Source organism: Bombina bombina, chromosome 3 (genome assembly GCF_027579735.1).
Source record: "Bombina bombina isolate aBomBom1 chromosome 3, aBomBom1.pri, whole genome shotgun sequence".
Lineage (NCBI taxonomy): Eukaryota > Metazoa > Chordata > Amphibia > Anura > Bombinatoridae > Bombina > Bombina bombina.
In genome coordinates, this window is record NC_069501.1 from 563,583,591 (window position 1) to 563,727,769 (window position 144,179).

The 144,179-nt window shown below is 39.9% G+C and overlaps 1 protein-coding gene across 1 annotated transcript; it reads left to right on the forward strand.

Annotated features, from left to right (window-relative positions):
- Nucleotides 1-24,745: 24,745 nt before the first annotated feature.
- LOC128653678 (fatty acid-binding protein, heart) lies at nucleotides 24,746-107,746 on the forward strand. The gene is made up of 4 exons (XM_053707100.1): nucleotides 24,746-24,892; nucleotides 40,110-40,282; nucleotides 92,472-92,573; nucleotides 107,196-107,746. The coding sequence occupies exons 1-4, from the start codon at nucleotides 24,820-24,822 to the stop codon at nucleotides 107,244-107,246; spliced, it is 399 nt and encodes a 132-aa protein (XP_053563075.1). The 5' UTR covers nucleotides 24,746-24,819; the 3' UTR covers nucleotides 107,247-107,746.
- Nucleotides 107,747-144,179: the final 36,433 nt, after the last annotated feature.

Genomic DNA, 144,179 nt, shown 5'->3' on the forward strand with positions numbered 1-144,179 from the left:
TAAGTGAGCGGTGAGTAAAAACTGCTCGTTAGCACCGCACACTCGTAATCTAGCCGAAAGTTTGGAAGGTTTTTTATGCCTCCTTGTTTTTCTGTAAGTAGGAGCAGTTTAAGTAGTAATTAAACTAGTAACTTTTTTTGAATCCCCATCAGTGATTTACTTGCTCAGTTCATGTCAGCCTTCCCACATACTCCCTGCTGAAGCCTCAATTCTTTTAAACATACGTAGCAACATGCAAAAACATGTGGCACTGTGTATGAATAGTGGTTTAAACATACGTAGCAAGAAACATGTGGCACTGTGTATGAATAGTGGTTTAAACATATGTAGCAAGAAACATGTGGCACTGTGTATGAATAGTGGTTTAAACATACGTAGCAACATGCAGAAACATGTGGCACTGTGTATGAATAGTGGTTTAAACATATGTAGCAAGAAACATGTGGCACTGTGTATGAATAGTGGTTTAAACATACGTAGCAAGAAACATGTGGCACTGTGTATAAATAGTGGTTTAAACATATGTAGCAACATGCAGAAACACGTGGTACTGTGTATGGATAGTGGTTTAAACATATGTAGCAATATGTAGAAACATGTGGCACTGTGTATGAATAGTGGTTTAAACATACGTAGCAAGAAACATGTGGCACTGTGTATGAATAGTGGTTTAAACATACGTAGCAAGTAGCAACATGCAGAAACATGTGGCACTGTGTATGAATAGTGGTTTAAACATAAGTAGCAAAAAACATGTGGCACTGTGTATGAATATTGGTTTAAACATATGTAGCAACATGCAAAAACATGTGGCACTGTGTATGAATAGTGGTTTAAACATACGTAGCAAGAAACATGTGGCACTGTGTATGAATAGTGGTTTAAACATACGTAGCAAGTAGCAACATGCAGAAACATGTGGCACTGTGTATGAATAGTGGTTTAAACATATGTAGCAACATGCAGAAACATGTGGCACTGTGTATGAATAGTGGTTTAAACATACGTAGCAACATGCAGAAACATGTGGCACTGTGTATGAATAGTGGTTTAAACATACGTAGCAAGAAACATGTGGCACTGTGTATGAATAGTGGTTTAAACATACGTAGCAACATGCAGAAACATGTGGCACTGTGTATGAATAGTGGTTTAAACATACGTAGCAAGAAACATGTGGCACTGTGTATGAATAGTGGTTTAAACATACGTAGCAACATGCAGAAACATGTGGCACTGTGTATGAATAGTGGTTTAAACATACGTAGCAAGAAACATGTGGCACTGTGTATGAATAGTGGTTTAAACATACGTAGCAACATGCAGAAACATGTGGCACTGTGTATGAATAGTGGTTTAAACATACGTAGCAAGAAACATGTGGCACTGTGTATGAATAGTGGTTTAAACATACGTAGCAAGAAACATGTGGCACTGTGTATGAATAGTGGTTTAAACATACGTAGCAAGTAGCAACATGCAGAAACATGTGGCACTGTGTATGAATAGTGGTTTAAACATATGTAGCAACATGCAGAAACATGTGGCACTGTGTATGAATAGTGGTTTAAACATACGTAGCAAGTAGCAACATGCAGAAACATGTGGCACTGTGTATGAATAGTGGTTTAAACATATGTAGCAACATGCAGAAACATGTGGCACTGTGTATGAATAGTGGTTTAAACATATGTAGCAACATGCAGAAACATGTGGCACTGTGTATGAATAGTGGTTTAAACATACGTAGCAACATGCAGAAACATGTGGCACTGTGTATGAATAGTGGTTTAAACATACGTAGCAAGAAACATGTGGCACTGTGTATGAATAGTGGTTTAAACATACGTAGCAACATGCAGAAACATGTGGCACTGTGTATGAATAGTGGTTTAAACATACGTAGCAAGAAACATGTGGCACTGTGTATGAATAGTGGTTTAAACATACGTAGCAACATGCAGAAACATGTGGCACTGTGTATGAATAGTGGTTTAAACATACGTAGCAAGAAACATGTGGCACTGTGTATGAATAGTGGTTTAAACATACGTAGCAACATGCAGAAACATGTGGCACTGTGTATGAATAGTGGTTTAAACATACGTAGCAAGAAACATGTGGCACTGTGTATGAATAGTGGTTTAAACATACGTAGCAAGAAACATGTGGCACTGTGTATGAATAGTGGTTTAAACATACGTAGCAAGTAGCAACATGCAGAAACATGTGGCACTGTGTATGAATAGTGGTTTAAACATAAGTAGCAACATGCAGAAACATGTGGCACTGTGTATGAATAGTGGTTTAAACATATGTAGCAACATGCAGAAACATGTGGCACTGTGTATGAATAGTGGTTTAAACATTTTTTTTTTAGCCACAGCTCAGAAGACACTTTTTTGCTTTGCTTGTAGAGATTGTACTGGACAACCAGTTAAAATACTGACTGTCCATTTAAAGGGACAGTTTACTCAAAAACGTTCTCCCCTTTAATTTGTTCCCAATGATCCACTTTACCTGCTGGAGTGTATTAAATTGTTTACAAGTAGCTCCTTTACCCTTATATTGGCATTTGAAATTGTTAATTTAGCATGTGGTATCCCCACCTATTCTGAAAGTTTGTGGCCGCGCGTACCAGCTATAGATAAGCTTTGTAAACACAGCCAGCAGAAGAAATTACACTCCCAGTGGGATATAGCAGAGATAAGGTAATAAAATGTTGATTTTCCATTGTTCTCTCAAAGTATTGGTGATTGTTTTAAGGACAGATATAAGATAAAGAAGCAGGTATATGTACACAATGTGATAAAGTAATGAGATCTGATTATACCTACAAGCTCAGCCCATTTTATTAGGCTGTGGCTTCAAAACACAAAATCAGAGCTTTAATATACACAAATAAGCCTTAAAAAGCTAATTTTCATACATTTTTTACTCTGCAGTTGGTATAAAAAGCAATTGTAAACACATTAAGGGAAAAACTATTTTACAGTATACTGTCCCTTTAAATACTGGACATCTGGCAATCATAGCTCCATTTACTGCTGTTGTCTACCTCATGTTTTTCTCCTAATGTTATTTTGTATTTTGTTCCACCAAATCTAAGGAGTTTCAAAATGAAATGATAAACATCTTGCTGAGTTTTTGGAGGCTTCATCTCTCAGCCAATATAGGTTGCAAGTTGTCCCTATCAGTCAGTGGGAATAAGCAGCAGCGCAAGTTAACATTTACAGTTTTTTTTTTTATTAAAGAGACATAAAACCCCATTTTCTTTCATGGCTTAGATAGAGCATACATTTAAACACCATTCCAGGCAGCATCTTTTCCTGCCATGTAGTGCTCCAGACATATGCATGCTGTCTACATAGGTATCTCTTCAACAAAGGATACCAATGAGAAAAAAGCTAATTTGACAATCTATGTAAATTGGAAACTTTTTTTTTAAATCCAAATGTTCACTTGCTAATCTTTCATGTGCATGACAATTTGAGCAAATGTTACCTCATAATAAATTTGTAGTACATTTTCCGTACCTTCTCCCACATTCATGTCTTCTATGCTATTTTTTTTAGCTTTCGTTCCAATCTACACCCCCATCTTTCAACCTATGAACTTTTACAAGTTTGTCAAATTGACTGGCTCATTTTGACCTTTGGTGGCACTATAAAAATTATAATTTACATATTGCTCCCATAGTATGTATCTAAATTACCATGAAACATAAAATGGATAAAGACACTTACCCCTATTCATCATGCCTGCCTTAACCCACATTCCCAGCTAACTCTATTTAACCCTTCTGCTGTAGGTCTGAAAAGGGTTCAGTATAATGCATGGCTTGTTAATGACTTAGGGGTCTCTTATGTGGCTGTTCAGATTAAACTGCTTGTCTGTCAGTGAATTACACAATATAACTATTCATTATCAGTACAAGCAGATGCCAGTCAGATTGCACAATATGATGTATTCATGAGTAGTACATGGTTATACCCAGTGGAACGATACAGTGCTATGTATTCATAAGCAGTTCAATAATTATTGGTACTACCCAATGCTGTGCTTTACTAAACAGTGCATATAGGCAATTATGTGTTCTATAAAAATATAATGTATCAGTGCTTGGTATGCATGGGTACTCTGCAGTATTATACAACATTGTATGTGTACACAGTATCTACTACTAGGGTACAGGTATACCTCACTTTACAGCACTTTGCTAATACAGCACTCTGTGGAGCTGAAGTTTAAACCTCTATGGGTTTTGAAACAGTGCTGTAATCATTGTGATATTGCGAGAAAAGTGACTGGCACCATTTTGTTATGCTTAGTTCACTCTGTTTATAGCATTGCAGTGCAATCTGTGTCTCAGTGCTATAGTCTGGCAAATTGTACTACAGTAATTATCACTATTTTACAAGCACAGTATTTATTAAATACTAATTGAATACTGTGCTGTACTAGTGTTAAATTAAACGTAGCACTATTGCACCCCTAATAAATGTTAGTTCAAACATGTTTTCAAGATTTTAAACACACTGGCAAGTGAAAAGAAAGCTAAAACTGCCTTGATTTACTTTAAGGCGGTTTTCACTTTACAGCGGGGCTCCGGTCCCTAACCCGCTGTATGAGCGGGGTATACCTGTATATATATATATATATGACACTGCATACTTTTATATTATATTATATTTTATCATTATTCCTTTTTTTCAGAGATGTTATTCTTATGTTTCCTGTCTGTCTGTTTGTCACTAACAGAGCAACACCCATAGGGCTGGATTTATCAAGCCCTTTGCTCTGTATGACTGCAGGTTCTCACAAGAGAACCTGCAGTCACGATTTATCAAGCAGCGGTCATCAGACCGCTGCTTCCCTAAACTCTTCTCCACCTCTTAGGTGGAGAATTTTAATCTCTCTGGTCTCATATGAAATCTCCTGCCTGCACTTGATTGGCTGTGCAAGGGCAGGGAGCGGCATTGCACACGAGCACAAAATAGCGCACATGTGCAATGTTTAATTCCCTTGCTTGTTAAATCTATATAGTGTCCAAATGCTATAAATTGCTATCAACAGTTAATACAGCTGTAAAGTCACACTATGGGCCCAATTATAAACAGATCGCCAGGTCCACAGACAAATGTTGAGTTCAGTCTCACCTGTCTTGCAAAGCTTCCATGGAGCAAAATGTTATAAGAAAAAGTGTACATACAAGTACAAAACTATAATGCTGTCTTTAAACATTCTGAGCACATCACCAGTAAATGCGGATCTCGGCAGTGTGGAGAGAGCATGTTTACACAACATATAATGTGTGTTCAGTAAATATAAAAATGGTTTATGTTTAGTAATAGTTAAAATAATCCAGTTCAAAATCTAGTTAAAAAAAAGTAATAAAGCTATATGAGGTGAGGGATTATGGGTATGTTGTACATGTGTATATAGCTTTGGGGTGTTCACCCCTTCATCAGACCTTGGTTGGTCTGATGAAGAGGTGAACACCCCGAAACGTTGCGTTAAATAAAATTGTGTTGTACACTTGATAAGACCAGAGAGTGCTTTGTCTACCCGCTTTATCTACTTTTCTTAGCACCCTGGCATATGAAGTTTGTTTGTTAGTGCTTATATATATATAAGCATTTATGCAGCCAGTAGTTCAGCACTTGCCGAGTATTATTGAAGCATTTTATTGATCAACAAACATAATGACGTTTCAGGGTGTAATCCCCGTCTTCAGACCATTAAAAAACACATTAGTGCACACCTGCTTATATACATAATGACATAACCCGCATCACAAACGGAACTCCTACAGCATCGCCACTGCACAGGTCCAGTTGTTGCTATGGGAACCGATAGCGTTATCTAATAAAAATCTGAATAGAAAGACAGCAGCACAATAAGTATAGCTTGCTAAGCTACAGCATGACCTTATTACAAATATATTATATCCAGCATGAGCATGTCAACAATACAAAACTGTAATGTATTTAATGTAATATTCCTAGTTTGTTGGCATATCTAGATCCAAGTGCTATACTATATGATTAACCTATAAGTAGCATTGCCAATAGAGGTGGGTATTCAACCGCTTGGGGACCAAAGTGTCCAAAATGAATATCCACCTAGATTCATGCTGTAGTAGCAATTTTCCTCTGTCCCCTACCCTCACAAGAGGGGCACATGGTGAATATATAACTTAAGTGATAATCTGACTGCCCAACCCTAAGAAAATGTCTTGCTACTGGTTGTTCTTATTATTGTCCTTATTTTTAATTGCTGTTCTAATGGCCGCTCTATGGTTGGCCATTCAAGTTTGTAGGTTGTCTATCATTGTCCCTACATAAAACTTACCACATGGCAATAGAGTAGATAGACTATGTATTTTGTTGTTCAGGTTACTCTATACTTGATGTAAAACTTTTTATTAGTCCATGGATGTACAAAATATTTTGCAATTGTGAAGAAATTGCAAGTAGTGCAGCCTAAGCACTAAAACAACCACAAGATCAAGAAAGTCCATTGCAGAGTAGGTAAAATCTCATTTAATTGATTGAACTAATCCATAAAGTCTGTTTCTGTGTCATCTCAGATGGTAAAAAGATCATCTATATAGTGCTTAAAAAAATTTAAGCCATGAAGTTAAAACAAATCTGTAACATATTGCTCAAATTCAGCCATGTATAAATTGGCATATGATGGGGCACTGGGTTATGTTTAGAGGATATCAGGGAAAAAATGGATAATATTAAGGTAAATAAAACTCCAGGCCCAGATGGAATACACCCAATGGTGTTAAGGGAATTTAGCACTGTTATAGACAAACCACTACTCTTAATTTTCAAGACTCATTATCCTCAGGCATGGTACCTCAGGATTGGCGTAAAGCTGATGTGGTGCCACTCTTCAAAAAGGGAAGCAGGGACGAGTTAGTCTGACATCAATAGTGGGGAAGATATTTGAAGGGATTATAAAGGATTATATTGATGAGCATATTCGTGTAAACAAGATTATGAGTTCTAATAAGCATGGTTTTATGAGAAATAGATCATGTCAAACTAATCTAATTAGATTCTATGAGGCAGTAAGTAAAAATATAGATAAAGGGGAATCAGTTGATGTGATATACTTAGATTTTGCAAAGGCATTTGATACAGTGACACGTGAGTGACTAATGCACAAAATTAAGGGACTGGGAATAGCTGAAAATGTTAGCTCATGGATAAATAACTGGATAAAAGATAGGGAGCAACGAGTAGTAGTAAATAGATAATACTCAGAGTGGACAAAGGTAATCAATGGAGTCCCCCAGGGATCAGTACTGGGCCCTGTTCTTTTTAATATTTTTATAAATGACTTGGAGCAAGGATTAAATAGCAACATCTCTATTTTTGCAGATGATACTAAGTTAAGTAAGGTCATTAGGTCAGAGCAGGATGAACTTTCATTACAAAGGGATCTGCAAAAATTAGAAGAATGGGCAAGTAAATGGAAAATGAGATTTAATACGGGAAAATGCAAGGTTCTACATTTTGAAAGTAAAAATAAGCAGGCAACGTATTTTTTAAATGGGACAAGACTAAGCCAAACAGATTAGGAAAGGGATTTGGGAGTAGTAATAGATAACAAGCTAAAGATGGGTGCACAATGCAGGGCAGAGGCTTCAAAGGCTAATAAGATACTAGCATGTATTAAAAGAGGCATTGATTCAAGGGAGGAAAGCATAATTCTGTCACTATATAAAGCCCTAGTAAGACCTCACCTTGAGTATGGAGTGCAGTTCTGGGGACAGATCCTAAAAAATGATATTGCAGAACTAGAAAAAGTTCAGAGAAGGGCCACAAAGCTAATAAGGGGATTGGAGAATTTAACCTATGAGGAGAGGTTAGCCAAACTGGGTCTGTTTTCTTTAGAAAAAAGGCGCTTGAGAGGTGACCTGATTACTATATATAAATATATTCAAGGCCCATATATGGAGATGGCAGAAGCTAAAATTGTTTCTGACAAGAGATCATAATTTAAGGTTGGAGGAAAGGAGATTTAATCTCCTGCAACGGAAACATTTCTTTCACTGTAAGAGCAATAAAATTGTGGAACTCATTACCAAAGGAGGTAGTGAATGCCAATACCCTAGATACATTTAAAAATAATCTGGATACATTTCTGTATATAAACATGGATATGATTGCTAGTATTAAATGGATCACCCTTTAGTGGGGTTATTTAAGATTTGTATAGGTTGAACTCGATGGACTTCGGTCTTTTTTCAACCTTATCTACTATGTTACTATGTTACATGTTCAGCAACTGTAGAATCAACTATGTTTCAACAATGCTTCAATAATACCTGGTGAGTGCTTCATAAATTGCTGCATGTTGAATTTTTATTTGAATGCACCCCAGGAGGCTGTTTACTGAAAAAGTGAGTGCGGAACACTATGGACATTTGTATGTATATATATATATATATATATATATATATATATATATATATAAGTTGAGGGTTTCAAACTGTAGCACTCGTAGAATGGAGGAAACACAAACAAAAAAACACGTTATGGTGCAGTATGAATATACTAGTTAACAGTATAGTGCAGAAAGTAAAAAATGTGTTGCTCACCTTTTTAAACCTCCAACATGTGAGGTATGAGAGGAGCGTTGGAGGGAGTTTATCCCTATCTGTGTTAAAGATGTTTGTCTTATTGACCGGTTGGAGTATAGTACTTGATACTTGTTACTTTCTGGTGTCTTTGGAGAGTGCTTCTCCTCTGTGGAGTATGGTATTTTTAGTTTCTAGTGATGAATTTCATCTGTATGGTGTGGGTTGAATCCTTTTTTTTCAGGAGTATGCTGTTATCTGTATGGGAAAACAAATAATATGCTTCCCCTCTCTGGAGTATGGTAGATTCCTTAAAGTGAAGGTAAACTTTGATGAATGAAAGCCTGTTTTTTAAAAATACTATTAAAAACAGGGGCACTTTCATTTATCAAAGTTTACAAAGCAGCCATTTTGATTAAAAACTTACCTTTTTTTCTTTTCACAGCCAGAGCAGCTTCCCCCTCCTGGAAATCCTCTCTTCACACGTCAGCAATGACTAATCCGGCTTCCTCCAATCACAGCATGGCCTCAGGAAATGACTACCCTGGGGGGAAAGCCGTGATTGGAGGAAGCCAGATTAGTCATTGCTGATGTGTGAAGAGAGGATTTCCAGGAGAGGGAAGCTGCTCTGGCTGTGAAAAGAAAAAAAGGTAAGTTTTTAATCAAAATGGCTGCTTTGTAAACTTTGATGAATGAAAGTGCCCCTGTTTTTAAAAAAACGGGCTTTCATTCACCAAAGTTTACCTTCACTTAAAGAAAAGACTCAGATCGGAGTATGTGATAAAACCAGATATCCTTAATTGGAGCACAACAACCAGTGTCAGTGCTGATATATAAAAAAAAGTCTCAAGATGGTGTTAGTTTGTTTTTCATGCAGAGACATAAAATAGCTTCTTTCCACAATGAAGGGGATTTAGATGAGTGCCTTTTAGCACAAACGATAGGAAGTCACAAAGTATGCCACTGTGAAGTTCCGTTTGCACAATGTTCGAAAATACAGTTGGTGGAATATACCTGATATTGTTCTGTAAAATATTAGGTGGTTTTACTCCTTCTCAAGTATTCCACTTGGTAGGATGGCGCTGGATTCAAGTTTGCTGTGATGCGCTCTGGAGTGTTGCGGTCTCGCCGGACCAGAAGTGACGTCACAGATGGGCGTGCCTTTACATGTTGCGTGAAACTGTTTTCACTTCGTCAGAGGGTATCTATATATATATATATAAAATACACAGGGGAATTTCTTAGTGGTCCCCTTTTTTTAACTTCATATTTTTGCGTTGCAGAATGTGTAAAATTTAAATTTGATGATACTCACACTTCTATTAACAAAAATACACTTTCTATACACTCAAAATAAATAACAACTTATTCCGTCACTTTAAATTGCCCATTTAAATAATTGAAAACCTTCAAAATAATATGCCCCTTGCAAAAAAGCAAACTATCAAAGTAAAAACTTAACAATAATGTGTTTTAACAAAATGGTGGCCCTTCCAAAATGTTAAAACCTTGACAATTAATGTGCCTTTTAAATAACAACTAATTTGCAAACCTTCAAAATAATGTGCCCTTTGCAAAACAGTGAACTATCAAAGCAAAGCCTGAATTATAATGTGACCTTCACAAAATGGTGCCCCTTCAAAGAATTGCAAACCTTCACAAATATTGTTCCCTTAAAGAACAATGGCCCCTTTAATTACGTGCAAACCTTCAAAATAATGTGACCTTTGCAAAACAGTGAACTATTAAAGTAAAACCTTAACAATAATGTGCTTTAACAAAATGGTGGCCCTCAAAAAATTGCAAACCTTCACAAATATTGGCCCCTTTAATGATTTGCAAACTTTTAAAATGAAATGCCCTTTGCAAAACCCTGAACTGTCAAAGTGAGCCTTTGCAAAATGGTGTTCTTTAATGTGCCTTTAAAGAACAAAACCCCTTTAATTATTTGCAAACCTTTAAAATTATGTGCCCTTTACAAAAAAGTTAACCATCACTTTATGTAAAAACCTGAAAAATAACATAACTTAAAAAAATGGCACCCATTCCTAAAATTTGCAAACCTTCTCAATTAATGTGCCTTAAAAATAAACAATAGCCCTTTAATTGCATACCTTTACAAAAGTGTGTGACTTTAAAACAATTAAATAGGTTCATAATAATGTGTCCTTTGACTTAAAAAAATGACAATGGTTAAAATGAATGTAATGGTCACACAATTGTGTCTCTTTATAAAAATTAGAAAGTTACAAAAATGTATGGATTAAATCGGTATTGTTGTGAGAATAGTGGGGAAGCAGTTAGGAATCACAATAAGCCTTCAATAAGGTGCAAAAACTTTCCTAATAAGTGGCCCCACACAGATGGCACATAAAGCACTTACAAAATGCCCCCAAAGCACTTAATAAGCGCACCCAAACGCTTAACAAGCAGGTCCCTCAAACCTCTTAATAAGCACACCCAAGCACTTAATGATAAGCAGCCCCCAGCCCTAAATACACTTTTTACCGCTATGATTACCATGTTTCTAAGTATCTGCAGACTGCCCCTTTATCTAAGTTCTTTTGACAGACATGCAATTTAGCCAATCACTGCCGACTCATGAATAACTCCGCAGGAGTGAGCCCAATGCTATCTATATGGCACATATGAGCTAGCAGTGTCTAACTGTGAAAAGCTGTCAAAATGCACTGAGATAAGAGGCAGTTCAACGGCTTAGAAATTAGCATATGAGCACACCTAGATTTCGCTTTCCACAAAGAATACCAAAAGAACTAAGAACATTTGATGATAAAAGTAAAATGGAAAGTTGATTAAAATTGCATGCCCTATCTGAATCATGAAAGTTTAATTTTGAGTAGACTGTCCCTATAATAAGTGCCCACAAACTCTGAACAAGCGGCCCACAGTCCCACAGTGACGTTCCTCCTCAAGCACACTGAACCTCCTGACAAGACAACCGCACTAAGCGCTCGGACTGACTGCACATTGGTATTTGAGATTAAAGTCAGTCCTGCCCAACTCTGTCCACCTCAAGCCTGGGAAAAAATAAGGAAGAGAAGGGGAAATGTATATTTATCCCCTTAAGGAACAGTGACTTACCCTGTATGTGTCTGGTCTTTCTATGGGGATTGGGTTATTAATTGCGCAGTGACCAGAAGAGAGGACGGAGGGTAGTAGTGCGCTATTATAAACAAGAAAACGACCACAGCTTACCATGTATGTCTACGGTCGTTAAGGGGTTATATAATGCTGCGCAACAAATAATATAATAAATGGTGGCCATTATGGTGCTTAAAGTGATTGTAAAGTTTAATCATTTAAAGCCCAGTATCTAAAAATACTCTTAAAAGCAGGGGCAGTTTAATACATTAAACTTTACAAACACGCTTTTTAAAAAAAATACCTTTTGTTACGGTAAACAGACTCTGACTGTATTTTGCATATCGATGACGAATCCGGCTTCCTCCTATCGTCGCTTGCTTTACGAGCTGGATGCCAATGGGGGCACGCAACGAATGGAGGAAGCAGGATTCGTCATCAATCTGAAAAATACAGAAGATGAGCATGGAGGACAGGTGGTCTAATTACCATAACAAAATTGTAAGTATTTTTTTTTTTAAAAAGTGTGTTTGTAAAGTTTAATGAATTAAAGTGCCTCTGTTTTTTGATTATTTTTAGATACTGGGCTTTAATTGATTAAACTTTACAATCACTTTAATATATAATATGGGGAAATGATTTGTAAGTCGTCCGGTGTATATTTTAAGTCGTCCGGGATCATAAATATTTATATATATATATATATATATGTGTGTTCTTCAACAAACTACAAGAGGAGAACAAGGACCATCAAAAATTTCTTAAGGACCTGTATAGATAGGGAATCAAGCACTCTTTTTTTTATAAAAAAATAGCTCAAAAGTGTAGCTAAATTAAACAAATGGAATGAATCTCTGACCAGTACAATCACTGAGAACAAAAAAAATAAAATAATTTATTAATAGTACAGAAAGAAGTAAATCCTAACTGTCCAAACATAGCAATAGGCCAGTTGTGCGCTGGCCTCGGGTATATGTTAGCAACACAAAGTAAAGTATGTTGAACAAACAATATAGTACATGTGGCCAATTAAAACCCTGCTAACTTGCACGTTATTGTCACCGATCACTTACCTACAGCGCTGGTATTACAGGTTTTCAGAAACCCAGCGTTATTAGGCAAGAAGCGAGCGTAGAGCAAAATTGTGCTCCATACCGCACACCAATACCAGCGCTGCTTAAGTCAGCGGTGAGCTGGTTTTACGTGCTCGTGCACGATTTCCCCATAGAGATCAATGGGGAGAGCCGGCTGAAAAAAAAAATAACACCTGCAATAAAGCAGCGTAAAGCTCTTAACGCAGCCACATTGATTCCTATGGGGAAAATACATTTATGTTTACACCTAACACCCTAACATGAACCCCAAGTCTAAACACCCCTAATCTTACACTTATTAACCCCTAATCTGCCGCCCCCCACATTGCCGACTCCTACATTATACTTATTAACCCCTAATCTGCCGCCCCCGACATCGCCACCACCTACATTATACTGTACTTAGTAACCCCTAATCTGCTGCCCCCAACAGTGCTGACACCTACATTATATTTATTAACCCCTAATCTCCCGCCCCCAATGTCGCCGCAACCTACCTACACTTATTAACCCCTAATCTGCCGCCCCAATGCTGCCGCCACTATAATAAACATATTAATCCCTAAACCGCCGCACTCCCGCATCGCAAACAATAGTTAAATATTATTAACCCTTAATTTGCCGCCTCTAACATCGCCACCACCGACCTATATTAATTAACCCCTAATCTGCTGCCCCCAACGTCGCCGCCACTATACTACATTTATTAACCCCTAAACCTAAGTCTAACTCTAACCCTAACACCCACTCACTTTGGTTCCTTTAAATGACATCATCCAAGATGGCGTCCCTTGAATTCCAATAGAATTCTATCAGCCAATCGGAATGAAAGGTGAAAAATTCCTATTGGCTGATGCAATCAGCCAATAGGATTGAGCTTCAATCCTATTGGCTGATCCAATCAGCCAATAGGATTTTTTCACCTTTAATTCCGATTGGCTGATAGAATTCTATCAGCCAATCAGAATTGAAGGGACGCCATCTTGGATGACGTCACTTAAAGGAACCTTCATTCTGGAAAAAGACTTCAATTGAAGAGGATGCTCCGCGCTGGATGTCTTGAAGATGGACCCGCTCCGCGTCGGATGGATGAAGATAAAAGATGCCGTCTGGATGAAGACTTCTGCCCGTCTAGAGGACCACTTCTGCCGGCTTAGATGAAGACTTCTCCTGGCTTCGTTGAGGACTTCTTGCCGCTTCGCTGAGGACTTCTCCCGGCTTCATTGAGGATGGATGTCCGGTCTTCAAAACTGTAAGTGGATCTTCGGGGGTTAGTGTTAGGTTTTTTAAGGGTTTATTGGGTGGGTTTTAGTTTTAGGTTAGGGTTTGGGCAGCAATAGAGCTAAATGCCGTTTAAGGGCAATGCCCATCCAAATGCCCTTTTCAGGGCAATGGGGAGCTTAGGTTATTTTAGTTAGGATTTTATTTGGGGGGTTAGTTGTGTGGGTGGTGGGTTTTACTGTTGGGGGGGTTGTTTGTATTTATTTTTACAGGTAAAAGAGCTGATTTCTTTGGGGCAATGCCCTGCAAAAGGCCCTTTTAAGGGCTATTGGTAGTTTAGTTTAGGCTAGGGTTTTTTATAATTTTGGGGGGGCTTTTTTATTTTGATAGGGCTATTAGATTATGTGTAATTAGTTTAAATATCTGATAATTTGTTTTTTATTTTGTGTAATTTAGTGTTTGTTTTTTTTGTAATTTAGGTAATTGTATTTAATTTATGTAATGTATTTAATTGTTGTGTAATGTTAGGTGTTAGTGTAAGACAGGTTAGGTTTTATTTTACAGGTAAATTTTTATTTATTTTAGAAAGGTAGTTAGTAAATAGTAAATAGGTAGGTGGCAGCGATGTTAGGGACAGCAGATTAGGGGTTAATAATATTTAACTAGTGTTTACGATGCGGGAGTGCAGCGGTTTAGGGGTTAATATGTTTATTATAGTGGCGGCGATATCGGGAGCGGCAGATTAGGGGTTAATAATTTTATTTTAGTGTTTGCGATACGGGAGGGCCTTCGGTTTAGGGGTTAATAGGTAGTTTATGGGTGTTAGTGTACTTTTTAACACTTTAGTTATGAGTTTTATGCTACAGCTTTGTAACGTTAAACTCATTGACTTTAGAATGCATTACGAATATTGCGGGATAGGCTGTACCGCTCACTTTTTGGCCTCCAAAAAAAAGCTTGTAATACCGGCAATATGGAAGTCCGATTGAAAAAAGACTTTACGCAAATTGCGTAAGTTAATTTGCGGTACGGCCAAAAAAGTGTGCGGGACAGCTGTACCTACAAGACTCGTAATAGCAGTAGATAAAAAGCAGCATTGTAACCCATAACGCTGCTTTTTTACTCATAACGCAAAACTCGTAATCTAGCCCTCTGTTATTTTAATACACATGTTTTAAATTGTTGGCCATTTATTTTTTTACTTAGGAAGAAGATTGGGTCTCGTTACCTATTTCGTTGACAGCACGTGTTGTCTTAATTAAGACTATTCTTTTTCCTAAATTATTTTAGATTTTTCAAAATATACCCCTTCCCATACATAAATCAGACGTCTATAAGTATGATAAAGCCTGCTCTAGATTCCTTTGGAAAGGAGCTAAACCCCGGATTGCAATACATCGTCTTTTGAATTAGACTAGATACAGAAGGTTTAGTTATTGCCGGTTTAATTCAGCGGCATAAATGGGGCGAATAATGGAAATGTTATCAATATCATTCATTATATGTCTATCAGATAAGATTTCAATGTCAGTTTTGTTTTGCCTATCTCTGCTGTGCAATAATTGTTGTCCTTCACTCTAGCTCTGAAGGACCATCTTTCTTCTATAGTGACATTAATTTGTTTTTAGGCTTCGCATTTTTGTGTTACTACAATTACTGGCATGTACTCAAATTCAGACAGCTTATATGTGTTAATTGTGATTAAGTTTATTTTTGCATTTTTTCAATGTAAGTAGTAATTGCAATAACCTTCTCTACTAAATAATTTTATTACCATCTTATATTGTATAGACATTGGTCATTAAGTGCATTTCTGACTGTGAATTGTATTATTGTTGTATCTCTACGCTGTGCGTATAGATACATATGTGTTTTTTTTCTGTTCCCTTTTTCTTCTGTATCATTGTTTCGTTAATAAAAAGATTTATAAAAAAAAAAAGGAAGAAGATTTGTGTATGGGATATTAATATCCCGTAGAAGACCGTAGCCGTAGCTTTTTCGTTGTAGAACAGTGTAAACCGTAGTTTTTAAAAAAATACATGTGTTTTTAACATTATATTATTCAGCCGCTACAGTTGAGAAACAAAGTTCACACTGTGCAGTATGGGTTTATATGGCAGTTATAAATATATATTGCAGTTGCACTGTACAATACGTGTATATTAAACACATTTGGTACTATACTATATACACATGTGCAAAATACCAACAATCCCCCAGCTCATATAAGTATTTTATTCATGTACAACTTTCCCTATTTTATAGTAACAAAAGAGTTTTCACATATGTACATTTTTCATTCCATACTGTCTAAAGCAGGGGTGCCAATAGGTAGATCCCAAAGGCGCTGCTGGTAGATCGCGGCAGATGTGATCAAAATTATGTGATCAAGTTACACAATATCAACACTGGGGCATGAGTAGAGTATGGTTGCTAGGGATACCGCTTTATCTACCGCAGTTGTGAAGGGGCAGGTCATAAAACAGTCTGATGGTCGGACACGAAAGTGCTACAGGATTGGATCTTGAGGGACATTGATTTCAACCAATCAATGTAGATAATTTTTGAACAACAACACAATTGGCCTATCAAAAGCATGGTAGTGTGTATACTCTCCCAATGGATATGGCGGTATAGTATAGTTAGGAAGGTTACCGTCAATAGATAAAAAAGTAAAGGCGGAGGCTGCTGTGCTATGATAAAGGAACAAGTCTGATTGACGTCTGGCAAATGAACGTGTTGACCTGGTAAAAAATGGTCTGCATGGCGCGCTATTGAAATTTATTTGTGTAAGACTCACTGGGTCATTTCAGGCCAAGCCTGCGGCGTAAAGTAAAGAGGGTCAGTGGCAATAATTTGAATGCTGTGCTTTGTAACAAGTCAATCATGCAACCTTAAAGGGATATGAAAAACATTTTTTTTTTCATGATTCATGTTTAAAATGCAATTTTAAACAACTTTCTAATTTACTCCTATTATCAATTTTTCTTCATTCTCTTGGTATTTTTAATTGAAAAAAGCAGAAATGTAATCTTAGGAGCTGGCCCATTTTTAATGGGTAGATCTCGTTGAGCTGGTCATTTGAAAAGTAGATCCCAACACAAAAAAGTGTGGGCACCCCTGGTCTAAACTCTAAAGGGACCAAGATACTGCTTTTAACATTCCACCAGTGGCAGAGAACCATCGCCTCCTGGTGAAGTGTAGTAAAACGCCTCTTGGTGAAATTGCCTTCTGACAGTGATTTCTTCCCTTTAGGAAATTTTACATGCAATCTTGATTGTGATGCAGATGCCTTTATACCATAGCACTATAGTGACAATGCTTTTATCATCGGGCCCTGTCATGAACGCCTTGTAATTTTAATATGTCAGGGGTTACATTTTGTTTGCTTTTCTTCACTGCTATTTTACAACCCTGTATCAGAAATGACTAAAAGAATCAGATTTATAGGATAAGACTTCAAAGGCAGTGACAAAAAACAGTGTCTCCAGCAAGACACAAGCTGGGTCAATTAAGGTAATTGTAACTGGATGCAACCAAGTGGTTGGTAAATCAGGAAACTTGAAATTACAATATAGAAGTGGGGATCAGGTGTTGATCAGCTAGCACACAGTCAAAAACACTGAACGCAGTAAAGCAGTATTTGAGTGTGCAGCTTATAGTAGGACACAATTAGAACAAGTGGCAAATATTAGGTAATGTGACAGAGGGGTTTCCCAGTTTGCAGAGAGGGAGACCCCCTTGTCTTAATATAGCCCCAGCACAATTAGACAGGGGTAATGAGAACCTCTGTGGATATGTAATGGGGCAGCTGTAGTCTTACCTGCTGCTCCTGGGAGATATGAGGCTGCTGGTTCCCGTCTAGGAGCGTGGAATGCAGGGGAGACTGCAGAGGGTAAGGCTACATGGAACTGAGGAAGTACTTGATGATGTCACGTGGGGTCGTGTGTCAGGCAGAAAGTAGCTAGATGGCTGTAGGAAGATGCAATGGCAAGCTGCAAATAGGAATGCTTCGATTATAGGAACAGGTACTTCAGTACCGCAGGAAACACCTCAGAAGTGCTTAAGGAATCGGCAAGGAATAGGAGGTAGGAGAGAGAAGTTCAGCTCCTACAACTTCAATATACCAGCATTGACTGGTAGGAGGCAGGGTCTTTTATAGGGAAGTTCCAAATACGTTAAAGGGCCAGAAGAACCTGACAGTAATATTAGTATACCTGAAATATGTTTTTATCAAATATTTGACACTGGATGACAAAAATATGACAACCATGTCATATTTGGTATCAAACTAATCTGCATGATGTCACAAGAGGATTGCTTATATGTGTGTATATACTGAATATTCATAACCAAAGTTATACATTTTCTATAATCCCAGCCAAGGATTCAGTTTTATGACATGCCATATAGGGAGGGGTGGTTACTTCCATGGCCCACTCTGAAATGAGCTTTGTTCAAGAAATCTGATCTCAGAGTTAAGTGTATATAACTTTGATGTCAACTATTTAATTCTACATGGAAGCTATTTATAATAGGGTGTCTGACCATTTTCCAATTCCATTTCCCTGGAAGCAGAAAACCAGATTCTTCAGGTAAAGTTATATGTTCTGTAATATTTTCTCCCTTTTATTTTGAAAACTTGTTTGCTGTGTGTAATTTTATTTGTTATCACGTTTTTTTTATATAAATGCACTGTGACTCCTTTTTTTGCTCATAATAAATGCTCCTTTATTAAGTTTTGGCTTTGTTTAATATTTGAACCACGTTCCTGAAAGAGACTGGTTATAATAATACTGTGTTTTTCTTTAGCTTATTTTTTGATAAATTGTATTTTGGGATTTTACTTTGTTAGTCTGTCTTTTCCTTAAGATTTCCCATATAATAGTTTTAAGTGGTGGCAACCTTGAGATATTTTAGTGTGGGTGGCCATAAAAGGGGAATTTTTACCTTTGCATTTTTTTCTAGGTCTAGAACAGACTACTGGGTATTTGTTAACCCTTGCACCCACTGCACTAAGTTACAGGCTTGCCTAAAGTGGCTACACTGTAACAAATTGGTTAAAGTGGAAAGGGCATGTTTTGTTTTTTTGCTTTTTTTTTCATTTTTTATTTGTTGCACACAATATTACAGAAACGCAAATAACATGTAAGACAAATAAAAGAAAAAATATTCAACCTTTTTCTTATCCAGGGACACAGCCCTGCAAGAGTGAATTATACATAAAAACAAACCAAATACATCTTCTACTTCCATCATTTTAACATTCTTCAGTACAAAATTGAACTTAATCTCTTATTTTATGCTCCAATAGTATACACCAATGATCTATATGACGCAAGATGATAAGCATGACAGTAATTATTTTCATTACTGAAGAGGGAGAGAAGAAACCACCCCCCTCTCCCCCCCAGCAGCATCTCTCTCCCAATCCCCCCACCCCAAAAACCACACTCAGAGTACACCTAGATCCTTACAGTCTTGCCCTGCTCCACTGTTGCGGCAGAATACTTTTTAATAAAAGTAAAATGAACTCAGGGGAATTTTGTATTGGTGAAATAAATTGGATTTGTGCCGTTAATGGCCATTCCCTATTATATTTAGCCATTTAGAGAAGAAGGCTATGAGTCTACTTTCAGTACATATCTTAATATTAAATAACTCCATTGCCATCTGTGTCTTCATATTATTTATAAATTCTTTTAAGCTTGGGGGTCTAGTAGATTTCCAATTTTTAAATATAATATTACACGCTACCAGAATAGCAAGGTTCATAAGTAATTTGTCCTCTTTTAGTATGACCTCGTCACAGAGCAAAAAAACATTGACTGCCGTAAGAGATAATCTGACCTGTAGAAACTTATTAAGCCAAAAATTGATTTTCCCCCAGAATTGTCGGATCTGTGGGCAGTGCCACAGACAATGTAGAATATCCGCTTTTTCAGCTCTGCATTTGTAGCATTTACACCTCAATTCTATCTTTGCCCATTTGTTTATTCTATCAGGAGTTAGATAATAATTATTCAATAGTTTACATTGTTATTCCCTCCAGCTACAAACTGCCATAGCAGCTTCCAGATTGGAGAGATATGTTTTAATATCATATATCTGAATCTGGGGAAAAAATTATTTACATAGATTTTAATATTCTCCAGATTTATTGCCCCTGATTTTGCCAATAGCAAGTTATACCAAACTGAGATAGATCTCTTTCCGGCTTTATACAATTTAAGTCCTGCCTGTATTTCCTGCCAACCCCAATCTGTATCAACTGATTGACATAGTTGGTAGAAATAGCTCCTACTCTGGAGGTATGCATAGAAATTTTTTGACGATAGCTGGTATTTTTGTGCCATTTCTGCAAATGCTTGTATAAATACTGAACCCTCTTGCTTGAGCTGAGACCAATTTATTAGTCCTTTCTCTCTCCAAACTTTAAATATCGGATCATATAAACCCGGACTAAAATCAGGCATGCCCACTATAGGGCAGTAATTAGAAATATGAAATTGTTTATTCAAGGTGGTACAGTATTTCTGCCAAGCTATTATAATATTCTTAATAAAAGGGCATGTTAACCCCTTATGTGACAAACAGGTCACTGGTGCAGGATTCGTTAACAGTCAAAATAGTTAAAATTGTATTTATATTCTGTATTGGGGGAATAAAGAATAAATATGACAACAATCTACTAAACAAAAATAAATGCTTGTTTATAAATATTCTGCCAATTAGTGAGTTTCATAACATACAAGGTCATGGACAAGTGTCACAAGCGAACATATTGTCACAGGCACATATGGATTCTGCTAGAGAAGAAATGTCTGGAGAAGAGGAGCAAGCCTTTCCCAAACTTTATTTGCCAGTTGCATGGATGAGTCAGTTCGTTGAAGATGGATAAAGTTTGAGGAGTGGTGTGGGATCACAGTCAGATGCTTCACTATTACGATACTAAACTAGGTACTGCATTTGTTCTGGTAACTAATCCAGTGAAAGTGCTTTAAAATACCAATGTTAAAGACATAAAACAATCTGGGGAACTGGGGTTAAGAGAGGAATTAATTAGGAGCGCCAAGGGCTTAAGGTTACTTATCAAGGAGAGTGGGGATAAATGAATCCAAGTACAGATGTTAGGTAGGCCCATTTTAGTGAGTGTGGTTACTATATTCCAGGCGCAGTCAGTTACATTAATTCTAGTACACCCTACATCCCATCCCGTTCACTTAGGTCAGCCAACACATCCCTCCTCTTAGTGCCAAGAATAAGGACAAACTCAGGCTCCAGAGCATTTTGCCACACTGCCCCTACTTTCTGGAACTCTTTACCATGCGCAATCAGAGAGGCACCGTCCTTACAGACTTTTAAAAAAAAGCTAAAGACCCACCTCTTCCATCAGGCATTCAGTCCGCTTATCTGACCTTCAGAAACTCCTAACTTTTATGTCTTATGTTGGTATATTTGTAAAGTGCTTTGAGTCTCACAGGGAGAAAAGCACTATATAAATTGCAAATTATTATTATATAGTAACTGGGGTCAAGACAACAGGTAATGGAAAGTAACTGTATTGGATATATTGTCTGATTCATTGCTATCACTCTGCAGAACTAGCAGTTTGCATATATGCAATGAATTTGTTCATGCACAAAAAGGCTTCTGGCATGTGATCTTGTAACAGCTTTTGTCTATGGGTCAGTAAGAGAAAGGTCACTGCAGACCATCTGTGGTTTTGTCTGCCCCTCCCCCACTTAAAAAAAAAGTCTGTTGATTTTAGGACTTCACTAACAACCTTAACAGGCATTTTTAAGGGAACAAGTGTCCTTCCCTCTGACATTTTGCTCTTAAAATCCATAAACCACCACTTGAGTCACTCTTTGATGCCAACCAGACAGCATGTTTAAAATGAAGTGAAGCTTACGTGCAGAACACGTAACTCTCTCCTGCTGTACTTAGTGCCTCTCATATTATGTTTGGAGCATTTTGTAGCCCTCCCATTAACAAATTGCTAAAAAAAAACATCCATGCTAACATTTAAATTCAGATCCTTTCTGAAACAATATGTATCAATATTCTCTACTAAATAATAAAAATAATTGAAAGTGACAGGGACCTTTATTTAGGGAATACACATTGGCAACATATACCTAGTTGATATTTATATTAAACAAAAAAAAATGCTGCCATGCATATAAATCAGTGCTATTCAAACATGTTAAAAATATTTAGTTTTATGGGGGAAAAAAAGAACTTTCTATTGGGCACGGTCCTCTACTTATTCTGACTTATTTTGTCTTCCCTGTCTTATCTTTTTCTATTGCACACCCTGTTTAGAGTTGTGGAATCTGTTGGCGCATTACAAATTAAGACAATAATAATAATTTTAATAACAGCTTACAAGAAATGTATATTTGTGCACAGCTGATTCGTAAGAACAGATTGTTCATTGCTAACAGGAACAGCTTCCACAAGTTATATTGGTGCATTGTAAGATATCCAATTTTTGAAAAACAAAAGTACAATACAATCATTGGCTGCCACTAAATATCGGAAGGTGGGTGACAGTTGACAATATGTTTATTTGGTGCTCTGACAAAATGCCGACGGACATTTGGCCGACAGCATTCTGTCCGAAGGACATTTGGCCGACGGACAGAATGCAAAAGCATGCTCCGAGTTCGGCCGAGGGCAGAAACACTCCGGATTGCTCTGTTCTAATCAAAACCTCGGGCGCGCAAACCACCTCTGGGAACCTAACCATGAGTCCCAGCTCGCACGTCTTGTAATTCTCTGTCTGTGAAATTATCTATCGAATCTATCTATTTATAAATCTATCTATTGAATCTATCTATTGAATTTATCTATCTATCTATTGCATCTATTTATCTATCTATCAAATCTATTTTTAAGAGGGTCTTGTCAACTATAAAATAAACTCTGATAGTGGCCTCTAAATATAACAGAATTTTTTTTTTTTTGAGCTTATAAAGTCCTATTCCCCAGCGAAACCACCTGTGAAAAATAAACCTGGGTGCTTGTAGCTTTCTGTCTTGGGGGTATGTGGCTAGTAAGGGAACTTAGATTTAAGGGCTTGAACAACCTGCCCTCCATCCAGCTCCCTTACCTGCCTGCCATTGTGGTCCTGCCGCCTCTGTTATGTCACCATGAGTATTAGTGGTGACATCACCAGCACTCCCATATAGCCGGAGTGCTGCCCACTATTATCACCAGCGATTGGGCCTGCAGTGTGGGGGAATAGAATTTGATGGTGTGATCGGGGATTCCCCTTCATGATGAAAATGGGTCGTAATGAGAATTGCTGTCTCTGAGCACGAGAACCAATTCTCGTTATGTGCATGGAAAGGGTTAAATTCATAGCTAGTTAGCTATAGTGCAGCAATGCATTGCTGGGAGCTAGCTGGTGATAGGTGGCTATACACATATGCCTTTTGCAATTAGCTGACCGGATTTGTTAACCAGTTTGCAGTATTTAATGCTCTAAGCTAATTTTCAATAGTAAAATGAGAGCATTAGAGCATTTTCTTTTGGCACTTTTATCTCCCTTTAAAGGGACAGTAAAAACTTACAAGACATTTCTGTTGTATAGCTATAGAATAACATCAGCTAAGTCTAAATGTTTTTTTTTTTTAAACAAATTAACATCCTTTTTACTGCAATTATTTTTCAATAGCCAAACTCCACCTACAATTTGCCTTATTTGGATGAGCTAGTCTGGGCTTTAGTCCACAGACAACAAGGCTAGTTGCAGTCATAAAGTTAGTATTAAATGAATTGTTTTGCAGTTGTTATCTGATAAAGTCAATTATGGACATATATGTAGCAGGGTTTGCCTTGATAAGTCAGCAGGGTGCATTTCAAGTTCTGACAATTGGAAATCGCTCAATTTCCAAAGCTAAATTACATGAAAGGGGGCAAAATAAATAATGAAAATATACTGCAAAGTTGTTTCATAATACATAACTAAACATTTTATTTAAAAATCTTAAATTGATAACTGTCCCTTTAAAAGATTTGCAGTATTCTTCCAACAGGCTATAAAAATGTGGTAATGTTTTGTTTCATGCATTATACCTACTACATGTAAACAGTACTGGTGGAAAAAAAAGTGAAGCTATCTAATAAGAGCAACAGCACTGTCACAGTGTCATGCTGTTCTACCGAATGACCTTCACAGGAACAGTAACGCTTATATACTTCAAAATATCAAAACCATCAAAAGTACGGTATATAGAGTAAAAAAAAAAAAGAGAGAATACATAGTTCAACTTTCGTAGAAACTGATAGCTTGCCTTTGATAAGAAAAAAAAGAAAAGAAAGAAAAAGTACCCTGACATTAAATTTGGATTTTTTAAAACCTAAATGAATTAGTCCTATAATCCTATAAAAATGCCATATGATTATCTCACATCCTATCTATGTAAAAACAGCTGTCCCAAACCCAACAACAAAAGCAGTTTTGTTCCCAAATGGCTGAACCCCAATTAAAACCGTAATTTTCAATAAGGGCCAACAAGAAATAGGCAAATTATCATTTCAGGTTAAACGTCTTTTTGAGCTAGCCAGGCCCTCTCATTATTTATTTCGTTAAAACCACTTTTAGACAGCATGGAGAAGTCCCTCAGATTTTCTGCACAGATTTGTGTAAAACCCTTTCTTCGATAATGGGAGTGGCTAGAAGCCGAAGAAGGCTGATTTGCCTCCATGTGACCAGATATATATATAGGAGAGCTGTGCTGTCTGTGTGTAAGAGAAAGAACTGCTCTGTTGCTGCTATACAGTCTGGTCATTATGGCTGAGAAATTTGTAGGAACATGGAAGATGGTGGATAGCAAGAATTTTGATGAATATATGAAAGCTATCGGTAGGTTCAGATTTTTTTTCTGGAGTGGGGAATGCTGGCAATGCATTTTAATATTTTTGGACAAATAAAAGATCGCGACAAGAAAATGGGTTTGATTATACTGAGGGAAATATAAGTCATTTTTGAAAAGGCATATTGCAAACAGATTTATGTCACGTAGCTAAATCAAAGAGAATTATGGAAATTGTGTCATATACATGAATGAGATTATTATATGGTGCTGCTGCATGTGAGAAATGTGTAAAGGCAGAATGCACAGAGAATGATCTAGAGAAAAGAAATTGGAGCTGGGTGAAACTGTATGTACCTACCTTATGCTTAATGCATGCATTTATAATGATTGATATTGAGTACATTTAGAAAGAATGACTTGTGAATAGATTATTCAAATATAGTGAGACGCAGTAACATGGTGGTAGAAAATTATATATACTTTACATATGTACTAGACAGAACTATATCTTATCATGTATCTATGGATCTATCTATTACACACACATATATACATGTGTATTTTGTATATTGATTTTTATATATATAATGTGTGTATGTATGTATATATATATATGTATGTATGTGTATATATATATATATATATATATATATATATATATATATATATGTGTGTGTGTGTATCTTTTTATACATCTGTACATATGTCCATTATGGAGTATATCACAAATTATTAAAACCTTTATGGGGATAACTGTGAAAATAAACAGGGATTATGTTAATTCACTGTGGGAAAGTAGGAGGAGAAAGGGTCTGTAGCAATGCAGGGGAGAAAAAGATACTGAATCAATGTATTCTGGAGACACCCTGCAGAAACAGAGTAAAATACATGATAGATAGGAATTCTAGCATAATAACCTCTTTCCTGACAACAATAATTCATAGTCCACACTTAATAATTTTTTTACTTGAATGTATTTTTACATGTTTATCATCTAATTGATGACACACACTATTGATTTAACCAGCAACATACTGTGTTTTATATAAGTAGAAATAAATTATTGGCGTGATATAGGCATTTTGCTGCTTAAAAAGGGACAGGAACTTTTCAGGCACCCAACCTGCACAGACGGCCGTAAAGAGTAGACTGGCAAAATGTAAATTTGTGTAATTTTGTTACAAACCTGTAAGATTTTTTGAGGACACAGTGAGATTTGCACATCCTGGAGAACTGACTCTAATGAGTGTCACACAGTCTCATAGTGTGATCACTGTGTTGGATATATAGCTGTAGGTCCACAATCCCAGCATTTTTCAGCTTTCTGTTCTGCCTTACTGCTGCTACGTGAACCTTTTCTCCTAGTATAACTAAATATTAGTATTTTGAGCAGTCTTTTTTATATCATATTACTGTTGTCTTTAACCCTTCTGTGCAAAGCTGGTATTATTGCACTTCTTATGCTGCAGACAATACCAGCTGTGTCTGTGGGGACATACACACACAATCTATTTTAATAATACTGGTTATCTGAAGACTCTTGAAATTCCACTCATGAATAAGATTTCATTAAATATTATCAAAGGCTTAGATCCCTCTAAAAAGTTCATTAAATGTTTATAGAAAGTATATGACAGGTGCAGCTAATGTCTGGCAATTTACTTGAGATTATGCTGTCTAGGATTAACCTGTTTTGGGTTTACACTCATCAACCAAATGGCTTTATAAGTGTTATCTATAATTTATGATTGGAAGCGGAGTCACTTCAAACCCAGTAGTTTAATCAACCTTCTGTTTTATGTGTTTACACCCTGTATTAAATTATTGGACCTACCTATCATCATGATCTAATGCATAATGCAATTACCATTCAGCCATTTTCACACATGGGTTGGCCTGTGACCTTCAGGTAGCCCAACCTTCTATCCCGTAGGCTAAAAGCCATTTACATGATTAAATGTGTAAACTTGTTCTGACACAGCAAGGGCACACTTTTACAGAGCCCCTCTCTACTGCTCGCACCATGTGAGCCACGCATCAGAGTTAACACTTTACTGTTACATTTCACTACTAATGTCAATCGATTTCCCTAATGTAATATAATAGATGCATGTATGAATCATACTTAGATACAAAGGGATACAGATTAACCCACACATACACAAAATATAGTGCTCAACAAATATATCCATGCTATAGAGAAAGCCCAAAAGTTTTGTCTAAATGTTATTGCAATCTATAATAGTTTATATTGTTATTATTATGTATACATGATCCTGGAGCTTTTGTTTTATTTTTATATATATATATCTCAAACATCATAATGTGAATCTAAAGCGTTTCTCTACATTTTTTTAACCAATTTAAAGGAACAGTATACACCAATTTTCATATAACTGCATGTAATAGACACTACTATAAGGAAGAATATGCACAGATACTGATAAAACTTTTTAAAAAGTTACTTAGAAGCTCCCAGTTTAGCATTGTTGATTAGGTTAGGCTAGGACACCCACTAAGAGGGGCTATGAAAGCAAACAATAACAGCGGTTCTCTGTAGCTCACAAGTGGTACTTTAACTGTTAAATCCCTTTGCAGGGTTAAACAAATAGAGTTGCAGGGTCGCTAATTATAAAATTAAATGCTTTACATAGGGGGTATCAAGCTCATTGTATCAGGGGGCCACTGGACAAGTGTTCTCCCACGGGGGCCACTTGAACAGAGTGAGTGCTCTGGAACTGGATGGAAATACTAGAAACTTAAAGTGATATTTACTCAAGCAGTAGTGCATGATATGAGCTGTAGTCCACAATAGACATACACAGCTAGACATACACAGTGTATATGTATCCTGTGAGTGCCAAGTGATCATTCTGGAACTGAATAAAAAGTGACATTTATCCAAGCAGTGCACTATGGGAGTCTACACTGGACAATGCATGATTGTTTTTATATTTACTTTGTGAGGGCCTATATAGATCATCAACTGGTTACACCGCTTAGAACCCTAAACAAATTGGTGGGTCCAAATAAATAATTTACCTAATTAACAAGGGAGGGCCAGATTAAACTATTTTGAGGGCCGCATGTGGTCCCAGGGCCTGTACTTTGAGACCACTGCTTTACATGCTATAGTGAATTAGAGTAGCTTACATCAATATACCACATAAGTGAGGGGATTATTGATGAAAAGAAGTAAATTCTAGTTACTTTTTTTTTTAACAATGATTTTTATTTACAAAGATTGTACAATGCCAACCCATGGTGTTCATGAAGCATACATAGAGTGAGTCAATAAATAGCAAGTCAGGTACATTGAATAGCAAATAGACAGGTTATATAGTTATCCATCAGTATATCAGAAGTGTATCAGTGCAAAGGAGAGAACAACAAAACATGGAACATAAATGACAGTGGCAAACAGTTGTAATGCAGTTATGGTAGTGCCAATATCTCCTGTTGACGTGGATTTTCCGGTTAATGATGCTTGCTCTGGGGTATAATATATGACCAAAGAGGTGGTGGACTAACAACGTCTAAAAGGATCACTGTGTTATAGTCAGTGGTACAAGTTTACTATTGTTGAACATGAAGTGAAATTCTAGTTACTTTTGTGGCTATTGCTAATCACTAACAGTTATACTCCATATACCTTCCATGAAGGCTTACTCCCTGCATGTGGCAATGAGCAATGCCCACACATTTTGTGTACTTTGCACTCAATGTTACCTTTCATTTTTTTGAGCAGTGTGCGCACAAAAATGGCCTTTCCCAATTTTTGGCCAAGTGACTAAAATTTGTGCGGATATATAAAGAAGTAAAAAATTAGCTATGTGCCTACCTCACATTAAAGGGATAGTAAACCCAAAAACTTTTTAAATCTTTATTAAAACTTCATTATGTATGTGAAATATTTCAAATAAGTACCTGTTAAATTTTTTCACTCGCTTTCTAATTATTCTTCATCAAATATCTTTAATAGTAACGCATGCGCATTTTGGTCCCTCAGTCCTAGCGTGACCGTCACTATTCTGGCACAGGAAGCAGGGCGGACTTCATGATAGTGACGTCAACGTTGGTGGGAGTGGCGCACCAGAGCGCTGAAGATTCACGGAACACAAGCATGGGGAATCATCTGCGTTACTTTGCTAGAGGTAAGTATAATAATTACCCCTAGGCTAACGAGCAAATTGATTTGATTTTAGTAATAGGACGTTAATCCCTAGACTGACTATAATTTTTTTAACACCTAGAAAAAACGAGCATGTTTTTTTTCTTATGATAAGGCAGTGACTTATGATAAGAGTGACTAACCAGCAATTATTTTTAACCCCTAGACTAACGAGCAAGTTGTTTTGTTCTTACAACACTCAGCTTAAACGCAGGAGCTGCAAAGATTAAAAGCAATAGCAAATTCGGATGCGACTAAAGTTAATTATTAACATCTGAAATTGCTATTGCTTTTAATCTTTGCAGCTCCTGCGATTAATCTGAGTGTTGTAAGAACAAAACAACTTGCTTGTTAGTCTAGGGGTTAAAAATAATTGCTGGTTAGTCACTCTTATCATAAGTGACTGCCTTATCATAAGAAAAAAACATGCTCGTTTTTCTAGGTGTTAAAAAAATTATAGTCAGTCTAGGGGTTAACGTCCTATTACTAAGATCAAATCAACTTGCTCGTTAGCCTAGGGGTAATTATTATACTTACCTCTAGCAAAGTAACGCAGATGATTCCCCATGCTTGTGTTCCGTGAATCTTCAGAGCTCTGGTGCGCCACTCCCACCAACGTTGATGTCACTTTCATGAAGTCCGCCCTGCTTCCTGTGCCAGAATAGTGACGGTCACGCTAGGACTGAGGGACCAAAATGCGCATGCGTTACTATTAAAATAATTATATGCGCATGCGGACCGCCATGATGTTTCTACCTAGGTAGAACATTAATAGGGTCCACATAATGTGATAAAAATGGGCTTGGCAATATAAAGATATTTGATGACGAATAACTAGAAAACGAGTGAAAACATTTAACAGGTACTTATTTGAAATATTTCACATACATAATGAAGTTTTAAGAAAGATTTAAAAAGTTTTTGGGTTTACTATCCCTTTAAAGTGATGGTAAATTCTAGCATTTCAAAAACATTGACTTTGTGAAAAAGTGTTCTAATCGCACCCTTTCTGTGCTGCTGCCTCCTTTCTAAAAACTAAGCAGCTCCAGCTGCCGATGGCACGATGTTTACTTTTTAATGAGGTGACGTTTCCACTCTAAGCCAAAAGCAGTGGTAGCATACAGGGCAGTGTTGATCGGCTAGCACTGCTATTGAGTTAGAGCTGTAAACATCACCTCATTGAAAAAAGAGCACTGTGGGCAGCCGGAGACGCTTAGTTTAGCGGGGGGCAGCAGCACAGAAAAGGAAAATACCACACTTTTTTTACAAAGCCATCACTGAAAGTCCTATTTATTTATTTTTAGCGCTGGTAAATCCTAGCGTTTTTGAAATGCTAGGATTTACCATCACTTTAAGCAAAATATGCAAAAAGTTTCTCACTCATAAACACACTCTCGCTCATACATACATACTTGCTTCACTGATACTAACACAAATACATAAACAATCACTCACAATACACACACTCCCCCATACATACACAGAGCACACACATACATATGCATACACGTTCACAACACACTCACTCAAAACATACATACACACACATACAGCCAGGGTCTCCCATGACATTATTACAAATAATTGTATCTGCATTCATTTTCCTTCATGAAGAAGAGTGCAAGACATATAGCCAAAAGAATATATATCTGAAGAACAAGCAAAGGTCATCTGCAACCTCCTGTTCCTTTCTGGCTAATTGCTTCTCTACTGTTGTTTGGTTAGTAATTGCAACTTAGCCTGTGTTCTGAATATTTCCTAGACCCATAAGAATGCTGGGCTGCGTCACTTCCGGTGATGCGGAATCAGTTGCCGGAGGTACGTTACTGCAAATCCCCTCAGAGCACATGCATTCATTGAGTCACTGCATCAAACATATATATACGATGCACTGTAATTCCCCCATCTTCACTCTCTTTTTTATCTTCTCCGCCTGGGGGTTTCAATGGGGACAAAGGTTCACTTGGTGTGGATGACAGAGGATCGGCAGGCCGCTCCAGTTGAACCCCCCCAGACGGAGGCAAAAAAATTGTGTAGATGGGGAAATTGCAGTGCACCATATATATGTGTGGTTAGCAAGCAGTTCTGTTGTAGAGATTAGCTTCTGTGGTTCAATTTTTGTTACCAGGGTGGATTACAATTTAAATCATTAGTCAGTAAGACCAATTTAAATCACAACTTTTCAGATTATTTTCCAGTTTATCAGACTATTACTGATTTGGTTATATATCATTAGATATGTATAGATATATCATTGAAGTAAATTAAGTAAATTATTAGGAGGGGAGCCATCTCCAGTTCAATAGGTTAATCATTCATACTTGAAAAACCTTTCAGATGTACTTTAATAGGAGGAGAAAAATACCAAAAAATAGTTTTATTTAACCAAAGAAAAATAGCTATTAGCTAAATAATAACAATTTAAATAGTTTTATTTAACTAAAACATTATATTTCATGTAATGATTGCCCCTCCCTCCTCACACTTAGGTCCTTGTGCAAATCTAATCCACTCCAAACAATCTTCTATTCATTGAGCTTCTTGAAACTCAGTATGGGTTGATTCTGTGTACATAGATTTGCACAGGAGCAATGGCATTAAAGGGACAGTAAAGTCAAAATTAAATTTGAATGATTCAGAAAAACATGCAAATTTTAACAACTTTCCAATTTACCTCTTATCTAATTTGCTTCATTCTCTTGTTCCTTTGTTGAAATGCATACATAGGTAGACTCAGAAGCAAGGCACTACTGTAAACTAGCTGCCTGTCACTGCCCCACCCAATGTGTTTAGGCCCCAGTAGAGCATTGCTCTCCTACGGCAAAGGATAAAGAGAATTAAGCAAATTTGATAATTGAAGTTATTTTGAAAATTATATGCTCTATTTGAAACCCAAACGTTTTCTTTCATGAGTAAGTCTATTTCTCAACTCTATGTTTATTTTAGAACATTTTTCCTGTGAAGAAGTGGCATGTTATTTCTGCAGAAACAAATTCAGTCTTTAAATAGATTTTTCTTTACAAAACATCTGATTTTTTTTTCCCACCCTAATTGTTGCTCTGGAGCTGACTTAACACCCCATTTGCAACTGTTAAACACATAGCTATTGATCACAATCTTTTAGAAAAACACAATTAAAGTCTATGGAGATGTTTGTAGATGAATCATTTGATAACATTTTCTACGGGATTGTGATTGGCCCCATAGTTATAAGAATTTTTGCATTTTTATGCCCCTTTAACTAAGCTGACCAGATATACTCGATTTTTCCGAGACAGTCCCAAATTTGAGAATTCTGTCCCTAATTTTTCACGTCTGTATTGTCCGAAAATTGCTTTGCAGTGTGTTGCGCTACTTATATAGCGTGCAATGGCCCAAAATGAGCACTGTTTATTTAGTGCAAGATGGCCGAAAATTGAGCGCTACTTATTTAGCACAAAAAATCACCCATGACAGTAATGTCCCAGAATAATAATATATACCTAAAAGAAATTGTCAAATGTCTAAAGATTTAGGACATATTTGAAATGATTACATTTGAACATTGTATTTTATTGGATGTTTATATGTAAATGTATGTGTTTCTGATGCTAAACACTGATTGGGGGTGGGGTCAGACTACTTCAGACAGTATGGCTATGTATTTTTTATGGCACATTTTATGTTTTGTATTAGTGATTCGGGTTTGTGTAACTATTGAATTCTTGGCACATTTAAGAGATTTCTTTAGATTTCTGTAGATTATAGAAGATCTATAGATTTTCTATTAACAATTATTTCATTCTTCAGATAAATACACATACCTCCCAACTACCCATCTTTTGGAGAGATGATGCAAATTCACTATCTCCCATTGTTGCTTTTAACTGTGTAAACTTCATTTGGAACAAACAAATGCAGCCAACATCCCTATTTTTTTTTTTTAAAGTGAATGTCAACTTTCATAATAAAATGCCTGTTTTTAAAAAAACAAATATTAAAAACAGGGGCACTTTTATTCATGAAAGTTTACATTGCACCGGATTTTACAAATACTTACCTTCTTCTCCGGATCGACGATCCCCCGCCTGCAGGTCCTCTGTACTTCGTCAGCAATGACAAAACCGGCTTCATCCAATCACGGCTTCCCCCCAGGAGCGTCCATCTGGTGAGGCCACAATGTGATTGGAGGAAGCCAGTTTTGTCATTGCTGTGTAAGTACAGCAGAAAGAAGCAGGTGGGGGATCGGCGATCCGGCGTTTCAGGAGAAGACGGTAAGTATTTGTAAAATCCGGTGCAATGTAAACTTTCATGAATGAAATTCCCCTGTTTTTAATAGTTTTTTTTAAAAACCAGGCACTTTATCATGAAAGTTGACATTCACTTTAATGAACAACCTTCACATGAATGAATAAAGATTTATTTGTGCTTTGTGTATTGTTCATTTTCTCACTTTCCATATTGTCTATAATGTTGAGAAAATTAGACTTTAGCCACTCATTGTTGATAAAGTAGTCAGTGTCCAGATAATGTTGTCATTATCCAATTTACAACTTTTCTTATGGATATCTGCAGCAGCAAACATTCATATCTCATATGTCTCTTTAGATACACACAGGTAGTCACTAACCTTGAAGTTTTGAGATAGGACAACACTAAAAAGAGGATAAAGTCATTTCAGGGTGTGTGTAGGTGAAGCCCTTCTGTGGTAAAGTTCAGTCATGTCAAGAGTTTAAAAAGGGAGGAGGATTTATTATTCTGGGAAGAAAGAGTTTATACAAAAGATTAAAGGATGCAGTAGAATTACATAATTAACCAGTGCATAATAAAAATACAAAACTATAGCACTTACTCTGAATTTCAAATAAGCAGTAGTTTTTTTTTTTCTGACAATCTTTTTTTTTTTTTCTCTCTTTCATTTTCCGGCTCCCTGTATCATGTGACTGACATCAGCCAATCAGACTAGTATACGTATACCCTGTGAGCTTGTGCACATGCTCAGTAGGATCTTGTTCCCCAGAAAGTGTAAATATAAAAAACTGTGCAAAATTTGATAATGGAAGTAAATTAGAAAGTGTCTTAAAACTGCATTCTCTATCTGAATCATAAAAGTTTATTTTGACTTGAGTGTCCCTTTAAGGATGAACTGAGAGATGAATATTGTCTGTGAGATTCATAGTCACTAGTGTTTGTACACTTTAGAAGCTTTGAATGATTGACATTCCCTGCTCTAGCACAATTGGTTGTGCCGGAACAAGGGGTGGCATTGCACAAGATTCCTCTTGTGCACTCATAAATTCCATCATCAGATGCAGCATCACAAGTGGCAATTGAACCTGTCCAACTGCAATGATACATTTTGCCCATAGTCAAGAGTCTCAAATATTAAAGGGATAGGGGCCGATTTATCAAGGGCCGAATGGCTCCTGACGCCGGAAACAGCAGTTATGAAGCAGCTGTCTTAAGACCGCTGCTTCTTAACTAGTTGGCTGCCTCTGAGGCAGGGGGGAGAAACCGCTTGTGCAATGTTAAATGCCGGCCCGTCAGCATATGCTGTCGCCATTCAGTGATGTTGCCATTCAAACTTTGATAAATCGGCCCCATAGTCTAGTCAAAATTAAGAATGTAAGCTTAGGAGCCGGCCTATTTTTGGTTCAGCACCTTGCTGATTGGTGACTAAATGTAGCCACCAATCAGCTGAACCAAAAATGGGCTGGCTCCTATGCTTACATTCCAGCTTTTTCAAATAAAGATACCAAGAGAATGAAGAAAAATGGATAATATGAGTACATTAGAAAGTTGTTTAAAATTGCATGCTCTATCTGAATCATTAAAGTTTAATTTTGACTAGACTATTCCTTTAAAGCAGATTGACATTTCACACAAGATACTGATACTCAGCTCATGGACCCCATATGAGTAGTTTCTCTTAAAAACACTATTATCTAGAATGTGCTTCTTTATGTTTTGCAACTGTCAAATACCACCTCGGTATCATGGTTTAACCTGGTCCAGTTATAAAGCTGGCCCTGCCCACTAAAATGTTTTATTTATTACTTTTTAATAAAAATCAGTGATCCTGGGTTGACTAGTCTTCAGTTGTGAGCAATATATGTAAGTAAATATAAGCTAAACATTTGGAGTGACGAGTTCCCAGTACCTACGGCAGCACAAAAACTAAATACGTTGTTATGGAGCACAGTATCTGTCCCTTTAATTTTAAGATTAAAATTGTGAACAACTTTAAAGTATGTTCTGATTGAACTAGCTTTTGTGCCAAGAACTCAGGATTGTGGCTTGCCAAATAAATCACATGCAGTGTCTGGAATTACATTAATTTCCACTTGCTTTAACCTTCAAATGAAGGCCATGAGCAAAGGGACCGCAGGTGAATACATACAGTTGTAGTAATAGTCTAGTAATGCAGGGCTCGACAGTTACCCGGAACCAGGCTCCTGAAATAATTAATGTGTAAAGCCTATGTGACTCATATATTTGCCTGGTGCCTCACTACTCTTTCTGGCTTGTGAATGTCATATATATATATATATATATATATATAAATATAAATATGTATGTATGTATGTATGTATATGAAATTCACAAGCCAGAAAGAGTATTGAGGCACCAGGCAAATATATGAGTCACATAGGCTTTACACATTTATTATTTCAGGAGCCTGGTTCCGGGGAACTGTCGAGTCCTGCATTACTAGACTATTACTACAACTGTATGTTGTAAAAAGAAGTCCATAGGGTGCACTCGCCATTTGAAAGTACAAAGTGTCTTTATTGAGTTAACATTTTCAGGGAGTTACCCCTTCCTCAGACTCTAGTGAAAAGAACCCTCAGGAAATACACCACCGATGGGCCGCCCACCCGCCTTCCTGCTGCTGCTCCCATCCACCCACCAACGATCGGCACCATCAAGGGCCGATGCAGAGTGGGCCACAGAGTGGCCCTCTCTGCATCAGTGGGTAAAAAAGGTTATTGCAGTGATGCCTCAATATCAAGGCAGAATGCCAAGCTCCCAAGATACGGATCCAGGTCAAGGGATCCTCAGGCCGAACTGATAGATGCTTATGTGTTTCCACCGTTTGCTCTCCTTCCCCGGTTGATTGCGCAGATCAAACAGGAGAGGGCTTCAGTAGTTCTAATCGCGCCTGCGTGGCCTCGCAGGACTTGGTATGCCGATCTAGTGGACATGTCCTCTCTGCCGCCGTGGAAGCTTCCATTGAGGCAGGACCTTCTTATTCAGGGACCCTTCCAACACCCAAATCTAGTTTCTCTGCAACTGACTGCTTGGAGATTGAACGCTTGATTTTATCTAAACGGGGGTTCTCTGATTCGGTCATTGATACTTTGATTCAGGCATGTAAGCCTGTTACTAGAAAGATCTACCATAAGATATGGCGTAAATATCTTTATTGGTGCGAATCCAAGGGCTACTCATGGAGTAGAGTTAGGATTCCCAGGATTCTGTCTTTTCTTCAAGAAGGATTGGAGAAAGGGTTATCAGCGAGTTCCTTAAAGGGACAAATCTCTGCTTTGTCAATTTTACTACACAAACTTTTGGCAGATGTTTCAGACGTTCAGTCTTTTTGTCAGGCTCTAACCAGAATCAAGCCTGTGTTTAGACCAATTGCTCCACCCTGGAGTTTGAATTTAGTTCTTAGTGTTCTTCAAGGGGTTCTGTTTGAACCCATGCATTCATAGATATTAAGTTGTTATCTTGGAAGGTTTTATTTTTGGTTGCTATTTCTTCTGCTCGTAGAGTTTCTGAGCTTTCAGCGTTACAATGTAACTCGCCTTATCTTCCATTCTGATAAGGTGGTTTTACGTACCAAACCTGGTTTCCTTCCTAAGGTTGTTTCTAATAAGAATATTAATCAAGAAATTGTTGTTCCTTCATTATGTCCTAATCCTTCTTCTAAGAAGCAGCGTCTGTTGCATAACTTGGACGTGGTCCATGCCCTGAAGTTTTACTTGCAGGTGACTAAGGAATTTCGTCAATCATCTTCATTATTTGTTGTTTTCTCTGGAAAGCGTAGGGGCCAGAAAGCTACGGCTACCTCTCTTTCTTTTTGGCTGAAGAGTATGATCCGCCTGGCATATGAGACTGCTGGACAGCAGCCTCCTGAAAGAATAACGGCTCATTCTACTAGGGCTGTGGCTAACTCATGGGCATTTAAAAATGATGCTTCTGATGAACAGATTTGCAAGGCTGCAACTTGGTCGTCTCTTCACACTTTTTCCAAATTTTACAAATTTGATACTTTTGCTTCTTCTGAGGCTGTTTTTGGGTGAAAGGTTCTTCAAGCAGTGGTACCTTCTATTTAGGTTCCTGTCTTGTCCCTCCCTTTCATCCGTGTCCTATAGCTTTGGTATTGTATCCCATAAGTAAGGATGAAATCCGTGGACTCGTCGTATCTTGTAAAAGAAAAGGAAATTTATGCTTACCTGATAAATGTATTTCTTTTACAACTCGACGAGTCCACGGCCCACCCTGTTTTTCTAAGACAGGTTTTTATTTTTTGTTAAACTTCAGTCACCTCTGCACCTTGGCTTTTCCTTTCTCTTCCTAACTTTGGTCGAATGACTGGAGGTGGGAGGGAAGAGAGGAGCTATATATACAGCTCTGCTGTGGTGCTCTTTGCCACTTCCTGCTAAACAGGAGGCGTAATCCCATAAGTAAGGATGAAATCCGTGTACTCGTCGTATCGTAAAAGAAATAAATTTATCAGGTAAGCATAAATTTCCTTTTTTAAATAAATTAGTTGCTTAAACATTGAAGAAATAAGTGTAAAGTTTTAGTCTACTCAAAAAATAGGTGCCACCATGATGAAACATACGTTTTCATTATCATTACTGCTGAGACCAACAAAATGTGTCACTAGAGTGTGCAAACAATTGCTGTGTATACAAGTTTATCTATACATAATCAAACAACTTTGCAATATACTTTCATTATGTAATTTGCCTCTATTTTCTAATTCTCAAAAATGAAAAAGCACACTGCAGAATTCGCAAGGCTAACACTGCAACATATATGTCACTAATTGGCTTTAGAAGACAAGAACTGGGAAACGATTGCATTTTATCTAACATTATGACAGTAGTTAGCCTTGTCTGCAGACTCAAGCCTAGATTGGTGGCAAGTGGTGGGTGTAGTTTGGCTTTTGAAAAACAACTGCATCAAACAATATTTCAGTTTGTTTTAAGAAAGTTTTAAACGTGGCTGATACATTATTCTATAGCAACAGAACAGAAATGTCTTTTAATTACACAGTGTTTACTGATCCTTTAAGTCTGCACTTCCAGGTTTCACAAGAATTCGGAAAGCCACAGTTTTCATTATCTATAGAAAATCGGTAATGAACATATATTGCAAAGTTTTTCTACATATAATTAAACATTTTATATAACAAGAGGCTGCTTCTGGGGTGGTAACTAGCCATAGAACAAGCTATTACGCTATTGTTCATTCCCTGGTTGAGCGCTTCTCTCTGTTTGTGTATGCATTTCATGTAACAAGCGCAGTGTTTAATGTCACTGTTAAAGGGACAGTATACAATAAAATTGTTTTTCCCTGAATGTGTTTCCAATTACTTTTTTTAACCAGCTGCAGAGTATAACATGTATGAGATTTGTTTTTTAAGGTTTATTTGTTTATATGAATGAGCTGATTTTGTGTTTTGAAGCCACAACCTAATAAAATGGGTTGAGCTTGTAGGTATAATCAGATCTCATTACTTTATCACATTGTGCACATATACCTGCTTCTTTAGCTTATATCTGTCCAAAAACCAATCACAAATACTTGGAGAGAACAATGGAAAATTACCATTTTATTACCTTATCTCTTCTATAACCCACTGGAAGTGTCATTTCTTCTACTGGCTGTGTTAACACAGCTTGTGCTCGAGGCCAAACACTTTTAGAATAGGTGGGGATACCATAGGCTAAATAAACTATTTCATATGCCAATAGAAGGTTAATGGAAATACTTGTAAACAATTTAATACACTCCAGCAGGTAAAGTGGATCATTGGGAACAAATTAAAGGGGAGAACATTTTTGAGTAAACTGTCCCTTTAAGTATTGAATTGCAAAACACTTACATTCAAACTAAATAGTTTAAAAGCCTAGCAATAAATTAGTTTACTCAATACTTAGAGCAATCACTCTCTGGTGTGTAGCTGTTTATAATTTACAGCATTTTTAAGGAAGCCTGTAGAGAGCATGGGACAAGCACAATGCCAATAACTAGAGGCATATACTGTTTATGTGCAGCCGCCAGGCACCTAGCTTCTAGTGCATTGCTGCTCTTGCGCCTTTTTAACCAAGGATACCAAGAGAACAAAGCAAATTAGATAATAGAACTGGAAAGTTATTTAAGATTGCATGCTCTTTCTGAATCATAAATTCTGAAAGTTTATTTTTGACTTTGATGTCCCTCTAATGTCTTTAAAACACTGTTTATTTGCATTTAGAAAACGCTTATATTACATCATATTGTTTTGATGTATGTGTATATTTATTGTGAGGTATTAACAGGATAATGTTTAATTGGTGGTTTTGAATGTTAGACAGGTCGACTTTCTAGTGCTGGGTTGCTTGTGAAATTAGTTTTTTTTTATGATTAAAGGGACAGAAAACTAAAAAACGTTCTTTCATTATTTGGATAGAACATACAATTTTAAACAACTTTCCAATTTACTTATATTATCAAATGTGCTTCATTCTCTTTGTTATCCTTAGCTGAAGGAACAGCATTGCACTACTGGCAGTTGGCTGAACACATCTAGTTAGCCAATCACAAGAGACAAATGTGTGCAGGCACCAATCAAAAGCTAGCTAGGATATGTGTGTTCTTTTTCGATAAGGGATACCAAGAGAACAAAGCACATTTGAAAAAGGAAGTGAATTTAAAAGTGTCTTAAAATTACATGCTCTATCTGAATCATGCGAGTTTAATTTTGACTTTCCCATACCTTTTTAAATATTGCTATTTTGTATATTGCGTGCATGTGATAAGACACAAAGTGAATATATAATAATATATAATAATATATAAAGATTTCAGCTAATGCATTTTTTTCATCCTATTCCCAGGTGTGGGTTTTGCCACAAGACAGATTGGAAATGTAACAAAACCAACAACTATAATTTGCCTGGACGGAGACCGTATTGTGGTACAAACACAAAGCACCTTTAAAAACACAGAAGTCAGCTTCAAACTCAATGAGGAATTTGATGAAACGACTGCAGATGATCGCAAGTGTAAGGTGAGATGGGGGATACCAGGACACAACACAAGCTGTCTTTTGTCAGATATTTCCGTTTTTTAATCCCACTGAAGCACAAGAAACCTGGAGTGATTGCCAATAAAATGCTTACGGTATTAAATATGTCACTGTGATTAGGTCGTTTATACATTAAACACACTGCAATCATAAGAATACTGTATTCACATAAGGAAAGTTGGAAGTTCTGCCAAGGACAAATTTCCATGAGGTTGCACTAGTAGTAGAGACGGGAGCTGGATTGTGCTGAGCTTTTCAGATGGAAACTATTTTGCAGATGGATATTTATGATCTGGTTGGTGTAGTTAAAAGCTATGTGGAAGTCACTTTCCGATTCACATATCATCTTGGAAAAGTAATGTATTAAAGGGACAAGACATGCCTGTTGTGTTACTAAAAAATAATCAGCCAACTGTTAAAGTTTTTAAAACAACTAAAAATCCTTTTTTTCTGCAATAGTTTTTAGTAGCCAAACTCCACCCACAATTTGCCTTATTTAAGAGACTGCAGACAAGGCTAGCCACGGTCATGATGCTAGTATTAAAGGGACAGTCTACTTGAAAATCTTTATTGTTTAAAAGATAGATAATCCTTTTATAACCCATTCCCCAGTTTTGCATAACCAACACAGTTATATTAATATACTTTTTACCTCTGATTACTTTGTATCTAAGCCTCTGCAGACTGCCTCCTTATTTCATTGCTTTTGACAGACTTGTATTTTAGCCAATCAGTGCCCTCTCATAAGTAACTCCAAGTGCGTTAGCACAATGTTGTCTATATGGCACACATGAACTAATGGTGTCTAACTGTGAAAAACTGGCAAAATGCACTGAGATAAGAGGCGGCCTTCAAGGGCTAAGAAATTAGCATATGAGCCTACCTAGGTTTAGCTTTCAACAAAGACTATCAAGAGGACAAAGCAAATTTGATGATAAAAGTAAATTGAATATTAATAAAGATATTATTGAGATATATATATATATATACATATATATATATATATAAACAAAAAAGGAAATTTTCTGACTCAAAACTAACAATTCAAATATGTAAATAATAGTCTTATTATGTAAAACCCCTAGTAGTGATCGCCCAAGCACTTCCAAAAAATCCACATACACAAAAGTATAAATCGACAATCCCAAAATGAGGTATATCAGGCGTTCACAGGTTGCCTCCTATTGATCTGTTAAACTCTTATAGCAGTTATGGGTCTTATAGACTTTACGCTTCCATAGCCATCTGTATATTATTTACCGCTGTGCGGTTATGCCCACTTACCACTGCTACAGAGGAGGTACTCCAGTTATCACGAATCCGTCCAGATACTCGCAGACTGAAGGCCCGCTCACGGCCCGGTCTCAGCCCGGCAGTCTTGCCTCTGCAATCTCCGTTGTGAAGGACGCTATTGTTGCGTCTGTACGTGTGTGGTGTACCACGTGTCGATGGTCGTCCAATGAGATGAATCAGATTCCTCAACTGGGATATGCTAGTCTTGCGGTCATCCAATGGGAAGTCTAGCTGTCCACGCTAACTTGGGGTATTATATGGAGCATACAAAACCACTGAGCACCAATGCTTAATCCTGATATAAATAATTAAATGTCAAAAAACGAAGTTAAAGCAAATGGTGCCAATAGCGGTAAAAAATTAATTTTATTTGTGTAGTCACACAATTAAAACATGGGGGTAATACAAAAAGAACAAATTAAGCAACAAAAATGAGCATGAAATAGGTTGTTGACATGTTTCGGCACACAGCCGTAATCATAGCTAAAGAGTACACCTGTTAACAAGTTTAAGTACCCTACCTCTGATTCTAATTGGTTAAAACAAACATGCTCAAATTAACTCATTGATGTAACAAGTTAGTAAATCCAATCATGGAACCAAGAGAATAACCTTATTTTATAAGTGGCTATTGTTCAAACTTGATCTAATATAACACTCTGCCAATTCCCTATACTGACATATTATAACCAATAGATAGAAAACAGTAATTTACTTGATATTTTATATTCTATAGTTACCAATCTTGGTTTTGACTGAATATATAAATGTCTATCAAAAGTACATATAAAAATCCATAAGAATCTAAAAAGTACTATAGAAAAATATATATGTGGTATAGGGAAGTACTGATAATAGGGAAACTTAGAAAGTACTTAAAATGAACCCTTTGAAAAGATCACTTTACTTAAAACATAATAAAGATATTATTGAGATATATATATACATATATATATATATATATATTCATATACACACATACATAAACAGAAGTATAAGTGTGTGTACTAACATCTTAACAAATATACTCACAAACGTAGCTCCCGGCTTGTTGCTATTTAGGAGATGTGGATTAGTTTTAAAGGGCCAGTAAACCCACAAAATAATGTTATATAATTCTGCACATATTGCAGAATTATATAACATCAGCTTAGCGCAAACTTTGTACCTTAAAAGATTTCAGTGAAAAAATGCTACAAAATTTACTTTCACAGTATGCTGCTCCTGGCTCTACTGAGCGGGTCTGTTTGTTTCCCCTAAGAGCATCGGCACGCTGTCTATTCACAGCCAGCCCGATCGCACCACTAAACTCAATGTAACTCGCTCCCACTCTGGTCTGGTAGCAGAAGCGAGTTACATTGAGTTTAATGGCGCGATCGGGCTGGCTGTGAATAGACAGCGTGCCGATGCTCTTAGGGGAAACAAACAGACCCGCTCAGTAGAGCCAGGAGCAGCATACTGTGCAGAATTATATAACATTATTTTGAGGGTTTACTGGCCCTTTAAATAGACCTGGTAAAAAAATTATTTTGTGTCTATATGTGTTTAAAGGAAGGCTGAGGTGGGAGACCACCATACAGACTGCACTCTCCTCTGGAATAAATTGCTACTCAGCATTAAATCTACCCAGATCCATTGTACATTCAGGAAAAAGCTCAAACGTGGCTCTTTGAATACGTTTTCTAAGGCAAGCATTAATATTTTTATGTACTCTTCCTCTGCCTTACCCCTTCTTCTCATTCCTTGTCTTTTTTGCTTTTTTTAAAAATTGTTTTTGCTCTGAATATGTGCTATATAAGTTCATAAATATATAGGGTTAGTTTACAAGTGGAGCATAACCCCTGGGTGCGTTATCCTAAGCTGGATCTTGGCCAAGGATAGCACTGGAATTACAAGTGGATGGTAAACAAAGTTTACTATAGCGTTTTAACATGGCAACATTTTTTTTGTCCGTCATATACTTTGAATGGATAATGCTTTTCTCACTCATTACCGCTCAAGTGGTGAGTTAAGTGTTGTGTACGAGTGAAACACAAAATGGCGCTGGAGAATTTAGTGCTTTTGGAGACCTGAGATAAAACACTTCAATATATGCATAACAAAACACATGTATAATATATTAAAATAAAGTCACTCATATTTTCACATATTGAAAGTAAAATCAAGGATTGTTATTGAAAAAAAACTTTTTAACAGTGATTTAAAGAGATCATGGGGTCATGATCTCAAGCTGAAGGGTAGTATATATTAAAGGGCCACTAAACCCAAAATCTTTCTTTCATGATTCAGATAGAGAATAGAAATTTAAACAACATTACAATTTACTTCCATTATTTATTTTGCTTCATTTGTTAAATATCCTTATTTGAAGAAAAAGCAATGCACATGGTGAGCCAATCACACAATGCTTCTATGTGCAGCAACCAATCAGCAGCTAGTGAGCATATCTAGATATGCTTTTCATCAAAGTATATCATGAGAATGAAACAAATTAGATAATATAAGTAAATTAGAAAGATGTTTAAAATTGCATTCTCTTTCTAAATCATAAAAGAAAAAATGTGGGTGGCATGTCCCTTTAAGGAGTAATTTGAGGAAGTACTTCTTTACAGAAAGGATGATAGATTCATGGAATAAACTTCCACTAGAGGTAGTAATGACAAACACTGTGGGGAACTTTAAGAATGACTGGGACAAGCATAAGGCTACCCTATAAACTAAATAAGTTTATACTTTTAGGATATATCTGAAACACTTGCTGGGGCTATGGCTCTTATCTGCCGTCAATATCTATGTTTCTATGAGATATGGTATATGACCAAGTGCTGGACTAGGAAGGGCTCAAATGTGTTTATGTATATGTGTGTAAAAATAGTGAACGCCACTATTTGACCTTTGGTTTAGTTCACCTTCATCTTAGGGCTCAAGCCAATATCAGTTTTTCAGTGCGCCCCATAGAAGTCTATTATGTGAGGATTTAGTGCACCCGTTCTATCTGACGTCCAGATATTAGTGTGCCCTAGACTCTCACTCCAAATCGAATATATTATTTTTAACTTGTAACAAAAATACATTTGCTATTGCTTTAACTTGAGCAATAGTGTTAATACTTATGGGATTCACTTGTAATCTATCCCATAGTTAACTAGAGATAGCTGTACAGTTAAAAAAGCGAACAGGCTCAAGAAAACAATTGCTCAATTAAGTATTTTCAGTTTGTCATATGAATGTTAAGAAAAACAATGGCTACATATATGTAGACGTGTCATTTATCACTATTCTGTTAATAACTATATATATATATATATATATATATAATGTATCACATGTTAATTGAAAACTCTCTGTCCTCTTCCCATTGGACATATTGTTATTACACTCATAATATAGTTATCTATACTTGGCAGCCCCCAAGAAGTTCCTGCCAGCTATGTGCCCTGTGTGTCCTACATTCAGCTGTTCCTCTGCCTGCACTCAATGCCAGCTCTGCTCTAGGAGCCGCTGCTGGAACCAGTCAGTAATGACTTCCTAATTGTTTAATCTGCACAGAATTAGGTTGGAAAAGGAAGTCCGTCTCTCTACAGGGTGTGCATTCTGATGGCTTGTTTCATATGAAGCCCCTAAAAGAAAATGTTTATGACTTTCTAGTATGGTCCAAGCAAACTCATTTGTGACTTAGAATTTAATAAAACTGCCACATCTATGTACGCAGCAAGCCTCCTTCCAACTACTATTCTTTAGCGACTGGTCTGTCCCACACTCTCTAACAACTAAATACTGTCTTCTTTTCTCCAACATAGGTGTGTCCGGTCCACGGCGTCATCCTTACTTGTGGGATATTCTCTTCCCCAACAGGAAATGGCAAAGAGCCCAGCAAAGCTGGTCACATGATCCCTCCTAGGCTCCGCCTTCCCCAGTCATTCTCTTTGCCGTTGTACAGGCAACATCTCCACGGAGATGGCTTAGAGTTTTTTGGTGTTTAACTGTAGTTTTTATTATTCAATCAAGAGTTTGTTATTTTAAAATAGTGCTGGTATGTACTATTTACTCTGAAACAGAAAGGTGATGAAGATTTCTGTTTGTAAGAGGAAAATGATTTTAGCAACCGTTACTAAAATCGATGGCTGTTTCCACACAGGACTGTTGAGAGGAATTAACTTCAGTTGGGGGAAACAGTGAGCAGACTTTTGCTGCTTGAGGTATGACACATTTCTAACAAGACGATGTAATGCTGGAAGCTGTCATTTTCCCTATGGGATCCGGTAAGCCATTTTTATTACATAAGAAAAAAAGGGCTTCACAAGGGCTTTTAAGACTGTAGACATTTTCTGGGCTAAAACGATTGATATATAAACATATTTTATACTTCATAGCTTTGAGGAATTATTTTATTCTTGGGAATTATGTAAAATAACCGGCAGGCACTGTATTGGACACCTTATCCTCTAGGGGCTTTCCCTAATCATAGGCAGAGCCTCATTTTCGCGCCTCTATTGCGCACTTGTTTTTAGGAAGCATGACATGCAGATGCATGTGTGAGGAGCTCTGATACACAGAAAAGACTTTCTGAAGGCGTCATTTGGTATCGTATTCCCCTTTGGGCTTGGTTGGGTCTCAGCAAAGCAGATACCAGGGACTGTAAAGGGGTTAAATATAAAAACGGCTCCAGTTCCGTTATTTTAAGAGTTAAAGCTTTCAAATTTGGTGTGCAATACTTTTAAGGCTTTAAGACACTGTGGTGAAATTTTGGTGAATTTTGAACAATTCCTTCATACTTTTTCACATTTGCAGTAATAAAGTGTGTTCAGTTTAAAATTTAAAGTGACAGTAACGGTTTTATTTTAAAACGTTTTTTGTACTTTGTTATCAAGTTTATGCCTGTTTAACATGTCTGAACTACCAGATAGACTGTGTTCTGTATGTGGGGAAGCCAAGGTTCCTTCTCATTTAAATAGATGTGATTTATGTGACACAAAATTTAGAGAAAATGATGCCCAAGATGATTCCTCAAGTGAGGGGAGTAAGCATGGTACTGCATCATCCCCTCCTTCGTCTACACCAGTCTTGCCCACACAGGAGGCCCCTAGTACATCTAGTGCGCCAATACTCCTTACTATGCAACAATTAACGGCTGTAATGGATAATTCTATCAAAAACATTTTAGCCAAAATGCCCACTTATCAGCGAAATCGCGACTGCTCTGTTTTAGAAAATACTGAAGAGCATGAGGACGCTGATGATATTGGTTCTGAAGTGCCCCTACACCAGTCTGAGGGGGCCAGGGAGGTTTTGTCTGAGGGAGAAATTTCAGATTCAGGGAAAATTTCTCAACAAGCTGAACCTGATGTGATTACATTTAAATTTAAATTGGAACATCTCCGCGCCCTGCTTAAGGAGGTGTTATCTACTCTGGATGATTGTGAGAATTTGGTCATTCCAGAGAAATTATGTAAAATGGACAAGTTCCTAGAGGTCCCGGGGCCCCCCGAAGCTTTTCCTATACCCAAGCGGGTGGCGGACATTGTAAATAAAGAATGGGAAAGGCCCGGCATACCTTTCGTCCCTCCCCCTATATTTAAGAAATTGTTTCCTATGGTCGACCCCATAAAGGACTTATGGCAGACAGTCCCCAAGGTCGAGGGGGCGGTTTCTACTCTAAACAAACGCACCACTATACCCATAGAAGATAGTTGTGATTTCAAAGATCCTATGGATAAAAAATTAGAGGGTTTGCTTAAAAAGATGTTTGTTCAGCAAGGTTACCTTCTACAACCAATTTCATGCATTGTTCCTGTCACTACAGCAGCGTGTTTCTGGTTCGATGAACTAGAAAAGGCGCTCAATAAAGATTCTTCTTATGAGGAGATTTTGGACAGAATTCATGCTCTCAAATTGGCTAACTCTTTCACCCTAGACGCCACTTTGCAATTGGCTAGATTAGCGGCGAAAAATTCTGGGTTTGCTATTGTGGCGCGCAGAGCACTTTGGCTAAAATCTTGGTCAGCGGATGCGTCTTCCAAGAACAAATTGCTTAACATTCCTTTCAAGGGGAAAACGATGTTTGGCCCTGACTTGAAAGAGATTATTTCTGATATCACTGGGGGCAAGGGCCACGCCCTTCCTCAGGATAGGTCTTTCAAGGCCAAAAATAAACCTAATTTTCGTCCCTTTCGCAGAAACGGACCAGCCCCAAGTGCTACGTCCTCTAAACAAGAGGGTAATACTTCTCAAGCCAAGCCAGCCTGGAGGCCAATGCAAGGCTGGAACAAAGGAAAGCAGGCCAAGAAACCTGCCACTGCTACCAAGACAGCATGAGATGTTGGCCCCCGATCCGGGACCGGATCTGGTGGGGGGCAGACTCTCTCTCTTCGCTCAGGCTTGGGCAAGAGATGTTCTGGATCCTTGGGCGCTAGAAATAGTCTCCCAAGGTTATCTTCTGGAATTCAAGGGGCTTCCCCCAAGGGGGAGGTTCCACAGGTCTCAATTGTCTTCAGACCACATAAAAAAACAGGCATTCTTACATTGTGTAGAAGACCTGTTAAAAATGGGAGTGATTCATCCTGTTCCATTAGGAGAACAAGGGATGGGGTTCTACTCCAATCTGTTCGTAGTTCCCAAAAAAGAGGGAACATTCAGACCAATCTTAGATCTCAAGATCCTAAACAAGTTTCTCAAGGTTCCATCGTTCAAAATGGAAACCATTCGAACAATTCTTCCTTCCATCCAGGAAGGTCAATTCATGACCACGGTGGATTTAAAGGATGCGTATCTACATATTCCTATCCACAAGGAACATCATCGGTTCCTAAGGTTCGCATTCCTGGACAAGCATTACCAGTTTGTGGCACTTCCGTTCGGATTAGCCACTGCTCCAAGAATTTTCACAAAGGTACTAGGGTCCCTTCTAGCGGTGCTAAGACCAAGGGGCATTGCAGTAGTACCTTACTTGGACGACATTCTGATTCAAGCGTCGTCCCTTCCACAAGCAAAGGCTCACACGGACATTGTCCTGGCCTTTCTCAGATCTCACGGGTGGAAAGTGAACGTAGAAAAAAGTTCTCTATCTCCGTCAACAAGGGTTCCCTTCTTGGGAACAATAATAGACTCCTTAGAAATGAGGATTTTTCTGACAGAGGCCAGAAAATCAAAACTTCTAAACTCTTGTCAAGTACTTCATTCTGTTCCTCTTCCTTCCATAGCGCAGTGCATGGAAGTAATAGGTTTGATGGTAGCGGCAATGGACATAGTTCCTTTTGCGCGAATTCATCTAAGACCATTACAACTGTGCATGCTCAGTCAGTGGAATGGGGATTATACAGACTTGTCTCCGACGATACAAGTAGATCAGAGGACCAGAGATTCACTCCGTTGGTGGCTGTCCCTGGACAACCTGTCACAGGGGATGAGCTTCCGCAGACCAGAGTGGGTCATTGTCACGACCGACGCCAGTCTGGTGGGCTGGGGCGCGGTCTGGGGACCCCTGAAAGCTCAGGGTCTTTGGTCTCGGGAAGAATCTCTTCTCCCGATAAATATTCTGGAACTGAGAGCGATATTCAATGCTCTCAAGGCTTGGCCTCAGCTAGCAAAGGCCAAATTCATACGGTTTCAATCAGACAACATGACGACTGTTGCGTACATCAACCATCAGGGGGGAACAAGGAGTTCCCTGGCGATGGAAGAAGTGACCAAAATCATTCAATGGGCGGAGACTCACTCCTGCCACTTGTCTGCAATCCACATCCCAGGAGTGGAAAATTGGGAAGCGGATTTTCTGAGTCGTCAGACATTTCATCCGGGGGAGTGGGAACTCCATCCGGAAATCTTTGCCCAAATTACTCAGTTGTGGGGCATTCCAGACATGGATCTGATGGCCTCTCGTCAGAACTTCAAGGTTCCTTGCTACGGGTCCAGATCCAGGGATCCCAAGGCGACTCTAGTAGATGCACTAGTAGCACCTTGGACCTTCAAACTAGCTTATGTATTCCCGCCGTTTCCTCTCATCCCCAGGCTGGTAGCCAGGATCAATCAGGAGAGGGCATCGGTGATCTTGATAGCTCCTGCGTGGCCACGCAGGACTTGGTATGCAGACCTGGTGAATATGTCATCGGCTCCACCATGGAAGCTACCTTTGAGACGGGACCTTCTTGTTCAAGGTCCGTTCGAACATCCGAATCTGGTCTCACTCCAACTGACTGCCTGGAGATTGAACGCTTGATCTTATCAAAGCGAGGGTTCTCAGATTCTGTCATTGATACTCTTGTTCAGGCCAGAAAGCCTGTAACTAGAAAAATCTACCACAAAATATGGAAAAAATATATCTGTTGGTGTGAATCTAAAGGATTCCCTTGGGACAAGATAAAAATTCCTAAGATTCTATCCTTTCTTCAAGAAGGTTTGGAGAAAGGATTATCTGCAAGTTCTTTGAAGGGACAGATTTCTGCCTTATCTGTGTTACTTCACAAGAAGCTGGCAGCTGTGCCAGATGTTCAAACCTTTGTTCAGGCTCTGGTTAGAATCAAGCCTGTTTACAAACCTTTGACTCCTCCTTGGAGTCTCAATTTAGTTCTTTCAGTTCTTCAGGGGGTTCCGTTTGAACCCTTACATTCCGTTGATATTAAGTTATTATCTTGGAAAGTTTTGTTTTTGGTTGCAATTTCTTCTGCTAGAAGAGTTTCAGAATTATCTGCTCTGCAGTGTTCTCCCCCTTATCTGGTGTTCCATGCAGATAAGGTGGTTTTGCGTACTAAACCTGGTTTTCTTCCGAAAGTTGTTTCTAACAAAAACATTAACCAGGAGATAGTCGTGCCTTCTTTGTGTCCGAATCCAGTTTCAAAGAAGGAACGTTTGTTGCACAATTTGGATGTAGTTCGTGCTTTAAAATTCTATTTAGATGCTACAAAGGATTTTAGACAAACATCTTCCTTGTTTGTTGTTTATTCTGGTAAAAGGAGAGGTCAAAAAGCAACTTCTACCTCTCTCTCCTTTTGGCTTAAAAGCATCATCAGATTGGCTTACGAGACTGCCGGACGGCAGCCTCCTGATAGAATCACAGCTCATTCCACTAGGGCTGTGGCTTCCACATGGGCCTTCAAGAACGAGGCTTCTGTTGATCAGATATGTAAGGCAGCGACTTGGTCTTCACTGCACACTTTTACTAAATTTTACAAATTTGATACTTTTGCTTCTTCTGAGGCTATTTTTGGGAGAAAGGTTTTGCAAGCCGTGGTGCCTTCCATCTAGGTGACCTGATTTGCTCCCTCCCTTCATCCGTGTCCTAAAGCTTTGGTATTGGTTCCCACAAGTAAGGATGACGCCGTGGACCGGACACACCTATGTTGGAGAAAACAGAATTTATGTTTACCTGATAAATTACTTTCTCCAACGGTGTGTCCGGTCCACGGCCCGCCCTGGTTTTTTAATCAGGTCTGATAATTTATTTTCTTTAACTACAGTCACCACGGTATCATATGATTTCTCCTATGCAAATATTCCTCCTTTACGTCGGTCGAATGACTGGGGAAGGCGGAGCCTAGGAGGGATCATGTGACCAGCTTTGCTGGGCTCTTTGCCATTTCCTGTTGGGGAGGAGAATATCCCACAAGTAAGGATGACGCCGTGGACCGGACACACCGTTGGAATCATAGGTTACAGGTTTTGCTTTTTTTTACCTCTGTAGAGTGTGGGGACAAAGCATGATTTTTGCACAAAAACATGAGGTGTTAAATGAATTGACATATATCTTTCTGTATGTATGATAACCCCCTCTTAGAACAAAAATAAATTCAGTGCAACTTATCATTTGAAAAGTTTAGACACACTTCTAGTCAACATGAACTTTCAACCAATATTCCAGTACCTCTTGAAAATAGTTGTTCACACTTATGGAATGTTGCAACTGCATAGCACATTTCAGTTTTAGAACTAGATTACGGAAATAGCATGTGTATTAAAAGTTGAAAGTAAACACGTTCGCTTAAGCACAATCAAATGTAATGCAGTTAGCGCAACTTCAGAGCTCTGGTTAACTGTTAGATGAGACAAATTTGTACAAAAAAACCCATAAAAAAGACATTGAAAAATACAGTTACACTGTCTGATAAACATTGCATTAAAAATTTATAAGGGCTCAAAGATATGAGGTCTCAGGTGTTAGGAAAAAAAAAGGCAGGCAAAGTGCTTTAACAGGGATACATAATAGGGCTGGGCGATATGGGCAAAAAAATAAATCACGATTTTTTTTATTGCGATTTAATCGCAATTTTATTAAAAATTACTCTAACGTTAATTTTGCATTAAAACGTTTATTTAACACTACAGAATCAAATTGTACATGTTTTCTTCTTAAATGGAAAGAGTCCACAGCTGCATTCATTACTTTTGGGAAATAAGAACCTGGCCACCAGGAGGAGGAAAAGACACCCCAGCCAAAGGCTTAAATACTCCTCCCACTCCCCTCATCCCCCAGTCATTCTTTGCCTTTCGTCTCAGGAAGTTGGCAGAGACGTGTCAGAATTTTTAACTTTATAATTTTTGTTTTCCTCTCTTATGGAGGGTAGTACTCTTCGACATGGGGCAGGAGTTTTAAGTAGTCCTGTCAGTCTCTCAGTGAGGGCTTGGATGAAAGTTAGACTCCGGAGATGCAGGAAGTCTCTTTCTGCGAAACCATCCAGACTCATGTTAACAGCTCCTCAAGCAATTGGCGTTGTCGAACTTCGCTCCGCTGCCTGCTTTCTTCTCTCAAGTCCATGGCGGAGGCGATGCCACTATTCATCACACATAAGGGTCTCAGTGATTCTCTGTTAGTATCTTGGAATCCAGGGTTAACATCTCCTGTGGGGGGTTGTTGGACAGGGGGCTTATAATCATGTTTGTTATGTGATTCAACCTGCTTATGTGTAGGATTTATGGGCTTGTGGTTTAGAACTTTGAGGCCTTTTGGTAGTAACACAGCATTTTGGCACGCTTTTTTAACTGTACGGTTCACCCTGTGTCCGGGCGTGGCTACGCTCTGTTCTCATTTCCGCATACCTGTACGTCTGGCGACTGAGATATTCTAGTTCGCAGGGGTCTGGTCTTAGTAGGTGGTGAGTGCCCCAGCCATTGGTGGTGTCAGGTGCCGTTTTTGTTTTTTATTGTTTATAGTCCATATTCCTATATCCTCTTTACAGTTATGGGGGATGCTGATGCTGAGCCTGTGATCATTTCAGATTTGGTTTCGGAGGGTTCTGATACCAAGACGATTATGATATCAGATTCTGTGTCCGGTAACAAATCCGGTTTGGCCTCGTTGACTCCTGTCAACCAGTGTTGTTCCATATGCCATATGAGAGCACCCGGTTCCTCGGGCTCGGGGAATCAGGGATCTGCTGAGCCATCCGGCCTCTGGGGGTTCTGTCTTCCAGGGGGCGAGTTCCCTACCAATTATTCCTCCTATACACGCGGGTAACCCAATTTATGGTTTCTCCATGCGGGGTGGCACGTTCCCCCCGGAGATGGCAGCACGTTTTCACTTGCAGATCTTGTTGGCGCTTGCTCGTCTGCAGGGTCCAGACGTTTCTTTGAGAATGTGCTTGTGCCCTATTGTCCCGGGTGTTCCACCTTGGGGGGGGCCTCTGCAGCCTGAGGGTGCTGTTTCCGATTATTGTGCATTTCAGTTACCGGATTGCACGCCTTCGCGTTTTGCTCAGACATCTGTTTGACTTATTGAGTGATCCTATAGTTCTCAGATATAGGAATTTTTAGTCTGATAGTCCGAATGGTACAACTCGTTAGACATGTGAGGATGAGGTAATCTCCTATTGTCTTTGTTTTTGGAGTTCTTTCCCAGTTTTGACAAGTAGGGCTCCGTTTGGCTGGTCCTACGGGTAGGCCTGTTTCTTTTTTGGGCGTTAACCTTTGGGTTGCCTTATATTTGATTTTGTATCCGATGGGATGTCTTATTTTCGTTCTGTTTCCTCCGGGAACCTTCTGGGATCGATACTCTTTGTTACTTCTTCGGAAGTTGTTTGGACATGTTAGTCCTTTGTTTAATAATGTCTGTTTTCCTTTTTTCCCCTATGTGGGAGAATTTATGCAGCTTGCCGGTTAGGACCCGGGGTACAGGCTGGTCCTGTCGGGTTTGTTAGGAGACACGCGGCACTGCTTCTGCTGGATCGGTAGTAGCGCTGAGTGCTTAAGTTATCACTGTTTTTTATGTTCCACTAAGCATTCACGAGGACCTGTGGGTTCACAAGGCGGGAAAGGATTGTGTCAGTCCTCTTGTAGCCTTCAGTCATGGATGTCTGGGCAGCGGAGGGTTCCGGCTGCGTCCCTCCATTTGACATCTGATTTAATCAGAACCTAGAGTTCCTCCTCCTTGTGGGAGGGGGCTGGCGGGCGTAGTGCCCCGTTGCCACTAGTTGAGTGGTTTGGCCTTCAATTTTAGGCCCCAGGATGGTCCTATGGGACTTGATCCAAAAGCTTGTATGGTTTGTCCAGCATGTGGAAGGTTTTGTATTTTGAAACCTATTGCCGTTTTGGCACCTTTAAGGGGGTGCGTGTCAGCTGGTTCTAGTGTATCTAGATATGGCTCCTACTCTAGGCCGCGTAAGATCTGTCTGAGTTATGAGACCTTGGGTCTTCTTCCATAGTATCCGATAGGCTAGATCTCCTTTTGGGGATCTGTGTTCCGGACGTTGGTCCTTGTATGGACTTGTTTAGCTCGGGTTTTCCGGAGCCGGGAAGGTGTAGCACCTTTTCTCTCCCCTGTGTCCTGTGTCTATGTGGAGGTGACGGGAAGACTAGCCCTGCTAGTAGGGTTTTGGGAACTTGAGGTATCCCTTCGGTTGTCCTGTGGCCGGGTGCAGTCTCTTCGTTTGACTTCTGGCCTTGCTCCTTGGAGAGTTGGACTTATCTAGGGGTGGTTCCTTCATTTGGTAGGAGCTTTTGAGTTCTTTGTGCTGTCCGGTTTTTCTGGATATGCTCCATTCCTCTTGTCTGGCCTTTTGGCCAGTCGTGGTGTTTAGTTCCAGGGTATAGTTGCCTGAACTATTAGGTACCCGGACCTGCTTTTTCTTCCTGAGTCTTTCTCTTTCTGGAGATTCGCTCCTGTCCCAGTTTTGGGTTTTTGGATCTCAGGGCTGGTCAGAATGTTCCACGGTGTTGGGAAATGGGGCTGTGTTCTTGTTCCATCTTCCTGACCCCTCTTGTAGCCTTCAGTCATGGATGTCTGGGCAGCGGAGGGTTCCGGCTGCGTCCCTCCATTTGACATCTGATTTAATCAGAACCTAGAGTTCCTCCTCCTTGTGGGAGGGGGCTGGCGGGCGTAGTGCCCCGTTGCCACTGGTTGAGTGGTTTGGCCTTCAATTTTAGGCCCCAGGATGGTCCTATGGGACTTGATCCAAAAGCTTGTATGGTTTGTCCAGCATGTGGAAGGTTTTGTATTTTGAAACCTATTGCCGTTTTGGCACCTTTAAGGGGGTGCGTGTCAGCTGGTTCTAGTGTATCTAGATATGGCTCCTACTCTAGGCCGCGTAAGATCTGTCTGAGTTATGAGACCTTGGGTCTTCTTCCATAGTATCCGATAGGCTAGATCTCCTTTTGGGGATCTGTGTTCCGGACGTTGGTCCTTGTATGGACTTGTTTAGCTCGGGTTTTTCCGGAGCCGGGAAGGTGTAGCACCTTTTCTCTCCCCTGTGTCCTGTGTCTATGTGGAGGTGACGGGAAGACTAGCCCTGCTAGTAGGGTTTTGGGAACTTGAGGTATCCCTTCGGTTGTCCTGTGGCCGGGTGCAGTCTCTTCGTTTGACTTCTGGCCTTGCTCCTTGGAGAGTTGGACTTATCTAGGGGTGGTTCCTTCATTTGGTAGGAGCTTTTGAGTTCTTTGTGCTGTCCGGTTTTTCTGGATATGCTCCATTCCTCTTCTCTGGCCTTTTGGCCAGTCGTGGTGTTTAGTTCCAGGGTATAGTTGCCTGAACTATTAGGTACCCGGACCTGCTTTTTTCTTCCTGAGTCTTTCTCTTTCTGGAGATTCGCTCCTGTCCCAGTTTTGGGTTTTTGGATCTCAGGGCTGGTCAGAATGTTCCACGGTGTTGGGAAATGGGGCTGTGTTCTTGTTCCATCTTCCTGACCCAGTCAGGGTTGGCTCGGTCTGTTGGAGTATACTCCTTGCCACAGAGTAACCCATGTCATCTGGGGTTAGCTGGGTGGCTTGCGCCTCTAGACTGGTGGGTTTCTACCCAGCTGCTGGCGCTGGATTACAGTCTTCTGGGGTGCCTTAAGGTTGCATTCCCCGGTTGGTTTGCCAGGATACTCGTGGATTCTCTGCTCTGTAGGCGAATGGTTTGACTGTTCCTCTGTTAGGCGAACTACTTGTGGTCCTTCTAGGACATTTGCGGGGGATATTTCTATTATTTAGCCGGTGGCGTCGGGCATTGAGGGCGGTTTTTGCCCTTCTGGCTTCTTCCTCTTTTTCTTTAGGGGATATTCACTTCTTCGGGAGGCGGTGTCCCTACTAGGGGCTTCTCCTAGTCAGGAAGTGGATGGTGGACTTGGTTTCACCTGGAATCTTGCTATTTCCATGTCAGACTGAGGGGCCTTGTTTTGATAGATCCTTGGGTCTATGGCCTTGTCTGTTTTTCAGAGTCAGGTTGTACTTCTCTAGGGGGGTGGCTGTACCATCTTGTGCTCGTTCCTGTACCAGTTTCCGGATTCTTTTGTTTCCCTATTTTGGATTCCTGTGGCTGGGTTGATCCAGCTGAGTATGGATCTGCAGGCCAGGACGTCAGAGCGGTCTAAGGGTTGCAGTCTCCTCTGGAGGTTGCACTGTCTATCCTGATAGCTCAGTCCCTAGGAGATGGTGTTTCCTTTCTCCTTGTTCCTTTGACAGGAGAGGGTTTACTCTTCCTTCGGGTTCTGAAGGGATACTTTCCTCTCAGGGGGCCTCGATGGAGGCTTTCGTGTTCCCCTCTTTAGGGACTTGTGAGTAGGTCCAGTGGCTTAGATTGCCTGGAGCGGGACCTCTGTTGAGGGGCTGTTGTGTGCGGTCTGTTTTCTTGAGAACCGCTTCCTTTCCTTGCAAGCTTCCTTTGTGTCGTCCTGTTGTTTTTCACCTGGGTCTATTACACGCTTTTCGTGGTCGAATACTTTGGTGTTCTAGGGACTGGCACTGGGAGAACTTTGTCTCTGTTAGTTGCGTCCATGCTTGCAGGCTTTTCTGTATCCGTGCCCTATGGTATCCTGGGTTTCGCTTGGTATCGGCATGGTCCCCTTCCCTGTTTGGGTCTCTGTGAGCTGTGCCCACTCTTGGAGGTGTTCTTTTTTGTATTAAGGGACTTTTCAGTTTCCTCAGTCCTCCTTTGCCTCGTCTCTTTGAGGATTTCGTCTGGTTTCCCCTTAATTTGTGGGGGGGGTGATTGGTGGGGGACCGTCTGTGGGCGACGGTGTCTCTTGGTGGACTGTTGGCTCAGTTGAGTCCATTTTGTGGTCTCTTGTTTGGCTCTGGACTAGCTGCGAGTCAGTGTCATTGGGGCTTTTCCTTTAAAAAAAACTTTTTTTTCTCGGCTTCGGTTGAAGCGGGATTTTTTGTGGGATTGAGGTTCAGGTCTGGTGCCCTCAGTAGGGGCCGCCTTTTGTACCCTCCCGTCTTGGCATTCAGTGTTCTGTATAGCTTTGGTTATTGGTTTCCCCAAAAGTAATGAATGCAGCTGTGGACTCTTTCCATTTAAGAAGAAAAAAATAAATTATGCTTACCTGATAATTTCCTTTTCTTCTGATGGAAAGAGTCCACAGCTCCTCATCCGTCATTTTGTGTGGGGCGTCCTTATATTCTTCTGGCACCTTTTCACCCTGATATTTCTTCTACTGTTCCTTGTTCCTCGGCAGAATGACTGGGGGATGAGGGGAGTAGGAGGAGTATTTAAGCTTTTTACTCGGGTGTCTTTGCCTCCTCCTGGTGGCCAGGTTCTTATTTCCCAAAAGTAATGAATGCAACTGACCATTGTCAATTTGTCATGTTTTCTTGGACAGTCATTCTAACTGTGATATGAATAACAAATGAAGCAGTGTAAGCATGGAGAAACCTAAAAAGTGCTGATGACTTTACAGCAGTATGACTGTTGTGAAGTTCTGTATATTAATATAAGTGCAGTAGAGTTATTACAATCATGCACACATTGCTGCATGTGTTATTCATTTTAGATGAGTGACTGTCCAGGCAAACATGAGGGATGTGGCATGGCATTGACAAGGTCAATCCTGACATCCTGTAGCCTGTCATATTACATACATGTTTACAGCTATTGCTGTAGTACAGAACACTAAGAACAAGTAGAACAGTTATAGTTAGAGTACAATACATAATGCAAACAACTCAACACACACACAATTAGATGGCCAGTTCTTACCACATTTTCCTTTGTTTTCTTGGACATTCAGTCTAGCTTTGTTATTAGTAACAGAAGCAGTACTATGCATTGGAGAAAACTGAAAAGTGCTGACTGTCTTTCCACAGTTCCAGCAGCATGATTTGTGTTGTGTTTCTAAGTACACTACACTGCAGTAAAGGTAGTACAATGCACACTGCTGCATGTGTTATTTAGCTGAGTGACTGTCCATGAAACATGGGGATGTGGCATTGACAACGTCAATCCTGACATCCTGCAGCCTGTCATATTACATTAATTTTTACAGCTATAGCTGTAGTAGAGAGCACTAAGAAGTAGAACAGTTATAGTTAGAGTTACAATACATAATACAATAAACTGAACTCAACACACAGCACACACAGCTAATTAAAATTAAATTAGCTGGACAGTTCTTACCACATTGTCCTTTGTTTTCTTGGGGACTCACAGTCAGTCTAGCTGTGGTATGAGTAACATGAAGCAGTGTATGCACGGAGAAACACAAAAGGTGCTGAATTTAAAACATGATTTGTGTACAAGTAATACACTACTGTAAAGTTAGTACAATGAATAGCACATGCAGCAGAGTGACTGTCCAAGTGTCCAGGAAAACATGAGGGATGTGGCACTGACAAAGTCATTCCTGACATCCTGCACTGCCTGTCATATTACATCATATTACATCACACAGCTATTCTGTAGTACATAACAGAACACTAAGAACAGTTATAGTTAGTGTACATAATACAAACAAGTGAACTCAAGACACACAAAGCTAATTGAAATTAAATTAGCTGGCCATTTCTTACCACATTATCTATGTTTTCTTGGGCAGTCAGTCTAGCTGTGGTATGAGTAACAAATAAAGCAGTGTATGCATGGAGAAACCTGAAAAATGCTGACTTGATTTCCATCTAAAGGGGAGGAGATAATCCACGGCTTCATTCATTACTGTTGGGAATTAAGAACCTGGCCACCAGGAGAAGGCAAAGACACCCCAGCCAAAGGCTTAAATACCTTTCCCTCATCCCCCAGTCATTCTTTGCCTTTCGTCACAGGAGGATGGCAGAGAAGTGCCGAAGATCGGAGTAGTCTCTTTTGGAGGGTAGTACTCTTCGCATTGGGACTGGAGTTTTAAGTAGTCCTGTCAGCCTCTCAGTGAGAGCCTGGACAAAAGTTAGAGTCCAGACATGCAGGGAGAGTCTTTCTGCGAAACCATCCCGATATTAACAGCTCCACAAGCAATCTGCGTTGATGAGTTTCGCTGCCTGCTTTCTGCACTCAAGTCCATGTCAGGAGCGAGGCTACTAACCTGTCACACTTGAAGGGCCGTGTTCCTGTTCCATGGCGTCGATTCTGGTAAGATTGTTTCATTTTTTATTACATAATGATATAACGGAAGTCAGGGTCACAGTGTGACGCCTTTTATCTTTAAAGAATCAAGGCTTAATATTCATGGAAAGGGATTATTGAACAGGGGGGGTTTATACATGATATTATTGTGTGATTGCTGCGTTATGTGCGAGATGAGGCTCTGGCAATGTGTGGAACTTTCAAGTTACTTACGGGAGTATTGCGTGGCCCTTTTTTGGCGCGTTTTTCTCCTTAGTTTAGGGGCGGTCCTGCCAGGCATTCCATGTGACCGGGTGTGGATCTCTCTTCCTCTGTTGATCAGCGGTGCAGGAGACAAAACAGTTTCTGTAGTCCTGGTCATAGGAGTTGGTGAGTGCCCCGGCCATTGGAGGTTATAACGGTTCCTATTTATTAAGTTAATCTAGTCCATAATAAAAGCACAAGCTATGGAGGACTCTGACGCGTTAGATGGTTCTCCCTCTTTAACAAGGTCTCATTCCTGTGTTTATTGTGAGAAGGTTCTGGTAGAACAGCCTGCTCAACTATGTTCCACATGCCTTGATAAAGTTACGACATCTAAAAGTAAACGGATGTCTAGTACTACTGAGCCGACCACCTCTGAGGGTTCCCCGTCCCGTGAGGTGCGTTCCCTGCAATTATCTCCAATTGCACATGCAGCGCCCCAGGGTCCAACCATTACTCCTGCGGGAGAGATTTGTTGGCCGTCAGATTTTGCGGATCAACTGCAAAATGCGGTTCGAAAGCAATCCATGCCTTACCACGTTCTGCTAAGCGCAAGTGTAGGGCGTATCATGGCGGCCCGGCCCAGGGGCTGCGGAGGAGCCTGACTTTAGGTTTAGGATAGAGAGTTTGCGCTTTTTTGCTGAATCAAGTACTTGCTACTCTGGAGGTTCCGGAAACAAAGCTTCCGGAGGAACCTGTGATTCCTAAGCTTGATAAGGTATATGAGGACAGGGTGGTGGTGTCTCAGGCCTTCCCGGTTCCTGTTAAGATGGCTAATATTATTAAGAATGAATGGGAGCGATTAGGTTCTTCCTTTTCCCCTTCTTCTTCCTTTAAGAAACTGTTCCCCGTTCCGGACTCTCAGCTTGAGCTGTGGGGTACTGTCCCTAAGGTGGATGGTGCTATCTCCACGCTCGCGAAGCGGACAACTATTCCCCTCGAGGATAGTTTGTTGTTTAAAGAGCCCATTGATAAAAAGTTGGAAAACATCTTACACTACTGCAGATGGGATTAAATGGAGCTAAGGCCCTAATTGCACACAAATGGAAAGCATCAGATATACCCTCCATGTCAGTATGGAGATCAAAAGTCACAAACCTATTATCTCTGGAGGAATACGGCTATTTAAAGAGAAAAAAATTAAACACCATAGCTGACATCCGCTTCATATGGGAAGAATCATTATTGTCATTACAGAGAAGATCAGTATAATAAGCAAAGTCCTGGAGGTCCCGACTCATTCATTCTAGTTTTCTCCTGATGTACAAATTAGTATTTTAAGTATAGGCTGTCCCATGGAGGAAACTTTCCGTTTTGACAATTTATGGACAACTTTGGACATTTGGATTGTGGCAAATTGTGGAAAGTGGATATAGAGACAAATAATTTTGCACTAGTGAGCACAAAACATTGATTGGTATTATTGTTATATTCGAGTTATGTTTGATATCATCATCTGTAATAAGTGAAAGTACACACACTTTAAGAGAAGTGCACATTAACTGTTCGACTGTTCAACAGTTTTTTTTGTTTTTCTTAGCTTTGTCTCGAAGTCTGTACTATCATATGTCTTCTTAATAAACAGATGAAACAAAAAAAAAAGTTGGAAAACATGTTTACGGAAGATGTTTCAACACACAGGGTTTGTTTTTCAGGCAGCAGCGGCCGTAGCCGCAGTTTCCAGAGCTGCGACATATTGGTGTGAATCCCTGTGTGAAGTGGTCTAGGGGGAGACTTCCATCGACGAGATACAGGATAAGATTAAGGCACTGAAGGTAGCCAATTCTTTCATCTGTGATGCCATTATGCAAATTATTCACCTGAACGCTAAGGTTTTTCTGTTTTAACTCACAGGGCTCTGTGGCTAAAGTCTTGGTCTGCGGACATGACTTCTAAGTCGAGGCTGTTGTCCCTGCCTTTTCAAGGAAAGATTGTGTTTCGTCCAGGATTTGATGCGATCATATCCAAGGTTACTGGAGGCAAGGGAGCTTTCCTACCGCAGGATAAGAAAGCTAAGCCTAAAGGATCTACTTTTCGTCCCTTTCGTGCGGACAAGGCCCAGCACCAGCAGCTTGCAGCGAAAGCGGACCAGTCCAAGGGAACTTGGAAGCCAGCTCATTCTTAGAACAAATCTAAGCAGAACAAGAAGCCCGCCGAGACAAAATAGCCATGAAGGGACGGCCCCGACCGGTCTCCGGATCAAGTAGGGGGCAGATTATCTCTCTTCTCAGAAGCCTCGTTGCAGGACATTCAGGACCCTTGGGTTCTGGAAGTTGTTGCCCAAGGTTACAGGATAGGGTTCATATCCCATCCGCCCAGGGGCAGATTCCTCCTGTGAAACCTGTCTTCAATACCAGAAAAGAGTGATCTCTCCTCTCTCTGTGTTATCGTACCAGTACCCCAAGCAGAAAGGGGTCTAGGGTACTATTCAAATCTTTTTGTGGTTCTGCCCAATTCTGGACCTAAAGTGTTTAAACAAGTTTCTGAGTGTTCCATCGTTCAAAATTGAAACAATCAGATCTATTCTGCCCAAGAGAGACAGTTCATGACAACTATAGACTTGAAGGACGCTTACCTTCATGTGCCAATTCAAAAGACCACTTTAAGTTCCTAAGATTTGCATTTCTGGACCAACACTTCCAGTTTGTGACCCTTCCCTTTGGTCTGGCGACGGCCCAGAGAGTCTTCACGAAGATTCTGGGGGTGCTACTTGCAGTGGCCAGATCCAGAGGCATTGCTGTGGCGTTCTATATGGACGACATCCTAGTCCAGGCGCCGTCATTCAGCCTCACAGAGGATCATTCGAGGGCTCTTTTTCTTTTACTCCAATCTCACGGTTGGAAGATCAACTCAGGAAAGAGTTCCCTGGTTCCCAGCAACAGGGTGGAGTTCCTCGGCATGATAATAGACTCTATTTCCATGAAAATATTTCTCACAGACCATCGACGCAGGAAGATTGCGTCCTCTTGTCTTGCCCTTCAGTCCTCCTCAAGCCCCTCGGTGGCTCAGTGTATGGAGGTGATTGGACTCATGGTTTCCAGCATAGACGTCATTCCATTCGCCAGGTTCCATCTCAGACCTCTTCAATTGTGCATGTTGAGACAGTGGAACAGCGATCATTCAGATCTATCACAGCAGATATCCATGGATGCTCAGACTCAGATCTCCCTCTCTTGGTGGATCTGTCCGGAACGACTGTCCATGGGGACATCCTTCTTGAGACCGTCCTGGGAGATTGTGACCATAGACGCGAGTCTGGCAGAATACTCTCTCTGTGCAAAGAAAATGAGGATGGGGAGCTGTTTGGGGTGCCAGGATGGCACAAGGAAATCGGTCCCGGGAGGAGTCTCTCCTTCCGATAAATATTCTGGTACTCCGAGCAATCTACAATGCTCTGAAGGCATGACCTCCTCTGGGATTGTTCAGCTTCATCAGATTCCAGACCGACAACATTCCCTCGGTGGCTTACATCAACCATCAGGGGGGTACGAGGAGCTCCCTAGCCATGAGGGGGGGTGGCTCGGATTTTGGAGTGGGCAGAGTCCCACAGCTGCTCGCTCTCAGCGATTCACATTCCAGGTGTGGAAAACTGGGAAGCAGAGTTTCTCAGCAGGCAATCCTTCCATCCGGGGGAATGGTCTCTTCACTCCAAAGTGTTTGCGGAGATTTGTCTCAGAGATAGATCTCATGGCGTCCAGACTCAATTGTAAGCTACCCCGATACGGGTCGAGGTCCAGGGATCCCCAGGCAGAGCTGATAGATGTCTTAACGGTGCCTTGGGGGTTCAGCCTAGCTAACATTTTTCCACCGTTGCCACTTCTACCTCATGTAGTGGCACGCATCAAACACGAGCGAGCTTCGGCCATTCTGATTGCTCTATCGTGGTCGCGGAGGACGTGGTTTGCGGATCTGGTGGGGATGTCATCCTCTCCGCCGTGGAGGTTATCTTGTTGCAGGGATCTGCTGGAAAAGGGTCCTTTTCAACATCAAAATCTCGATTCTCTGAGGCTGACTGCGTGGAGACTGAACGCCTAGTCTTGGCCAAGAGAGGCTTTTATGAAAGTGTGATTGATACTGTAATTCAGGCAAGGAAGCCAGTCACTCATCTCATCTACCATAAGGTGTGGAGGACTTACTTTTCCTGGTGTGAGACGCATGGATATCCTTGGCATAAGGTGATCCAGGATTCTGTCCTTTCTCCAAGAAGGTTTGGAGAAGGGTCTTGCCGCCAGATTCTTAAAAGGACAGATTTCAACATTATCAGTCTTGTTGCATAGGAGACTCGCTGAGCTCCCTGACATCCAATCTTTTGTTCAGGCTCTGTCTAGAATCAGGCCTGTTTTTAGACAGCCTGCTCCCCCATGGAGCTTAAACTTGGTCCTTAAGGCATTGCAGAAGGTTCCGTTTGAGCCTATGCATTCTATTGACATTAAGATTCTGTCCTGAAAGGTTCTCTTCCTTTTGGCCATTGCATCGTGTCAGTATATGGCCGGGTTATAACACAATATATTTAATAATTATCCTTTAAACTAAACCCCATTAAAATATGCATATACCAAAAACCATAAAATACATATAAAATCCTGAATTCTTTTTATTAGTTAATATTTATAGACACATTAAAATATATTAGGAACAAGAATATGAATCAATACTATATACGTTTAAAACTATTAAAATATGCTATGCAAATCTCATAAAATTTACCTTTAAAACTAGCCTTATTCACAATAGTCTTATCAATCAGAGTTGCATTTAAAATACCACAAAGGGACCAAGATATAAGCTACTAACATTCAAACAGTACAATCAGCTATATAGCTACAATTGATTCTAATGCAATTCTAATTAGGACACTAAAAGTACATATATTCTTAATGTAAACAGTCACTTTAAATGCCCATTTATTTAACCTGAAATAAATTCTCAGTTACTTACAATTAAGACCAGTTCTAAGATATATATATATATATATATATATATATATATATATATATATATATATATATATATATTTGCCAGGTTAAATTACTTGGCATCAAGGATTTGTTTAACAATACACAGGCTATGAAATACTAGTTTTAAAATACAATTTATTCCTTTAAATCTGCTACCTACAGCAACAATGGATGTTTGTTTTAAATATTTAGCATGCAAAAGGCAAGCTTAAAACTATCCAGGACTATGAACACAGTTTAAAATACTGAGTGCCCCTTTAAATCTATTAACTACAATTTGACTATGGTCTTACCAATTACCTTTGTTTAAAATATTAAAAATTAGAACAACCATACATCACCAGTTTGAACCAATTTGTAGTTCAAGCTCCCAAAAACTTCTTTGTTTATCCAACTCGCCTCAGAATACCAAAAATAAGTTTTTGCATGTGGAAAAGAAAGGTAGCTATTATGCCTTTTGCAACTGTATGTAACACAGCCAAATTTTCATCAGTCACAGTTTAGCACACAGACAGCCAGCCAAAGTTTAGCAAAAGTTAGCCAAAGTTAGCCAGCTAGCCCCCTTTCTCTCTCTATGCTTGGGGTTAAATCATGTGATATAACTCCACCCTTTTTTGTTCTGTACCATCATTAGCTAATTGGATAGGCCCTCTGGATCTGCTTTGTGATTGGCCCTTACGGAGCTGAGCATGGATTGGTTCATCTGGGAAGTATCTTTTAATCAGTCAAATCTTTTGACTGTTATACTGGATTTTGGCCATCGGGGGCAGCATGACAAACAAACAGTTTCTAACATTTAAAAGCATTTCTTTAAAATGTGTAATTTAAAATGTTATAATTTCTTTATATTAATAAGTTACATGTTCAAATGTACTGTATTATGTCACCTTATTTATTCTGATTATTTTAAGACCACACATGAATTTATTCCACTTATAATATATTAAATGCATTTAAAACCATATCTTATTGAAATAACTTAAAATCATAATATCCTCATTCTGGATTAAATTTTCTTCTTCAGCCATCCGCTCAACATCCCATACATAGATATATGTGGTTCTCGCACAATTATATCTACATTGGATTATTATTCCATACAGATTAACATTTCATATCTGTATATCTCTCTTTGAGAGGATAAAATATACAGGATATCATTTAAAATATCAATTATATGTGTACTTCTTAGATGCCTGAAATGAAAGAGATAATTGTTAGAATGTTAAACATTCATATATCTATTTGCAATATTTATCAATCCCAGCAAATATGAATGTTATTTGTCTCTGCCTGGCCACTTTCATTGTCTAGAATTTATGGATTCAAATACAGCCTGGACATATGGTTGTGTAAGATGTGTACACGGCTCACAGGGGATCATTTAACAGGTAGTTGTTAAAAGCTACAATTCCTTGAATATGTTTGTATTTTCAAACATTCTCACAGACAGAGCGGCTACACCTTGGGCAGGAAACCCATATATGGGCATGTACTTTTGAGGCTCCATCATGCTAATTTCCATTTCCTTGAAATTGTGAGCATCTCATTAGGCTTTAAATGAAAAGTTTTAGACATTTACGTCTCTATTCACTGTATGGGGTCATCTATCTGACAATCTATCCTTCTTTGAAGTGACCTTTATGATTCATCCTGTGTAATCAAAAACAGTGGGGCTAAATTTCACACAGTGCCATTTGAAGTTTTTAGAAATTAAATGAATTATTTGATGTACACAGCCATAGATCTATCAAATAATATAAATATATATGTATATATTATTTATTTATGCTCAGATACCTTGACAATCGTCACGCAGAGTATCTGAACTGGCTGCCTTGCAATGTAAGCATCCTTATCTGGTTTTTCATGCGGATAAGGCTGTGCTTTACACTGGTTTGGAATTTCTTCCCAAAGTGGTGTCTAACCGTAACATCAATCAGGAAATAGTTGTTCCTTCTTTGTGAACTAACCCTTCTTCGTCTAAGAGGTTACTTCATAACCTGGATGTGGTTTGTGCCTTAAAGTTCTATCTTCAGGCTACAAAGGATTTCATACAGTCTACATCTCTTTTGTGGTGTATTCAGGGAAGCGCAAGGGGCAGAGAGCCTCTTCTACTTTGTCCTTTTGGTTGAGGAGCTTGATTCGCTTGACCTATGAGACAGCGGGGCATAAGCCTCCTCAGAGGATCACGGCTCATTCAACTAAAGCTGTGGCTTCTTCTTGGGCCTTCAAGAATGAGGCCTCTATGGAGCAAATTTGTAAGGCGGCTACCTGATCCTCCTTACACACTTTTACAAAGTTTTACAAATTTGACGTTTTTGCTTCTGCGGAAGTTGTTTTTGGGACATGTTTTGCAGGCTGTGGTGCCCTCAGATTAGGGTCCGCCTTTTACCCTCCCGGTTTCATTCAGTGTCCTCTAGAGCTTGGGTATATGTTTTCCAACAGTAATGAATGAAGCCGTGGACTCTCCTCCCCTTTAGATGGAAAACATAAATTATGCTTACCTGATAATTTAATTTCCATTGTGGGGAGGAGAGTCCACAGCTCCCACCCGTATCTCCGATGGGCGGACCTAAATTGAATTAATCTTCTGGCACCATTTATACCCTGATATTTCTCCTACTGTTCCAAGTTCCCTCGGCAGAATGACTGGGGATGAGGGAAGTGGGGGAGGTATTTAAGCCTTTGGCTGGGGTGTCTTTGCCTATTCCTGGTAGCCAGGTTCTTAATTCCTAACAGTAATGAATGAAGCCATGGACTCTCCTCCCCTCGATGGAAATTAAATTATCAGGTAAGCATAATTTATGTGTTTTTTAACATCCATGCATCAACTAATAGCAGCAGCACTGCAGCATAGTACAGTAAAGAGTACATTTCTCTTGTAAGATGTATCAAGTCCACGGATTCATCAATACTTGTGGGATATTCTCCTTCCCTACAGGAAGTGGCAAAGAGAGCACCCACAGCAGAGCTGTCTATATAGCTCCTCCCTTAGCTCTGCCCCCAGTCATTCTCTTTGCCTGCTTAACTGCTAGGAAGGGTAAAGTGAGTGTGGTGACAAAAATGTTAGTTTTTATTTTCTCAAGCAAAAGTTTGTTATTTTAAATGGTACCGGTGTGTACTATTTACTCTCTGGCAGAAAAGGGATGAAGATTTCTGCAAGGAGGATGATGATCTTAGCATTTTGTAACTAAGATCCACTGCTGTTCTCACAAGGGCTGAAGAGTACAGGAAAACTTCAGTTGGGGGAACAGTTTGCAGGCTAAACTGCATTAAGGTATCTAAACGAATCAGAATAGAGGGCGTCACATAGTGCAGATCATAGTCAGTCCGGAACCGCCCGTCGTCCGGTAGACCAATAGATGATGTCACAAAAGGGATCCTCGTCTCGCCAGGGAGAGTCCAGAGGTACCAAGGAAGGGAGTCTGTACAGCAGTGGTCAGTCCCACAGGTCCAGAGGCCTGAATGAAGAGTCCACAGCTCCAAATTGGTAGAAAAAGTCCCAGAATAGGGAAAATAAAAGGTCGGCAGCAAATCGAGGGTTAAAAGAACTTAAAAAGATTTATTACAAGATAAAAACAACAGCAACGCGTTTCTCAGTGTTACACACTGTTTCATCAGCCTGATTTGGAGCTGTGGACTCTTCATTCAGGCCTCTGGACCTGTGGGACTGACCACTGCTGTACAGACTCTCTTCCTTGGTACCTCTGGACTCTCCCTGGCGAGACGAGGATCCCTTTTGTGACATCATCTATTGGTCTACCGGACGACGGGCGGTTCCGGACTGCTGGTATTGCACATCTGTGCTTTACATATTGTAAGTAGGATTCTTCTGCCCTTCCTGCACCTGTTTTTAAGTATCTTTATGATCTGCACTATGTGGCGCCCTCTATTCTGATTCGTTTAGATTCCCTTCACCTGTGTCTCGGCATGACACCCTAGAGGAGCAGCCTGTCGTTTTGGATATACATCATTTGGGATTATCCGTCACTGCAACAAAGGACTGTCCTATCATCATCCGCCATCTAATGGACTATTAGTCTGATACCCTTATACCTTCTTTTTTGATATTACATTATAATTATTGTCTCATTAGTTTATTATCTTCTTTCTATATTTTCTAGTGTGTTTTACCAGCCCCTAGGCGCCTCTTATAAGTACTGCAGTGACGCCATTTGCCACTAGCGTACTAGTTGTGCATTAAGGTATGTTCAGTCTATTTTTTTTCTAGACAGACTGTGTTATTTCTAGAAAAGGCTGGCAATATCCCCATGTGGGAAAGGTAAGCTGTATTCAGTAAAAGAGGAATCCAAGCTTGCATAAAGGGCTCAAAGTTACTGGTGACACTAATAGGAAAAAACGTTTTGGTTTAATTACAAATATAACGTTTGTTAAGGGACTTTAAGGGGTCTTTGTGGCTTGTTTAAGGGTTATTAACCCACATGGCTAGTTTAAGAAACACTCTGTGGTGTTTCTTTTAGGCCCCATAACATCGAGTGAGGTGGGAGGGGCCTATTTTCAGTTGCACAGTTTATTTACCTCAGAAGCATCCAGCTACTTCTCCAGAGGTTCCTGCTGTATTTGAGGGCTGTAAAGAGGTTTTTTTCCCCACAAATCGCTCCTAAAGGGCAGGTAGGCGCCACAGCAGAGCCGTGGCAAGGTGCTGAACGTTATTTTACCGGTTTTGAAGTTTTTTCAATCCGGTTTTTACATTAAGGTGTTAATTGCTTATTTGCATAGTGGTGCAAAGTTACTAAGGCTTTATGATGCTACTGTAAAAATTTCGTTTTGTTTACTGCTTTTTTTACACTGTTTTGCAGAGTTTGTGCAGCCTTTTTTCTCTTAAAGGCACAGTACCGTTTTTGTTTAAAGTGTTATTTTTTTTGATTAAAGTGTTTTCCAAGCTTGTTTGTTTCATTACTAGCCTGTTTAACATGTCTGACACCAAGGAAAATCCTTGTTCTATGTGTTTAGAAGCCATTGTGGAATCCCCTCTTAGAATGTGTCCCACTTGCACTAATATGTCTATAAATTATAAAGAGCATATTTTAGCACTTAAAAATATTGCAATAGATGATTCTCAGTTAGAAGGAAATGAGGGTTTAGCATCTAGCTCTCCCCAAGTGTCACAACCAGTAACGCCCGCACAAGTGACGCCAAGTACCTCTAATGCGTCGAATTCATTTACTTTACAAGACATGGCCATAGTTATGAATAAAACCCTCACAGAGGTTTTCTCTAAACTGCCTGGTTTACAAGGAAAGCGTGACAGCTCTGGGTTAAGAACAAATGCTGAGCCGTCTGACTCATTAGTAGCTGTATCCGATATACCCTCACAATGTTCTGAAGTAGGGGTAAGGGATTTATTATCTGAGGGAGAGATTTCTGATTCAGGAAAGACGCTCCCTCAGACAGATTCTGATATGACGGCCTTTAAATTTAAGCTTGAACACCTCCGCTTATTGCTCAAGGAGGTATTAGCTACTCTAGACGATTGTGACCCTATAGTGGTCCCAGAGAAATTGTGTAAAATGGACAGATACTTAGAGGTTCCTGTTTACACTGATGTTATTCCAGTCCCTAAGAGGATTGTGACTATTGTTACTAAGGAGTGGGATAGACCAGGTATTCCGTTCGCTCCCCCTCCTGTTTTTAAGAAAATGTTTCCCATATCTGACACCATACAGGACTCGTGGCAGACTGTTCCTAAGGTGGAGGGAGCTATTTCTACTCTTGCTAAGCGTACAACTATACCTATCAAAGACAGTTGTGCTTTCAAAGATCCTATGGATAAAAAATTAGAGGGTCTCCTAAAGAAAATTTTTGTTCATCAAGGTTTTCTTCTCCAACTTATTGCATGCATTTTTCCTGTAACTACTGCAGCTGCTTTCTGGTTTGAGGCTCTAGAAGAGGCTCTCCAGGTGGAGATTCCATTAGAGGATTTTATGGATAGAATTAAGGCCCTTAAGTTGGCTAATTCTTTGATTACATATGCCGCTTTCCAAATGGCTAAATTAGCGGCAAAGTTGTTGAACATTTCTTTCAAAGGAAAGACCCTATTCGGGGCTACACTGAAAGAAATTATTTCAGACATCACTGGAGGGAAAGGCCATGCCCTCCCTCAGGATAAAACAAATAAGATGAGGACCAAACAAAATAATTTTTGTTCCTTTCGGAACTTCAAAGGTCCCGCTTCAGCTTCCCCTGCAGCAAAGCAAGAGGGGAATTCTGTCGAATCCAAGTCAGTCTGGAGACCTAACCAGGCTTGGAACAAAGGTAAACAGGCCAAGAAGCCTGCTGCTGCCTCTAAGACAGCATGAAGGGGTAACCCCCGATTCGGGACCGGATATAGTAGGGGGCAGACTCTCTCTCTTCGCTCAGGCTTGGGCAAGAGATGTTCACGATTCCTTGGCTTTAGAAATTGTGTCCCAAGGATATCTTCTGGACTCCAGGGGGAGATTTCACATTTCTCAATTGTCTGCAAACCAGACAAAGAGAGAGGCGTTCTTACGCTGTGTAGAAGACCTACATACCATGGGAGTGATCCGCCCAGTTCCAAGAGCGGAACAAGGGCTAGGTTTTTACTCCAACCTGTTTGTGGTTCCCAAAAAAGAGGGAACTTTCAGACCGATCTTGGATCTCAAAATTCTAAACAAATTCCTCAGAGTACCATCTTTCAAGATGGAGACTATTCGGACTATTCTTCCTCTGATCCAGGAGGGTCAATATATGACTACCGTGGATTTAAAGGATGCGTATCTACACATCCCCATTCACAGAGATCATCATCAATTCCTCAGATTTGCCTTTCTGGACAGGCATTACCAGTTTGTGGCCCTTCCTTTCGGGTTGGCCACGGCTCCCAGAATTTTCACAAAAGTGCTAGGGTCCCTTTTGGCGGTTCTAAGATCGCGGGGTATAGCAGTGGCGCCTTATCTAGACAACATCTTAATTCAGGCGTCGACTTTCCAGCTAGCCAAGTCTCACACGGACATCGTGTTGGCTTTTCTGAGATCTCACGGATGGAAGGTGAACATAAAAAAGAGTTCGTCCCTCTCACAAGAGTTTCCTTCCTAGGCACTCTGATAGACTCGGTAGAAATGAAAATATTTCTGACGGAGGTCAGAAAATCAAAACTTTTAATCACTTGCAGAGCTCTTCATTCCATTCCTCGGCCATCAGTGGCTCAGTGTATGGAGGTAATCGGACTCATGGTAGCGGCAATTGACATAGTTCCTTATGCCCGCCTACACCTCAGACCACTGAAACTATGCATTCTTAAACAGTGGAATGGGGATTATGCAGATTTATCTCCTCAACTGCATCTGGACCAAGAGATCAGAGATTCTCTTCTCTGGTGGTTGTCTCAGGACCACCTGTCTCAGGGAATGTGTTTCCGCAGGCCAGAGTGGCTCATAGTAACGACAGATGCCAGCCTGCTAGGCTGGGGTGCAGTCTGGAAATCCCTGAAAGCACAGGGCTTATGGTCTCGGGAGAAATCTCTCCTCCCGATAAACATTCTAGAACTGAGAGCGATATTCAATGCGCTTCAGGCATGGCCTCAGCTAGCTGCGGCCAAATTCATCAGATTTCAGTCCGACAACATCACGACTGTAGCCTATATCAATCATCAAGGAGGAACACTGAGTTCTCTAGCGATGATGGAGGTAACCAAAATAATCCGATGGGCGGAGGATCACTCTTGCCATCTCTCAGCAATCCATATCCCAGGGGAAGAGAACTGGGAGGCGGATTTCCTAAGTCGTCAGACTTTTCATCCGGGGGAGTGGCAGCTCCATCCGGAGGTATTTGCCCAGCTGACTCAGATATGGGGCACACCAGAATTGGATCTGATGGCGTCCCGACAGAACGCCAAACTTCCTTGTTACGGGTCCAGGTCCCGGGATCCCCAGGCGGTACTGATAGATGCTCTAGCAGTGCCCTGGTCCTTCAATCTGGTTTATGTATTTCCACCGTTTCCTCTCCTCCCACGTCTGGTTGCCAGAATCAAGCAGGAGAGAGCTTCGGTGATTCTGATAGTGCCTGCGTGGCCACGCAGGACTTGGTATGCAGACCTGGTGGACATGTCATCTGTTCCACCGTGGACTCTGCCAATGAGGCAGGACCTTCTAATCCAAGATCCATTCAAGCATCCAAATCTAATTTCTCTGCTTGGAGATTGAACGCCTGATTCTATCAAAGCGTGGTTTCTCTGAGTCGGTCATTGATACCCTGATTCAGGCTACAAAGCCTGTCACCAGGAAAATCTATCATTAGATTTGGCGCAGATATCTTTGTTGGTTTGAATCCAAGGGTTACTCATGGAATAAGATTAGGATTCCTAGAATTTTGTCCTTTCTCCAAGAAGGATTGGAGAAGGGATTATCCGCTAGTTCCTTAAAAGGACAAATATCTGCTTTGTCTATTCTTTTACACAAACGTCTGGCAGATGTCCCAGACGTTCAAGCGTTTAGTCAGGCCTTGGTCAGGATCAAGCCTGTATTTAAACCTGTTGCTCCACTATGGAGCCTAAATTTGGTTTTTAATGTTCTTCAAGGGGTTCCGTTTGAACCTATGCATTCCATAGATATTAAGCTTCTATCTTGGAAAGTTTTGTTTTTAGTAGCTATCTCTTCGGCTCGAAGAGTTTCTGAGTTATCTGCTTTACAGTGTGACTCACCTTACCTACTTTTTCCATGCAGATAAGGTGGTTTTGCGTACCAAACCTGGGTTTCTTCCTAAGGTTGTTTCTAATAGGAATATCAATTAGGAGATTGTTGTTCCTTCTCTGTGTCCTAATCCTTCATCAAATAAGGAACGTCTGGTGCACAATCTTGATGTGGTTCGTGCTTTAAAGTTCTACTTACAAGCAACTAAAGATTTCCATCAAACATCTTCATTGTTTGTTGTTTATTCTGGTAAACGGAGAGGTCAAAAGGCTACGGCTACCTCTCTTTCCTTTTGGCTGAAAAGCATCATCCGTTTGGCTTATGAGACTGCTGGCCAGCAGCCTCCTGAAAGAATTACTGCTCATTCTACTAGAGCAGTGGATTCCACATGGTTTTAAAAATGAGGCTTCTGTTGAACAGATTTGTAAGGCGGCGACTTGGTCTTCGCTTCATACTTTTTACAAATTTTACAAATTCAATACTTTTGCTTCTTCCGAGGCTATTTTTGGGAGAAAGGTTTTTACAAGCAGGGGTGCCTTCCGTTTAGGGTACCTGTCTTGTCCCTCCCTTCATCCGTGTCCTAAAGCTTTGGTATTGGTATCCCACAAGTATGGATGAATCCGTGGACTTGATATATCTTACAAGAGAAAACAGAATTTATGCTTACCTGATAAATTTCTTTCTCTTGTGATGTATCGAGTCCACGGCCCGCCCTGTCTGTTTAAGACAGGTAGTATATTTTTAATTAAAAAACTTCAAAACCACTGCACCCTATAGTTTCTCCTTTTTCTTCCTAGCCTTCGGTCGAATGACTGGGGGGCAGAGCTAAGGGAGGAGCTATATAGACAGTTCTGCTGTGGGTGCTCTCTTTGCCACTTCCTGTAGGGAAGGAGAATATCCCACAAGTATGGATGAATCCGTGGACTCGATACATCACAAGAGAAAGAAATTTATCAGGTAAGCATAAATTCTGTTTTTTCAAAATTACAACAGACTCAAAGAATACAATACAAAACATTGGAAGTTGGAGCCTGCCCTGGTTATGGCATTGGCTATCCCTACAGCCATACTGCACTTCAGTCAGGGCACAACAAAGAGCATGTGCGTTCACACAGGAGATAAATGTGAATCACTAATTATATGAGCTGACATCATAATAGGTTTGTTTGTCATAGTGAGTGACACATTAAGTACCAAAACTATAAGATGTAGAAGACAGCTTATAAAAGGATGGTCCATGAAGAAAAACAACATCATGATTATTTACTATATATAGATTTAGACATTTTAAAATAGGATAGTTATATAAATAATATATTTATAATATAGCTGCAAGCTGCAATAGAGGTGGCCAAGTGCATCGCCTTTGCAATGGCATACAAGCTGCTAAGTCACAATATATAGCTATAAAGCAAATTTTACAGCTTTAACATAAGCGGTTGCAAAGAAAACACATTTTCGAAATATTCACGTAAACCAATATGGCTGCCACAGCTTGTGACAAATTCCTTCAACATAAACAAAAGTGACTCTAGGTCACAATATAAGGTTACACAGCAAGTTTCACAGTTCTAACATAAATGTTTGCAGAGAAAATAGATTTTCAAAATGTTTGCATAAAACAAAATGACTGCCAGATCATATGATATACAGCCTCCATATTATGCACAATAGTTCTCATCATATATGTCAATAAACATGGTAAAAATAAAGCACTTTTGTAAAATGGTTTTTGTTTTATTCATTTAAAAAAATTGTTACACATTTTTGAACAATTTTAAAATGGTTGTCAAACCACATGATACATGATGTATCAACTTCTCTTGAACAAATGTGAATGTTAATCATAAGATAATTCTCTAAAAAAATTTTCAAAACTGTCCCATAAGCGGAGAAGATTTTTGTAGTTTTTAAAAACATTGCATACGGGGAAAAAATTGCTGCCAAGCTATGCAATGTATGGCTTTCAAATTGCACATACTAATGCTCACTATAGACCTCTACAATTTGCAGAAGTTTCATGAAAATTTGTAAATGTTTTATTTTACGAAGGCGACTGTGCAGTGCGAATTTTGACTGCAATATTGTCTTTGAGGGTTATGACTGTGTAATCATTTGTCTATTACACTATAATATTGTTAAATATTGTAAAACTAATGTATAAAGTGCAAATGTACGCAATTAAATGTTGATAAAAAGGTTGTTGTCTCACAGCAGCCACGTTGAGTATGGAAAAATCACAATTTGAACAAACTTGGTAGAGGACCTTGCAAGGAGCATATGTGCAAAAATGCGCTTTATTAGACTAAGCGGTTTAAGAGAAGAAGATGTTTAAAGATTTTCGCAAAATGCAAGATGGCTGCTACATCATGTGACCAAGGCATTTCTGTTGAGCAATGGCAAATCTAGGTCATAGCAGCACTGAGCACAGCAAGTTTCAAAGTTGTAACATAAGCAGTTCCAGAGAGAAAGATTTTTAAGCGTTTTTCGAAATTTGTCGCAAAAAGCAATATGGCTGCCTAAACTTATGATCTATGAGTTCAATGTTGCATGAGATCTAGCAGAGCAATAGGCTGTACCAGCATACCTGATTTCAAGAGATTATGGGCAATAGAATAAGTTTGGCGGAATAATAATAATAAAAATAATAATAATCCTGACAATAACAATAGGTTGTCCTGCAACTTCGTTGCATGGCCACCTAATAACTTTAAAAATGTGCATGGTTTAGTTAGCTGGTTTTTGTATAAAAATCCAACATCTGATTATGACAGTAGTAGTACCATTTTTTATTTAAAGCATTACTAGTAGTAGTTTACTAGTCTACTGGTACTGGGTAAGGTTTTTTGCTAAAAAAAAACATATGTACCATTTCTGGCTTCAAGCATGAACGTTGACAGGTCACCAAATTTCCTCCTGTGCAAAACACCCTCTCTGATGGTGAACTAGTTGCAGGAACAAAGATACTTTTGTGCGAGCTTGCTCAATTTTGGAAAGTTAATCTGATCTAGTTTCCACCATTGCAGAGGATTTTTCTCACTATCAATGGAGGGGGAGAAAGCATGTAGCTGTTCAGCTCTGATGATATGGCTTCTTTAAGTTGCAGAGATGGCGCAGCCGACTCCATTTTGAAAAAAAACTTCCTAAAGACTTTCTTGATTTATTTGCGGGAGGAGGACCATCTGCTGCAGTCACTGTTTCTTGTCTGTCACTGTTTCTTGTTCTACATTTATAACTTTGCATGGGGGACTGCTAATTGCTTGACTTGGATTATGCACAACTTGCTGCTCATGCTCAGACACAATGGCCTTATCAGACATCATCCTGGCCTTAATGCTTGGAATTTTATCCACATTTATGTAGCTTGATGCCATATCTAGCAGATCTTGAGTCTCTTCATCTTCATAATTTCTATTCATATATTCAAGAATTGTGGATTTCAATGTTTTGGTAAGGTCAGAATCATCTTCCTCCAGAGCCAGTATCTTTGTGCTTAATAGATGCATAACTGGTTTCACATATGATACACTGACGTAGTTTTATCCAGAAAGAGCATCGGTAAAATCTTGAACTTGCCCCAGTGCCTTACTCACAGATTCAAGAACATCAGTGTCCTGCCATTGTGGAAAGCAGCAACTGGATTCCACGGCACCAATAATCAGGAAAAAAAAGTTTTTAAACTTCAAAGCATTTATTGATCCTTTTAGCTTTCATAAAGCATAGGCACACAGCAGCAAATGCAACGTTTCGGGCTGTTAACCCTTACTCATGCTAATAAAGAACACCTGTATGCTGCTCCTTAAATACCATATGATTTAACCATTACCTCACCTTAGTACAAAAACACATATCTAAAAACCACAGTATACCACCACCTAGTGGCCAAAACATTTTGCATTCATATATAGATAACAATTGTATCATTAAAAACAAACTGCTGTTACTTATATCTTCTATAATCTTATCATATGATAAATTCATTTATGCTGTATGTAACTTATACACAGAGAATTAAATATTACCTTACATTTAATAATATTTACAAAAATACTGTCATGTCTATTTCCTTATTGATACCTTTGGGCACTAAGGTCTCTAATTTATGTATCCAAAAGGACTCTTTTCTCTTCAATTGCAGTTCCCTGTTCCCTCCTCTCCTTAGGGGTTCTACGCTGTCTATGACCTGCTGTCATGATCCGGTGTAAATGCGCTCAGGACACAGACCCTCGGGGCAGTGGTAGGGATTTGAAGACACCGACCCCTGACCCGGGGAAGAGTATCCTGGACGTGGATAGATGATATTCTGTGATTCATAGTTGCTAGAAGTTATTGAAGATTTAATGGAGAGTGCAACATTTGTATACAATATAATCTGGCTTCACTGTGACTTATAGTTAGTTAATAGGAGTAGCTGCAGGATTCAATGTGGAATGTTCAGGCTTCAGAGTAAACTGGTAGAAGATTGACACTTAGATGCAAACTAAGGTTTGTTGCAGGTTCACAGTACATAATATTATATAAAGCTGTATGTCAGAATTAAGCACAGCAGCACAGGTGATAGACAAGTTGTTAATTACTGTTTGTGCATATATATGCAAACTAAGGTTTGTTGTAGGTTCACAGTACATAATATTATATAGAGCTGTATGTCAGTAATAAGCAGAGCAGCACAGGTGATAGTCAAGTTTAAGGCATCAATTACTGTTTGTGCATATATTGGAGAATCACATGAAAGCTTTTAACTGAACACATAGATGCAGAGTTCTGAATATGTTAACATATTTGCAGCAGGATATTTCAGCAATGACAACTTGTAGCAGAGAAATAGTTAAAAAGTTCTGAGTAAGATGCTGTTGTTGTAATTAAAGAGTGATGATAACCAAAAGCATACTTGTGATTTATAATAAATTTCAGAGTTTGTTAAGTAGCAGTGTCCAGGAAACAGAATGGAATTATTTGGATACTTGCGATTTGATGATTTTAAGCATAGGTAATATGAAAGGCTGTAGCTTGCATAAGTTGGTAGAATTCATGCAGGAAACTGTCACAGGCCTCTGTTGTTCAGGATCACAACTTCAAAGTTAATGCCAAGCACATTAGGCCTGACAAGACTTAAAAAGAGGCTGAGGAAATCAGGTGCATGAATGATTAATCAGGCAGGCAAGCTGAATGCAAATACTGCCCAAAACAGCATGATTGTCAGAAGCAGGGAAGGCAGTCTTAAAGTGATAGTGACATTAGGTTGAGATATGTTACAGATCCCCCTCCTTAAAGGCGACCTCCGGGCGCCCAACGCAATCCAAAAAGGAGAGAGAACAAAAATGATATGGAGAACTGGTAGTAGGTGTATGGAGGTAGTGAGTCCAATCGGAAATCAAGAAAGGTGGGTTGGAGATCTCTTGAAAAAGTTGAATAATGAAGCAAAGGCCATGGAATTCAGGTATCAAAAGATCTTGACAATGATGAGAGCAAAACTTGAAGTCATCTTTCTTGTAGTCATCGTGAGAATGCATGAACGTAACATACAATGAGCTTCCTACCACAGAATCATCCTGAGGGTTGATAGGCAGATGTTCTTCATGATAGATGACCATGTACACAGCCAATGAAAAGGTGCCCAGTCCTAGACATATGAATAGGCTTTCCTCAACATCAGAAATAGAGATGCAACATTCTGGATTGATAACCAGATTATCCACCTTTGTGTCAATTGAGTATCCTCAGAATTAACCTCTTGTCTGAGGATTAGATATACTCCAAAAGAAAAAGCTATAGACACTTCTAACCCAATAGCAGGGCTTTCTTCGAAGTAGGAGATAGGAGTGTAGAGTGCAAGATTTGTCCAGTTCTTGCTATCTTCTGATTCAATATAAAATGTCTCCTTACTGGATTCGGAATCAAGAGTGTCCTCACTAGGAACAGGTATATGAATGCCCACACCAGGGCAAGGTTCAGGAATACCCACATCAGGGCAAGGTACAGTAATATCTTTAGTAGGATCAGGTGAAGGAATGCCCACACCAGGGCAAGGTTCAGGAATACCCACATCTGGGCAAGGTTCAGGAATATCCTCAGTAGGATCAGGTGAAGGAATGCCCATGCCAGGGCAAGGTTCAACTATAGAAAAAGAACCCACTTTAGAGCCAGGAACCATACTCTCTTCTGAGCAGAGGGCAAGGCTTTCTTCAGGGTTCACAAACGAAGAATTTACAAGATCCACTTTAGAGCCAAGAACCATACTCGCTTCTGAGCAGAGGGCATGGCTATCTTCAGGATCAAGTATTATTACACCCATTTCTGGGTTAAACAAAGGAATACCCATACCAGGGTCAAGAAAGTCCACTTGCGAACTAGGTTCAATGTTGTCCTCACAGGGTTCAGTATCAGGAATTCCTGTACAGGAAACTGATGTAGTAGAAAATGTAGGTTGATGCAAAGTATCTCCCAAGGGAAACAATTTCTTAGATGCAGTAACAGAAGAATTTTGAGAAGGTGAAATGTACTGAAATATGCCACACTCAGGTAGATGCGGAGGAATTGTGACACAAGATTCTGACTGAGAAGTTGTCTGGGGTTCAGCAGGCATACTTATTTGGGTTTGAATATCAGAGCTAAATTCTCCAGGGACTATCTCTGGTAAACTGTTAGATTGTATATCTGGAACAAAATTATCTTTTGTTTCTAGCACAGGATTTACAGACATTGAGGCAGCATGAGAGGGATGTAAGGAATCAGTAGTTGGAAGCAGTGTTTGTAATTGTAGAGTCTGAGAAGAGATACCATTAAATGCTTTAAAAACAGACTGATGGTGACTAGAGACAACATCCAGCTTGGTGTTGTCAGTATCATGAGGCAAGAGAGGGTCTGGCACAACAGAAACTGAAACAGGAGATTCAGGCTGAGTTTCCTCTTTGTGCTTCTGATTTTCTGTAGGCAGAAATACTTTCTTCTTTTTCTTAGAGAGCTTAGATAACTGATATTTCTTCCCAGTATGAGGCTTCTTAGGGTGGTGCCACTGTGGCCTGGAGTACCTTATATTAGGTTGAGAACAGAAATCCTCTTCATCAATGGATGCATAATTTCTCCAACATAGGTGTGTCCGGTCCACGGCGTCATCCTTACTTGTGGGATATTCTCTTCCCCAACAGGAAATGGCAAAGAGCCCAGCAAAGCTGGTCACATGATCCCTCCTAGGCTCCGCCTACCCCAGTCATTCTCTTTGCCGTTGTACAGGCAACATCTCCACGGAGATGGCTTAGAGTTTTTTAGTGTTTAACTGTAGTTTTTATTATTCAATCAAGAGTTTGTTATTTTAAAATAGTGCTGGTATGTACTATTTACTCTGAAACAGAAAAGAGATGAAGATTTCTGTTTGTAAGAGGAAAATGATTTTAGCAACCGTTACTAAAATCGATGGCTGTTCCACACAGGACTGTTGAGAGGAATTAACTTCAGTTGAGGGAACAGTGAGCAGAATTTTACTGCTTGAGGTATGACACATTCTAACAAGACGATGTAATGCTGGAAGCTGTCATTTTCCCTATGGGATCCGGTAAGCCATTTTTATTACAGACAATAAATAAGGGCTTCACAAGGGCTTTTTAAGACTGTAGACATTTTCTGGGCTAAATCGATTCATATATAAACATATTTAGCCTTGAGGAATCATTTTAATCTGGGTATTTTGTAAAATAATATCGGCAGGCACTGTTTTGGACACCTTATTCTCTAGGGGCTTTCCCTAATCATAGGCAGAGTCTCATTTTCGCGCCGGTATTGCGCACTTGTTTTTGAGAAGCATGACATGCAGTCGCATGTGTGAGGAGCTCTGATACATAGAAAAGACTTTCTAAAGGCGTCATTTGGTATCGTATTCCCCTTTGGGCTTGGTTGGGTCTCAGCAAAGCAGATACCAGGGACTGTAAAGGGGTTAAAGATAAAAACGGCTCCGGTTCCGTTATTTTAAGGGTTAAAGCTTCCAAATTTGGTGTGCAATACTTTTAAGGCTTTAAGACACTGTGGTGAAATTTTGGTGAATTTTGAACAATTCCTTCATACTTTTTCGCAATTGCAGTAATAAAGTGTGTTCAGTTTAAAATTTAAAGTGACAGTAACGGTTTTATTTTAAAACGTTTTTTGTACTTTGTTATCAAGTTTATGCCTGTTTAACATGTCTGAACTACCAGATAGACTGTGTTCTGAATGTGGGGAAGCCAAGGTTCCTTCTCATTTAAATAGATGTGATTTATGTGACACAAAATTTAGAGAAAATGATGCCCAAGATGATTCCTCAAGTGAGGGGAGTAAGCATGGTACTGCATCATCCCCTCCTTCGTCTACACCAGTCTTGCCCACTCAGGAGGCCCCTAGTACATCTAGCGCGCCAATACTCCTTACTATGCAACAATTAACGGCTGTAATGGATAATTCTATCAAAAACATTTTAGCCAAAATGCCCACTTATCAGCGTAAGCGCGACTGCTCTGTTTTAGATAATACTGAAGAGCATGAGGACGCTGATGATATTGTTTCTGAAGGGCCCCTACACCAGTCTGAGGGGGCCAGGGAGGTTTTGTCTGAGGGAGAAATTTCAGATTCAGGGAAAATTTCTCAACAAGCTGAACCTGATGTGATTACATTTAAATTTAAGTTGGAACATCTCCGCGCTCTGCTTAAGGAGGTGTTATCCACTCTGGATGATTGTGAGAATTTGATCATCCCAGAGAAACTATGTAAAATGGACAAGTTCCTAGAGGTCCCGGGGCCCCCAGAAGCTTTTCCTATACCCAAGCGGGTGGCGGACATTGTAAATAAAGAATGGGAAAGGCCCGGTATACCTTTCGTCCCTCCCCCCATATTTAAAAAATTGTTTCCTATGGTCGACCCCAGAAAGGACTTATGGCAGACAGTCCCCAAGGTCGAGGGGGCGGTTTCTACTTTAAACAAACGCACCACTATACCCATAGAAGATAGTTGTGCTTTCAAAGATCCTATGGATAAAAAATTAGAAGGTTTGCTTAAAAAGATGTTTGTTCAGCAAGGTTACCTTCTACAACCAATTTCATGCATTGTCCCTGTCACTACAGCCGCGTGTTTCTGGTTCGATGAGCTAGAAAAGGCGATCACTAGTGATTCTCCTCCTTATGAGGAGATTATGGACAGAATCCGTGCTCTCAAATTGGCTAATTCTTTCACCCTAGACGCCACTTTGCAATTGGCTAGGTTAGCGGCGAAAAATTCTGGGTTTGCTATTGTGGCGCGCAGAGCGCTTTGGTTGAAATCTTGGTCAGCGGATGCGTCTTCCAAGAACAAATTGCTTAACATTCCTTTCAAGGGGAAAACGCTGTTTGGCCCTGACTTGAAAGAGATTATCTCTGATATCACTGGGGGTAAGGGCCACGCCCTTCCTCAGGATAGGTCTTTCAAGGCCAAAAATAAACCTAATTTTCGTCCCTTTCGTAGAAACGGACCAGCCCCAAGTGCTACGTCCTCTAAGCAAGAGGGTAATACTTCTCAAGCCAAGCCAGCCTGGAGACCAATGCAAGGCTGGAACAAGGGAAAGCAGGCCAAGAAACCTGCCACTGCTACCAAGACAGCATGAAATGTTGGCCCCCGATCCGGGACCGGATCTGGCGGGGGGCAGACTCTCTCTCTTCGCTCAGGCTTGGGCAAGAGATGTTCTGGATCCTTGGGCACTAGAAATAGTCTCCCAAGGTTATCTTCTGGAATTCAAGGGGCTTCCCCCAAGGGGGAGGTTCCACAGGTCTCAATTGTCTTCAGACCACATGAAAAAACAGGCATTCTTATATTGTGTAGAAGACCTGTTAAAAATGGGAGTGATTCATCCTGTTCCATTAGGGGAACAAGGGATGGGGTTCTACTCCAATCTGTTCGTAGTTCCCAAAAAAGAGGGAACGTTCAGACCAATCTTAGATCTCAAGATCCTAAACAAGTTTCTCAAGGTTCCATCGTTCAAAATGGAAACCATTCGAACAATTCTTCCTTCCATCCAGGAAGGTCAGTTCATGACCACGGTGGATTTAAAGGATGCGTATCTACATATTCCTATCCACAAGGAACATCATCGGTTCCTAAGGTTCGCATTCCTGGACAAGCATTACCAGTTCGTGGCACTTCCTTTCGGATTAGCCACTGCTCCAAGGATTTTCACAAAGGTACTAGGGTCCCTTCTAGCGGTGCTAAGACCAAGGGGCATTGCAGTAGTACCTTACTTGGACGACATTCTGATTCAAGCGTCGTCCCTTCCTCAAGCAAAGGCTCACACGGACATAGTCCTGGCCTTTCTCAGATCTCACGGATGGAAAGTGAACGTAGAAAAGAGTTCTCTATCTCCGTCAACAAGGGTTCCCTTCTTGGGAACAATAATAGACTCCTTAGAAATGAAGATTTTTCTGACAGAGGCCAGAAAAACAAAACTTCTAAACTCTTGTCAAATACTTCATTCCGTTCCTCTTCCTTCCATAGCGCAGTGCATGGAAGTAATAGGTTTGATGGTAGCGGCAATGGACATAGTTCCTTTTGCGCGCATTCATCTAAGACCATTACAACTGTGCATGCTCAGTCAGTGGAATGGGGACTATACAGACTTGTCTCCGACGATACAAGTAAATCAGAGGACCAGAGATTCACTCCGTTGGTGGCTGTCCCTGGACAACCTGTCACAAGGGATGAACTTCCGCAGGCCAGAGTGGGTCATTGTCACGACCGACGCCAGTCTGATGGGCTGGGGCGCGGTCTGGGGACCCCTGAAAGCTCAGGGTCTTTGGTCTCGGGAAGAATCTCTTCTACCGATAAATATTCTGGAACTGAGAGCGATACTCAATGCTCTCAAGGCTTGGCCTCAGCTAGCAAAGGCCAAGTTCATACGGTTTCAATCAGACAACATGACGACTGTTGCGTACATCAACCATCAGGGGGGAACAAGGAGTTCCCTGGCGATGGAAGAAGTGACCAAAATCATTCAATGGGCGGAGACTCACTCCTGCCACCTGTCTGCAATCCACATCCCAGGAGTGGAAAATTGGGAAGCGGATTTTCTGAGTCGTCAGACATTACATCCGGGGGAGTGGGAACTCCATCCGGAAATCTTTGCCCAAATTACTCAACTGTGGGGCATTCCAGACATGGATCTGATGGCCTCTCGTCAGAACTTCAAGGTTCCTTGCTACGGGTCCAGATCCAGGGATCCCAAGGCGACTCTAGTAGATGCACTAGTAGCACCTTGGACCTTCAAACTAGCTTATGTATTCCCGCCGTTTCCTCTCATCCCCAGGCTGGTAGCCAGGATCAATCAGGAGAGGGCATCGGTGATCTTGATAGCTCCTGCGTGGCCACGCAGGACTTGGTATGCAGATCTGGTGAATATGTCATCGGCTCCACCATGGAAGCTACCTTTGAGACGAGACCTTCTTGTTCAAGGTCCGTTCGAACATCCGAATCTGGTCTCACTCCAACTGACTGCTTGGAGATTGAACGCTTGATCTTATCAAAACGAGGGTTCTCAGATGCTGTTATTGATACTCTTGTTCAGGCCAGAAAGCCTGTAACTAAAAAAATTTACCACAAAATATGGAAAAAATATATCTGTTGGTGTGAATCTAAAGGATTCCCTTGGGACAAGGTAAAAATTCCTAAGATTCTATCCTTTCTTCAAGAAGGATTGGAGAAAGGATTATCTGCAAGTTCCTTGAAGGGACAGATTTCTGCCTTGTCTGTGTTACTTCACAAAAAGCTGGCAGCTGTGCCAGATGTTCAAGCCTTTGTTCAGGCTCTGGTTAGAATCAAGCCTGTTTACAAACCTTTGACTCCTCCTTGGAGTCTCAACTTAGTTCTTTCAGTTCTTCAGGGGGTTCCGTTTGAACCCTTACATTCCGTTGATATTAAGTTATTATCTTGGAAAGTTTTGTTTTTGGTTGCAATTTCTTCTGCTAGAAGAGTTTCAGAATTATCTGCTCTGCAGTGTTCTCCTCCTTATCTGGTGTTCCATGCAGATAAGGTGGTTTTACGTACTAAACCTGGTTTTCTTCCGAAAGTTGTTTCTAACAAAAACATTAACCAGGAGATAGTCGTGCCTTCTTTGTGTCCGAATCCAGTTTCAAAGAAGGAACGTTTGTTGCACAATTTGGATGTTGTTCGCGCTCTAAAATTCTATTTAGATGCTACAAAGGATTTTAGACAAACATCTTCCTTGTTTGTTGTTTATTCTGGTAAAAGGAGAGGTCAAAAAGCAACTTCTACCTCTCTCTCTTTTTGGATTAAAAGCATCATCAGATTGGCTTATGAGACTGCCGGACGGCAGCCTCCTGAAAGAATCACAGCTCATTCCACTAGGGCTGTGGCTTCCACATGGGCCTTCAAGAACGAGGCTTCTGTTGATCAGATATGTCGGGCAGCGACTTGGTCTTCACTGCACACTTTTACCAAATTTTACAAGTTTGATACTTTTGCTTCTTCTGAGGCTATTTTTGGGAGAAAGGTTTTGCAAGCCGTGGTGCCTTCCATTTAGGCGACCTGATTTGCTCCCTCCCTTCATCCGTGTCCTAAAGCTTTGGTATTGGTTCCCACAAGTAAGGATGACGCCGTGGACCGGACACACCTATGTTGGAGAAAACAGAATTTATGTTTACCTGATAAATTACTTTCTCCAACGGTGTGTCCGGTCCACGGCCCGCCCTGGTTTTTTAATCAGGTCTGATAATTTATTTTCTTTAACTACAGTCACCACGGTATCATATGGTTTCTCCTATGCAAATATTCCTCCTTTACGTCGGTCGAATGACTGGGGTAGGCGGAGCCTAGGAGGGATCATGTGACCAGCTTTGCTGGGCTCTTTGCCATTTCCTGTTGGGGAAGAGAATATCCCACAAGTAAGGATGACGCCGTGGACCGGACACACCGTTGGAGAAAGTAATTTATCAGGTAAACATAAATTCTGTTTCTGAAGTAATAAATCATCATAGTAGTTGGGGGGACCGTTTCTGCAAACAGCAGTCTGTAAACCAGATGTCTCTTCTTCCAGCTCTGAATCTGTCCAATCTACAGAATTCATGGGAATATCAGAAATAGGAAGATCAGTATTTCCATGAGAGGTTTCATGATGGGAGCTGTCTGTATCATCTATATTGTAAATATAGCTACCAAGGATGTCATTATAGCCAATAGGTTGAGGTTTTGTCTGAGTTTGTGGCGAATTAAAGTTGCGCTCATACCAGTCTAGGGCCAGTTCAGCTGGATCTGTGAAGTCATCCTCCTCGTTGACATATTCAGACTCAGAGTCAGTATCACCAGGATGGGAATCACAAACAGGAGGAATAGATGGTATTCTAGAACAGTAGTCCTGTCTCTTTAGATCTTTAAAGGTCTGATTTTTTTTTGCTGAATCTATGAATACATCCTCTTCATTTACATAGTCAGACTCAGAATCAGTTTCACCAAAATGGAAGTCACGGACATGAGTAGATGAAATACTAGAAAAGTGGTTCTGTCTCTTTAAATCTTTAAAGATCTGATTTTTTTCTGCTGAATCTATGGATAGATTCTCTTCATTTTCATAGTCAGATTCAGAATCAGTTTCACCAAATTGGAAGTCACGGACATGAGTAAATGAAATTCTAGAAAAGTGGTTCTGTCTCTTTAAATCTTTAAAGATCTGATATTTTTCTGCTGAATCTATGGATACACCCTCTTCATTTTCATAGTCAGATTCAGAATCAGTTTCACCAAAATGGAAACTGTCACAGGCCTCTGTTGTTCAGGATCACAACTTCAAAGTTAATGCCAAGCACATTAGGCCTGACAAGACTTAAAAAGAGGCTGAGGAAATCAGGTGCATGAATGATTAATCAGGCAGGCAAGCTTAATGCAAATACTGCCAAAAACAGCATGATTGTCAGAAGCAGGGAAGGCAGTCTTAAAGGGATAGTGACATTAGGCTGAGATATGTTACACCTGCCACCTCAATTGTGATATATTGTGGCCTGCTTCAAGAAAATTACAGGCCACTGGGGCCTTCATATCCCCACATCTTATATTTGATCTATGTTGGCTGAGTCGGTCACGTATTTTCCTTACTGTCTCACCTAAATAGATTTTTGAGCACGGACATTTTATTGAATATATAACATGTGTAGACTCACATGTATAAAATCCATTAATATTAAACTTTTTACCTGTATGAGGATGAACAAATTCCTTGCTTTTAATCACTGAATTGCAACTAGCACAATTGAGGCATGGATTAGTGCCATGTGATTTAGAAGATATATATTTGCAATTTACCTTTAGTTGTTCCAATGTCATTTTTTACTACCAGATCTTTAATATTAGGAACTCTCCTATATGCCATAAGAGGATATTTCTGAAATTGGTTAATACTTTTATTAAATTTTTTTGAAACATGCCAATGTTTTTTAAGGCATTGAGCTATTTCTGTACTGTATGGATTATACTGTGTTACACACAGTATAATCTGTCTTGCTGGTCCTTAGATTTATAAAGTTTACCACTACTGTTAATGTCCTTTAGTTTCTCTGATTCAACTAATTTAGGTGGATAACCCCTCTGGACAAACCTCTCTGTCATTTCTTTAAGTCTTACTTCCTTTTTAGAGCTTTCACTCACTATTCCGTGGACTCTCATCATTTGACTTTTTGGAAGCGAATTTTTGAGTGACTCACAATGGAAACTGTCGTATTTAAGTAGGGAATTTCTGTCAGTGCTCTTTCTGTATATATCAATGTTCAAACTGCCCGTAAATACATCCTTATGTACTTCAGTGTCCAGAAATGCTATATTAGTTTCACTGAAATTCAATGTAAATTTTAGACCCTGCACTGCAGCATTAAGTTGGTTGACAAAAGCCAATAGGGATCCAATGTCACCCCACCACACGCCAAACACGTAATCTATAAACCGCCACCATGCTGCTCCATACTGTATAAATAACGCATTTTCATAGACAAATTTGTCCTCAAAGCAGCTCATGAACAAGTTGGCGTATGATGGGGCGACATTGGACCCCATGGCTGTCCCTTTAAGTTGTAAATACCATGTGTCACCAAACAGAAAATAATTGCAGTGCAACACCAGTCTCAGTAAATCCTCAATACATTTTAAATGTGCTATATTATACATTTTAGTTTTAGCCATAATAGTCATTGCTGCTCTAATACCACTTTCATGCTTTATGGATGTGTATAAACTACTAACATCCAATGAAAATAAAATATATTTGGTATTATCCAGGGGTAAATTTTTAAGCTTCATAATGAAGTCACTGGTATCCTTAATATATGAAGTTGCTTTTATTACCTCAGGCTGAAAGATTATCTAAATATATGGCTATATTGCTGAAAACTGATTCAGTACCCGCAACGATTTAACAGCCCGGTGGTCTGTGGGAGTCTTTATGAATTTTTGGTACAGTGTACATAATTGGAGTTTTGGGCCATTCAATGTACAAATATAGTGCCAATTTTTTGTCAATGATACCTCTGGTGAGGGCTTTGTCAATTATACCCTTAATCTCTTTCTCTATATTAGTTAAAGGGTTATATGGGAGGACTAAGTATGTGTTCTTATCATTTAACTGACCATTAATTTAATTTATATAATAATCTTTGTCTAAGACAATAATGGCTCCCCCCTTGTCTGCACCCCTCACCACGAAATCCTTTTTACATATTGTGGAGACAGCATTACTCTGTGCCTTAGTAACATTATGCTTAAATTTCCATGATTTCTTTTTAACTTTAATTTTTAGTTGTTCCAAATCTTTATTAATCAATTGCATATATGTCTCCACACTATTGTTATTACATGGTGGTATAAAACTGCTCTTTTTATACAGACCTACAGCTTTTAACATCAGTGTATCATTACCTGCATTTGTATTGATAACAAGTGACTCTGGTTTATCATTAAAAAAATGTGTTAAGTTTCAAAGTCCTGAAAAACTTTTATAAGTCTTTTTCTATTTCAAAAAAGTTCACATCTTTTGCTGGACAAAATGACAGTCCCTTTTCAAGTAATTGGTACTCACTGTCCGTTAATCTGCAGGCTGAGATATTGATTATTGATGACTCTTGGTCTGCTTCTTTTGATTCTTTTCCCACCTCGGTCGGTTTGGGCGCCCCACTCCTGTGTTTATGTTTGCGGCCTCCTCTGTGTCTTGTAGTGTGCTCATCTCGTCGCTGGAACCTAAAACACTGGATCCGGTGGAGCTGTCTGTGCTGCTTGAGCTCCTCTGGCCTTGTCTGGCTTGCTGTTGTGACGAGTAGTTACGGCCGGATCTTCTTTTCTGGTTGGTATCCCTCCGCCGCCAGGGCCGGTTCTCATTACGCCACCTGTATACGTTTCCTTGGGCATAGTCCAATTCATCTCGCCATTGTTGAAACAGATGTCTGTTTTTCTGTCTGCAGAGAGAACCTGAGTCAGTTCTCTCTGTTGCTCTAAAACTCTCTATCATCTTTTGTCTTGAGCTCCACCTTGTTGGGCACTCTGTTATAAGTGAATGCTTGGGCAGTTGAAGTTATTCCTGGGCTTGAGATAATGCCATCTTCTTTTTCCAGCTGTGTGTGAAATGGCAAACCATTTTCTTGCATAAGCCTGTGGCTCTAGAAATGTGAGGCTCGTCTTTCACTGCATTTTCAATTGCAAGATGCAACCTGTGCCCAAAACACTGTAGTCTTCTCCATTTATTCAGAGCAACAGCCTTGACGATGTTTGTGCCATTGTCTGTGGTGATTGATACTTGTTGTTCTTCACAGAGTCCCCATGAGGCCAAAGACTCTCTCAAACCTTGGGCCACATTCTCTCCAGTCTGGTCAGAAGGAAAGTATGATGTTTGCAAACATACAGGTAGATTACGAGTTTTGAGCGCTATAGGGTTTTTAACGACCGCCACAAAGTGGCGTTATTTCAACCCCCTATAGCGCTGGTATTACGAGTTTAAAAAAGTAGGCTTGTGCGGGCGATATGGTGGCATTGAGCTCCGTACCGCACCAAAAACAAGCGCTGCTGTTACGTGCTCGTGCACGATTTCCCCATAGACATCAGTGGGGAGAGACGGCCAAAAAAAGTCAAACACCTGCGATCGCGGAATGAAAAGCTCTGTAATGCAGCCCTATTGATGTCTATGGGGAAAATACATTTAATGTAAAAACCTAACACCCTAACATAAACCCCATGTCTAAACACCTCTAATCTGCTGCCCCTAACATCGCTGCCACCTACATACAGTTATTAACCCCAAATCTGCAGCCCCTAACATCGCCGCCCCTACATAATACAATTAACCCCTAATCTGCTGCCCCTAACATCGCCACCCCCTACATAATACTATTAACCCCTAAACCTCTGGCCTCCCACATCACTACCACTAAATATATTAACCCCTAACGTAACCCTAAGCCTAACACCCCCTAACTTTAACATAATTTAAATACAGCTAAATTACAGTTACAATTATTAACTGAATAATACCTATTTAAAACTAAATACATACTTACCTGTGAAATAAAACCTAAGCTAGCTACAATATAACTGATAGTTATATTGTAGCTAACTTAGGTTTTATTTTTATTTCACAGGTAAGTTTGTATTTATTTTAACTAGGTAGACTAGTTAGTAAATAGTTACTAACTATTTATTAACCACCTAGTTAAAATAAATACAAACTTACCTGTGAAATAAAAAATTGGCTGAAAGATTTCAATCAGCCAATAGGAATTAAAGCTGCTAAAATCCTATTGGCTGTTCCAATCAGCCAAAAGGATTGAGCTCTCATTCTATTGGCTGTTCCAATCAGCCAATAGAATGAGAGTTCAATCCTATAGACTAGAATAGACACTACTATACAGAATAATATGCACAGATACTGATATAAAATTACAGTATAAAACCTTTTAAAATCTTACTTAGAATCTCCCAGTTTAGCACTATTGATAAGGTTAGTCTGAGACACCCACTGAAATGGTCTGAGAGCAGACACCCCCCCCCCTGCTATATAGTGCTCATGGAACATGCATGTTCTTGAACCTACCTAGGTCTGCTTTTCATTAGAGGATCCCAAGAGAACAAGGTAAATTTGATAAAATAAGTAAATTGTAAAGTTTGGAAAATTGTATGTTCTGAGCGAGCAAAGAAAGGCTTTATATTGACTTTTATATCTCTTTAGTAATTTGCAACACTACGCATTATGCAAACAAACTACTTGAACTACGTGAATATGTTTATCTTATCTCCCTTGATTTTCAATGTAATCAATGGAAATTAGTGAAAAGGAAACAGAGGCGCCACAATGGCCTAGTACCACCAAAACAAAGAGTAATATGAATGATGCAAGCAATGTACTCACACTTTCACCAGGATTTGACCGTCCTTTGACAGAAAGCTGCCTCGTTTTGGATGATATGGACTTTCTGTATGTTTTCTATTTGTTTTATTGATAGATGTTACACTATTAGGTAGGAAGCGCCCCTATGGGATCATTTGTGCTTTAGTGCATTTATCTCATTTATAATCAATGGAAATTAGTTTGTCTCCTGCATGAAGCAATCATTGTGTAGTGTGTAGCTGGTTGTAGCAATTGCAGCATTTTCCAGTATACATTCATTAAACATCATTTGATTTGTTATCTCTAGGGAGTGTGAGACAAGCTCAACTTTTACACAAAACCATGTAATTTTATAGCAATAAATGATAAATATATAAATCGTTTAATTTCATAATTTAATTTATTTATTCAGTTATGGAGAACTTAATGTCTGTGGACTTATGTGAGTTTCCAAAAAATTACAATACAGTTTCAAAGTAATTTTAAGCAGACAAATGATGTCACTTTAAGAAAAATCAGTAGCAGCCTTAAATCCATGTGCTTTCTCATCTTCTACGCTATGTTACTTTCACCCACAATTCACAGTAATTAGCTGTATTGGTCCCCAGCAGCTTTGGATTCCTCACGGACCGTTAGTCAAATCAGGAACATAAAAGACACAGGTTGTTACCGTCACTAGCTGCTTTGGAATTTTGAGACCTATGTGAGTGTCATCACCTTTTAGTTTGTATTTAACTCTAAAGATCATGGAGTGACCCTGACATACCATAAAGGATTTTTTTTACATTGTGCCATGTCTAGTTTCTTATATTTATTATGACATGTTCTGAATTCATAAAATAATGAAGAATCAATGTGACTGTAATGGGATCATTTTCTTCCTCATTTTAATCAACCCTTTAATCATATTTTTCAGTCATTTGTTACTATAGAAGATGGTAAAATGAAGCATTTGCAGAAATGGGATGAAAAGGAGACTACACTGGTGAGAGAAGTCGACGGAGACAAACTGGTACTGGTGAGTAGATGTGTATCCTGCGTATTCCTAATCTCACAAGTGATACCGGCGTGCAGTAATGGTTCTATGGCACTCCGTATTCTCCACAGAAAATGTTGCCAGCCGGGTGGCATTATATAGTAGCTGGGTGGGGGTTGTAATACTTTCTAATACTATAACATTTTTTTGCTATCTGAAGCACAAAAGTATTGCATAATTTAACATAAATGTATTAAATAATAATCACCTAGATTACAAGTTTTGCGCTATAAAGGGTAGTTAACGAATGCAACAAAAGTAGCGTTATTTCACCCTCCTTAGCGCTGCCATTACGAGTTTTAGAAAAGCCGCCTTGTGCGTGCGATATGGTTGCGTTGAGCTGCTTTGACGTGCTTGTGCACGCTTTCCCCATAGACATCAATGGGGAGAGAGTGTCAGAAAGAAACCTAACACCTGCGATCGCGAAATGAAAAGCTCTGTAACACAGCCCCATTGATGTCTATGGGGAAAAAAACAAACCCCACATCTAAACACCCCTAATCTGCTGCCCCCGACATCGCCACCGCCTACATAATGTTATTTACCCCTAATCTGCCGCTCCCTATATTGCCTCCACTGAAATAAATCTATTAACCCCTAATCTGCCGCTCCCAATATCGCCGCCACTATACTAAAGTTATTAACCTCAACATCGCCCACACTATAATAATGATATTACCCCCTATTCCACCGCTCCCCGACATCGCTGCCACTAAATAAAGCTATTAACCCCTAAATCTCTGGCCTCCCACATCACTACCACTAAATAAACCTATTAACCCCTAAACCGCAGCACCCCACATCGCAACAACCTAAATTAAACTATTAAAACTATTAACCCCTAACCCTAACACCCCCTAACTTTAGCATAATTAAAATAGAGCTAAATTAAAGTTACAATTAACTAAATAATACTTACCTGTGAAATAAAACCTAAGCTAGCTACAATATAACGAATAGTTCTATTGTAGCTAGCTTAGGTTTTATTTTTATTTCACAAGTAAGTTTGTATTTATTTTAACTAGGTAGACTAGTTAGTAAATGGTTATTAACTATTTATTAACTACCTAGTTAAAATAAATACAAACTTACCTGTGAAATAAAACCTAAGCTGCCATACACTAAAACCTACCATTACAAAAATAAAAAACACTTAAATTACAAAAAAATAAAAAATATATAAAAAAACTATCATTACAAAAAATAACAAGCGAAATTATCAAAAACAATAAAAATTATTCCTATTCTAATACCCTGTTTAAAAAAAAAAACACCCCAAAATAAAAAAAACTAATCTATAATAAACTACCAAGGGCCCTTAAATGGGCCTTTTGTAGGGCATTGCCCTAAAGAAATCAGCTCTTTTTCTACAAAAGAAAAACATACACCCCCTAACAGTATACAAACCCCCACCCCCCAAACCCACAAAATAAAAATAAAGTAAAACATAATCTACCCATTGCCTGAAAAGTGCATTTGTATGGTCATTGCCCTTATAAGGGCATTCAGCTCTTTTGCTGCCCATTAAAAATAAAAAATGGCTAATCTAAAAAAAAAACACACCCTAAAACGAAAAAAAAAACATTACACAAAACAACAAACAAATTATCCAAAATAATAGCAATTATTCCTACTCTTATACCCATTTTAAAAAAACCACCCCAAAATAAAAGAAACCTAATCTATAATAAACTACCAATAGCCCTTAAAAGGGCCTTTTGTAGGGCATTGCCCTAAAGAAATCAGCTCTTTTTCTAAAATAAAATACAAAGACCCACTAACATTACAACCCCCCCCCCCCCCAACCCAAAAAAAAAAAAAAAAACTAATCTACCCATTGCCCTGAAAAGGGCATTTGTATGGGCATTGCCCTTAAAAGGGCATTCAGCTCTTTTTCTTGCCCTTAAAAGCTAATCTAAAAAGAAAACCTACCCCAAGAAACCTTAAAAAAATCTAACACTAACCCCTCTTTAGGTACTCACAGTTGCTGAAGTCCCGCTTAAACGATCTTGATCCCAGCGGCTCCATCTTCATCCAGACTTTAAGCAGCTCTCATTCCTATTGGCTGATTCGAATCAGCCAATAGGAATGAGAGTTGCTTAAATCCTATTGGCTGATTTGAACAGCCAATAGGATTTAGCAGCCCTAATTCCTAATGGTTTATTTACATTTTTCAGCCAATAGGAATGCAATGGTACCCCCAGTATTAAAGGGGTACCTTGCATTTGAATCCTCAGTGAGCGGCGGACGATCACATGAAGAGGACCTCCACGTCGGATTGATAGACTTCCGTCTGGACCTCTGCCTTGGACCTCGCATCAACCGCTCCGCCTCCGCAGGGATGAAAAAGATGCCGGTCCCTCGATGGATAAAGATGGAGCCGCCGGGATGAAGATGGAGCCGCCGGGATGAAGATTGTTCAAACGGGACTTCAGCAACTCTGAGTACCTAAAGAGGGGTTAGTGTTAGGTTTTTTTTTAAGGTTTTTTGGGGTGGGGTTTTTTTTAGATTAGGTTTGGGCATTTCTTAAAAGAGCTGAATACCCTTTTAAGGGCAAGAAAAAGAGCATACCCTTTTTTAGGGCAATGGGTAGATTAGGGTTTTTTTTTAGATAGTTTTTTTATTTTGGGGGGTGGGGGTTTGTAATGTTAGTGGGTCTTTTTAATTTTTTTTATAAAAAGAACTGATTTCTTTAGGGCAGTGTCCTACAAAAGGCCCTTTTAAGGGCTATTTGTAGTTTATTATAGATTAGGTTTCTTTTATTTTGGGGTGGTTGGGGGGGAGCGGCAGGAATAGGAGTTAATATATTTATTATAGTGTGGGCAGTGTGGGGGAATAGGGGATAATAACTTTAGTATAGTGGCGACGATGGCGGGGAGCGGCGGAATAGGGGTTAATACATTTTATTAGTGGTAGCGATGTCGGGAGTGGCAGATTAGGGGTTAATAGGTTTAATATAGTGTTTGCAATGCGGGAGGGTTAGTAGGTAGTTTATGGGTGTTAGTGTACTTTGTAACACTTTAGTTATGAGTTTTATGTAACAGTTTTGCTGCGTAAAAACTCATAACTACTGCTCTCAGATGGCGGTACGGATCGTGTCGTTATAGGCTGTCACTGCAAAACTCGTAATGGCAGCGCTATGGGAATCCCATGAAAAAATTTAATTTTTCGAGTGCGGAACTGACGTTGCGTTGCAGGCTAAAAGGCTTGTGGTACAGCTATACCGACAAGACTCATAATGGCATAATCAGCGTTAAAACACGAACACAAAACTTGTAATCTACCTGAATTTGTGCAATAAGCATTGAAAATATTTAATTATCTAATTTTAACGTAACATTGGCTAAAATTGTAGGCGGGTGGTCAGTAAAATCAGCCAGGTGGTGTGCCCATTAATAGGCCCTATGGAAAACACTGGGGGTGCTATGTGTTCTGTTTTTACCATCTTTGTAAGCCTCCCAAAATGTAAGTTCTAGAACTGCCACCGCCAGTGTTTTATGATAACAGTGGACAACATTCCAACACTTTTATTTTGTTTTGCATTTTGTGCTGAAAAATATAACATAGTAGATGTATAATTTAAAGGGATGAGGAACATTTACATTTCTTCTGTTAAGTGTGATCAGTCCACGGGTCATCATTACTTCTGGGATATTACTCCTCCCCAACAGGAAGTGCAAGAGGATTCACCCAGCAGAGCTGCATATAGCTCCTCCCCTCTACGTCACTCCCAGTCATTCTCTTGCACCCAACGACTAGATAGGATGTGTGAGAGGACTATGGTGATTATACTTAGTTTTATATCTTCAATCAAAAGTTTATTATTTTATAATAGCACCGGAGTGTGTTATTACCTCTCTGGCAGAGTTTGAAGAAGAATCTACCAGAGTTTTTACTATGATTTTAGCCGGAGTAGTTAAGATCATATTGCTGTTTCTCGGCCATCTGAGGAGAGGTAAACTTCAGATCAGGGGACAGCGGGCAGATTAATCTGCAAAGAGGTATGTAGCAGCTTTTATTTTCTGACAATGGAATTGATGAGAAAATCCTGCCATACCGATATAATGTCATGTATGTATATTTTACACTTCAGTATTCTGGGGAATGGTACTTCACTGGAATTACACTGTGTACATAAAACTTTAGCCTATTTTGCAGGGACTAGCAACAGGCTTTTTAATAACTCTTAATTTATGTTAAACGTTTTTGCTGGAATGTAAAATCGTTTTCATTTTCTGAGGTACTGAGTGAATAAATGTTTGGGCACTATTTTTCCACTTGGCAGTTACTTGATCTAATTTCTGACAGTTTCTGATCTCTCTCACTGTTGTGTGTGAGGGGGAGGGGCCGTTTTTTGGCGCTTTTGCTACGCATCAAAAAATTTCAGTCAGCAGCTCATTGTATTTCCTGCATGATCCGGTTCATCTCTACAGAACTCAGGGGTCTTCAAAACTTGTTTTGAGGGAGGTAATTCTCACAGCAGAGCTGTGAGATTGTAGTTGACTGTGATAAAAAACGTTTATTCTGTAATTTTTTTTCTGCTATCAGAGTTAGTTGTCTTTGCTAATGGGAACAAACCTTTGCTAAAGTTGTGTTGTTTACAAGGATTGATGCTATAACTGTTTCAGTTTATTAATTTTCAACTGTCATAAATCTTCTGTGCTTCTTATAGGCACAGTACGTTTTTCATAATATTTTACTAGAATTGTATTCCAAGTTGCAAGTTTATTTGCTAGTGTGTTAAACATGTCTGATTCAGAGGAAGATACCTGTGTTATTTGTTCCAATGCCAAAGTGGAGCCCAATAGAAATTTATGTACTAACTGTATTGATGCTACTTTAAATAAAAGTCAATCTGTACAAATTGAACAAATTTCACCAAACAGCGAGGGGAGAGTTATGCCGACTAACTCTCCTCACGTGTCAGTACCTGCATCTCCCGCTCGGGAGGTGCGCGATATTGTGGCGCCCAGTACATCTGGGCGGCCATTACAGATAACATTACAAGATATGGCTACTGTTATGACTGAAGTTTTGGCTAAATTACCAGAACTAAGAGGCAAGCGTGATCACTCTGGGGTGAGAACAGAGTGCGCTGATAATACTAGGGCCATGTCAGATACTGCGTCACAGCTTGCAGAACATGAGGACGGAGAGCTTCTGTCTGCGGCTGACGGTTCTGATCCAAACAGATTGGATTCAGATATTTCAAATTTTAAATTTAAGCTGGAGAACCTCCGTGTATTACTAGTGGAGGTGTTAGCGGCTCTGAATGATTGTAACACAGTTGCAATACCAGAGAAAATGTGTAGGTTGGATAAATATTTTGCGGTACCAACGAGTACCGACGTTTTTCCTATACCTAAAAGACTAACTGAAATTATTACTAAAGAGTGGGATAGACCCGGTGTGCCGTTCTCACCCCCTCCGATATTTAGAAAAATGTTTCCAATAGACGCCACCACACGGGACTTATGGCAGACGGTCCCTAAGGTGGAGGGAGCAGTTTCTACTTTAGCTAAGCGTACCACTATCCCGGTGGAGGATAGCTGTGCCTTTTCAGATCCAATGGATAAAAAGTTAGAGGGTTACCTTAAGAAAATGTTTGTTCAACAAGGTTTTATATTGCAACCCCTTGCATGCATTGCGCCGGTCACGGCTGCGGCGGCATTCTGGTTTGAGTCGCTGGAAGAGACCATTAATTCAGCTACTCTGGATGACATTACGGACAAGCTTAGAGTCCTTAAACTAGCTAATTCATTCATTTCGGAGGCCGTAGTACATTTAACTAAACTTACGGCTAAGAATTCAGGATTCGCCATTCAGGCACGCAGAGCACTGTGGCTAAAATCCTGGTCAGCTGATGTTACTTCTAAGTCTAAATTACTTAATATACCTTTTAAAGGGCAGACCTTATTTGGGCCTGGTTTGAAAGAAATTATCGCTGACATTACAGGAGGTAAAGGCCACGCCCTGCCTCAAGACAGGGCCAAACCTAAGGCCAGACAGTCTAATTTTCGTTCCTTTCGGAATTTCAAAGCAGGAGCAGCATCAACTTCCTCTGCTCCAAAACAAGAAGGATCTGTTGCTCGCTACAGACAAGGCTGGAGACCTAACCAGTCTTGGAACAAAGGCAAGCAGGCCAGGAAACCTGCTGCTGCCCCTAAAACAGCATGAATTGAGGGCCCCCGATCCGGGATCGGATCTAGTGGGGGGCAGACTTTCTCTCTTCGCCCAGGCTTGGGCAAGAGATGTCCAGGATCCCTGGGCGCTAGAGATAATATCTCAGGGATACCTTCTGGACTTCAAATACTCTCCTCCAAGAGAGAGATTTCATCTGTCAAGGTTGTCAACAAACCAAACAAAGAAAGAGGCGTTTCTACGCTGCGTACAAGAGCTTTTGTTAATGGGAGTAATCCATCCAGTTCCACGATCGGAACAGGGACAAGGGTTTTACTCAAATCTGTTTGTGGTTCCCAAAAAAGAGGGAACTTTCAGACCAATCCTGGACTTAAAAATCCTAAACAAATTCCTAAGAGTTCCATCGTTCAAGATGGAGACTATTCGGACAATTTTACCCATGATCCAAAAGGGTCAGTACATGACCACAGTGGATTTAAAGGATGCTTACCTTCACATACCGATTCACAAAGATCATTACCGGTACCTAAGGTTTGCCTTCCTAGACAGGCATTACCAGTTTGTAGCTCTTCCATTCGGATTGGCTACAGCTCCAAGAATCTTCACAAAGGTTCTGGGTGCTCTTCTGGCGGTACTAAGACCGAGGGGAATCTCGGTAGCTCCGTACCTAGACGACATTCTGATACAAGCTTCAAGCTTTCAAACTGCCAAGTCTCATACAGAGTTAGTACTGGCATTTCTAAGGTCACATGGATGGAAGGTGAACGAAAAGAAAAGTTCACTCGTTCCACTCACAAGAGTTCCCTTCCTGGGGACTCTTATAGATTCTGTAGAAATGAAGATTTACCTGACAGAAGACAGGTTAACAAGACTTCAAAGTGCTTGCCGCACCCTTCATTCCATTCAACACCCGTCAGTGGCTCAATGCATGGAGGTAATCGGCTTGATGGTAGCGGCAATGGACATAGTACCCTTTGCACGCTTACACCTCAGACCACTGCAACTGTGCATGCTAAGTCAGTGGAATGGGGATTACTCAGACTTGTCCCCTTCTCTGAATCTGGATCAAGAGACCAGAAATTCTCTTCTATGGTGGCTTTCTCGGCCACATCTGTCCAGGGGGATGCCATTCAGCAGGCCAGACTGGACAATTGTAACAACAGACGCCAGCCTTCTAGGTTGGGGTGCCGTCTGGAATTCTCTGAAGGCTCAGGGACAATGGAGTCAGGAGGAGAGTCTCCTACCAATAAACATTCTGGAATTGAGAGCAGTTCTCAATGCCCTCCTGGCTTGGCCCCAGTTGACAACTCGGGGGTTCATCAGGTTTCAGTCGGACAACATCACGACTGTAGCTTACATCAACCATCAGGGAGGGACAAGAAGCTCCCTAGCAATGATGAAAGTAACAAAGATAATTCGCTGGGCAGAGTTTCACTCTTGCCACCTGTCAGCAATCCACATCCCGGGAGTGGAGAACTGGGAGGCGGATTTCTTAAGTCGTCAGACTTTTCATCCGGGGGAGTGGGAACTTCATCCGGAGGTCTTTGCCCAAATACTTCATCAGTGGGGCAAACCAGAGATAGATCTCATGGCGTCTCGACAGAACGCCAAGCTTCCTCGTTACGGGTCCAGATCCAGGGATCCAGGAGCAGTCCTGATAGATGCCCTGACAGCACCTTGGGACTTCAGGATGGCTTACGTGTTTCCACCCTTCCCGATGCTTCCTCGATTGATTGCCAGAATCAAACAGGAGAGAGCATCAGTTATTCTAATAGCACCTGCATGGCCACGCAGGACTTGGTATGCAGACCTGGTGGACATGTCATCTTGTCCACCTTGGTCTCTACCTCTGAAACAGGACCTTCTGATACAGGGTCCTTTCAAACATCAAAATCTAACTTCTCTGAAGCTGACTGCTTGGAAATTGAACGCTTGATTTTATCAAAACGTGGTTTTTCTGAGTCAGTTATTGATACCCTAATACAGGCTAGGAAGCCTGTTACCAGAAGGATTTACCATAAGATATGGCGTAAATACATATATTGGTGCGAATCCAAAGGTTACTCTTGGAGTAAGGTTAGGATTCCTAGGATATTGTCTTTTCTACAAGAAGGTTTAGAAAAGGGTTTATCTGCTAGTTCATTAAAGGGACAGATCTCAGCTCTGTCCATTCTGTTGCACAAACGTCTGTCAGAAGTTCCAGACGTTCAGGCTTTTTGTCAGGCTTTGGCCAGGATTAAGCCTGTGTTTAAAACTGTTGCTCCGCCATGGAGTTTAAACCTTGTTCTTAACGTTTTACAAGGCGTTCCGTTTGAACCCCTTCATTCCATTGATATAAAGTTGTTATCTTGGAAAGTTCTATTTTTAATGGCTATTTCCTCGGCTCGAAGAGTCTCTGAGTTATCAGCCTTACATTGTGATTCTCCTTATTTGATTTTTCATTCGGATAAGGTAGTTCTGCGTACTAAACCTGGGTTCTTACCTAAGGTAGTCACTAACAGGAATATCAATCAAGAGATTGTTGTTCCTTCTTTGTGTCCAAATCCTTCTTCGAAGAAGGAACGTCTTCTGCACAATCTGGATGTAGTTCGTGCCCTAAAGTTTTACTTACAGGCAACTAAGGAATTTCGACAAACGTCTTCCCTGTTTGTCGTTTACTCTGGTCAGAGGAGAGGTCAAAAGGCTTCTGCTGCCTCTCTTTCTTTCTGGCTTCGTAGCATAATTCGTATAGCCTATGAGACTGCTGGACAGCAGCCTCCTGAAAGAATTACAGCTCATTCTACTAGAGCTGTGGCTTCCACTTGGGCCTTTAAGAATGAGGCCTCTGTTGAACAGATTTGCAAGGCTGCAACTTGGTCTTCGCTTCATACTTTTTCCAAATTTTACAAATTTGACACTTTTGCTTCCTCGGAGGCTATTTTTGGGAGAAAGGTTCTTCAGGCAGTGGTTCCTTCTGTATAAAGAGCCTGCCTATCCCTCCCGTCATCCGTGTACTTTTGCTTTGGTATTGGTATCCCAGAAGTAATGATGACCCGTGGACTGATCACACTTAACAGAAGAAAACATAATTTATGCTTACCTGATAAATTCCTTTCTTCTGTAGTGTGATCAGTCCACGGCCCGCCCTGTTTTTTAAGGCAGGTAAATATTTTTTAAATTATACTCCAGTCACCACTTCACCCTTGGCTTCTCCTTTCTCGTTGGTCCTTGGTCGAATGACTGGGAGTGACGTAGAGGGGAGGAGCTATATGCAGCTCTGCTGGGTGAATCCTCTTGCACTTCCTGTTGGGGAGGAGTAATATCCCAGAAGTAATGATGACCCGTGGACTGATCACACTACAGAAGAAAGGAATTTATCAGGTAAGCATAAATTATGTTTTTTACACACAGAGAGAAGCGCACTCACAGGAACGATTAACCCGCTCAATAACATTGTTAGCCTGTTCTATGGCGATTTACCACCTGGGTGCAGCTTCTTTTTAGCCTTTCCTGTAGTATATCAGTCTGATCCCGCCTATTACGGTCAGAACAGCGCTAAAATACCAGGCAATTCCTCTCTGAACAAGGAACACAGCAACCCCAGACGATCGTTTCGGCCTTCATATGACCCTGGGAAGGTCTCCCTAAGGGTGATGGGGGAAACCAGATTTGGACTCCTTGCCCAGTGTGCTTAGAGGGATATGGATGCACCTCACTGATGAGGCCCACAGAAGGACAAAACGATCGTCTGGGGTTGTCATGTTCCTTGTTCAGGGGAGGAATTGCCTGGTATTTTGTGGCTGGACTGACCTTACTCAGCGGGATCACACTGATTTGCTTCAGGAAAGTTTTCTTCTGTGAAAAGCACAACTGGGCTAAAAGAGGCTGCTCCTAGGTGGTAACTTGCCATAGAACAAGCTATTGAGCTGCTGTTCGTTCCTGGCTACATTTAGCCACCAATCAGCAATCACTACCTAGGTGCTGAACCGAAAATGGACCGGCTCCTAAACTTAGATTCCTGCTTTTTAAATTAAGATAGCAGGAGAACGAAGAAAAATTGATAATAGGAGTAAATTAGAAAGTTGATTAAAATTGCCTGCTCTATCTGAATCATGAAATAAAAAAAAATTGGTTTAGTGTCCCTTTAAGCAACAATTTCCCATACAGTTAATATTCTGCAGTAGGCATAACAAGACATTTGAAACTCATTAAGGGGAAACAAATGTTGTTTTACCTTTAAAAGAACATTGAAAATCTCTTACTTTTTGTTGAGAATTGTGTTTTGTCTCACACTCCCTAGAGGGGTAAAAAGTAAATTCTGTAACCTGAAAATGCTGCATAATCAAATAGCTGGTTTAGGAAAAATCGTAGCATTTTAAAATCCTAGGTTACAAATATTGTCTTTTGGCCTCTGTAGGGAGTGTGGGTCAAAGCACAATTTTTAAACAAAAAAAAATGTTTAAATTCAGTTCTAGATCAGCAAAGCACTACTGGGAGCTAGCTGAACGCATTGTTATTTATGAGCCAATGACAAGAGGCATCTCTGTGTAGCGACCAATAACTGAATAGCTCCCAGTTGCTGCTCCTGAGCCTACCTAGGTATACTTTTCAACAAAGGATACCAACAAATCAAAGTCAATTTGATCAAATGAGTAACTTGAATAGTCTCTTAAAGGGACAGTATAGTCCAAAATAAACTTTCATGATTCAGATAGGGCATGCAATTTTAAACAACTTTCTAATTTACTTTTATCACCAATTTTGCTTTGTTCTCTTTATATTCTTAGTTGAAAGCTAAACCTGGGAGGTTCCTATGCTAATTTCTAAGCACTTGAAGGCCACCTCTTCTCTCAGGGCATTTTGTTAGTTTGTCACCACTAGAGGGTGTTAGTTAATGTGTGTCATATAGATAACACTGTGCTCATGCGCGTGGAACTCCTAGGAGCCAGCACTGATTGGCTAAAATGCATGTCTGTCAAAAGAACTGAAATAAGGGGGCAGTTTGCAGAGGCTTAAATACAAGGTAATCACAGAGGTAAAAAGTATATTTATACAACTGTGTTGGTTATGCAGATTTAGGGAATGGGTAATAAAGGAATTATCTATCTTTTAAAACAATACAAATTCTGGTGTAGACTGTCCCTTTAATATTGCATCCTCTGTCTGCTGCATGAATGTTCAAATTTGGCTTTCATGTCCTTTTAAAGAAAATGTATTATGCATATACAATAGTAGCATTTAAACATTATTTTTGCGCTTAGGAGGAAATTGAAATATAAACTAATAGGAAATGCATATGCACAGCTAAACCTAGGGATTGCTTGTTTGCCAGCTGAAAAGCACAGTATCACGCCACAACAAAGGTGACCGTTTTATTTGTTAAAGTATTATCCATTAAATATTAAAATACATTTTAAAGTGCCCTCTTTAAGATCAGGCAACATATACCTTTAAGGGTACTAAGTTATTTGATTTAATATAACTAAACGGACATAGATTATCTGCCTTTCACATACTAATAAGTAAGGAGTTGTTGGTAAAGGAACAGTAAACACTTTGATATTGTAATATAAATTATAATTTATATTAAAAAAACTTTGCATATCACTTTTATCAATTATGTTGCATCCATTTGGCTGTAATTTAAGTAAAAAATGCAATTCTAAGAACTGCACATGGAGAGAGAGAGAAATAAAATTAGGTCTTCTCTCTCTACAGGGTTAGCCCATTTGATTATGATTTAAATCAGCAGAAACATTTCATATGCAAATATAAAACTAAAGGAGCAATTTCACACAGATTTTAAACACATATATACTGGACACTCCCTGAATAGATCAGTCATACCTTGATATCTCAAACTGTTCTTTTTTTTTTTTTTTCTTTCTTTGAAATAGTTCCCATCAAGTGTGACCGCTATACCGGACTATCATGAAAGTCGTTTACATTTAATGTTTACTTAGAAAAAAAAGTAGTCATGTGCATATTTGCACAGCTATCTGGTTAGCAGGTCAAACTGCTTATTCTTCACTGTTTAACCCTTGTTCAGCTTATCGCCCAAAACTATTTGCATAGAACTCAATGAAATTACAATGTTAAAGGAACACTAAAGTCAAAATTAAAACTCTCATGATAACGATAGAACACACAATTTTTAACAACTTTCCAATTCACTTCCATTATCAAAATGTGCACACTCTATGTTTATGCACACTTTCTGAGGCACTAGCTCCCACTGAGCATGTGCAAGAACTCACAGTATATACAGTATGTATATGCATTTTATGATTGGCTGATAGCTGTTACGTGAAGCGGGAGGCTGAAAAATAAAACTACGTTTTGAAATTTGTTAGGAAAAAATGTTTTACTCAGTGCTTTTGCATTGTCTTTTTATTATGTATGTGTTGATTATGCAATTCTGCTGTATTTAACAGTCCTTTTACTAATACATAACAAAAGGCAGTTGATTACTGTAATGGATACAAATGGATTTAAATAGCAAAAGATTTAAAAAAAAAATGATATCATGACCTTTTTTTTTTTGTCACTTTTGACAATACTTTATATTGTTTACAGTTTTTACAGTTTGCTTTCAAATGTTTTATTACTAAATGTTTACCTTATAATTCTACGTTAGACCAAGAGCAATGGAAACAAATGTATTCAAGAGACATATTAGAAAAACTCTGCAGCTAATTTGCACTGAGATTTTCAGCTGCTGTAACATATTATACGACTAATTGCTTTATTATCCAGTTAATCAACACATTGTCATTGAGATGGTGTTTTTTTTCACTTTTATTATCAAATATGCTTTGTTCCCTTGGTATTCTTTGTTGATGTAAGCAGATAGGTGTCTGGAGCACTATATGGCAGGAAATAGTGCTGCCATCTGATGCCCTTGCAAATGGATAACATTCTTGAAAAACTGCTGCCAAATAGCTCCAGAAACATTCACACTCCTGAGCTTACGTCCCCCTTTTCAACAAAAGATACCAAGAGAACATAAAACATTTAATAAAGAAGTAAATTAGAAATTTGTTTAAAATCACATGATCTATCTGAATCATGAAAAGCATTTTGGGTTTTAAAGGGACATTATACACTCATTTTTTCTTTGCATAAATGTTTTGTAGATGATCTATTTATAAAGCCCATAAAGTTTTTTTTTTTTTTTTTTTTAAATGTATAGTTTTGCTTATTTTTAAATAACATTGCTCTGAATTTCAGACTCCTAACCAAGCCCCAAAGTTTTATGAGAATACTGATGTATACCTTCTCCTGCTTGCTGCTGTTTGTGTAAGGGGTCTTCTCATATGCAAAAGGAGGGGGAGGGTGGGGAGTGTCTTATTTCCCACTTGCAGTGGGCTTTCCAGCTACCTTTTCAACAGGGATAAACTAAAAGCTTTTAAACCATTTTATACTGGATTTTTATATCAGTATCTGTGCATCTTATTCTCTATAGTAGTGTCTATTACATGCAGTTATATGAAAATGAGTGTATACTGTCCCTTTAATATGAGGAGGAAAAAAATCACGGTACACTGCCTCTGTAAGATCTGTGAAAATCTTTGCATAAACCTACTTACAAATCCTTTGCTATCCCAGTTTCCCTTAGGTTTCTTGTTTGCCTTTGGTGGGTTTAGATATATTTTCCTGTTATAGCATTTACTGAAATGATCAGTTTTACCCATTCAAACAGCTCTTCTTTTGTATATTGAAATGCTGTTGTAAATGAAGAAGAAAAGTCAGCTGAGCTGCTGTTCAGGAATTCTTTTTGGAATGCAAGTCAATATGTTTGTTTAACTTAGTGAGAATAAATTTGTATTAGATGATGTGATCATTGTCTTAAACTACTATAATTATTATATTAAAGAGACATACAAGTGTGAAACGAAAATGCTGTAATGTATAAGGGCACTTATTATTATTGTAATGTTGTTTGCATTAAACTATATGTTTAAATAGTGCAAAAGGGCTCCAGTGCACTACTGGGAGCTACCTGAACACACCTTGGTAAACTAAAAAGAGGCATGTGTGTAGTCAGCTAGCTCCCAGTGGTGCATTGCTGCTCCTGAGCCTACCTATGTGTGCTTTTCAACAAAGGATACCAAGAGAACTAAATTCATTTGTTAATAGAAGTTAATTGAAATGTTTTTTTTAAAATTGCATGCTCTGTCTGAAGCATGTTACATTATAATTTCCATTAGCTATGTGCATTCCGATTCCCTTTATGAGGATCTGAATGCGGAAGGAGGCGGCCGCTTGTGTCTTTGGGCTCTTTTCGGAGCTAGATTTATTCTTGTGAAGATCACCATACTAAGATCTGGATCTTTCACAAAAATAAATCCGTCTCAGAAAAAAACCAGAGCAGCACGAGCGGCCACCTACTTCCGCATACTATGGTTTTGTACATCACTGTAAAAATGTATAAATGTTCCTTTTAAATGAAACAGCCATAAAATGTTTTCTCTCTCTCTCTAGACTCTAACGTTGGGGGGAGTGGTCAGTACACGCCATTATGAGAGAGCCTGAGAGCTGTATTATGGATGTTTTATTTTATACAACGTTGAAAACCTTTACCGCGCAAAAACCAGCTGAAGCCTTGCCAACAACAAACTTTTCCCAGATGTCTACCTTCTTAACTTCTCTTAAAGTGTTAGAATCCTTCAGCAGGAAATGGGTAACATCACGTAATATTTTTGAGGCACTAGTTCCTGAAGACTCTACACAGGATCTGTATATAAAATATGAAATCTCTGATTTTTTTTTTAAAAAAAACCTCCAGTGGTTTGAAGCTGCCTTTGGAAGAAACTGACCATTATATAAAAAAAGAAGCAAATGAAAAAAAGTGCTATTTGGTGTGTCAACAAAATGGAAGCAGCATAAATCTCTTAAAGTTTATTAAATAAAGCTGGGGGTTATTTGGAATAAATTAATGACACCTGAAGTGTTTGGGAAATTGTAATTACTGATTTTGTTTTTAATGTTAAAGTAACAAAGTTTGTTGAATAAATAAAAGGTAGTAAAACGGTCTCACGTGTGACTTTCTAGATGCACTGCATTGATATTGTTATGTCTCTGAAGGGGCCTAAGAAATGAATTACTATGAAATCAGAGAGACACACCCTCTGAGATATTTAATTGGGCTACATTTATGTTAGGCAGCCAGTCTCATTTACCTGATAACATGTTCAAAATCCATTATATTTCACCTATCTTCCATTCTATTGCCAGTGGGTGTACTTACAATTAACATGTATGATTGTCTGACTTGCCCGGGGCATGATGTACAGCAAACACAACAGCTAGCATTAGGGAAAAACAGTGACCACAACAAACACATTTGCAAAACAGGTCAATGCATTTTGTTGTTAAAGGGATAATGTAGCCAGCAAGCACTACCAAGGGTGCTGAACCAAAAATGGGCTGGCTCCTAAGCTTACATTCCTGGCGTTTTTGTTTTTTTTTTCAAATAAAGATACCAAGAGAACGAAGAAAAATGTATAATAGGTGTAAATTAGAAAGTTGTTTAAAATTACATGCTCTGTCTGAATCAGAAAAGAAAAAATTACGTTTTATATCCCTTTAAATATATACATGTCTGTTTTCATATGGTAAAGTAGTCTTGCTGAATTGAATGAAATTTGTCTCCACAAAATCACAGATTCAGTCGAGGAGCTGGCCGTGGCTATCAGGGGTGGACTGGCAGGGGGACAAATTAACCCCTGGCCAACATCTTAAGAAGAGAAATAAGACAGGTGAGTTCACCTCTTCGACTCCAGACTGCTGGTACATTATGGCAGATCACTGTCAGTCCGTGTGGATTTTGTTTTCTGTTCCTATGCCTGAACAAGGGAGAGGTTTCTATTCCAACCTGTTCCGTCCCAAAGGAGGGAACATTCAGACCCATTTTGGATCTGAAAACCTTAAACAAGTTTTTTAAGGTTCCTTCTTTCAAGATGGAAACTATGAAATCTATCCTTTTAGTCCTTCAAGGTCAGTTTATGACAACGATAGGCTTGAAGGATGCTTACTTGCACATCCCTATTCATAAAGAACATCAGCAATTTCTTTGTTTTGCCTTCTTGGACAGACATTACCAGTTTGTAGCTCTTCCCTTTGGTCTTGCTAATGCTGTCAGTTGTCATAGTTCATGCAATAGATGTAGCTCCCTACTTGGGCGATATTTTGGTTCAAGCTCCGTCTTTTACTTTAGCGACTGCTCATACAGAGAAACTTCTCTGGTTTCTTCGCAGTCTGTGCTGGAAAGTAAACGTGGCCAATCCTCTTACAATGTTGTCTTTTCTGGGGGAAATCATAAATTCAGTCTCAATGAGGCTGTTCTTGACAGACCAACGCAAGTTCAAGCTACTATCTACTTGCCGGAGTATACAGTCCCTTTCTCAAGTTATTATAGCTCAGTGTATGAAGGTAGTGGGTCTGATGGTGGCAGCATCAGATGTTATTCAGTTTCCAAGGTTTCATTTGCCTCCACTACAACAATTCATGCTAAGACAGTGGAATGGAGATCATACCAACTTGTCTCAGTTAATTCATTTAGACCAGTTAGTCGAACAATCTCTGTCTTGGTGGATATTCCCCATTTCCTTCTTAATATAAGGAGAGTCCACAGCTTCATTCCTTACTGTTGGGAAATACTGAACCTGGCCACCAGGAAGAGGCAAAGACACCCAAGCCAAAGGTTAAGGCAAAATAGGGGACGGGGGAAAGCAGTGTGAAGATATGCAGAAGACCTATATATTATAATAAATAATATGGGGTAAATCTTTTTATATATATATATATATATAAGTATAGGTGTCCTGCCACAGAATAAAGAGCAAGGGTCAAAGCACAACTAACAAGTAATTGTAAATGAGATTATGGCACTGCTGTGTTTAAACTATCCACACGATAATATAGAATGATGAATTATATTCATACTATATCTTTATTTAAAATTATCAAAGAAAAAACATTCATACAACCAGCTTAGGCTTCAAATTAAAAACACTACACAAGAACCTGTTGATGATACCTAGGTATCCAACTGTAGGGGGCGCTATTATAGAATAAAATGTGTTAATTAGCAATATTTAGTATACAACAAATAACAAGTAATTCACAAACATATGACACTTATTGATAGAAACTTAATTGAGTCCTTGACCTAAGCAGTAGGCCAATATTCATTAAAGTCCTAAAATCTTCTGTATAATTCTGTAAATGATATCCAGGTGTAATTAATGGTTGAATAATCAAACTTCGTGGGCAGCTCCTCTTATATCATACAAAGCAACAAAAGATCTGTGAAAAAGAATCACAAAGAAGAGAGGGCGCCTCCTAGTGCAATATTGCAAGATAAATGGCACAGATAGACAAATGTGATAATAAAATACTCACAAAAGAAGCAGCACCTATGTGCTGATTGGGACAGGCTGGGGAATCACAGTGACCCAGCTACACTGATCCTGCAGCAGATGATTGGTTCCAATGTGAACAAATAAATCTGTGAAAAGTAATCAGAAAGAGAGGGTGCCTCCTAGTGCAATATTGCAAGATAAATGGCACAGATAGACAAATGTGAAGATAATATACTCACAAAGGAAGCAGCACCTATGTGCTGATTGAGACAGGCTGGGGAATCACAGTGACCCAGCTATACTGATCCTGCAGCAGGATGAAAAAATCCAGTGTATCCAAACAAATAAACAGGCTTAGGCTTCCATAAAAAGTAACAATTTATTGTCCAATTGTTAAAAGTTCAAGGGATATAAACAGTTATACCCCATAAAAACAAATGTCATTTCAACGCGTTTCTCAGACACACAGGCTGTTTCCTCAGGCATCAAAGTTAATGTTTCCACCATTGTATGAAGTACATGGATACGAAATAAACTACAACAGTAAGCAGATGAAATACATTATTAACTAAGCCCTTACAATCCGAGGGCTATATTATAATTATCTCCTCTGGAGAAGCTCTGTCTCTCCACTTTTAAACTTATCTTACCGAATGTTGTAACTTAAATAATTCCACTATAATTATTTTTAATACTCACAGTTATGCAGATGGTTAAGATAATTATAATATAGCCCTCGGATTGTAAGGGCTTAGTTAATAGTGTATTTCATCTGCTTACTGTTGTAGTTTATTTTGTATCCATGTACTTCATACAATGGTGGAAACATTAACTTTTCTCACTTCGGTTTAAGTGTTTTTAATTTGAAGCCTATGCTGGTTGTATGAATGATGATTTTTTTTTGATAATTTGAAATAAAGATTTAAGTATGAATGAATACAATTTATCATTCTATATTATCGTGTTGATAGTTTAAATACAGCAGTGCCATAATCTCATTTACACAGATTTGAGCCACCTATATACAATCGTATACTCTATTACAATTACTTTTTAGTTGTACCCTGGCCAAAGGCTTAAATATCTCTCCCACTTCCCCTATCCCCCAGTCATTCTTTGCCTTTCTTCACAGGAGGATGGCAGAGAAGTGTCAGAAGATTTCAAAGTTGTTCCTCAGGAGGGGTATATATGCCCTTCGATATGGGACTGAAATTTTAAGTAGTCTCGTCAGCCTCTCAGTGAGAGCATTGATGAAAGTTAGAGTCTGGAGATGCAGGGAGAGTCTTCCTGCGAACCCATCCAGACTGTCTGCTAACAGCTCCTTAAGCAACCAGTGTTGACGAGTTTCACTGTCTGCTTTTTCTTCACTCAAGTCCATGTCAAGAGCGATGCTACAAGACTGTCACATTTGAGAGGCTGTGTTCCTGTTCCACAGCATAGATTCTGGTAAGATCCTTCAATTTTTACATATGTTGAAAACGCTGAAGACAGGGTCACAGTGTGGCTCCTTTTATCTTAATAGAATCTTGGGTTAATCTCTACTGAGGGAGGTTATTAAACAGTGGGGATTAATCAAATGTGATACTTTGATTTTATGCTGCTTTATGTGTGAGATTTATGTGTGCGGTAACGGAACACACAGGTTTTTCTCATAGCAGGGGCGGTCCTGCCTTGCGCACACAGGTTTTTCTCATAGCAGGGGCGGTCCTGCCTTGCGCAACTCGTGACCGGGTGTGGTCACACTTTTGTTTTCTCTTTCCTGACCGAGCTAGCTGTCGGAGAAGACGTTTGTTTCTCTGCCTGGGTCTAGGAGGTGGTGAGTGCCCCAGTCATTGGGAGTATAAAGGTGCCATTTTGTGAGAAATAAAAAGATAATTTATTCTGTGTCCTACTGTTATTAGTGCAAGCTATGGAGGATTCTGACATGCTTGAGGGTACTCCCTCTATTCCTAATAGTAATACCTGTCTATATTGTGAAGGCCTTAGTATCCCCACCCTCTCAACTAAGTTCCATATGCATCAACAAGGTTATTATGTCTAAGAAGGTTAACCCCTTTGATCTTGATAAAGGTAGCTTTTGACTACCGAAACGCGTATAACTTGTGATTTTATTGAAATAGGCTATACACTTGCAACAAGCAGGTTCATCCCCAAATTTTGATTTTATCGTTTTTTGGGCATATGAATAATTCCTGTGTTGCTTGGCCTTTCTTCTTTCTATAACACATTGCAGGTACATCGTTTGTGTTTTATCCTTGGAAATACAAGCCATATGTATAATTCCTGTCTAAGTGTTCAACTTATAATATTTGCCTAACCTGGATTGGCTTTTTGCATTGTAAGACTCCGGATCAATGATACCATAACAAAGCGATTGTTGCAGATTCCCAAACACAAAAGAGACTGATACATTCTCTCTTCTAAACGGAACAAACACTTTGAAGTTTGATACTGCAATTTGGAATCGGCAAGGTTTCCGGTATCGAAATCCCCCCATTGGGTGAGAAATCCACAGTGCACACGGATTGGACCGGAAGAGGTCTGACATCATCATTCCATCAGGAGCTCCTAACAAACTGAAATACTCTTCCGTGTATCGGAGAACTGTGAGTTTTTAATGTTTAAGCTGTGCACAGCTTTACAACTCACTTTCCTTGATATTCTATGCAAGAACACTATAAGCCTACGAACTACAAGCTCTAATACACTCTCTAGTGCTAAGAGAGTGGGCGGCTCATATGTGTATCTATTTGTCTAAAGCGTAACCTTTTGACTCTATATTGTCCCATATCAATAGCACATATAGTGGTCTGATATATAACTATATAGACGTGTATAGGAATGTTATCTATGGATATAGCCTTTTTATACCCTTTTTATATTTTTGATGCCGGCATCTAACTTTTAATATATATCATTTTTATAAATCCTTTCTAGTATGATATATTAGCAATGGTATTTTTCAAATAAATTTTGATATATTTGATTTATGTATACTAGTTTTGCGCATTTTGTCGCATCCATACATCAGATATATATCTGTCATTAAGATAAAGTATAAAGATATAGTATAACTATACTTCTATAATATAATTTATCTTGTAAGGTGTATCCAGTCCACGGATCATCCATTACTTGTGGGATATTCTCATTCCCAACAGGAAGTTGCTAGAGGTACCCACAGCAGAGCTGTCTATATAGCTCCTCCCCTAACTGCCATACCCAGTCATTCTCTTGCAACTCTCAACAAACATGGAGGTAGTAAGAGAGAAGTGGTGAAATGTAGCTGTTATTTTACTTCAATCAAAAGTTTATTATTTTTAAATGGTACCGGAGTTGTACTATTTTGTTCCAGGCAGAAAAATAGAAGAATCTGCCTGTGATTTCTATGATCTTAGCAGGTTGTAACTAAGATCCATTGCTGTTCTCACACATGACTGAAGAGGGAGATAACTTCAGCGGGGGAATGGCGTGCAGGTTATCCTGCTATGAGGTATGTGCAGTTAAGATTTTTCTAGAAGATGTGAATGCTAGAAAATGCTGCTGATGCCAAATTTATGTAAGGTAAGCCTGAATACAGTGATTTACTAGCGACTGGTATCATGCTTACTTTCTGAGGTAATACTCTTTTATATTTACAATATAAAACTTTTGCTGGCATGTTTAAACATTTTTATATATACTTTGGTGATAAAACTTTATTGGGGCCTAGTTTTCTCTTGTTAAGTGTGTTCAGTCCACGGGTCATCCATTACTTATGGGATATATTCTCCTTCCCAACAGGAAGTTGCAAGAGGATCACCCAAGCAGAGCTGCTATATAGCTCCTCCCCTCACATGTCATATCCAGTCATTCTCTTGCAACCCTCAACAAAGAAGGAGGTCGCGGGAGGAGTTGGAGTTTTTACTTAATTATTCTTCAATCAAAAGTTTGTTATTTTAAATGGCACCGGAGTGTGCTGTTTTTCTATCTCAGGCAGTATTTGGAAGAAGAAACTGCCTGCGTTTTCTATGATCTTAGCAGGCGTAACTAAGATCCACTGGCTGTTCTCAACATTCTGAGGAGTGGGGTAACTTCAGAACATGGGAATAGCATGCGGGGTCCCCCGCAAATGAGGTATGTGCAGTACAATATTTTCTGGGAATGGAATTGACTAAGAAAATACTGCTGTTACCCGTATGATGTAAGTACAGCCTTAAATGCAGTAGTAGTGACTGGTATCAGGCTGATAAATGTATGCACAGTAGAGTTATTTTCTAGGGACTAGAATTTGACTGAGAAAATACTGTTAATACTGAAATAATGCTTAAGCCTTATCTGCAGTGGTAGCGACTGGTTGCAGGCTTAGTGATAACTTTGCATGACATTTAAAGAAGTTTATTTTCAAAAGTTTTCTGGCATGTTATTCGTTTTGTGAGGTACTTTGGTGATAAATCCTTTTGGGCATGAATTTTTTCTCTTTTTTTCCACATGGCTAACGTATATTTCTGCATAGAAACCGTTATATCAGGACTCCCACTGTTGTAAATGAGCGGGAGGGGCCTTTTTTAGCGCCTTGTTGCGCAGTTAAAATTCTAGCACAGTCTTCCTACTTCTTCCTCCTTGATCCAGGACGTCTCTAGAGAGCTCAGGGGTCTTCAAAATTCGTTTTTGAGGGAGGTAATCAGTCACAGCAGACCTGTGACAGTGTGTTAGACTGTGATAAAAACGTTTAATATTAATTTGATATCCGTTTTTTTTGGGTACTGAGGGGTTAATCATCCTGTTGCTAATGGGTGCAATCCTCTGCTAATTAATACATTTAAAGAATTGTTGACTATAACTGAATTAGTTCTTTGTTACTCAACTGTGTTTTTTAAAAGCGCTGCAGCGTTTTTTATATTGCTTGCGAACTTATTGAAAGTAATTTCCAAGCTTGCTAGCTTCATTGCTAGTCTGTTTAAACATGTCTGATACAGAGGAATCTGCTTGTTCATTATGTTTAAAAGCCGTTGTGGAGCCCAATAGAAATATGTGTACCAATTGTATTGATATTACTTTGAAAAGTCAATCTGTACCGATTAAAAAATTATCACCAGACAACGAGGGGGCAGTTATGCCGTCTAACTCTCCTCACGTGTCAGTACCTTCGTCTCCCGCTCGGGAGGTGCGTGAGATTGAGGCGCCAAGTACATCAAGGCCCTTACAAATCACTTTACATGATATGGCTAATGTTATGAAAGAAGTATTATACAATATGCCCGAGTTAAGAGGCAAGCGCGACAGTTCTGGGTTAAGGACAGAGCGCGCCGATGACACGAGAGCCATGTCTGATACTGCGTCACAATTTGCAGAACATGAGGACGGAGAGCTTCATTCTGTGGGTGACGGTTCTGATTCGGGGAGACTGGATTCAGAAATTTTAAATTTAAGCTTGAGAACCTCCGCGTGTTGCTAGGGGAGGTGTTAGCGGCTCTGAATGATTGTGACACGGTGGCAATCCCAGAGAAATTATGTAGGCTGGATAAATACTATGCGGTGCCGGTGTGTACTGACGTTTTTCCTATACCAAAGAGGCTTACAGAGATTATTCGTAAGGAGTGGGATAGACCCGGTGTGCCTTTTTCCCCTCCTCCGATATTTAGAAAAATGTTCCCTATAGACGCCACCACACGAGACTTATGGCAGACGGTCCCTAAGGTGGAGGGAGCAGTTTCTACTTTAGCCAAGCGTACCACTATCCCGGTGAAGGATAGCTCTGCTTTCTCAGATCCAATGGATAAAAAATTAGACGGTTATCTTAAGAAAATGTTTGTTCAACAAGGTTTTATATTACAGCATCTTGCATGCATTGCGCCTGTCACTGCTGCAGCGGCATTCTGGTTTGAGTCTCTGGAAGAGGCGATTCGCACAGCACCATTGGATGAGTCTCTGAGCAAGATTAGAACCCTTAAAGGGACATGAAAGCCAATTTTTTTCTTTCGTGATTTAGAAAGAGCATGTCATTTTAAACAACTTTCTAATTTACTTCTATTATCTAATTTGCTTCATTCTCTTGATATCACTTGCTGAAAAGCATATATAGATATGCTCAGTAGCTGCTGATTGGTTGCTGCACCTAGAGGCCTTGTGTGATTGGCTCACACATGTGCATTGCTATTTCTTCAACAAAGGATATCTAAAGAATTGAGAAAATTAGATAATAGAAGTAAATTGGAAAGTTGTTTAAAATTGCATGCCCTATCTGAATCATGAAAGTTTAATTTTGACTAGACTGTCCCTTTAAGCTGGCTAATGCGTTTGTTTCGGATGCCGTAGTGCATTTAACCAAACTTACGGCTAAAAATTCCGGATTCGCCATACAGGCGCGCAGAGCGCTCTGGCTTAAATCCTGGTCAGCGGATGTAACTTCCAAGTCTAAACTACTTAACATTCCTTTCAAAGGGCAGACCTTATTCGGGCCCGGCTTGAAGGAAATTATTGCTGACATTACGGGAGGTAAGGGCCACGCCCTTCCTCAGGACAGGGCCAAACCGAAGGCCAAACAGTCTAATTTTCGTGCCTTTCGTAACTTCAAGGCAGGAGCAGCATCAACTTCCTCCGCTCCAAAACAGGAAGGAACTACTGCTCGTTACAGACAGGGTTGGAAAGGCAACCAGTCATGGAACAAGGGCAAGCAGGCCAGAAAGCCTACTTCCACCCCTAAGACAGCATGAAGTCAGGGCCCCCTTTCCGGAGACGGATCTAGTGGGGGGCAGACTCTCTCTCTTCGCCCAGGCTTGGGCAAGAGATGTACAGGATCCCTGGACGTTGGAGATTATATCTCAGGGATACCTTCTGGATTTCAAAACTTCTCCTCCACAAGGGAAGTTTCATCTGTGAAGGTTATCAACAAACCTAGTAAAGAAAGAGGCATTTCTACAATGTGTACAAGACCTCTTAGTGATGGGAGTGATCCACCCAGTTCCGCGGACGGAACAGGGGCAAGGGTTTTATTCAAATCTGTTTGTGGTTCCCAAGAAAGAGGGAACCTTCAGACCAATCTTAGATTTAAAGATTTTAAACAAATTCCTAAGGGTTCCATCGTTCAAGATGGAAACCATTCGGACCATCCTACCCATGATCCAAGAGGGTCAATATATGACCACAGTGGATTTAAAGGATGCCTACCTTCACATACCGATTCACAAAGATTATTATCGGTACCTAAGGTTTGCCTTTCTAGACAGGCATTACCAGTTTGTAGCACTTCCCTTCGGGTTAGCTACGGCCCCGAGAATTTTTACAAAGGTTCTGGGCTCTCTTCTGGCGGTACTAAGACCACGAGGCATAGCGGTGGCTCCGTACCTAGACGACATTCTGATACAAGCGTCAAGTTTTCAAAATGCAAAGTCTCATACAGAGATAGTTCTAGCATTTCTGAGGTCGCATGGGTGGAAAGTGAACGTGGAAAAGAGTTCTCTGTTACCACTCACAAGGGTCCCTTTTCTAGGGACTCTTATAGATTCTGTAGAGATGAAGATTTACCTGACGGAGTCCAGGTTATCAAAGCTTCTCAATGCTTGCCGTGTCCTTCACTCCATTCCAAGCCCATCAGTAGCTCAGTGCATGGAAGTAATCGGCTTAATGGTCGCGGCAATGGACATAGTGCCATTTGCGCGCCTACATCTCAGACCGCTGCAACTATGCATGCTAAGTCAATGGAACGGGGATTACTCAGATCTGTCCCCTTTGCTAAATCTGGACCAGGAGACCAGAGATTCTCTTCTCTGGTGGTTGTCACGGGTTCATCTGTCCAAAGGAATGACTTTTCGCAGACCAGATTGGACGATTGTAACAACAGATGCCAGCCTACTAGGCTGGGGAGCAGTCTGGAACTCCCTGAAGGCTCAGGGATCGTGGACTCAGGAGGAGAAACTCCTCCCAATAAACATTCTAGAATTAAGAGCAATATTCAATGCTCTTCTAGCTTGGCCTCAGTTAGCAACACTGAGGTTCATCAGATTTCAGTCGGACAACATCACGACTGTGGCTTACATCAATCATCAAGGGGGAACCAGGAGTTCCCTAGCGATGTTGGAAGTCTCGAAGATAATTCGCTGGGCAGAGTCTCACTCTTGCCACCTGTCAGCGATCTACATCCCAGGCGTGGAGAACTGGGAGGCGGATTTTTTAAGTCGCCAGACTTTTCATCCGGGGGAGTGGGAACTTCACCCGGAGGTATTTGCCCAACTGATTCATCGTTGGGGCAAACCGGATCTGGATCTCATGGCTTCTCGCCAGAACGCCAAGCTTCCTTGTTACGGATCCAGGTCCAGGGACCCGGGAGCGGTGCTGGTAGATGCACTAGCAGCCCCTTGGGTTTTCAACATAGCTCATGTGTTTCCACCTTTTCCATTGCTACCTCGACTGATTGCCAGGATCAAACAGGAGAGAGCATCTGTGATTCTGATAGCGCCTGCGTGGCCACGCAGGACCTGGTATGCAGACCTAGTGGACATGTCGTCCTGTCCACCATGGTCTCTACCCCTGAGGCAGGACCTTCTAATTCAGGGTCCTTTCAACCATCCAAACCTAATTTCTCTGAGGCTGACTGCTTGGAAATTGAACGCTTGATTCTATCAAAGCGTGGGTTTTCGGATTTGGTTATTGATACATTAATACAGGCTCGGAAACCTGTTACCAGAAAAATTTACCACAAGATATGCCGTAAATATTTATATTGGTGTGAATCCAAGAGTTACTCATAGAGTAAGGTTAGGATTCCTAGGATATTGTCTTTTCTACAAGAGGGTTTAGAAAAGGGCTTATCCGCTAGTTCACTAAAGGGACAGATTTCTGCTCTGTCTATTCTTTTACACAAGCGTCTGGCAGAGAATCCAGACGTCCAGGCTTTTTGTCAGGCTTTGGCTAGGATTAAGCCTGTGTTTAAAGCTGTTGCTCCTCCGTGGAACTTAAACTTGGTTCTTAAAGTTCTTCAGGGTGTTCCGTTTGAACCCCTTCATTCCATTGATATTAAGCTTTTATCTTGGTAAGTTCTGTTTTTGATGGCTATTTCCTCGGCTCGAAGAGTCTCTGAGTTATCTGCCTTACATTGTGATTCTCCTTATCTGATCTTTCATTCAGACAAGGTAGTCCTGCGTACTAAACCTGGGTTTTTACCTAAGGTTGTTTCTAACAAGAATATCAATCATGAGATTGTTGTTCCATCCTTATGTCCTAATCCTTCTTCAAAGAAGGAACGTCTTTTGCATAATCTAGACGTGGTCCGTGCCCTGAAGTTCTACTTACAGGCAACTAAAGATTTTCGACAAACTTCTCTGTTTGTCGTTTACTCTGGAGAGAGGAGAGGTCAAAAGGCTTCGGCTACCTCTCTCTCTTTTTGGCTTTGTAGCATAATACGCTTAGCCTATGAGACTGCTGGACAGCAGCCTCCTGAAAGGATTACAGCTCATTCCACTAGAGCTGTGGCTTCCACCTGGGCCTTTAAGAATGAGGCCTCTGTTGAACAGATTTGCAAGGCTGCAACTTGGTCTTCACTTCATACTTTTTCCAAATTTTACAAATTTGACACTTTTGCTTCTTCGGAGGCTGTTTTTGGAGAAAGGTTCTACAGGCAGTGGTTCCTTCTGTTTAATGTTCCTGCCTCGTCCCTCCCATCATCCGTGTACTTTAGCTTTGGTATTGGTATCCCATAAGTAATGGATGACCCGTGGACTGAACACACTTAACAAGAGAAAACATAATTTATGCTTACCTGATAAATTTATTTCTCTTGTAGTGTGTTCAGTCCACGGCCCGCCCTGTCTATTTCAGGCAGGTTCTAAATTTTAAATTATTACTCCAGTCACCACTGCACCCTATAGATTCTCCTTTCTCGTCTTGTTTCTGTCGAATGACTGGATATGACATGTGAGGGGAGGAGCTATATAACAGCTCTGCTTGGGTGATCCTCTTGCAACTTCCTGTTGGGAAGGAGAATATATCCCATAAGTAATGGATGACCCGTGGACTGAACACACTACAAGAGAAATAAATTTATCAGGTAAGCATAAATTATGTTTTTTCCACATGGCTGGCTTAAATTTGCCTAGAAAGGCTTTCCACTGTGTTACTATGAGTGGGAGGGGCCTAATTTAGCGCTTTTTTGCGCAGTAACTTTTACAGACTGAGACATCCAGCTTCCTCCAAGAGTCTCCTGAATGCTATAGGACATCTCTAAAGGGCTCTTAGGCTTTCCAAAATCGTTTGTTGGGGAAGGTAGGCCCACAGCAAGGCTGTGGCAGTTTGGTGTGACTGTTAAAAAACGTCTATATCGTTTTTTTGATCCGGTTTTTGAACTAAGGCGTTAATCATCCATTTGCAAGTGGGTGCAATGCTCTGTTAGCTTATTATACACACTGTAAAAATTTCGTTTGATTTACTCCCTTTTTTCACTGTTTTTCAAATTCTGACAAAATTTGTTTCTCTTAAAGGCACAGTACCGTTTATTATATTTGCTTGTTAACTTGATTTAACCTCTTAAGGACATATGACGGAATTTTTCCGTCATAAAACAATTGAGCAAACTGAAAGCTGTGTCCTTAAAGGGTTAAAGTGTTTTCCAAGCTTGCTAGTCTCATTGCTAGTCTGTATAAACATGTCTGACATAGAGGAAACTCCTTGTTCATTATGTTTAAAAGCCATTGTGGAGCCCCCTCTTAGAATGTGTACCAAATGTACTGATTTTACTTTAAGCAATAAAGATCATATTCTGTCTTTAAAAAATTTATCACCAGAGGAATCTGACGATGGGGAAGTTATGCCGACTAACTCTCCCCTCGTGTCAGATCCTTTGACTCCCGCTCAAGGGACTCACGCTCAAATGGCGCCAAGTATATCTAGGGCGCCCATAGCGTTTACTTTACAAGACATGGCGGCAGTCATGGATAATACACTGTCAGCGGTATTAGCCAGACTACCTGAATTTAGAGGAAAGCGAGATAGCTCTGGAGTTAGACAAAATACAGAGCATACTGACGCTTTAAGAGCTATGTCTGATAATGCCTCACAATATGCAGAAGCTGAAGAAGGAGAGCTTCTTTCTGTGGGTGATATTTCTGACTCAGGGAAGATGATGCAACCTGATTCTGATATTTCTACATTTAAATTTAAGCTTGAACACCTCCGCGTGCTACTCAGGGAGGTTTTAGCTGCTCTGAATGACTGTGATACAATTGCAGTGCCAGAGAAATTGTGTAGACTGGATAAATACTATGCAGTGCCGGTGTGTACTGATGTTTTTCTAATACCTAAAAGGTTTACAGAAATTATTACTAAGGAATGGGATAGACCAGGTGTGCCGTTCTCTCCCCCTCCTATTTATAGAAAAATGTTTCCAATAGACGCCACCACACGGGGCTTATGGCAGACAGTTCCTAAGGTGGAGGGAGCAGTTTCTACTCTAGCAAAGCGTACTACTATCCCTGTCGAGAACAGTTGTGCTTTCTTAGATCCAATGGATAAAAAATTAGAGGGTTACCTTAAGAAAATGTTTATTCAACAAGGTTTTATCCTACAGCCCCTTGCATGCATTGCTCCTGTCACTGCTGCTGCGGCGTTCTGGTTTGAGTCTCTGGAAGAGGCTTTACAGGTAACGACTCCATTGGATGACATACTTGACAAGCTTAGAGCACTTAAGCTAGCCAATTCTTTTGTTTCTGATGCCATTGTTCATTTGACTAAACTAACGGCTAAGAATTCTTGTTTTGCTATCCAGGCGCGCAGAGCGCTATGGCTTAAATCATGGTCAGCTGACGTTACTTCAAAGTCTAAGCTGCTTAACATTCCCTTCAAGGGGCAGACCCTATTCGGGCCTGGTTTGAAGGAGATTATTGCTGATATCACTGGAGGAAAAGGTCATGCCCTTCCTCAGGATAGGTCCAAATCAAGGGCCAAACAGTCTAATTTTCGTGCCTTTCGAAACTTCAAGGCAAGTGCGGCATCAACCTCCTCTAATGCAAAACAAGAGGGAACTTTTGCTCAGTCCAAGACGGTCTGGAGACCTAACCAGACCTGGAACAAGGGTAAGCAGACCAAAAAGCCTGCTGCTGCCTCTAAGACAGCATGAAGGAACGGCCCCCTATCCGATAACGGATCTAGTAAGGGGCAGACTTTCGCTCTTCGCCCAGGCGTGGGCAAGAGATGTTCAGGATCCCTCGGCGTTGGAAATTATATCCCAGGGATATCTTCTGGACTTCAAGGCTTCCCCCCCAAAAGGGAGATTTCACCTTTCACAATTATCTGCAAACCAGATAAAGAGAGAGGCATTCTTACACTGTGTACAAGACCTAGTTATGGGAGTGTTCCATCCAGTTCCAAAGGAGGGACAGGGTTTTTACTCAAATCTGTTTGTAGTTCCCAAAAAAAGAGGGAACCTTCAGACCAATCTTGGATCTAAAGATCTTAAACAAATTCCTCAGAGTTCCATCATTCAAGATGGAGACTATTCGTACCATCCTACCTATGATCCAGGAGGGTCAATACATGACTACAGTGGATTTAAAGGATGCTTATCTTCACATTCCGATACACAAATATCATCATCGGTTTCTCAGGTTTGCCTTCCTAGACAGGCATTACCAGTTTGTAGCTCTTCCCTTTGGGCTAGTTACAGCCCCAAGAATTTTTACGAAGGTTCTGGGGTCGCTTCTGGCGGTCCTAAGGCCGCAGGGCATAGCAGTGGCCCCTTAATTAGACGACATCCTAATTCAGGCGTCAAACTTCCAAATTGGCAAGTCTCATACGGACATAGTGTTGGCATTTCTGAGGTCGCATGGGTGGAAGGTGAACGAGGAAAAGAGTTCTCTATCCCCCCCTTACAAGAGTTTCCTTCCTAGGGACTCTGATAGATTCTGTAGAAATGAAAATTTACCTGACGGAGTCCAGGTTATCAAAACTTCCAAATTCCTGCTGTGTTCTTTATTCCATTCCTCGCCCTTCGATGGCTCAGTGCATGGAAGTAATCGGCTTAATGGTAGCGGCAATGGACATAGTGCCGTTTGCACGCCTACATCTCAGACCGCTGCAACTCTGCATGCTCAGTCAGTGGAATGGGGATTACACAGATTTGTCCCCTCTACTAAATCTGGATCAAGAGACCAGGGATTCTCTTCTCTGGTGGCTATCTCGGGTCCATCTGTCCAAAGGTATGACCTTTCACAGGCCAGATTGGACAATTGTGACGACAGATGCCAGCCTTCTAGGTTGGGGTGCAGTCTGGAACTCCCTGAAGGCTCAGGGATCGTGGACTCAGGAGGAGTCACTACTTCCAATAAACATTCTGGAACTAAGAGCGATATTCAATGCTCTTCAGGGTTGGCCTCATCTAGCGACAATGAGGTTCATCAGATTTCAGTCGGACAACATCACGACTGTGGCTTACATCAACCATCAAGGGGGAACAAGGAGTTCCCTAGCGATGTTAGAAGTCTCAAGGATAATTCGCTGGGCAGAGATTCACTATTGCCACCTATCAGCTATCCATATCCCAGGTGTAGAGAACTGGGAGGCGGATTTTCTAAGTCGACAGACTTTTTATCCGGGGGAGTGGGAACTCCATCCGGAGGTGTTTGCACAATTGGTTCATCGTTGGGGCAAACCAGAACTGGATCTCATGGCGTCTCGCCAGAACGCCAAGCTTCCTTGTTACGGATCCAGGTCCAGGGACCCCAAGGCAACGCTGATAGATGCTCTAGCAGCGCCTTGGTCCTTCAACCTGGCTTATGTGTTTCCACCGTTTCCTCTGCTCCCTCGTCTGATTGCCAAAATCAAGCAGGAGAGAGCATCAGTGATCTTGATAGCGCCTGCGTGGCCACGCAGGACTTGGTATGCAGATCTGGTGGACATGTCATCCTTTCCACCATGGACTCTGCCGCTGAGACAGGACCTTCTACTTCAAGGTCCTTTCAACCATCCAAATCTAATTTCTCTGAGGCTGACTACCTGGAGATTGAACGCTTGATTTTATCAAAGCGTGGTTTCTCCGAGTCAGTCATTGATACCTTAATTCAGGCACGAAAGCCTGTCACCAGGAAAATCTATCATAAGATATGGCGGAAATATCTTTATTGGTGTGAATCCAAGGGCTACTCATGGAGTAAGGTCAGGATTCCCAGGATATTATCTTTTCTCCAAGAAGGATTGGAGAAAGGATTGTCAGCTGGTTCCTTAAAGGGACAGATTTCTGCGCTATCTATTCTTTTGCACAAGCGTCTGGCGGATGTCCCAGACTTTCAGGCATTTTGTCAGGCTTTAGTTAGAATCAAGCCTGTGTTTAAACCTGTTGCTCCACCATGGAGTTTAAATTTGGTTCTTAAAGTTCTTCAGGGGGTTCCGTTTGAACCTCTTCATTCCATAGATATCAAACTTTTATCTTGGAAAGTTCTTTTTTTGGTAGCTATTTCCTCGGCTCGTAGAGTTTCCGAGTTATCTGCCTTACAATGTGATTCTCCTTATCTGATCTTCCATGCAGATAAGGTAGTTCTGCGTACCAAACCTGGGTTTTTACCTAAGGTGGTATCTAATAAGAATATCAATCAAGAGATTGTTGTTCCGTCTTTCTGTCCTAATCCTTCTTCAAAGAAGGAACGTCTATTACACAATCTGGACGTGGTTCGTGCTTTAAAGTTTTACTTACAAGCTACTAAAGATTTTTGTCAAACATCTGCTTTGTTTGTTGTCTTCTCTGGACAGAGGAGAGGTCAAAAGGCTTCGGCAATCTCTCTTTCTTTTTGGCTAAAAAGCATAATCCGCTTAGCCTATGAGACTGCTGGCCAGCAGCCTCCAGAAAGAATTACAGCTCATTCTACTAGAGCTGTGGCTTCCACATGGTCCTTTAAAAATGAGGCTTCTGTTGAACAGATTTGCAATGCGGCGACTTGGTCTCGCTTCATACTTTTTCAAAATTCTACAAATTTGATACTTTTGCTTCTTCGGAGGCTATTTTTGGGAGAAAAGTTTTACAGGCAGTGGTACCTTCCGTTTAAGTACCTTGGTATGCAGATCTGGTGAACCTTTGATCCCTAAATTAGACAGTGTACAAGGACAGGGTAGCGCCGCTAACTTTTCCTGTACCTGTAAAAATGGCGGACATTATTAAGAACGAGTGGATAGAATTGGAGCTTCCTTTTCCCCTTCGTCTGCCTTTAAAAAATTATTCCCAGTCCCGGACTCTCAGCTGGAGTTGTGGGGTTCCTTCCCTAGGGTGGATGGCACTATCACCACGCTAGCCAAGCGTACTACTATCCCACTTGAGGATAGCTCGTCATTCAGAGAGCCGATGAATAAGAAGATGGAAACTTTTCTCAGAAAAATGTTTCAGCATTCGGGATACTTATTTCAGCGGGCAGTGGCTGTTGCCTCGGTTGCTGGAGCTGCGGCCTACTGGTGCGACTCCTTAGCAGATTTGATCGAGGTGAAGGGTCTCCTCGATGTTATCCAAGAAAGAATTAAAGCCTTGCGAATTGCTAATTCTTTTATCTGTGATGCAAACATGCAGATTATTCGCCTGAATGCTAAGATTTCTGGTTTCTCAGTACAGACCCGTCGGGCGCTCTGGCTGAAGTCCTGGTCTGCGGACATGGCTTCTAAGTCTAGACTGCTTTCCCTCCCCTTTAAGGGAAATATTTTATTTGGTCCAGGCCTGGACTCCATTATCTCCACGGTTACAGATGGCAAGGGTGCCTTCCTACCGCAGGATAAAAAGAACAAGTCTAAGGGACAAGGACCTAATTTTTGTTCCATTCATTCTGTAAAGTCCCAACGTCAGCAGTCCTCCTCTAAGCCCGAGCAAACCAAGAGCACTTGAAAGCCGGCTTAATCCTTGAATAAATCCAACCAGAACAAGAAGCCCGCCGAGACCAAGTCGGCATGAAGGGGCGGCCCCCGATCCGGCGCTTGATCGTGTAGGGGCAGACTGTCGCTGTTTTCGGCTTGGTTCAGGGACTTGCAGGATCCATGAGTCCTGGAGGTCATAGCTCAGGGATACAAGATAGGTTTCAAATCTCATCCACCCAAGGGCAGATTTCTCCTCTCAAGCCTGTCTTCAAGACCAGAAAAGAGGGAAGCCTTTCTGGGGTGCGTGCAGGATCTGTCCTCCTTAGGGGTCATTGTCCCGGTTCCTATCGCAGAAAGAGGTTTGGGATACTATTCAAACTTGTTCATGGTCCCAAAGAAGGAGGGAACTTTCCGCCCGATTCTAGACCTAAAGTTCTTAAACAAGTTCCTAAATGTCCCCTCGTTCAAGATGGAGACAATAAGGTCCATCCTTCCTCTAGTTCAGGAAGGACAGTTCATGACCACTATAGATCTGAAGGATGCCTACCTTTACGTTCCAATCCACAGGGACCACTTCCAGTTCCTAAGGTTTGCGTTCCTGGATCAGCACTTCCAGTGGAATAACACTTCCGTTTGGTCTAGCTACTGCTCCAAGAATCTTTACAAAGTTTCTAGGGGCTCTCCTGGCTGTAGCTCCCTACTTGGACAACATTCTGGTTCAAGCACCATCTTTTCATCTAGCGGAGGACCATTCGGTATCTCTTCTCTCTCTTCTTCGATCTCATGGATGGAAGATAAACTTAGAAAAGAATAATCAAAAAACAAGAGTCTGGACTAAGTCTAACCCTCTTAGCCTCTCTAAGTAAGACTGATATCTCCCTACTCAGTCCAATAAAGGAAACAGAAACTTGGGTGTAAGAGAGGCGCTGTAAAACAGCTGAGAGAACCAACAGTGGCTAAAAAAGTATGATTAGTCTCAATATGTATAGTATAATATATCGTATGATTAGATGTATATCAATATGTATAATAAAAAGTCAACATAGAAAGGGATAATATAAACTAGTTTAATAAAAGGCAATAATAAATAACAATAGTAAGTTGTGGCCACAACTGGATAAAATAATGAATAAAATTAGCAGCATAGATTTATGATTCACAATATAAACGCTATTAAGTAACTAGGATGGTTCAGCGATGTAGTATCACTAAGATACGGTGCAATACTAAGCCTCCTATAAGCAAATAAGACTGAAACAATTGGCTTGTAATTTCTCCGATACTGTCCGTATGTGATTTAAATCTAGTGAGTTAGGGTATCCTTTGTGAATGAAAGAGTCCCGTTAAAAGTGTGTAGGCAAATTCCTATTGCGTGTACTGAGTTGAGCTCCGTGATTTGAAGTGAGCGAGAGACAGGGCAATCTGCTGTTCTGCCGTTCTGTGTTAAAGTGCAAGTGATAGATGGTTCTTTGTTAGGTGTACTAGTAGATACGTGAATTTCTTTGAATTAGCTTATTAGCAGAAAAGTGACAAATTTTCTTATTTGAGAATAGTTATAAAATGTTCAGTGTGAATCTTCAGCTGTATGACAGGCTTATTAGCTGTGCTCCCCGGCCAGCGTGTGTGTGTAGATGCGTGGCGGAAGTACTCACAGCTGCTTCACTGTCTGTGACAGCACTGAATCCTTTCTAGTTGCCGTTCGGCTGTTCCGTTGAAAGAGTAGACAATGGTCTCCTTGATCTTCCTGGATCCTCCTGGATCTTTCCTGGGTTCTATCGATAGATGATGGGTAACAAATGGAAAGTGTAAACAGACTCCACAGCTTCCTCTCTACGCGTTTCAGCACTGTGAGTGCCTTTATCAAGAATGTTTTCGTGGAGTCAGAATATTCCTTTTAAATGGTTCTCATAGCCCGTATGTAAGACCCGTATGTTAGTAATGGGTCCTAGAGGTTCTCGGCTTAGATATATTGTATCAAAGTGTTTTACAAAGTATCCAATACACTTTCTCAGAATAATCAGATGGTCGCATCACTCTGGGTGTGCCGGCTTTTCTGTCTGCCTACACAGGTGAACCTCAGGTTGTATTGTTGGAATGCCTTCCTCAATATTCTAGTGAGTCACAGTCTCTTGGGGTCGGTGCACTGCAAACCTCAAGTGCACCGACCCCAAGAGACTGTGACTCACTAGAATATTGAGGAAGGCATTCCAACAATACAACCTGAGGTTCACCTGTGTAGGCAGACAGAAAAGCCGGCACACCCAGAGTGATGCGACCATCTGATTATTCTGAGAAAGTGTATTGGATACTTTGTAAAACACTTTGATACAATATATCTAAGCCGAGAACCTCTAGGACCCATTACTAACATACGGGTCTTACATACGGGCTATGAGAACCATTTAAAAGGAATATTCTGACTCCACGAAAACATTCTTGATAAAGGCACTCACAGTGCTGAAACGCGTAGAGAGGAAGCTGTGGAGTCTGTTTACACTTTCCATTTGTTACCCATCATCTATCGATAGAACCCAGGAAAGATCCAGGAGGATCCAGGAAGATCAAGGAGACCATTGTCTACTCTTTCAACGGAACAGCCGAACGGCAACTAGAAAGGATTCAGTGCTGTCACAGACAGTGAAGCAGCTGTGAGTACTTCCGCCACGCATCTACACACACACGCTGGCCGGGGAGCACAGCTAATAAGCCTGTCATACAGCTGAAGATTCACACTGAACATTTTATAACTATTCTCAAATAAGAAAATTTGTCACTTTTCTGCTAATAAGCTAATTCAAAGAAATTCACGTATCTACTAGTACACCTAACAAAGAACCATCTATCACTTGCACTTTAACACAGAACGGCAGAACAGCAGATTGCCCTGTCTCTCGCTCACTTCAAATCACGGAGCTCAACTCAGTACACGCAATAGGAATTTGCCTACACACTTTTAACGGGACTCTTTCATTCACAAAGGATACCCTAACTCACTAGATTTAAATCACATACGGACAGTATCGGAGAAATTACAAGTCAATTGTTTCAGTCTTATTTGCTTATAGGAGGCTTAGTATTGCACCGTATCTTAGTGATACTACATCGCTGAACCATCCTAGTTACTTAATAGCGTTTATATTGTGAATCATAAATCTATGCTGCTAATTTTATTCATTATTTTATCCAGTTGTGGCCACAACTTACTATTGTTATTTATTATTGCCTTTTATTAAACTAGTTTATATTATCCCTTTCTATGTTGACTTTTTATTATACATATTGATATACATCTAATCATACGATATATTATACTAAACATATTGAGACTAATCATACTTTTTTAGCCACTGTTGGTTCTCTCAGCTGTTTTACAGCGCCTCTCTTACACCCAAGTTTCTATAAACTTAGAAAAGAGTTCTCTTATTCCAAGCACCAGGGTAGAATTCCTGGGTACTATAATAGACTCGATATCCATGAGGATATTTCTAACAGACCAGAGACGTTGCAAGCTAGCTTTGGCATGTCTTGCCATACACTGAGCCATCTGTGGCTCAGTGTATGGAGGTAATTGGTCTCATGGTGTCCAGCATGGACATCATTCCCTTTGCCAGGCTCTGTCTCAGACTATTTCAGCAGTGCATGCTGAGGCAGTGGAACGGTGATCATTCAGATCTGTCCCAACAGATTGCCCTGGACAGCCGGTCGAGAGAATCGCTCTCTTGGTGGCTCTGTCCAGATCATCTGTCCCGAGGGACATCCTTTCTAAGACCATCCTGGGAGATTGTGGCTAGGACGCGAGTCTATCAGGATGGGGAGCCGTTTGGGGTGCCAAGAAGGCACAGGGCCTGTGGTCTCAGGAGGAACGCTCCCTCCCGATGAACATTCTGGAACTTCAAGCAATCTACAATGCTCTGAAGGTTTGGCCCCTTCTGGGTTCGTCCCGGTTTATCAGATTCCAATCAGACAATATAATCTCAGTTGCTAACATCAACCATCAGTGGGGAACGAGAAGCTCCCTAGCAATGAGGGAAGTACCTCGAATTCTGGAGTGGGTGGAGGCCCACAACTGTTCGCTCTCAGCAATCCACATTCCGGGTGTGGACAACTGGGAAGCGGACTTTCTCAGCAGACAATCCTTTCATCCGGGGATTATGCAACATGCAACATGTGGGGGACGCCGGAGATCGATCTCATGGCGTCTCGTCTCGATACCAAGCTACCCATATATGGGTTGAGGTCCAGGGATCCTCAGGCGGAGCTAATAGATGCATTAGCAGTGCCTTGGAGGTTCAGTATAATCTACCTTTTTCTGCCGTTACCACTCCTTCCTCGGGTAGTGGCCCGCATCAAGCAGGAGCAGGCGTCAGTAATACTGGTTGCTTCATCTTGGCCGCGAAGGATGTGGTTCATGGATCTAGTGAGGATGTCATCTTCTCCTCCATGGAGGTTTCCTTGTAGCAGGGATCTGCTGGAACAAGGTCCTTTTGTTCATCAAAATCTAGATTCTTTGAGGCTGACTGCGTGGAGATTGAACGCTTATTCCTTGCCAAGAGAGCGTTTTCTGAGAGGGTTATAGATCATTCAAGCACGTAAGCCGGTTACTTGTGGCCTATATCATAAGGTGTGGAGAATCTACTTATTATGGTGTGAAGAGTGTGGATTCCCCTGGCATAAGGTTAAGGTTCACAGGATTCTATTGTTTCTCTAGGATGAACTGGAGAAGGGTCTTTCAGGGAATTCTCTGAGGGGACAGATTTCGGCCTTGTTTCTCAGAGCTTCCAGATGGTCAGTCTTTTGTTAAGGCTGATTAGGATCAGACCTGTGTTCAGATCTTCGGCTCCTCCTTGGAGTCTGAATCTGGTTCTTAAGGTTTTGCAACGGGCTCCGTTTGAGCCTATGCATGGAATTGACATAAAGTTGTTGTCCTGGAAGGTTCTTTTTCTACTGGCTATTGCTTCTGCACACAGAGTTTCTGAGATTGCCGCTTTGCAATGTGAGCCTCTTTATCTGGTGTTCCACTCTGATAAGGCTATCCTACGTACTAAGTTAGGGTTTCTCCCGAAGGTCGTGTCAGACCGCAACATCAATCAAGAGATTGTGATTCCTTCTTTGTGTTCTAATCCTTCTTCGAAGGAACGTTTGCTTCATAATTTGGACGTGGTTCGTGCCTTAAAGTTTTATCTTCAGGCTACTAAGGATTTTAGACGAGACCTATATGGATCAGATTTGTAAGGCGGCTACCTGGTCCTCCTTACATACCTTTTCTAAATTTTACAAGTTTGATGTTTTTGCTTCAGCTGAAGCAGCTTTCGGGAGAAAGGTCTTGCAGGCTGTGGTGCCCTCAGATTAGGGTCCGTCTCTCTTTTTATCCCTCCCGTTATCATTCAGTGTCCTCTAGAGCTTGGGTATAAGTTTCCCAACAGTAAGGAATGAAGCGGTGGACTTTCCTTATATTAAGAAGGAAAACTAATTATGCTTACCAGATAATTTCATTTCCTTCTGTATAAGGAGAGTCCACGGCCCCCGCCCGTGTTCTCCGATAGGCAGCTCCCTAAATTATATTTTTCTTCTGGCACCTCTTATACCCTGATATTTCTCCTACTGTTCCTTGTTCCCTTGGCAGAATGACTGGGGGATAGGGGTAGTGGGAGAGGTATTTAAGTCTTTGGCTGGGGTGTCTTTGCCTCCTCCTGGTGGCCAGGGTCAGTATTTCCCAGTAGTAAGGAATGAAGCCGTGGACTCTCCTTATACAGAAGGAAATTAAATTATCTGGTAAGCATAATTTGTTTTCTGTGTCTCAGGGGATGAATTTCCTGCGTCTATCATGGGAATTAACGACAACGGATGCTAGTTTGTCAGGTTTGGGGCGGTCTGGCTCTTGGAGGAAGCAGGGAGTTTGGTTGCCTCAGGAGACAAGGCTTCCAATAAACGTCTTTGAACTTTCATTTGCTTTCAGTCAGACAACATCACAGCGTTAGCATATATCAATCATCGGGGTGGTACCCGCAGTGTCCTGGCAATGAAAGAGTTTTCTCATATCCTGAATTGAGCAGAAGTCCATCAGTGTTCCATCTCAGCAATTCACATTCCTGGGGTCAACAACTGGGAAGAGGATTATTTGAGTTGTCTGACTACATTCGAGGTAATGGTTTCTCAATCAGAAGATCTTCAATTAGTTTTTGCAGCACTGGGGTCTTCTGGAGATTGATCTCATGGCATCTTGCCTGAACCACAAGCTTCTCAGATAAGGGCAAGGTTGAGAGATCCTCAGGCAAAATTAATAGACGCACTAACAGTTCCTTGGTCTTATCTAGTTTATCTGTTTCCACCATTTGTGCTTCTACCGAGGTTGATTGCTCGGATCAAGCAGGAATGAATCTCTGCAATCCTAATAGCCCCCGCTTGGCCCCCGCAGGACGTGGTATGTAGTTCTGGTTCAGATGTCCATTGCTCTTCTGTGTCCTCTTCCTTAACATCCAGAATTGTCAGCTCTCTCTTGTGATCCTCAGTATCTTGTGATTCATCAGGTTTATTACCTAAGGTGGTTTCTTACGTAAGGTGGTTTCTTGAGGGAATATTAACCAGGAAATTGTGGTGCCTTCTCTATGTCCCAATTAAAAATCTTCTAAGGAGAGATTAATCCATAATCTGAATGTGGTCAGAGCCCAGAAATTTTATTTACAGACGACTAAGGACTTTCGTCAATCTTCTAGCTTGTTCGTTCTGTTTTTAGGTAAACGTATGGGTCAGAAGGCCACTTCTGTTAATTTAGCTTCATGGTTAAGAAGTTTGATTCACAAGTCTTTCTTGGAGGCGGACAGTCAAAGATTTTGCGTATTACAGTTCATTCAACTTGTTATGTCTACTTCTTGGTCCTTCAAAAATGAGGCATCAGTAGAACAATTTGCAAGACTGCAACTTGGTCATCATTGCATACTTTCACAAAATGTGATCATTTTGATGTGTTTGCCTTGGCGGAGGCAGCATTTGGAAGGAAGGTTCTTCAGGCGTGTCTGGTAAATAGGTGCCTGCCTTTTCCTTTTCTGTCCTACCCATTTTATCCTGGACTCTCACCACCAAGAAAGAAAGGAATTTATCAGGTAAGAATACAATTTGATTTTATAAATTAAAGCTACAGTATACTTTAAAATTTTCTACTGCAATAAACAAGGTCAAAATTAAAACTTTTTTAAAAAAAATGTTTTATATTTTTTATTTAAATTTAAGCAGCTTTCACTTTTTCATGTAAAAAATGTGATAACATTTGAGTACAATATGTCTTTAACGACAGCCGAAGCGCCCTGTATGTTGCTGTTGTTAAGGGGTTAATGCTTTGTATGTTGAAAAAGTACCCCAGAGGACCCTAAAGGTGAGGTCTGAATTATAGGTCATTGGATTTTACTATATCGCACTACTATGTAATTATTAACTTGATGAGGTAACAGATTTCAAACTCATTTTACAACCAGTAAATATTTAGATCATATACAAAAGTAAGTTGGTGCAAAGCCATGAATCCCAGCATGGAAGAAAATATGAAAAGCAAGAGCTGGGTTAAAGGGACATAAAAGTCAAATTGAATACCTCATAAAATGTTATTATGCATAATAAAAATACCCATTCTCTGCTGAGCCATTTTACCCAACTGTGCTGAAGCTATATATTTATACTCACAGAATTTAAACAGTAATTTTAGTACATTTTTATGAGGCACCTACAGAAATAATACTTTTTTTTTCTCTATTTTCCTATATATTTTTTATATTTTTTTTTTTTTTTCAGCTGACCAAGCAAGTTTAGAAAATTATTTTTGTTTGCAGGAAAATTGCAATGATGACCCCATTGTCTGACCCATTGTTTCTTAACTGCGGTCCTCAAGTACTCCCAACAGGCCAGGTTTTTATTATAGCTGAATCATCATCACAGGTGAAATAATCAGCTGATAGGTAAGAGCAGGTTAGTAACCATGGTTTTACTGATCAGCTGATTACTTCACCTGTGCACTGGTCCAGCTATAATGAAAACCTGGCCTGTTGGAGGTACTTGAGGACCGCAGTTCAGAAACACTGGTCTGACCCACACATTTTCAAGAGGAGCCTCTCCTCTTTCTTCACTTACTCAATTAGTGTTTATATGGGGATGCTACAGTCTCTTAGTATCCAGAGCATCTTAAAATATTGAAAAGTCACCTAGTAGACAAGTGAGTGCCATATGGCAACCTCCTTCTGCCTAAAGGGACCCGTTATTTGAAACAATGTAATTGTTTATTTCGATTGAGGTGTATTTTGTGTGTTTTATGCTGCCTTAGGGCTCCTTTTAATACATTACTTCCCATATACATTAACCCCTTAAGGACCAACGACGTACAGGGTACGTCCTACAAAAAAAGGTCCTTAACGACCAAGGACGTACCCTATACGTCGTTGGTGTTTGAAAGAGGTGGAAGCGATCCTGATTGCTTCCAGATGCTTTCATGTTATTGCAGTGATGCCTCGATATTGAGGCATTCTGCAATAACATTTTCTAGCCATCCGCTGCAGAGAGAGCCACTCTGTGGCCCTCTCTGCAACGGACATCGATTGCCATGATCTTTGGTGGGTGCCAATGTGGGAGGCGGGTGGGCGGCCATCGATGTCGGGTTGAGAGTAAGAGGGGGGTGGAATCATGTAAGGGGACGCCAGGTGCGTCGCGCGTGCACGGGGGGCGGGAGCGGGTGGGAACTGCTACACTATGACACATATTTTTGCACAAAGTGGGAGAGAGGAGGGAGTGGATTTTGTTCTAAGGGATCTGGGAGGGGGTGGGGGGGTTGTTTATTGATGGGGGGAAGCTACACTACAGAAAAATATTAAAAAAAAAAAAAAATGGGTACTGGCAGACAGTTGCCAGTACCCAAGATGGCGCACAATAAGGTAGAGGGGGAGGGTTATAGAGCTGTTTGGGTGGGATCAGGGAGTTTGGGGCTAAGGGGGAATCCTACACAGCAGAATATGTAAATATGTTTAAAAAAAATTAAAAGATACCTTTTATTTTAGTACTGGCAGACTTTCTGCCAGTACTTAAAGGGACACTGTACCCAAAAATTTTCTTTGGTGATTCAGATTGAGCATGAAATTTTAAGCAACTTTCCAATTTACTCCTATTATCAAATTTTCTTCATTCTATTGGTATCTTTATTTGAAATGCAAGAATGTAAGTTTAGATGCCGGCCCATTTTTGGTGAACAACCTGGGTTGTCCTTGCTGATTGGTGGATAAATTCATCCACCAATAAAAAAGTGCTGTCCAGAGTACTGAAACCAAAAAAAAGCTTAGATGCCTTCTTTTTCAAATAATGATAGCAAGAGAACGAAGAAAAATTGATAATAGGAGTAAATTAGAAAGTTGCTTAACATTGCAATCTCTTTCTGAATTACAAAAGAAAAACATTGGGTTCAGTGTCCCTTTAAAATGGCTGAGACAATTGTGGTGTGGGGGAGGGAATAGAGCTGTTTGGGAGGTGGGATGTTTCAGATGGGTGGCTGATCTCTACACTAAAGCTAAAACTAACCCTGCAAGCTCCCTACAAGCTACCTAATTAACCCCTTCACTGCTGGGCATAATACAAGTGGTGATCAGCTGCATTTAGCAGCTTTCTTATTGCCAAAAAGCAATGCCAAAGCCATATATGCCTGCTATTTCTGAACAAAGGGGATCCCAGAGAAGCATTTACAACCATTTGTGCCATAATTGCATAAGCTGTTTGTAAATAATTTCAGTGAGAAACCTAAAGATTGTGAAAAAAATAGTGAAAAAGTGAATGATTTTTTTTATTTGATCGCATTTGATGGTGAAATGGTGGCATGAAATATACCAAAATGGGCCTAAATCAATACTTTGGGTTGTCTACTACACTGAAGCTAAAATTAACCTTACAAGCTCCCTAATTAACCCCTTCACTGCTGGGCATAATACACGTGTGATGCACAGCGGTATTTAGCGGCCTTCTAATTACCAAAAAGCAACGCTAAATCCATATATGTCTGCTATTTCTGAACATAGGGGATCGCAGAGAAGCATTTACAACCATTTGTGTCATAATTGCACAAGCTGTTTGTAAATAATTTCAGTGAGAAACCTAAAATTGTGAAAAATGTAAAAAACATTTTTTATTTGATCGCATTTGGCCGTGAAATCGTGGCATGAAATATACCAAAATTGGCCTAGATCAATACTTTGGGTTGTCTACTAAACTACATGAAAGCTAAAATGAACCCTACAAGCTTCCTAATCAACCCCTTCACTGCTGGGCATAATACACATGTGGTGCGCAGCAGCATTTAGCAGCCTTCTAATTACCAAAAAGCAACACCAAAGCCATATATGTCTGCTATTTCTGAACAAAGGGGATCCCAGAGAAGCATTTACAATCATTGGTGCCATAATTGCACAAGCTGTTTGTAAATAATTTCAGTGAGAAACCTAAAGTTTGTGAAAATCTGGCGGTGAAATGGTGGCATGAAATATACCAAAATGGGCCTAGATCAATACTTTGGGTTGTCTTCTAAAAAAATATATATACATGTCAAGGGATATTCAGGGATTCCTGACAGATATCAGTGTCCCAATGTAACTAGCGCTAATTTTGAAAAAAAAGTGGTTTGGAAATAGCAAAGTGCTACTTGTATTTATTGCCCTATAACTTGCAAAAGAAGCAAAGAACATGTAAACAATTATTATGTCTAAACTCTGGACAAAATTTAGAAACTATTTGGCATGGGTGTTTTTTGGTGGTTGTAGATGTGTAACAGATTTTGGGGGTCAAAGTTAGAAAAAGTGCTGTGGTCCTTAAGAGGTTAAAGGGACACTAAACCCAAATTTTTTCTTTAATAATTCAGATAGAGCATGCAATTTTAAGCAACTTTCTAATTTACTCCTATTATCAATTTCGTTCTCTTGCTATCTTTATTTGAAAAAGAAGGCATCTAAGCTAAAGAGCCAGACAATTTTTGGTTCAGACCCTGGACAGCACTTGTTTATTGATGCTGTCCAATCAGCAAGGACAACCCAGGTTGTTCACCAAAAATGGGCCGGCGTCTAAACTTACATTCTTTCTTTTCAAATAAAGATACAAAGAGAATGAAGACAATTTGATAATAGGCATAACATAGAAAGTCGCTTAAAATTGCATGCTCTATCTGGTGTATGTGGGGGGGGGGGGTGCTGCAAGTAAGAGGAGACCGTCACCAGGACAGAGTTTCCCAGTGTGTTTTTAATAGATAATTAAAAGTTTAATCATCTATTAAATTTAAAATCACTCACACAATATACCTAGTTGGCCTCACCACCACTGCTCAGCGCCGGCTCTTTTATACGCAGCCGCTATACTTGATAAGACTACCTGATTGTACAGCACATGAGCACAGCTCTCCTCCAGAGATCAACTGTTCACTGACTGCCTTGCTGGAAAATGTTCCACCTCTTGTAAAACGATATAGCCCTAATTTACATGTCAGCCTTGAATAAACAGCAGTTTGCATGTTACTTAAATGGAGTTGCAGAGTTACCGATGCCGAGAGAGGCACTCTGTCCTTCGGTTAGCGATGGTGCCGATCATTGGTTGGTGTGGGAGGGAGGCAGTTGGGTGGCCCATTGCTGGAGGGGGAGGGAGGGATGGAAACGGCTGGGACTGCTTTACTGCAGAAAACATAAATGCATGGAAGGGGAAGATGGAGAAGGATGGAGAGGGGAAAAAAAGGGGATGTGGGTGGCGCCACTGAAGGCTAACTGTATAACAGATCAAATAAAATCAAATAAATAATATTAATAATGTAATATCAATGTTGTAAATTGATTGCGATCCAATGCATAAAAGAAGTAATAAAATGCCCCTTTGGGTCTAAACACAAGGTAATAACTATAAGTATAGATAAATGGATAAGTCACGGGGCTGAGTTATAACAGTATAAATCACAACATATACTAGTAGGACTCCTATGTAGCTAAAACACACTCAGCTGAAAAATTGTGATACAAATAATGGGGTGTTGAATAAAACTAGTTTAATAAAGGTACATTTACTAATAAAACATATTATCACAGGACATTCAGACACATATAGCTATAATAGCACCGGTGCTAACAAACTTTAAAAACCTTAATAGAACAATGTTAAATTCATATAAGACTAAAAGTTAATAACGATAATACTAGCTAAGAATAATAAATAAAGAACTAAATGCATACAAAAAAGGCTCAAAATTCAACCCAAAAATGCAATAAAATGGACATAAGAAAACGTTGTCAAGGAACCTAATACAGCAGCATTTCTCAAAGTCTATTTGGATACCTCTGCTGCGTGAGCACTAGTAATGGTTACCTATGTGAAGTTGGCACCCCATGTTTGTAAAAACTGAATTAAAATATACCATTCGTTTGTGCTGCGTTTGTGCTGATTTGTGCTGCAAAAACTAACGTTTGTGCTGTTTTGGTTTCGGAGATATAGCGCATTATTTTTATGAAACCCCGCCCACTTTGCACCCCATGTTATTCAATTTTAAAAACAAATATACCATTTGTTTGTGCTGCGTTTGTGCTGGTTTGTGCCACAAAAATGAATGTTTGTGCCGGTTTGGTTTCGGAGATATAGTGCATTATATTTGCTTAAACTCCGCCCACTTTGCACCCCATGTTATGCAATTTTAAAAACAAATATACCATTTGTTTGTGCTGCGTTTGTGCTGATTTGTGCTGCAAAAACTAACGTTTGTGCTGTTTTGGTTTCGGAGATATAGCGCATTATTTTTATGAAACCCCGCCCACTTTGCACCCCATGTTATTCAATTTTAAAAACAAATATACCATTTGTTTGTGCTGCGTTTGTGCTGATTTGTGCCGCAAAAACAAATGTTTGTGCCGGTTTGGTTTCGGAGATATAGCGCATTATATTTGCTGAAACTCCGCCCACTTTGCACCCCATGTTATGCAATTTTAAAAACAAATATACCTTTTGTTTGTGCTGCGTTTGTGCTGATTTGTGCTGCAAAAATGAATGTTTGTGCCGGTTTGGTTTAGGAGATATTGCGCATTATTTTTTAATGAAACCCCGCAGCGCTTTTAAGCGCTTGTTAAATCTAAGCAAGTTAATATTAACTGCAAAGTGAATAAGTAGAAACCCACTACTTAATTGAAAAAGGAAATTTTCAATTAAATTGCAGTAAAGCCCTCTTCAACCCCATTAGGCCTAATAAACCTCCTTTAGCCAATTTAACCTCTTTGTTGCCATATTAATCGCCTGTAATGTCATGTTAACCACAGACAGCCCAATATTAACTTGCTTAGATTTAACAAGCGCTTAAAAGCGCTGCAGGGTTTCATTAAAAAATAATGCGCAATATCTCCTAAACCAAACCGGCACAAACGTTAGTTTTGCGGCACAAATCAGCACAAACGCAGCACAAACGAATGGTATATTTGTTTATAAAATTGAATAACATGGGGTGCAAAGTGGGCGGAGCTTCAGCAAATATAATGCGGTATATCTCCGAAACCAAAACGGCACAAACGTTCGTTTTTGCGGCACAAACCAGCACAAACGTAGCACAAACAAATGGTATATTTGTTTTTAAAATCGAATAACATGGGGTGCAAAGTGGGCGGGGTTCATAAAAAATAATGCGCTATATCTCCGAAACCAAAACAGCACAAACGTTAGTTTTTGCGGCACAAATCAGCACAAACGCAGCACAAACCAATGGTATATTTGTTTTTAAAATTGCATAACATGGGGTGCAAAGTGGGCGGAGTTTCAGCAAATATAATGCGCTATATCTCCGAAACCAAACCGGCACAAACGTTCGTTTTTGCGGCACAAACCAGCACAAACGCAGCACAAACAAATGGTATATTTGTTTTTAAAATTGCATAACATGGGGTGCAAAGTAGGCGGAGTTTCAGCAAATATAATGCGCTATATCTCCAAAACCAAACCGGCACAAACATTCGTTTTTGCGGCACAAACCAGCACAAATGCAGTACAAACAAATGGTATATTTGTTTTTAAAATTGCATAACATGGGGTGCAAAGTGGGCGGAGTTTCAGCAAATATAATGCGCTATATCTCCGAAACCAAACCGGCACAAACGTTCGTTTTTGCAGCACAAACCAGCACAAACGCAGCACAAACAAATGGTATATTTGTTTTTAAAATTGCATAACATGGGGTGCAAAGTGGGCGGGGTTCATAAAAATAATGCGCTATATCTCCGAAACCAAAATGGCACAAACGTTCGTTTTTGCTGCACAAATCAGCACAAACGCAGCACAAACCAATGGTATATTTGTTTTTAAAATTGCATAATATGGGGTGCAAAGTAGGCGGAGTTTCAGCAAATATAATGCGCTATATCTCCGAAACCAAACCGGCACAAAGATTCGTTTTTGCGGCACAAATCAGCACAAACGCAGCACAAACGAATGGTATATTTGTTTTTAAAATTGAATAACATGGGGTGCAAAGTGGGCGGGGTTTCATAAAAAATAATGCGCTATATCTCCGAAACCAAAACAGCACAAACGTTCATTTTTGCTGCACAAATCAGCACAAACGCAGCACAAACAAATGGTATATTTGTTTTTAAAATTGCATAACATGGGGTGCAAAGTGGGCGGAGTTTCAGCAAATATAATGCGCTATATCTCTGAAACCAAACCGGCACAAACATTCGTTTTTGCGGCACAAACCAGCACAAACGCAGCACAAACAAATGGTATATTTGTTTTTAAAATTGCATAACATGGGGTGCAAAGTGGGCGGAGTTTCAGCAAATATAATGCGCTATATCTCCGAAACCAAACCGGCACAAACATTCGTTTTTGCGGCACAAACCAGCACAAACGCAGCACAAACAAATGGTATATTTGTTTTTAAAATTGCATAACATGGGGTGCAAAGTGGGCGGGGTTTCATAAAAAAATAATGTGCAATATCTCCTAAACCAAACCGGCACAAACGTTGGTTTTTGCGGCACAAATCAGCACAAACGTAGCACAAACGAATGGTATATTTTAATTCAGTTTTTACAAACATGGGGTGCCAACTTCACATAGGTGTAATGGTTCTATTTGATACTGTTCCGGACCAGGGTTATAATGTTGCAACATACAGTGAGTAAAGTGATTGTGTCACATGAGTCTTTAAATAACCCGGACTCTTTTTTGGATGTTTGTAACTTTGTAACGAATTTGTGGCTTTATAGCAAACTGGAATTAAGTCACAGAAATAATGCTGGATTTTGAATTGACGGTTTTCACTTACTTGAGAAACCACAAACCAGTCTCGGGGTTGAATAACCACCAGGTTAACTTCTTAACAGTTGGAACTTTCACTTAGATGAATTAGACGATGTAGCTGGCAGCTCTAAGTATTTGCTGATGCCGTAAGGGAATTCCTTCTGCTCCGTCGGTAGTCGTTTAGGAACTCAGTGCGCGCACTTTTTTTTAAAAAACCCGCTCCTACCGTTCAACCAATCAGCCTTCCTCCTTGCTTGGTCGGTTCAAGCTATTGATCCTGGCTTGATGGTACGGTTCTGGGAGCTCAGTAACTGTTCATGCGAGGCTTTCAATCAGCCTCTCCTTGTCTTACAAACACTCTCACAGGTGTTTTAGGGAATCAGTACAATCCACGCGTATCGGCTTTAGGCCTTTGTCAAGATGACTGTTCCCATGTCTTCATCTCCTAATAAAGGCTGCAAAATTAACCCCTTATTGGTTAAGTTACAAACATCATCAAGTTAATTACTTTCATAGTAGCTTCATTTATCCCTTAATCTCCTTCTCCTTATTCGTTTGTTGAAGAATTTTTTCTATTCCTAATTGTCAAAGTCAATCACTATATTACAAAACATATACATATACAAAAATATATAAAAATAGCAGAATCTAATTCATTAGTAAATGGGATATAATTTTTCCTAAAAAACAAGCAGGTTTCATTTCTCACCATTTAAATTATTTGAATTATTTGAAGAGCAGAGAAATTTATTTAGTGGAATATCTATTTGGAATATGTACATATATATATATATTTAATATTTTCGATATGAAAAAAATATGAAAAAAATATTATTTTTTATTTATTATTTTATAGACTTCAAAGACTAATCTATAAGGGGCATATTATTGGCTATATCACCTCAGAACCCATTTTAGTGTGAAATACACATTAGTCTATATATTAATAGAGAACTAATACCTTATCACAAACCTAAGCTTTAAAGTTAATATAATACAAACATTTAATCGCATTGTATTACAGCATTGATATTTTGAATATCATTTATTTTATTTGTTTAAAATGTTTTTATAAAAATGTTTTTATATAAAAAAAAAATTTATTCTATAAAAAGAGAAGGGGAGTCTTATAAAAAAGGTGAAACAGCTAAAACGGATAAGGATTCGAGACAGACCAATTGGGAGAATAAAAATAGAAAATTAGATAATTAAAAAATAAAATTAATATATATACATATAAAAATGTATAACGATATCTAAAAATGTGGAAATATTATATTGGGGGATTAGATGGTCATTAGATTCAAAATATATGTTTGGAACATATACTTTAAAAATGTGCTGATTGTCAGAGATAGCTTACCATTAATCAGATCAGATCAATCTATTCAGATCTAGTTCACTATTTAACCCTGATGGATGTAATGTGCCAAAATTATAGATTAACTCTGCTTCTTGCTTTAGGAGCTTACTCTCCATATTACCCCTTCTCCCATCAACATACACTTTTTTTATTCCCCAATATTTCATGCATTTTAGATTTCCCTGATGTTTTTCATCAAAATGTTTATATAGTGTTGTGTCTTTCCTATGGTTTTCAATACTTAAAATATGCTCACGAATCCTGTCTCTAAGTTTTCTACTTGTTTGGCCAAAGTATAAAAGATTACAATCACATTTAATAGCGTAGATTACATTTTCATCTGAACATCTAATAATCCCATTAATTTTATATATTTTTCCTGTTTTATTTGATTCTAGACCCTTCAGTTTACTGCTGTATTTACAGGATTTACATGAATGGCATGGGTAAAATCCCTCTATTATATTCCCTTCCAGGTCTTTAATCCCCTTATCAATCATTGAAACTTTATTCTTTTTAAATTCGCTGGGTGCTAATAAATTCTTGAAGTTTTTAGCTTTTTTGTAGATAAATCTAGGGTTTCTACTTATACTCGGGCCAATAAGGGGGTCTTTTAATAATAAGTGCCAGTGTTTGTTGACCACTTTCTTAAAAAGTTTGTGTTGTGACGAAAAAGTGGTTATTATTGGTATATTTAATTCCCCATTATTCATATCATTAAAATTCTTCTTTCCTCGTTGGTATTTCTTTTTTAGTAGGTCTTTTCTGTCAACTTTTTTAATGTCATTCGCCAGTTTCTCTATATTCTTACTGTCATATCCTTTCTGTTTAAATCTATTAATAATGGTCTTTGATTGGCTATCATATTCTTCAGATCTTGTGCAGTTTTTTCTTACTCTTAATAGCTGCCCTTTGGGTATGTTCTTTTTCCAAGTTTCAAGATGATTACTCTCTGCATCTATATAATTGTTGGTATCCACTTTTTTAAAAAAGCACAGAGGATATTGAATGACACTACTACATATAGAAAACTGAATGGGGACCCTGGGGATACTTATTTCAAACAGTTGGAAATACTTTTGAATGATGCCAAATCGACAAAATTAATTAATGACTCTGAATATGATTTCCTACTAGTTAAAAATTTTAGGACACCAATTTTTTATTTTCTCCCAAAGGTCCATAAGGACCTAGAGAGACCACCAGGGCGACCCATAATATCTGGGATTGAAAGTATTACATCGAATTTGTCGCAATACATAGATTATTTCCTGCAGGGCTATGTGAAACAACTCCCCTCCTTTTTATTAGACTCAACACATTTTTTAAATGAAATTGAAACAGTGAAATGGGAACAAAATATGATTCTAGTTACATGTGACGTTAGTGCGTTATATACTAATATTGATCACAATTTAGGCTTAAGAGCAATAGAATCTTACTTACAAAAAGATGAAAATATGTTGACACAACAAGGAAAATTCATTTTGGAGTGCATTGGATTTATTCTAAACAAAAACTACTTTAAATTTGACGAAAAATATTATTTGCAAACAAAGGGAACGGCTATGGGCACAAGGTTCGCACCCAGTTATGCAAATTTGTTCATGGGGATCTTCGAGGATGATTTCATTGGGAGATCTCCATGGGGTGCGAACCTTGTGCTCTATAGGC

Bases quoted from the DNA above. Each gene is read 5' to 3' on its own strand.
- LOC128653678 (XM_053707100.1), top strand. From the start codon at position 24,820: ATGGCTGAGAAATTTGTAGGAACATGGAAGATGGTGGATAGCAAGAAT. The intron at 24,893-40,109 runs GTAGGTTCAGAT...TCCTATTCCCAG, and splicing joins TGAATATATGAAAGCTATCG to GTGTGGGTTTTGCCACAAGA. The intron at 40,283-92,471 runs GTGAGATGGGGG...CATATTTTTCAG, and splicing joins CAGATGATCGCAAGTGTAAG to TCATTTGTTACTATAGAAGA.